The sequence below is a fragment of the Solanum dulcamara genome, chromosome 5 (genome assembly GCF_947179165.1).
Source record: "Solanum dulcamara chromosome 5, daSolDulc1.2, whole genome shotgun sequence".
Lineage (NCBI taxonomy): Eukaryota > Viridiplantae > Streptophyta > Magnoliopsida > Solanales > Solanaceae > Solanum > Solanum dulcamara.
In genome coordinates this window covers 68,792,546-68,936,724 of record NC_077241.1, presented here as the reverse complement: position 1 = coordinate 68,936,724, position 144,179 = coordinate 68,792,546, and the positions used below count along the sequence as shown (strand labels likewise).

The 144,179-nt window shown below is 34.2% G+C and overlaps 4 protein-coding genes, 1 non-coding gene and 2 pseudogenes across 6 annotated transcripts; 1 reads left to right on the top strand and 6 right to left on the bottom strand.

Moving 5' to 3' along the window:
* Positions 1 to 33,411: 33,411 nt before the first annotated feature.
* Positions 33,412 to 40,876, top strand: LOC129889499 (uncharacterized). Of its 2 annotated transcripts, none has more exons than XM_055964812.1 (7): positions 33,412 to 33,612; positions 34,436 to 34,672; positions 37,146 to 37,254; positions 37,807 to 37,852; positions 37,977 to 38,062; positions 39,589 to 39,647; positions 40,380 to 40,876. In XM_055964812.1, the coding sequence occupies exons 1-7, from the start codon at positions 33,563 to 33,565 to the stop codon at positions 40,480 to 40,482; spliced, it is 690 nt and encodes a 229-aa protein (XP_055820787.1). In that variant the 5' UTR covers positions 33,412 to 33,562; the 3' UTR covers positions 40,483 to 40,876. The 2 variants fall into 2 exon arrangements, with proteins under 2 accessions (XP_055820787.1, XP_055820786.1); XM_055964811.1 differs by having other exon boundaries at positions 33,422 to 33,612; positions 34,427 to 34,672.
* Positions 40,877 to 47,796: 6,920 nt separating this feature from the next.
* LOC129889498 (uncharacterized) lies at positions 47,797 to 52,078 on the bottom strand. The gene is made up of 3 exons (XM_055964810.1): positions 51,708 to 52,078; positions 49,056 to 50,962; positions 47,797 to 48,028 (listed from the first exon to the last, which is right to left on the bottom strand). Exons 1-2 carry the CDS (start codon positions 52,043 to 52,045, stop codon positions 49,096 to 49,098), a joined length of 2,205 nt encoding a protein of 734 aa, XP_055820785.1. The 5' UTR covers positions 52,046 to 52,078; the 3' UTR covers positions 47,797 to 48,028; positions 49,056 to 49,095.
* A 17,916-nt stretch (positions 52,079 to 69,994) lies between these two features.
* Positions 69,995 to 79,223, bottom strand: LOC129889496 (uncharacterized). The gene is made up of 8 exons (XM_055964809.1): positions 78,854 to 79,223; positions 74,859 to 75,008; positions 74,544 to 74,678; positions 74,357 to 74,422; positions 73,783 to 73,833; positions 73,566 to 73,679; positions 71,195 to 71,279; positions 69,995 to 70,404 (listed from the first exon to the last, which is right to left on the bottom strand). Exons 1-8 carry the CDS (start codon positions 79,049 to 79,051, stop codon positions 70,205 to 70,207), a joined length of 999 nt encoding a protein of 332 aa, XP_055820784.1. The 5' UTR covers positions 79,052 to 79,223; the 3' UTR covers positions 69,995 to 70,204.
* Positions 79,224 to 81,303: 2,080 nt separating this feature from the next.
* LOC129889495 (tryptophan--tRNA ligase, cytoplasmic) lies at positions 81,304 to 93,016 on the bottom strand. The gene is made up of 12 exons (XM_055964808.1): positions 92,533 to 93,016; positions 92,254 to 92,439; positions 91,673 to 91,724; positions 91,526 to 91,591; positions 90,747 to 90,830; positions 89,961 to 90,053; positions 87,360 to 87,440; positions 82,826 to 82,897; positions 82,545 to 82,613; positions 82,315 to 82,425; positions 81,678 to 81,737; positions 81,304 to 81,573 (listed from the first exon to the last, which is right to left on the bottom strand). The coding sequence occupies exons 1-11, from the start codon at positions 92,877 to 92,879 to the stop codon at positions 81,687 to 81,689; spliced, it is 1,212 nt and encodes a 403-aa protein (XP_055820783.1). The 5' UTR covers positions 92,880 to 93,016; the 3' UTR covers positions 81,304 to 81,573; positions 81,678 to 81,686.
* A 19,841-nt stretch (positions 93,017 to 112,857) lies between these two features.
* LOC129890883 (U6 spliceosomal RNA) lies at positions 112,858 to 112,968 on the bottom strand (annotated as a pseudogene).
* A 3,656-nt stretch (positions 112,969 to 116,624) lies between these two features.
* LOC129890885 (U6 spliceosomal RNA) lies at positions 116,625 to 116,727 on the bottom strand. The gene has a single exon (XR_008767074.1). It is a non-coding gene; the product is annotated as a U6 spliceosomal RNA (small nuclear RNA).
* Positions 116,728 to 118,075: 1,348 nt separating this feature from the next.
* Positions 118,076 to 120,676, bottom strand: LOC129890701 (uncharacterized; annotated as a pseudogene).
* Positions 120,677 to 144,179: the final 23,503 nt, after the last annotated feature.

The following is a 144,179-nucleotide window of genomic DNA, read 5'->3' as shown; positions in this document are numbered from 1 at the left end:
TGGGTATTTATATTGAGAAATCTATTAAATATATATGAAATATTTGTTGTGGTCTAGCGGAAATAATAAAACTTGTTTTAGCTTAGTTGGCCTTCTGAACGGGGTTTTTACAAAGGAAATGTAACAAGTAACTTAAAGAACAATAAGCTCATTGAAGTTAAATTTATGCAATTTCTCATTTTTGTCTCAATATTCTATCTATGCTTAGATCTTAAAATATGGCTAGTAACTTTCTTTTGTACGCAAAAATCAACTTTACAATCAGACACATACTTCATCATTACTCTTTGCAGTAATCTTTCTTACTCTACAAGTATGAGTCTGCTATTTTCTTGTTAGCTATTTCCTTTCTCAACACGTATCTATCTACTCAAAGAATGCACAAGCAGTTCATAAGGTGGACAAGACAGCGCCCACCATGTTTTGATGTGGAAAAGGTAATGTTTCAAATATTTTGGACAACACAGGAGGCTGCAATTCCTCGTAGTTTCTTCTGTGGCCAAATTTTCCCTCCCCATAAAACCTAGAGGAAAAAAGAAACAAAGATAAACTTATAAAGTGGAGGAAATCTTAGCGCATTTATGGAACTACACATTAAGTTAAAGGGTACAGTAAAGAAAAACTACCTCAGCAAAAATTGCTATTATATTCGATATATAAGATCCGTCAGGGCCAACTCTGACCTGAAAGATCAAGGCACAGTGTAAGCAATGCTTTAGAAATGTTGAACTTTTGATAATCATTGATTACTTATTGTTGTAGACTACGGAATAATTACGTCTCCATCATTGAACAAAGCAGTTTGTGACTGATTTTAGCCTCATCCAGATTACACCTTATTGGTAAATGGCTAAGCCAGATCAGCATGAACTGAGACAAGGACATTCAGTTGATAAATGATAAATTTATCAAAACTATAATCAAGAGAAGTCGTAGATTTGTGACGAGTGTTTGTTTGGTGTGTGTATGAAGTTTTCTTTTGGAATGATATAGGAAGTAGTAGTAAGAGAGCACCTCATCGGTGTGGGGTCCTGCATTTCAAATTTCATAAAAGCATAGTTAAATATGGCTGCAATTGTTCAGCAATTTGCTTCGTGTTTTTTCTGTCAAAAAAGGTAGCCAAGGTTGGTGGGATAGGAGCTCTTCAGCTCCTCATTCAATACAACAAATCAAGATAGAGAGAAAAATATTTGAGTTGTAAGGTTTTCATAAACTATATATAAGAAAATAGTCTGGGAAGAAAAATAGAGTGTGAGCAATATTTTTAGTAAGGTGAAGATCAAAAGAGTGTTATTCCTTTTGAGTGTGTGATAATTATTTTTTAGTATTGTACTTGGAACTACCCAATGTAAAATTCTTTAGTAATATCAGTTGCTTCTCTTGGCCCGTGGTTTTTCCCTTATTTAAAAAGGTTTTCAATAATTCTTGATGTCATTATCTTTTGAAAAGGCAGCTATCTTAATCACGACGTTCTTAAAGGTTGGAGAGCCTACACTTCTGTTTTCCATTTTATTTATACTATTTTTGACTATATATATTTTTGTGTTAGTCTGTTTTTCGAACAATAGGTGTAGATGCCTAACGAGACAAACTGGTTTAACTCCCCACACGTAGAAACATCAGCCTCATAAGCCATGATGCTCCATTGCAGTTTTTAAACAACTGAATATTCCTACGAACAACATTAGAAAGCTAAGTCAGTGCTGCTAGTGGAGAAAATAGATACCTTAAGCATATTATAACGCACAAAGCTACCTTTGGTTGGAACATGGGCCATAGCCCGACAAACTCCCCCTCAAGCCAAGGGGCCAAATGGACTTCAAGTGGAGGAACTCTTGACAAACTTTATGTCTGCCGCTGTTCTATAAAACTCTTGTTTTTCTGCGATCACCACTTTTGTAAGCATATCTGAAGGATTGTCATCAGTGTGTATCTTTTCAACCTCAAACAATCTCTCTTCCATGGCCATTCTAATCCAATGATACTTTCTACTAATTTGCTTGGACTTAGAATGAAAGGTGGAGTGCTTGGTGAGATAAATAACACTCTGATTATCACAGAATAAGACGAACCTTGATTGCTCAAAGTCAAGATCTTTCATAAATTCCTTCATCCAAAGTAATTCTTTGGCACCTTCAGTGATAGCAATATATTCGGCTTCTGTGATGGATAGAGCTATGCATTTCTGTAGTCTAGATTGCCAGGAAATAGCTTTCCCTGCAAAAGTGATTAAATAATCGGAAGTGGATTTTGAATTATCAAGATTACCTCCCAAATCAGAGTTTGTGTAGCATACAAGTTCGGGCTTACCACTATCAAAGCACAACTCTATATCTGAAGTACCCTTCAAATATCTTAGTATCAATTTCACTGCATTCCAATGTTCCTTTCCAGAATTAGAAAGAAATCTACTAACAGTACCAACATCATGTGTAATATTTGGTCTAGTGCAAGCCATAGCATACATCAAACTACCAACTGCAGAATAGTATGGAATACATGACATCTTCTTCTTCTCTTCATTAGTAGATGGACTATGGATCGTACTCAACTTAAAGTGGTTAGCAAGAGGAGTACTAACCACTTTTGCTTCTGTCATATTGAATCTCTTGAGTACCTTCTCAATGTACTGTTTTTTGGGATAATGATAACTCCCTCTTCTTTCTATCTTGATGAATTTGTATGCTTAAAATTTTCTTTGCTAGACCCAAGTCCTTCATTGCAAATGATTTGCTCAACTCCTTCTTAAGGAATACAATTCTAGATTTATTTCTGTCAACAATCAACATATCATCCACATAAAGTAGTAAGATAATATAATCATCATCAGAGAACTTCTAAAAGAATACACAATGATGTAAAGAAGTTTTCTTGTATCCTTGATTTTCGATGACAGATTCAAACTTTAAGTACCACTGCCTTGGAGCTTATTTCAAGCCGTACAAACTCTTTCTCAATTTACAGACATAGTTTTCTTTTTCTTTAACCATGAAAACTTCAGACTGCTCCATGTAAATCTTTTCTTCTAAATCACCATGAAGAAAAGAAGTCTTGACATCCATCTGCTCAACCTCTAAATCTAGACTTGCGGCTAAGCCTAGAACAAGCGAATAGAAGACATTTTCACAATAGGAGAGAAAATTTCATCAAAGTCAACTCCCTTTCTCTGGCCCAAACCTTTGACAACTAAACTGACTTCATATCTAGGTGCAGATATATGTTGCTCTTGCTTTACTCTAAATATCCATTTACTTGTCAAATCTTTCTTACCTTTCGGTAATCCACTAACTCATATGTGTCATTCTCATGAAGTGACTTCATCTCATTTTTAATGGCTTTAATCCACTTATCTCTGTGAGTATCTAGCATGAATTCATCATAATCTTCAGATTCTCTTATGTCAGTCAAAAGTATATACTCATTAAGAGAATAACGTATTGACTTTAGCTTCTTCCTAGTAGATCTTCTACAAGAGGTTTCTAGAGCATATGGAATAGTCATTTGAACATGAGTTGGTGGATGATCAACCATAACATCATTACTAGGAGCATTTTAAGTTCTACACTCTAATGATCATTCTGATCTTGATCCCCATCGACATTAGTATCTTAAATTCCTTCATGGGCAAAAGATGTGTCAGTACTAGAAACTGGATCAACATCAATCAAGCTCTCATCAATCTGAGAATCTGTTTTCTCAGTCTTATTAATATCTTTAATTGTTTGATCTTCAAAGAACATAACATCACGACTTTTGATAAGCTTCTTATCAATTGGATCATAAAAGTGATATTCAAACCCATTTTGACCATAACCAATGAAGATGCACTGCTTAGTTTTAACGTCTAGTTTTGATCTCTCATCTTTTAGAACATGCACACAAGCTTTACACCCAAATACTTTTAAATGATCATAGGAGACATCCTTTTCAAACTAAACTCTGTTTGGAACATCACCATCCAAAGCAACAGTGGGAGACAAATTGATAACATAAGCAACAGTGTTAAGTGCTTCTGCCCAAAAGGAATTTGGAAGTTTAGCCTCTGAAAGCACACATCTAACTCTCTCAACAAGAGTTTTATTTATCCTTTCTGCCAAGCCATTCAATTGAGGCGTCTTGGGAGGAGTCTTCTGATGATGTATCCTTGCGCTTTGCAGTAGTTATCAAAGGGACCAATATACTCTCCACCATTAGCAGTGCGAATACATTTTAATTTCTTTTCAGTTTGTCTCTCAGATAAGGCTTGAAACTCCTTAAACACATCAAATACTTGATCTTTGGATTTTAAAGGATATACCCATAACTTGCGAGAATGATCATCAATGAAAGCTGCAAAGTAAAGTGCACCACCTTTTGACTTTACTTTAAAAGGACTCCATAAGTCAGAGTGTACTAGCTCCAGTAGTTCAAACTTTCTTGAAGGAGGATGACTGTGAAAAGAAACTCTTTTCTGTTTCTCAGCTAAGCAATGAACACATCTTTTCACCTTTGCTTGCTTCACACCAGCAAGCAAATTCTTCTTAGCCAAACATGTGATCCATCTTTCACTCATATGACCGAGTCTCTTGTGCCATAATTTTGACAAAGTCTCGCTTTCTACCAAATTTATAGAGTCCCCAAGAATTGATCCTTGTGACACGTATAAATTTGAATGCTTTCTTCCTCTAGCTACAATCAATGAGTCTTTGGTGAGCTTCCATTAGCCATTGAACAAGTCATTATGATAGCCATCATCATCTAGTTGACCTACAGAGATCAAATTCAAAGGAATCTTTGAAGCGTGCTTGACATTCTGAAGTACTAACGTTGTACCAAGATTGGTCTTCAAATAAACCGTGCCAACACCAAGCACCTTAACCTCACCAGCATTACCTATCTTTAACATGCTGGAATTAACAGGAGTATAAGATGAGAAGAAGTCTTTCCTCTGTGTGACATGCGATGTAGCTCCAGAATCTATTATCCAACTTATATCTTGAGATACAAAATTGATGAAATTTTTATCACAAGCAAAGAGAAGGTCATCTCGGATAACAACAACAACATTGTCTCCATTATTTTCTTCTTTCTTTCCTTCTCTAAGGTATTTCTTCAACTTATTGCAAAATCTTTTAATATGTCCTTTCTTTCCACAATGATGACATGAAACATTTTGATATTTAGATCTTGACTTGCTTCTACTTTTATCTGTACTTCTCGAACCTCCTGTTTTACCTCTTCCTCGATCTTCTATAAAGAGAACGTCTGAATGTGAAGATAAGACTTGAGATATTCTTTTGACTTCTTCATTCAACACACTACTTTTTGCATATTCCATAGTAACCTTACCACCGAAAGCAGAATTTGTTAAAGAAACTCGAAGAGTTTCCCAAAGAATCTGGTAGAATATTAAGAAGCCAAAGTCTTTGTATTTCATCATCAAAATTGACATTCATTCTTGACAACTGATCAAGAACACCTTGAAAATTATTTATGTGATCAAGAATAGGACTGCCCTCCTTGTATTTAAAGGTCATCAATTGCTTTACTAAAAATAACTTGTTATTGCCAGTTTTTAAAGCATAAAGTGTCTCCAATTTTTTTCATAATGTTCTAACATGTGTTTCATTCACAATATGGTTGCGAACATTTTCTTCAACCCATTGCCTTATATATCCACATACTTGTTGGTTCTCAAAATCCTAATTTTCATCTGTCACATTTTCGGGTTTATGAGTAGCGAAAACGAAAAGATGCATCTTTTTCACGAACAGTAAATCTTTCATTTTGCTCTTTCATATGTTGTAGTTACTCCCATTTAAACACACCATCTTGCTCAAATTCCCCTCCATTCAAAAATCCTTAATAGACAACCAAGGATCTGATACCACTTGTTATGACGGAAGGACGCAAACCCAAAAATAGAGAAAATAAATAACATCAAATTTAACGTGGAAAAATCCTTCAAATCGAAGGTAACAACCACGGGATCTTCGATATCCGAATTGCTCTACTATAATAATAAGAGGGTTACAAATATTCTCTTAAATGGCTACACAACAATTGCCAAGCAAGGAGAAGCAATAGTTATATCAACAAAAGTAATAGGAAGAAAAGTCATCCAAAATAGAGCTACTATTCGGGACCTAAAATAAGATGTTTCTGACCTCCAAATCTGATCACCACCGTGCAAATCAAACACTAAGATGTTAAGAACACTCGATAATAATTTCAGCCCGATCTAACGGTTAATGAATCGGCAAATGCAATTTGAAGATTTCTGGTCGAAGAGGCTACTGCGGAAAACACCATTTTCTTCTTTCTTCTCTCTTGTTGAAAGCTCTCTCAAAATCCTCTCTTATGTGCCTAATGCCTCTCAAAGACACTACCAATGAGCAATTGCACAATTCTCTCAAATCATCCTATTTATAGAGGTACTTTTTCCTAAAGCCAAAACTAATCCAAATAGAATTATAATTTCAATCCTTTTCCAAATAGAATTGAAAACCAAATTAGGAGAATTATTCTAACATTTTTACAAATAGAATTAGGTCATGGGCCTTTGGCTGGAACATGGGCCACAACCCAGCAAATTCTTCTTTCTTCTGTTGTTCTATCATTACTCTGCTCAAAAGTACGTACAAAAGTAGAAAGATAATGTATAAGGTCAAGGAAATCATAAAAGTTCCCCGTAGAATTTTTGGATAGACTGGTTTAACAAGCAGTTTAGATCAATTTAGTCACGTTTGATGCTTTAGTAAGAAGTGTCATGAATTGAATTATACATATAGTACATCAAGAAGAGAGAGACACTTACCCACATAAGTGATACATAAGGTAAAAGCTTGTCAAAAAGGGGCAAGAATGATGCCTTGAGTTTTTTCACCACAGTTCCAAGGCAAATACCAATCTGAATTCAGGAAAACAACGAAACCATGAAGGTAAGTCTAAGATCCTGTTAAGTATGTATGTATATATATATATATATATATATATATATATATATATTAGAAGTGGCGTTGAGATAAAATACTAACGTTTCTACATATAGTTACGTGTTCCTTAGCTTGCTCCTTAACTTCCTTAAATTTGTGTGTTCTTTAGCTCTTTTCTCTCTTTCTGTTTTGCGGCATGAGCAAGTGGAGAGAACTTTTGATATTCCATCAACAAATTTTTCAGCTTGGTGTTTAATTAGACGTGAACCCGGAATCTACGTTAGGTAATTTTTAGCTATACAGAAGACAAAAGAGTTATTAACCTGAATGCTTTATGCCTCCAATAGTCTTGGTTGAATTTGTACCTTTGACTCCTAAAGGGAAAGAAGAACTTCCTAAGGATCATATCAATACTGATTAAGCTTTTGCTGCAACGCTAGGTAAATTACCTTTTTTAACGCATCAAACAAAGATGGGATAATAGTGTCAGATAGCTTTTGAACTGGGGACTTCCAAGAACCTGTTACAAACAACCCTTTCTTCATTGCACAAGAAATTGAATTTAACAATAACAACATCGCTATACGAAAGGAATAAATGCAATCTAGCAAACAATCATATTTGGTTTATAAGTTGGAAATGAGTGATTAGAAGAAGAAACGCATAGAAAATTTATCAGAAACGACAACCATTCTTACTTCTTTGCTGAATTCAAAGGTAAGATTCGGAGCTATAATTTTCTAGATAGACCTCATTAACACATAAATGTAGCACTTCCTTTAACTCAGCTGCAAAGCAGCATAGCATATGACAAGCCAAGGCTTTCTTTTCCAGAGGTACACTTCTTATCCCGATCTTGTTATTCCTAGGAGTGACTTTAATCATACTACAGAAGATATTTATGTCAGCTGAAGACGTCGCCAATAAATTTATTCCAAGAAGTTGCTTATTTCACTTTTTTCCTGCAATTACAGACTACAACAACAACATACCCAGTGTAATCCCACAAGTAGGGTCTGGAGAGGATAGTATGCACGCATACCTTACTCCTACTTTGGAAGGTAGAGAGACCGAAAGACTACAATTTCAGGTTGGTAATAGACATTTATCTCATCAAACTGTGGTATTTAAGTGCAATGACTAATAACCTTATAAAACATCTGTGAAACTTTAAGTGTCCAGAAAGACCAGATGTTTCCTTTGACTAGGATATGTTGTCTCTAAATGAACAGGCATATATGCCGAAGTCACTTAATGGATTCGCTTTCTTTACATTTTAATTCAACATAGTAGTTTAATATGGTATAGCATGTGTGGAACTCTTAATAAATGATTGAAATTCAACTGTACGAAAACTCACAATCCTCTACATCTTTATATTGTAATACATATGCCATCCATGTAAATAAAATTTTGTACGAGTTGTTATAGTAAAAAAAACCAAACTTTCATCATCAGAATCACCTGTATCTGAATTATTGGAAACACTCAAATAATTCTTTAGCAAAGCAGATTTTAGCACAACGGGCATGGCAAGACACAGATAAGGAAGGAAATCTACACTACAAAAAAATGGAAGTATTGCGGCGGTTTCAAAAAACCGCCATATGCGTTTATATCTACTTCGTTTCATCTATTGTGAATTGCTAGTTCGTATACTTTTGAGAACTAGGTTTTCTCTTGTATATTTTAATAATTTCGAATTTCTGCAGGTTCATGTTTTTTGTTAGTTTTTTTCTTTCTTTTATATTTGAGTTACATTTTGCTATTTTTTTGTTCAATTTAGTTATTGATTTACTGCTTATATTAACCTAAACATATATGGGCTTGATAGGCTGTTGAGGCATCAAAATCTACCGGTGAAGTTATTGAGATCAAAATCTCGTTTGATAGGTATATAACTCTTATCAATGTAATTTTCTATTTAGTGTTTGAGCTACTAAATATTTATCATGATATTTCAACAACTTAATCTTAACATTATTAAACTGTTGAGTGATTTTTCATGCCTATGTTTCTCTGAATAGTAGGTCCTCTAATTTATTGCTTACGTGTAGTTGTGTTAAAAAAAGAATTCTGATAGGATACAAAAGATTACCAATTGATTTCTAGTAATTGCTGCTAAACGTGGATTGGTCTTCGGTGTCTTTTAGAGATTCCCATATTTATAGTTCTCCTGGCTTAGAAAAGATCCGCTAGAGATTCTCTCTGACTTCTAATCGAGATCTTCTCTTTCTCCTATCTTAGTAGACGGGCGAAGGCGAAATGATTTCCCTTTCAGTTGATTTTATTCAACGATTGATCAAAATATTAATAATAAATAAATAATAAAACTAAATAAAAAAAAATTAATCTCTAAATTTGATTTATTATAGCATTCCCTTTATTGAACATTGCAGAAATGGAGAAATATAAATTAATGGTTTATGCAATTATGATGTCTCCATCCCTCTTATACACATACTTGAAATAAATTCTCAATGTAACAACTAATTTTTTCATCTATGATTTGCAATTGTAATTTTGTCGTTTATAACTCTTATCAATATAATTGTCATCTATTAGAAAGTGACATGCTCGCTTTTTATTGAAGTTTCTGGTCAGTAGTTATACAGAGAAGTTGCTTTCTAATTAAGCCTCCAGTATTTATTAGACTCCACGATAATCTGCGAGATATTTATACTCCTTGTTATTTAACTTTAGGTTGAATCTTTTTCTAGCCATGCCAATCGATAAATCTTGAATTGGCAAACCACAAAACACTCGTGAATATGCACATGGGGTAAGAAAGTTTCTGGATTTTGCCTTTGAGCATGGATCTAATGACGGGCGTATAACTAAATGTCCATGTTGGTTTTAATAAGTGGCAAACAAGAGATATAGCTTAAGAGCACTTAACTTTAAAGCCTTCTCCAGAAAATTACAAATTTTGGCATTTACATGGAGAAGATTCAAATGCAACTATGACACAATCATTTCAGAGTACACGTGCCATAGAAGAGACTTTGCAGCCCCATAATCCAATGGAATTCATGGTTAATAATGCTTTTGGGTTCACTGGGAACAATATCAATGAACCTGATGTGTCTTGTGAGCCTATAAATAGAGAAGAAATATTTAATGAGGAGCATATTGAAAGGTGTAATAAAGATTATGCTAAGTTATATGATCTGATTGAAGATGAAAAGAAATCATTATACGAAGGGTGTAAGAAGTATTCCAAATTGTCCTTTCTAATCAATTTGTATTCCATAAAGTGTTTGTGCCAAATGACTGACAAAGCAATTAATATGATATTAGAATTATTAAAAGATGCCTTTGAAGATGCCAAGATTCCTGCTTCCTTATGAATTAAGTGTTAAGGGGAAGAAGCGCCACAACTAAAGTTTGATATGATAATAAATAATTAAAATAAATTGAACACGAGAATTTTATGTGGAAACCCCTAAAAAGGATAGAGGGGAAAAATTACGGGGTAGAAGGATTTTACTATGATAATATTGGAGTACACTACTCTCAAATACAAGGAAAAAATAATAATAAACACTTCTTTCTTGTAAAAGGAATAATTCACTAAAGAGGACACTTAAAGACTACAATATTTATCTTGGTGTATAACTCTTTTTGTGTTCTTACTCTTTTGGATTGTATTTTTGTGGGATGATCTAAATGAGGGCAAGAGGCCCTCTATTTATAGGAAACTGAAAATGCATAAAATACGCATTTTTGTGTAAAATACGCATTTTATCCTTGCATGTGCAGCTCTCTTTTTGACTTTCTTGTATTTTCCTACTTGAAGATTTAATTGAGAATCAATTTTTGAAACCCAACTTACAGCTCCTCCAGCAAAAGTAAACACATAACCTATGGTGGACTTGCTTTTTTCAAGATCACCTACATAATCTTTAACAGTAAAGTCTGATCCTCCATAACGCATTGCAATATCTGAGGTACCCTTGATATATCTCAGGATCCTCTTAACAATATTCCAATGCTGTTTATCAGGATTAGCCATGTATCGACTAACCACTCACACTGCTTGTGCAATGTCAGGCCTTGTACAAACCATGGTGAACATTAAACTTCCCACTACTGATGCATACGGTACTCAAGACATCTTCATCCTCTGTGCTTCATTGCTAGGACTCATACTTAAGGATTACTTAAAATTAATAGGAAGTGGGATAGAAATTAACTTACAGTCTTGAATCTTGAATCATCGCAAGATTTTCTACAAGTAGTTCTCTTGAGAAAACCAAATCTTCCTATTATTTATATCTCGGTGAATTTGCATTCCTATAATCCACTTTGCTGGTCCCAAGTCCTTCATTTCAAACTCCCTAGCCAACTATGCCTTTAAATTTATGAGACGATCTTTGTTGGGCCTGCTACCAATATGTTATCAACATACAACAGTAAAATAATTAAATCGTCATCACCAAATCTCTTGTAATAAACACAAGGATCTGAACTATGTCTGTTGTATCCAAGGCTTATAATGAAGGAATCAAATCCCTTATATCAACACATCAGCGCCTGTTTGAGATCGTATAGAGATTTGTTCAACCTGCAAACCAAGTTCTCTTTTCCCTGTTCTTCAAAACCTTTTCGTTGGAGCATGTAAATTTCTTCTTCAAGCTCTCCATAAAGAAATGCAGTTTTGACATCTAACTGCTCCAAGTATAAGTCAAATGTAGCACACATTGCCAAGACCACTTGAATTGTTGTGAGTCAAACCACCGGAGAAAAAACTCATTGAATTATATGCCTTCTTTCTTAGCGAATCCTTTTACCACCAATCTTGCACGATACTTCTCCACTTGATCATTATCATCGCATTTGATCTTGTAGACCCATTTTTTTCAATGTCCTTCCTTTCTTGTGGTAATTGAACAAGGTCCCATATTTTATTTTTATGAAGAGCTTCAATTTCTTTTCACATTGCTATCATCCACAAAGATTATTCTTGTCCTTTCATAGCCTCGTGACAAGTTAAAGGCTCTCCATCCTCTGTTAATAGATAGTATGAAACATTGCCCTCCATGGAATAATTTGAGTGTCAAGCTGGTTCTCTTTTCTCCCTAGTTGACCGTCGAACTTGTGCAGTTTTGATCTCAGCTTGCTTTTGTTCTTCGTGCTCTAGTGCTACTTCATAAGAAATTGGAGCTTCTTCTATTTCTTTAATTTCAACTGTAGTAGTCTCTGATTTTTCTTTCGAAGTGCTACCTTGTTTTGTTTGTATCTTGTTTTCAACAAACACAACATCCCTGCTGATTACCATCTTGCGGGCTGTAGTTCCCACAAGCGATACCCCTTGACTTCATCAGCATACCCTAAGAGAATGCATTCCCTGTATTTCGGATCCAACTTCAATTTTTCTTGGGTATTGTACATAACATAAATAGGATTTTCAAATACATGTAAGCAAGAATAATCAACTGATTTTCCTGTCCACATCTCCATTGGCGTTTTAAGGACAATTGCGGTTGATGGTGATTGATTGATCACATAACAGGCGGTTTTGACTGCTTCTGCCCAGAATAGTTTTTCCAATCCTGCAGTTGCCAACATAGCTCTTGTCCATTCCAACAAGGTTTTGTTTATCCGCTTTGCTACTCCATTTTATTATGAAGTATATACCACTATGAACTACATTTTAATACCTTCTTGTTTATAGAAGTTATCAAATTCATCACTAGTATATTCTCCTCCATTATTTATCCTCAAATACTGATCTTTTTCTCAGACTCAAGTTCCACCCGCGCTTTGACTATTTGAAAATTGGAAAAACATCTATCTTTCTCTTGATTGGATATACTCAACTTCTCCTGGTGTAATTATCGATAAATGAAACGAATATTTTGCTCCTTCTAGGAACTCTACCGGTGCTTACTAGCCATCAGAGTGGACCATATCTAATATTTCTTTGCTTTTAGCAGATAAACTGTTAAACTTCAGTCTATGTTACTTACTGGTAACACAATGCTCATAAAAAGATAGTGAAACCTTTTTAAGCCCTGAAAGAAGCTTTTGCTCAGCAAGAATCTTCAAACCTCATTCAAACATATGGCCAAGTTTACGATGCCACATCATCATTAATTTTTCAAATGAACTTGTTGACGTGGTTGATGTTTCTCCTTCTTGGTGTGTTTCACCTTTAAGCATATATAGATTTACAGCAAGTTTTTCCACTTTCATCACTACAAGTGCTCCTTTTGATAGTTTCATGATTCCACCATGAGTCTTGTATGAACATTCATTATTATTTAATTGTCCCAAGGATAATAGATTTTTTTTCAAGTCTTTTACATGCCGTACCTCCTGGATGGTGCGTACTATGTCATCATACATCTTTATTTTAATGGACCCAATACCAATAACATCCAAAGCATGATCGTCTCCTATGAACACAAATCCTACTGAGATAGGTTTATATTGATGGAACCATTTTCTCCGAGAAGTCATGTGTCATGTTTCTCCTGTGTCCAAGATCCAGACATTACTGAAATATTTTCTGCCTTCTTTATTTGATATTGATTCACTATATGAAATATCACCATCATCCGAGGTACTTGTATTATTCCCTTGAGCATTTGATGACTCAGGGTATTCACTCTTCTTTTTGAACCAACAATCTTTCTTGATGTGCCCTTTCTTGCTACAGTTGTGACACCTGATATTCTTCTTAATTCTTGATTTATATCTACCATGATTGTGACTCTCACTGGGGCCACGTTCTGTTGATCTTTCTTTCACCATCGTCAAAGCTTCAACTTGCTACAAATTTGCTTGTCTATCTTCCTTATTTTTGCGTTGATTTTCTTCTTCTAAGACAGCGGGTACAACTTTATCAAAAACTAGATTGTCTATATTGTTCATCGGGTTGATGATGAGTTGATCATACGAGTCAGACAGACTTTGAAATAGAAGCTCCGCACGTTCAGTCCCCTCTATTTTGTAGCCCATTGTTGTAAGTTGCGAAAATAGAATATTCAAACTATTTATGTGTTCAGTAACTGACATGGACTCTACCATTCGAATAGTATACAATCTTTTTTTAAAAAAGATTTTATTATGAAAAGACTTGGCCTCGTACAATCCTGTAAGAGTATCTCATATTTCCTTCATCGTCCGTTTTTCAATCATACTAGACAACACTTGATCAGCTAATGTCAAGTGTAGATCAGCAACTGCGTTTCTGTCTATGTCGTTTCAATTACTGTCATCAGTAAAATATATGGGTCTGCCTTCAATTGCAACTAAACAATTGTCGTTTCTCAATATCGCTCTTATTTTCAATTTCCACAATTAGAAATTAGTCCCATTGAATTTCTCAACGTCAAATTTTATTGTACTCGATATTGTTATTTGTTTCACACCTTTCTAGATTAATTTATGAATATTTTTTGTGAACAATAGTGACAAAGTGTACCGTCACCAAAATTTACTATTCATGTGGATAGTATTTTCACCAAATTTTACTACTCACAAAAATTTAATATTCACAAATAGTACCTTCACATAAAATAGACAAAATAACCAAGGGCTCTGATACCACTGTTAGGGGGAGGAAGCACCACAACTAAAATTTGATATGATAATAAATAAAGAAAATAAATTGGACACGAGAATTTTACATGGAAACCCTTCAAATAAATAGAGGAAAAAAACCATGGGGTAGAAGTATTTTACTATGATAATATGAGAGTACACTACTCTCAAATACAAAGAGAAAAACAACAATAAACACTTTTCTCTTGTAAAAGGAATAACTCACTAAAGAAGACACTCAAGACTACAATATTTATCTTGGTGTATAACTCTCTTTGTATTCTTACTTTTTTGGAATGTATGATCTAAATGAGAGCAAGAGGCCCTCTATTTATAGGAAACTGAAAACGCGTAAAATACTTGCGCGTTTTTGTGTAAATTCGTGTTTTCTTGTCAAAAGTTTCTAAAGGAGGCAACAACTTTTAAACGCGTAAAATATGCATTTTCTTCTTGGGCGGTGCATGTGCACCTCCCTTTTTGACTTTCTTGCATTAAGGATGTCCATAACTTGGAAAATGGATTGCGGATTACTGTAGAATGTGATGAATATGGTGTACCTATTGGAAAAGCTGTTGGCATAATTGAAGGAGTTATGGGACAGCTTGCCACAAATGCTCTGTACTTTCCTATCAGCTTTAAGAAATGATCATACATACCCAAGTCTTATTTGGACCGTGTTTTTGATGAAATTCTATCGGTACTTCCTTGTGAATTATGTTGCTTAGCTTATATCTGTTAGTTATATATGTAAACCTGCAGTAAACTAACATCATTTTTTAAAGGCTCGATTTCTCTTTAGGAGTGATTGTCAAAGAGCAAAAAGTTGGGCTGGCAGTAATCTTAACAAAAAGTGGAAGGACCATAGGTATAAATTATGGCATGCGGCAAAAGATACATCATTGAGTAAAGAAGAGATCTTCAGAAAATCTCCGAATGGTATACCCATGGATCAATGGGCACTGTTTGTTAATTATCGCATGGATGAGAAAATACAAGTACTTAACATTTCTAATTCTTCTTCTTTTTCTCTTTCTATTGCTTCTTCTTCTCTGTCACTGTTGTGGACGTTTTATTTTCTTTCTACCACTTGTTCTTCTTTGCGAGATATTTCTTCTCTACCTGAAGTTAACTTTTTATATTGTTCTTATTTAACTTGTAGAAACTTTGCAAGAATAATTAACAGATTCGACAAAATCAAATTCCTCATACTGAAGGTGTTAAGAGTTTGGCTAGAAGAAGAGCTGAAATGGTAGTTTAATACAATGTTATTAGATAAGTATATTATTAATTAATTACTAATGTCTTAAAATTTGAAAATTTCAGATGGCAAAGGAAAAAGATGTTGATCGAGGCAAAATGTGGACTGAGACTCATAAGAGAAAAGATGAAAGTTACGTAACTGAGGCGACTAGAGAGATTGGGCTAGTATTCTTCTTATATATGATTACTCGAGTAGTTACTTAATCAGATTTTTGGTTATGGTGACATAACAAAAAACTACCGCTTCAATTGTGTCAAACTACTGAAATTGAGGACCAAAAAGTTGTTGTTTGCATCAGAATACTTATCAATAGTTTAATAGTCTCTTCTTTCAGACTTTTCTTTTTTGACAACTCTTCATTCATTATACCTATATTACCTACACTTTTGAGTTTAACACCAAAAGAGGCACATAAATACATCAAATATACTATATTTCCCTGTAATGGAATGGGAAAAATCTAATCCTCCTGAAGAAATAAGCACGACAAAGTCATGGAGTGAATTTTCTTCCCTCATAAGTCTCTTAATGTATTATTTTCTTTTTCTGTATGTGCTTTTCTTCATCAATGGCTGATTAGCATAGTTGCTGATGTATTTGAAAGAGAATTTTGGGCTGCTAAGGTTCAACATGTTCACAAGATGGTGTCGCAGAGTTGAGAATAAGCTTAATCTTATTAGCACACTTATATTAATCTAATATTTGCTAGGAGTTTAATCTAGTAGTATGCTTGTTTAGTATGCTTGTTTTTCTTTTGCACAAGAGAAAATTAAAGAAATTTGAAGTCAAAGGCCAGAAAGTATTGTCGAAGTTTCACCTAATGATGCACTTGGTATAGATGATTTAAGCATGTTGATGTGAGTTCATCTAGCACGAGCACTAACACTCTAACTCCAGAGTGGCAGCAAGAGGTGACGAGTATGAAATCACAATTAAATGCGCTACTTAGCTTATATCAAAGGATTATAGTGAATATCCCTGAAGAATTTGAAATTTGCTCACTTATTTCCACCTCCTCCATAGATATGATTGTTTCTTTTTATTTTCTTTTTGTTTTAGTCAGGCTATCTAGAAGTCCTTTACTTTCTCTGTCTCTTTCATTGTCACATTGAACTCTGACGTTTCTGACTCCACTTTAAATTTGATCTTTTTCTGATTCAGCCATGGCCACAATTGGAAATTTTTTAGAAATTAAAATTGATGTTTGATTAATTTTTAATTTGATTTGGTCGAAGAAATGGGTGAATTTTGTAGCTTTCTTATAGGAAAAACTTAATTACGTGTACGTTACATGACATACAAAACGGCAAAAAATGAGGCATGTGTAGTTGGATGCAAAACACAAGCTCTTTTTTTATATTTTGCACTTTAATTTCAATAGAGTTAGAAATCAAGTGAAGAACACATTAAAGCAGTGGCATTATATTTGGCATGCTGAATAGCTAAAAATGTTTGATAGATTTGTAATCCTCTTCTCCAAGTACCTGGGGTCATATACTCACTGGCGTTATGGCTTGGATTGATCAATATGTCTCAGTTATGAGCTGATGGCATGTATTCGGTGGTAGAGTTAGAATGTTTATTAAGGGAATTCAAAAAAAATGCAAATGGCTTGGATTGATCAATATGTCTCAATTTTTTTCTTTGAAAGAGTTTTTGTAGTTTGGATAGTAATTTGTATGTAAATACAGGGGTAAGTGAGATTTAAAGAATTTTTAGTCTTAGATTATCATATAAATAGAAAAATATAGTAATTTTACTGCTAATTAGTTGTAGCATTTTAGGTTAATCATTAGTTAAATGTTAATGGTATTTTGTTCTATGGTGTAATTTAAAGACTGTAAATTGGAAGATGTTACGGAAGTGACCAATCTATGTGAGCTCCTAAACATTTTCAGGCATAACATGGATTGTATACAGCTATTGTACAGTGTAGCTCCTACTTTGTATTAAAGACATGAACTTAATATTGAAAAATCATTTGAATGACAGACATGCCTTTTGGGCGGTATGGGTACTATAAGTAATAAAGTGACTGTTACAGTGTTGATTAGATATCAATATTTGTTTCAAGTGATCTGTACAGAGTATGTTGAGGTTGAAATGAGAATGATCAACCATTCTGCATTTTTTTACTATGCCTTAAACCGTTGCACATAAATTTTCTGGAGATTGATAATTAATAATTTTTTCCTTTTCAGACATCAGATATAGAAAATGGTGCTCATCAGTCACTAATGGAACCAAGAACCGATTAGAAATTTTCGGATGGAAATAACAATGATGATGGACTAAGGAACGATTAGAAATCTCTTTTAGGATTATTTTTTTGGATATTCTTGTTGAATGGCACTTTGAAATTAGTATTTTGATGATGTAATTTTGGAGTACTTTTGTTTTACATGATGAATATTTTGCTCATTTGATCTTTTATGTTGTATTAAAATTATTAATTATAGAAATTTAAACATATAGGGTGCAATAAATGGGATGTAAATATGGATTGACAAAATTAAAAAATATAATTATTTACAGCATCACGAATTGAATATTACGGCGTTCTTATACAGCTGTACAATAAAAATGAATTACTATAATTACAATTACGACGGTTGTAAACCACCACTCTATACAATAAAAAATGTCGCAATAACAAAGAAATATTGCGGTGGTTTTATAATATATATTACGACGGTTCTGAAAAATCGTCGTAATACCTTTGTGACAGACGGGACTCCGGCATTTCCATGAAATGTCGTTAAAGTGCATTGTGACAGTTTTAAATCGTCTTATTACATTTAAAGAACAGTCGCAATAACCCCCTTTTCTGTAGTGCTACTTGTTGGGAAAAACGGACTAACACAAAAATATATATGATCAAAATAGTAGAAATAAAAGAGAAAAATAATGACACCAAAAATTTTATGTGGAAACTCTTTTAAATAAGGAAAAAACCACGGGCCAAGAGAAGCAACTGATATTACTATAGTAAGGAATTTTACATTAGGTAGTACCAAGTACAATACTCAAAAATGACTACCACACACTCAAAAAGAGTAACACTTTTTTGATCTCCCACCTTACTAAAAATATCGCTCACACTCTATTTTTCTTCACAGACTATTTTATTATATATAATCTATGGAAAAGTCACAGCTCTCTAAGTATTTTCTCTCTGTGAATTGGTATCTAACAAATGAGCCGAGGACTCTTATTTATAAGGGGGAAATTTTTCCTTTGATGTCACTGATGACATCATGGCAATTGACAAGTCAAAAACCATTTGCCAACATTTGTTGACAATTCAATTTTTACAGTAAGAATACATTTGCTGCCTTTGACAATTCTGCAATGATTTACAGCTATTATTGACTAATTGAATGGGATGGACCCCATAAATCCCCCCCTCTAGTCCCATGCACCTGAAAGGAGGTATCTTCATCTTATCAGAGAGAGTTCATGCCAACAAGTTCTTTGCACAATTCGAATTTGTTCCTTGTTACCACTTTGGTCAGTATATCTGCAGAATTCTCATTTATAGATATCTTGTCAACCTGCATAGATTCATCTTCTATCTTTTCTCGAATCCAGTGATATCTCACATCTATGTGTTTTGTCCTTGCATGGTACATAGAGTTCTTGCTCAAGTCTATTCCACTTTGACTATCACAATAGACGACATACTTTTTTATGCCAATCAAGCTCTTGAAGGAATTGTTTGAGCCATATCATCTCCTTGCCAGCTTCAGTAGCCGCAATATACTCAGATTCAGTGTTAGACAGTGCAATACACTTTTGCAACTTTGACTGCTATGATATAGCTCCCCTAAAAAAGTAAACAAATATCCAGTAGTGGATTTTCTGTTATCAAGGTCACCTGCTATATCAACATCTGTATAGTCCTTCAAGATTGGATTTGATCCTCCAAAATATAAGCATTTATCTAAGCTTCCTCTCAGATACTTGAGTATCCATTTTACAACTTCCCAATTTTGTTTTCCTGGATTGTCGAGAAATCTACTGACAACACCAACAGCATAAGCAATATCAGGTCTAGTGCATACTATTGCATACATTAGACTTCCGACGATAGAGGAATATGAAACTTTGGCCATGTTCTATTTTTCCTCCCGAGCTGTAGGACACATCTTCTTGCTCAACTTTATATGACCAGTAAGAGGTGTGCTAACAGACTTAACATTCTTCATGTTGAAACGCTCCAGTACACGTTCAATGTACTTCTTTTGTGACAGATAAATCTTTCTTTTATCCCTGAGACGAGTAATTCTCATGCCCAAAATTTGCTTGGCATGACCCAAGTCATTCATAGCAAAAGACTTACACAACTATTTTTTCAACTTGTGAATTTTGGAAGTATTCATGTCCACAATCAACATATCATCCACATATAGCAGGAGGATGATAAAATCATCGTCAATTTTTTTCGTACAAATACACAATGATCTGAAGAAGTCTTCTTGTAGTCTTGCTCTCATAACAGATTCAAACTTTTTGTACCACTGTCTAGGAACTTGATTTAGCCCGTAGAGACTCCTTTTGTGTTTTCACACAAAATTTTCTCTACCATTTACTTTGTAGCCCTCAGGTTGTTCCATATAAATCTCCTCTTCTAGGTCACCATGAAGAAAAGTTATCTTCACATCCATTTGCTCAATCTCTAAATTAAGACTAGCAGCTAAACCAAGAACTGTACGAATGGAGGACATTTTCACAACAGGAAAAAAATAGTTCGTCAAAGTCAATACCCTTTCTTTGACCGAATCCTTTAACAACTAATCTAGCTTTATATCTGGGCTTCAAACTGTGTTCTTCAACTTTGACTTTGAATGCCCACTTGTTCTTCAAAGTTCTCATGCCCTTAGGCAATTTCACTAACTCATAAGTGCGGTTCTCATGCAAAGATTTCATCTCATCTTGCATAGCTTCAATCCACTGATCCTTATGTTCATCTTCCATGGCCTCCTCATAACACTCTGGTTCACCCCCATCAGTGAGTAGCATATACTCATTAGGTGAATAGCGAGAGAAAGGAATACGCTATCTTGTGGACCTCCTAATAGAAATATTTGATTCGTCCACAAGCAATGTTATCATCAACATCAACAAATTGATCTGGGACTTGATTCTGAGCCTCACCATGATCATCAAGCCCACCAACGTCATTCACACTTGTATGAAGAACTTGATCAAGATGGACTACTCTATCTGAACTTGAAGATTTTATCTTCTCTACTTTGTCAATATCTTCAATAGTTTGATTTTTCATGAAGACCACATCGCGACTTCTCACAAGCTTCTTATCAATTGGATCATACAGACTATAACCAAATTCATCAAGGCCATATCCAACAAAGATGCAATGCCTTGTCTTAGCATCTAAATTTGACCTCTCATCTTTCGGCACATGTACAAAGGTTTTGCAGCCAAATACTTTCAAATGGTCATAAGAAATATCTTTTTCATACCAAACTCTATTTGAAACATCACTTTGCAAAGCAACAGCAGGAGATAAGTTAATAACATATGTAGCGATCAATAAGGCCTCACCCTAAAAGGAGTTCAGCAACTTTGCTTCAGAAAGCAAATACCTAACTCTTTCCATCAAGGTCCTATTCATTCTCTTAGCCAACCCATTAAGCTGAGGAGTCTTCTGGTATCTAATACCTTGATACTTGCAGTATTCGTCAAATGGTCCACAATATTTATCACTATTATCACTACAAATATAATTCAGTTTTTTTCTAGTTTCTCTTTCAACTGAAGCCTGAAACTATTTAAAGACACCCAACACTTGGTATTTAGTCTTCAAGACATAGACTCAAAGCTTTCTTGAGCAGTCATCAATAAAAGTAGCAAAATAGAATGCACCACCCAGTGTCCTTATGTTCATTGGACCGCATAAATCAGAGTGCACCAACTCAAGAACCTTTATTTTTTTAAGGAGGATTAGACTTAAAGAAAACTCTATTTTGTTTTCTAGCCAAGTAGTGCTCACACTTTTATAATTTAGCACTTTAAAAATCTGACGGTAATTTCTTCTTGGCTAGAACATTAAGTCTTTTCTCACTGATGTGGCTAAGCCTTTTGTGCCATAATGTTGAGAAGTTATCACTCTTTAGTGCATTCATCATATTGGCACAAGTAGAACCCATAGTCCAGTATAGACCACGACGTTTGTTTGCACGAGCCACAACCAAGGAACCCTTGATGAGTTTCCACTTTTCACCGCCATTAGTACTAACATATCCTTCATCATCTAGAACACCAACAAAAATTAAGTGTAGATGAATATCAGGTGCATGTTTTACATTGTTCAAAACTAATTTAGTTCCAATACTAGTTTCCAAGCAGATTGTACCAACACCAATCACCCTATATACAGTCTCATTACCCATACTCAAGGTTCCAAAGTCACCAGGAGTATAGGAAGAGAAAAATTCCTTCCTTGATGTCATATGATATACGGTACTAGTGTCCACAACCCAGCTTGACTTATCACAAGTAATGTTTATCGGATCTGCATCAAGGACTGTAATAAGATCTTCGGTACAGATGGTGGCTAGGCAATTTTCATTGGCATCTTCTTTATTTTCCTCTTTTTATTTATTCTCCATCTTCAATTTTCGGCAGAACCTCTTTGTGTGCCCTTTTATGCCACAATGATAGAACTCAATATCTCTAAGTCTGCCTCTGGATTTTCTTTTGCTATATTCTCTATTTTGAGAACCATAATTTTTATTTCTCCCATTGGAGCTATTTATCAAGACATCTGATGAACAAGAAGAAGAAGAAGAACCTTGAGATTTTCTTCTCATTTCTTCGTTCAAGAAACTACTCTTGGCGGAATCCATAGAGATCACACCATCCAAAGCAAAATTTGACAATAAAGTTCTAAATATCTCCCAAGAGTCTGATAGGAAACCAAGTAGGAGTAAGCCTTGAATTTCTTCGTCAAATTTAATGCTCATAGTAGATAACTGGTTCATGATTCCCTGAAAATTATTCAGGTGATCTATCATCGAAGAACCATCATGATATTTTAAACTTAATATTTGTTTTATTATGAATATTTTATTACTCTCAGTCTTTTGAGCATATAAACTTTCAAGATGCTCCCATAGGGTACAAGCGTGTGTATCCATAAAAATATGGTTCAACACATTATTGTCAATCCATTTCCTAATAAATTCACACACCTGTCTGTGCAACGGATTCCACTCTTCATCTGATTTCGCTTCGTTAACGAAAGTTTGGTCCAAAGGGATGGTAAAATATCACTTAAAATATCATAACAAAGAATACTTGTAAGCGAGGCTGGTGGACTACGATCAATTGTTCGGAAAAGTTTCTCAATTAAGAATTTGGGTATTTTTTGGGGTGTAATTGAAGAGAGTTTTTGCTGGTTTATGAAGATTATCGTCTTCACTATGGAGGTGGTTTAGAAGGTTGATAAACGGGTACGAGTCGGATCCAAAGAGTTTTTTTTTATGATTCGGGTGTAATCGCCATTGAAGCAGAGCTTGTAAGAAAGAAAGTTTTTTCTTGTTAGAGGTTTTGGCGGGGTTTAATAGAATTTGAATATAGTGATATTTTTTCGTTTTGGTGATTAACGTTGTGATTGAGTTTGGGTTGATAAGATTGGATGGCTAGGATTCTATCTTGGTTGTTTCTTGGCACTCGCGTTTAATAATTTTGGAATAAAGATGAATATAATAGAATTTGAGTTGCTACAGAAAATTGAATTATTTTTTTTGTTTGATTAGACAAAATTTAACGCATCTTTAGATTAGTAAGGACATGATTTTAGATAGGAGGGTGTGGAGATTATGTATTAGGGCACAAGATTAGTAATTAGTTGAGTGTTGTCATGCTTTCAAGATGTAATGACCTATTCCATCATTATTAAAAAAATTACTGTAAAAGTATATGAATCTCATTCGTTATAAGATTATGATCAATTCCTTGGTATGCGACTGCATAAGTTGTGAATTAAGGTCGTACAATGCTCGGCTAAGTTGAAAATGTCTTTCCGATTTAGTTTCGGACTTAAATTTAAACTAAGGTCAACTTCAAACAACCATAGTGTTACACCCCAGAAAATAGTTGTCTTACTATGGCTATAGATGGTTTAACCGTGAGCTAAGGTGGAGCCCACATAATAGAATTTTTATAAAAAGAACATATGATAATTTATATGGATAATATATGTGAATTTAAACACAACTCAAGGAGGACCCTTGAGCCAAATCCAAGTGTAAGCCCTCCAAAAAGATATTTTTAAGTTATGTTTTTGGGCAATCTTACTTGGAGAGACCACAACGCCATAATGGTTCGGGAATTTGGAAAACCTTATAAAATAAAAGTTGTAGATAATTGGATTATCTTTCCAACCATAGGTTGTGGGAATTTATTCGATATAGAGATCAAGAGATATAATTATTTTACTGAATAAAGGTATTTGCTGCAAATTTTTAATTCCGAATTTTAAAATGGCTCGACCTGTTTGCAAATTTCCATCAGTATAGAAATATTAGTCGAGATTAGGAATAAATTAACTATGGTTGGATTATTAAGTGGGAATTTGAGATTAATTAAGATAAATTAAGCTAATAGTGGGATGAAAAGTGGCCACATTGCCACATGGCCAATTTTGATTGGCCTATGTGTTAGTAGGGGACAAGTAGGCTTATTGGGCAGCCACTTGGTCTCTTTGTGGATTAAAAAATCTGCAGCATATGTCTTCTTATTGACCAAAAGATCAGTCAAAAATAATTTCCAATTCTAGAAGATTCAAGAAAGAGAGAGAAGCTCTCATCTTCTCTAAACTTCCTAAGCTTTTGAGAGAGAAAGAAGCTCGACCATGGCGGATCATGGAGAATCTCCAAGCTTGGTAATTATTCAAGGTCATGGTAGCAAGGATGGAGTCCTTAGGGCAACAAGAAAGCCTAACGTTTCATCACTCAAATTTCAGCAAGTTAAGGAGCCAACTTGTCAAGGTAAGAGTGGATCATTTTCTATACGTTTTTGGGTGAGTTTGGACGTTTAGTGAGTCTATAAATGTATGAAATCATATGTGTTGATGCTGAAGTGTTGGTGAAATGTTGGGGGCTGTTTTGGTATGAAAATGATAAATTAATTTTATTTAGTATTTGATTGTTATAGATATGAAGTAAGTGATGAGAATAAAGGAAAGTAAATGGTTAAAGTTGAGGTTGAATTTGTTGTGGGCTGTTTTGGGTGTGTTATTGTTCTTGTTGATTGGAAGGATAAGGAGTTAAAATTTATATTATGTTGATTGAAACTAATGGGTTGCCTTAATTCAAAAATGATGGAATTAGTTATAACTATTGTTGATGTTATTGTTGTGGTTGATTATATAACGGAATGGAAGAATTTGATATTTTGAGTTGGAGTAGTAATTGGTTGTGGGCTGTTGTAGGAGTTAAATGATGTTAATGTACTTTCCTTGCACATAAGAAGGTGATGTTGTTAACATGTGGCTGCTGCTATGGCTCACAAAAATTGGAAGAAAAGTTAATACGACATAAGGTGTAAAATCGTATGTAGTCTCCTTGGTGTGTTCACAAGTCGCCGCAAGGTTTTGAGTCTCCTTATGTTGTTAATTAGGGGATATTTTGACATGTTATTGTTGTTCATATTGAGCTTGGAAGATTAATGATAATTAAGGTTTTATGTTGCATTATATGTTGGTTGGGCTATTTTAGGATTGTTTCAATAAAACGTCAAGACTACGGATCATTAAGTATAATTGGAAGATGCAGTAGTTGTATATGGATTGGAATTGTTGTTGAGTGTTATGAATGTGGGCTGCCTTAACTTACCAATAATGCTATAATGAAGATATTAACTTATGTTAAATGAAATTGGAAGCAAGAAAACCATATGATTAGTGTTGGTATTAAAATGGACAGATTTGGAGTTGTTTGAATTAGATTGGGTTGATTGTCGTGTTGCTATTATTGTCATGAATTATGTGTTAAAAGTGAAGAGATTGTATATGTTTATGTTTGGGACATATTAGGGCTGTTCTAAACTAAAAATAATGGATGAACATCAATTAATATGGTGGTCGTTATTGTTGCTTATTACAAAACGAAAATGAAAGCATACGACATGTCAAGTTGAAGTTGTAATTCATTTAAGGGCGGCTTATAGTACGTGATTGCTTGTGTTAAATTGAAGTTATGATTATGCATTGTATGGTTGATTGTTGGGCTGTTATAAATCATTTTAATAAGGTGTGATGGCTGCAACTTATTAGAAGTAATTTGATGGCATCGTAGTCGTCATGTTGGTAATAAATGGAAGTTAAATGTTATGTGGGTTGTTTAGAGTATTTTTGAATATCGTCTTGGATTGCTTTGACATAGAATTTGAATGTGTGGTTATTGATGTTTCTTGGTGATTGTATGGCTGATTTGGGAAGTGGGGAAAGTGAGCAGTATAAGGGAGTTGCTGCCCAGAATTTTGTGTTTTGCAAACCCATTTTTGGATGGGACTATTGTTAGTAATTTTAGCATAACTTCTTGTGTAAAGCTCCGTTTTGAGTGATTAAAGATGTTTTGGAAAGGTGTTTCATAGATCTAAAACTTTCATTTAGGCTCTAAAACCCAGTTTTGCTTTTATATACTCTAAAAATGGTGATGAAGTTCAGGGTAGGTGTTGTCCAAATTTTCAGAAATAACCTAGTAACGACGAAGTACGTTGTATGCCTTCCCATAGCCTAATCATAGTTTTTAACGTATTAATATAGGTTGAGATCCTGTTGGACAGCATATACATGTTGTGTGCAGATAAATGCTAAAAGTATGTAAAGCCTATCCCTTATTTCTTTTGGCATGATCCATATGAAATCAACGGACGACGAATGTATAAATTCCAAAGAAACTCCTATTCTTAGAGACACTAGGATGGCTATTGTTCTTAATTCCTAGAAATTATATTATTATGTTTTGATACATGTGTATGATTCCAGCCGTCCTATTTTGATGTAATTCATATTTTGAGATAATTCATGTTTGGTATAATTCATAATGGCAATCGAATGTTACTTGAAATAACTATTGTCATAATTTTTAAATGATGGTTCATTTTAATTATTTTTTTGAGTCCCAAATAATGATTTAAATGCATATGGTTTCTCACTACTCTACTCGTGCATGCCTTAATATATTTTTCACCGAGTCCCAGGCCGGGTATGTATTCGTGCATAGATTCACTGAGTCCATAATGGGCCGGATATGATATATGATATGATCATGCATGATTTTATTTCATAAGGCACAGGTACAGTGATTTCTTGATTATCGATATTATACTTGTCTCCTGATTGCCTATTTCAAATATGATCTCCTTTATGGTATTTTATGCTTTATATACTCAGTACATATGTCATACTGACTCCCTCTCTTCGGGGGGCTGCATTTCATGCCCGCAGGTACAAATATTAATTTCGGGGATCCGCTAGCTTAGGATTTCCACTTAGCTATTTTGGAAGTGCTCCATTGTCCCGGAGCCTAGAATTTCGATATAGATATTTTGATGTATATATTTATTTATCCATGGGTATGGCGGGGTCCTGTCTCGTTATATGTTACTGTTGATATTCTTAGAGGTCTGTAGACATATATATGGGTGGTATATAGATGTTTTCCAGTTGTACTAGTATGACTTATATTTTGGAACGTTCTTATTCATAGTGGCAGCCTTTTCGGCTTGCATATATACATGTATATTTTAGAATGTGATGTGTAGTGGCAGCCTTATCAGCTTATGCATTATGTTATCATTTAATGATTGTGACTTCCCAGGAGATAGGTGGTTTTCATATATATATATATATATAACAGTTTTGAGGCGATGTTCTGCCCGTATAAGTCTCCTATTAAGTTTAGTTGCTGATTGATTATAGATGGCAGGTGTATGTACGAGTGTCCAGTTCGTGCACTAGTCACAGCCCATGGGGTTGGGTTGTGACACATAGATCTCAGCCTAAAATTAAAGGTCTATGAATCTTTTTTTCAACTCCACTGAGTTTTCCTCATTTTGAGTAAAAAGTTATGTACATTTTACTGAATATTGTTTGGGCTAACACGCCATGGCGGGATTGGACCTGCCGTGGTTGGATCCAATGAGTCAGAATTAAAAAGTGGTGAATTTTTATTATCTCCTTCTTCCCTTAAGTGCCAAAATAGATGAGGGTCACCCTAAAAACCCCCTAAAAAGTTGCTCTAGGATTGGAGAGAAGGGAGTAAGGGAATTCTAGTGTAAGGAAGGCTACAACCCACATATTTTAGGCCTATTTCCATTGTTTTCTCCTTCCGAAGGTTAGGGATTGGTCTATAATCCTTCTACAACTGCTTGGCACTTAGGTAGGCTAAGTTTTCTCTAATTAAGTAGTTGTTTATCTGTTCCAACACATTCTATATTGTAGTTAACTAGAGATTTCATGCTTAGGCTTTTGGACACAAAGTTTGGATGGCTAAAGATTGTTATTTACTGTGTAAGACAAGCATGTATATGTATATAGGTCTTGATTGGCTTGTGCCTAATGGTAATGGTATAGTTTTTGAAGGTAGCCCATGTTCTATGTGCTTAGAGGGGCAATGGCTCTAATGATATTAAATGTAGACAATAGATAGGTCATAATGAAATCCTGAGAAACGGAGGGGGGTTATGGCTATTGGTAAATATATAGGGATAGGCTTATATAATAAATATGTGTGTTCACATCAGTTATTCTCTTACAGAGTAATGCGAATCATGAAATAAAGGATGCATGTGAATGACTTTGGGATTGATAACCTCAACAAAGAACCTAGTTGATTATCTGTGGTTGTAGGTGATGGTTTTACAATCCTGTATATGCTACATGTGCTTATTACTATAATTTATAGTATTGTTTGCATGTGTGAGACTAGGAAAGATATAACAACTTAATGAAATGAATTATGAAATCAATTGTATGAAATGAACCTGTTACTTGACCATACGAGCATGTGAAACATTAGTTCTGGTTTGCGATTGTGATTATGGTTGTGGTTGGTAATTATATATATACATATTTATAGTAATCGTATGTCACGTTCCGACACATATACATATAATTTGGGTATAGATCTCATGAGAGGACTAATTATGTGTTGTGGTTCCTTGAGAGAACCAATTGAGTATGATCGTTATTAAATATGATTTCATGGGAGAGGACTAGGATAAAGGAAATTGGCACTACCATAATTAATCAAACCCATCTTGTGTAAAAGTTGAGGTGAGAGGACATCTGTTGATTATTATATAAAGGTTGACTTGTGAATGGAGTAGTGCTTATGGTATGCAGGTGGTAGTGTAATTCTTGTCTAGGCTTGACCTATCATATTGTGGTGCTTAGATGTGATCAAGATTTCAGGGTGGAAAGTGTGCAAGTGAGAGCCAGAGGAGTTGATATAAGAGTTAAGTGACTAGGCCAGACCTTAGGAAGAAAGAGTTCAGTTCGGGCTGGTTACTAACAAGTTATGGCAGACCATGTGGCCAAAAGACTAGGTCGTGGTAGTGAAAATTTGTATAAAGTATGATTGACGGGCTAGGTCTTGATCTGTATTAGAGTTGACAGCGGACCAAAGAGAAGAGATGAGTGTTAGGCTTGAATGACATTGACGAGAAAAGTAGGGATGACAAAATTTCATGCTTAAATGTTCGGGGAGTGTATTTTTCTTAAGTGCATACTTACTTTTGTTATTTGTTGTATATTATGGGGTGGGTATCAGGTTGACTGATGATACCTATCAGTACGTGTTGTTTGTACTGATATTACTCTTTCTATACCACTTGGTTAAGTATGGTTTAAGGGTCAGTGATATTTCTTAGGCAAAGGCGAAGGCGAAGATGATTCTCTTCCAGCTTCTACTCTTCCTTCCTTATGGTGGGGGCTGTATCTTTTTCTTATTTATAAACTGTACTCTTAGATGTTGTTTTACTTGTTTAGACTAGTTCCTTGTGAGGGATTTTTAGTGTATTTCACAACTATTTTTAATTATCGAAGGGATTTCTTATGTTTTCTTAACTTCCTCATGATATTTCTGTTGACGGTTCTCCTACTTAGGTGTTAGAGTGTGTTGGGTCATGACACCAGAGTTCATGCTTGTTGGTGTCTATGGTTGTACTAACCATATTTTTATTAGTTTCTAATTTTTGATTTCTATCTTCATCTGTTAATTATGTTTCAGTCTGCATACACTCTACGCTCCACAAAATTCCACTTGTAAAATTTTGTTGTGTATGTTGTTGTTGTATAATGAGGGATAATAATTGATTGTGTAAAAAAAATTACTATGTGATATTATAATATGTGTTATTGATCCACTAATACTATCTTCTTGCGGTCAAAGTTAGCTCATGAAATCATAATTCATCTAATTCATTCAAGTTTGGACGGATTGTTGATCCGCTTCTTTATTAGCTCGACTCTCTATTCATTTTAGTGATTTTTTTAAATTTGATATGTTATACATAATCATAATAATAAAAAATAATAATTCTGTAGGTTATTAAATATTACAGTATCAAATAACAAATAACAATTAAAATTTAATAAAAATTAATTGAATTGAATTTTGACTCGCATTTTAGTCCATATTAATCCAAATAACAGCTTAAAGGAGAAGAAAAAAAGATAGCTCTGATCTTCAATATAGAGGATGCTCCTAGATGTAAATGAACATCATGACATAAAACTTGTTTAATAAACCCCAACTTAGTAGGTGAGTTTTGCAACAAATGAAATAACAATAATATTTAAGTGAAGAACAATAGAAAAACAGGCCTATTATCACCAGTTTGACGGATGTGATTGGCCAAGAACATGGCTCTGGATGGATTTTTCGATCATCAAACCAAAAATATAATTAATTTGAAATTTAGTCCATTTGGATTGAATTATACAATATCTGTTCCTAATTACAGTAAAACCTCTATACATATATATGCTTGAGACCGAAAAAAATATTCATTTATCGAGATTATTAGTTTATCGATAAATGCATAAAATATTTATTTATCGATAAATAAATATTTTTTATTTTAGAGAATATTTTGCAGTATGTGCCATAAGAAAGAAAGAAAAAATTTGAATTAAGAATTTCAAAAGTTTAAATCTAGGAACTAAAAAGTGTATTCTTTGCATATTTATTATTTAAATCTAGGAAAGCTAAACGAGTTTAGTGAAGTTTAATATTTCTAATTGTATTCATGTATATAGAATATGAAGAGATTTTATGTTAACTATAAAAGAAAAAAACTAGATATTTAAAAATCATAATCCAAGTATAATGTCTTCTCATCATTTGAAAGACGTAGAAAAATTATCTTTAACCAATAAAATAAGAAACGTAATATGTGAGCATAAGAAAGAGAATCCAACTATTTGCAAAAAAGATTTGCAGGTATGGGTGAAACAAAAGTTTGATTTGACTATTAGTCAATCAACAATGTCGCACACTCTTAAAAGGTCGGCAAAATATTTGTCAAATGAGATTCCAAAAATTGTGTTTCGCTCTTCAAAAAGTTAAGGATGAGATTAATTTTGATTTTGGTGGAAAGAAAAAACAATCAACTATAGAATCATATTTTAAAAAGAAATAATTATTGATCTAGTATTATTGACTGGTTAAATATATATAAATTCTTTATGTATTATAGTAATTATTACTTTATATTTTTTCCGGACCTTTAATATTTTATTTTTAATTATTATCTAATGCATTTAGCGAGAATATTACTTTAATATAACTGACCCAAGTTGGGATCAAAAAAAAATATTCATTTAGCGAGATTATTACTTTATCAAAGTTTCACTGTAGCTAGATAATGCTTATTCTGTATTATTTAGACAACATAATTATTTTTTTTGGATATTGGGTCATGGTTCAATCCATAGAGAATCTGAAAAAGTACATTTTTCTGCGCTAATGTGAAGATTGAAGACTTTTTAAAAAAAATTCTAAAAGTGATTTCTTATTTGTGTTTTTATGTTTGATTTGTATCCTAAAAATATTTGTATAGAATTTAAATAAATATATGAGTGAAGAAGGGGGGGGGGGGATGAGAGTTATGTGAGTAGGGTGAAGATGATCTATGTTAGAGAGTGGGAGGATACAACTATCGTGGAATTAGGATTATTCAAAAGCAAATCATAACAGATAAGTCAACTGCAAAATTGACTTATTAACATATTGATATTGAGTTATCAGATTAACGGTTGGTAAATGAATTAAAATTTTATGGTTAACGATTTATTGGTGTGGAGACGGATTACTCAATTTTGTTACGAGGTAAATCGTTAACCCGTTAAGAATTATCATAGTTACATTTTTACCATAAGTATAATTGTTAAATAAATGTTTATGTGCATGCCTCAAAATTTAGACTTTTATATAGTTCTCACTATGATTTACAATTACATAATTAACAATTTAAGTAAAGCTAAAAAATTTTTTTGTTTGATTGGAGATTTATATATTGGTCAGTAAAAGTGAAAAAAGGTAACATGAAATGTTTGAGCCAATATATCGCCCGATAATGATCCGTTAATTACTAATTCGATGCTGAACAATCAATAGCTTATTTATTGGCTAGCGGATTATATTATTTAAAAGCCGATATCTAATAAGTCCAATCACTAAGCATAATTATTCGCTCAATTGGTCTAATAAACAGTTCTACATAGAATATTACTTCTGAGATTTGTTTTTTCTGTTTTCATTAAGAACACCATTTTACTTATTAAAACATTTGTTTTCCACTTTAAAAAATTAACCTTTTGATCAATCGAACATACAAAATTGAAAAACATAATGTCAATCTTCTTGCAATAGACTAAAAAAAAAATATCACATAAATTAAATAGAGAAAACACAATTTTCTACAAATCATTATTGAATTATTGAGTAGGCTTGTTTGTAAGTTGTACACGTGAATGGATAGATATGGCTAGGGGTGTACATGGATCGGATTGATTTGGATTTCTTACAAATTAAATCAAATTATTTGTGTCGGGTTATTAAATCTATAAATCAAACTAAATCAATAAAAGTCGGGTTTTTTTATATCAATTTTTCTCGGGTTTTTTGGGTTTTTCGGGTTTTTTCGAATTTCTCGAGTTTTTCATAGTATCTAATAAAAAACACAGAGCAGTGCTTCTTAAAAAGAGTTCTAGTACAAAATATCAACATATAAGATGGAGACAGAACACTTTTTGAAGTTTTAACTTTATAATATAACTTTATAAGATGAGCTTTTTTTGTATATTATTTAGATGGATTTCTCAAGTCCAAATTTAAATGTAAGAAAGAAAATAAAAATTATGATTTTTTTTTTAAAAAAAATTATAAATTAGATTTTAATAAATATTTTTATGTATAACATAATTTAAAAGTAGTATATCTATAATCACGTCGGTTTGAGTTCGGTTTGATTTTTTTAGGTTTAAACCAAACCAACCCTATAATTATAGGTCAGGTTTTTTTTGAAACACCAAACCAAGTTAAACCAAACCACTAATCGGATTTTTTTTTTCGATTTGATTCGATTTATTGATTTGGTGCGGTTTATCAATTTGACTTGTATAGCCTAGATATGGGGATGAGTTAAACTCCCCAACATGAAGGAACAGATAATGTGCATACACCCGCTTTCCCGGCATAAAAAAATCACAACTTTGCTTCAATTCATCCTCAATGCCATGGCTATTACACATTAATTTGTACATTAAAGCTTACAAGTTGCTACTCAACAAGTAGTTATGAGGGTCATTCAATATGGGTCTTGCTCAATTCCATCATCCTTTTCAAGGTGAATTTACCCTTATGCTACCCAAGTGGTGTTATCTTTTTTTTATTTTTGACTATGTTTCTCCTGTTGAATTGTGAAATTGTTCTTGTTGGGTTGGTGTGCGTGGGGGGAGGGGGGAGGGTTTTGTGTCATTTTGTTAAAATAGTTTAGTCATATAGTATAATCAAGAAATTTTGCACCATTTTGTTCCCATTGAACAAGAAATTTCATGCTTTTCAGAGATACGTCATGGCTTGTTGTGAGCCTTCTGCTTTGTCTGTTTTACAATGATAAAGGTTAAAGATTGGAGAAGTAAACAGAAAGGGAATGATTGTGTAAATACTCTGTCCCTTTCAATTTGTTTGTGTGGTTTTGATATGGCATAGAGTTTAAGAAAATAAAAAGGATTTTAAGTCGCGGTCTTAAACTAAAGATATGTTGAATGTACCAAAATGTGTTTTAATCTTGTGCTCTTAATCATATCATGTGGGAAGTTAGAACTAGAGAGTTGCCAAAAAAGAAAAGAGACATTTTTTCTGAAATGCTTTTCGTTTTAGCCGCTGTGATATATATACATATATATATATTGTTGTTGTTCTCTCTTTCTTGGGACTGATACTTTTGAGCCAAGGGTCTTTCGAAAACAACCTCTTTATCTCCATGAGGTAGTCGTAAGGTCTGTGTATACTATACCCTTCCCAGACCCTACTTGTGGAATTTCACTAGGTATGTTGTTGTTCTGTTGGACTAAGAAGGAAACTAAGAGAAGCAAATTGAATAGGGAGTGTTCAATCTTCTTTATTTCTTCCTCATATTATGGCTAAATCAAAGTCAGGGTTTTCAGGAAGAGAGTTGGAGTCGTCGAAGTGATCAAGTCTAATTTGTCAAACTCAGATGCGAAGAGAGCAAACCTTTCTGCCAGGAAGAAGGACAGAATTAAGCTCCCCAAGCATGACGGTATTGGTGATGGTAATAAATCATTGCATATAAGTGAGTTTCTGAGCCATAAATCTGGTGTTGAGGCAATGTTGAACAAGAGAGCTTTGCAAAGCTTTGAATCTATTGATTCTAACATGTACAGGTACTGATTTATATCTTCTTGCCTATTATTCTTGTCTAGTGTCTTTGGTCCAAGGACATTCCATCTTTCTTGTTTGTTCTTGCTGTGTAAAAATATAGCATTTTAATATTGTAGCTAGATGTTAAGTAATTTTCGAGTTATCTGTTTAAGTACTGAAAAAAGATTGGAAAAACATCATCGATACGTAGAAAAGAAGCTTCGTAGAACAAAAGCCACTGTGCAAAGAGATGAAGCTGATCGGACTATTAAGACTCTGAGCAGGTATTAGGATACTGAAAAACTTAACCACTTCATAGTGTTATGAGTACTCTTTAACTCCTATTGGTATATGAACCATAAAGGATATGGAATTAGCCTGTATGCCGGATTCTAAATGACTTAAGGATCCACTATTTGCATGGTCAGGTCATCAATGTGAATTGTTATAACTACTATAAATTTAATTAATTAGTGCCTCTAGTTTGCTTTCATGCTTTGGTAACTTGAGAAGCTTGTTTCTGAGATTCACCAGTAGTTAGAAAGGCTTTTAATGATTTCTAAGCTTTGTTAATAGGTGTTTCCTAATGACCGCCTGGTATTTGCTTACATAACCTGATTCTTGCTTTCATCTACATACTATTCTCCTTATCATTTGTTCAAAGGTGTGACACTTTGGTTCTTTGTGCTTTTCCATTTCCAAAATCTTCATATATCATAGGCCCTAGCTATAGGTTCTGTTTGGTCTATGCTACTTTAGCAAACAATACGCTCTTGGATATCAGCCCCTCTAGCCAGCACACGCGGGCCTTCAAAAGAAGAGTATAATTTAGCTTCCCATGCTTGTGATATTTACATAAGCTAAACATTTTTGGTAACCTAATTAGCTAGCTGATCACCCTTTGGGGGTGGTCGAGTGGTTTGGGCTTGGAGCTTCCATGTTGGAGGTCTCAAGTTCGAAACCCCTTGTCAGCGAAAGCAAGGGGTTTGCCTTCTGGGTCGAGCTGGTCACAGTGGGCTTGCCTAGTGCGGGTTACCTCTCCTGTGTGGTTCATGAGCTATTGCATAGGAGCGAGGGTTTACCCTGTGCGCACCCAAAGGGTAGCGGCTGCGGGTTTCCCTTGTCATAAAAAAAAAAAAAATAGCTAGCTGATCCTGACCACAAAGCACCACCTTAAACCAAGACTTACTCTTAACTCTTTGTGAAAAGAAACTTAAGAAACAACTGCCAGTTGGGTTGTTCTCTCATTAGGAAGGATACAATTTAAAACACTTCCTCATTGAATTGAGAACCAACTCTTATGAGCATCCAGTAAGGCTAACCAAGTTGCAGTGGATATTTGCAAGGGCCTATTGAATGTGAATTGAGCAACAGGCAAAGAAATGTGCAACCAGTAGCTGATGCTACAAAACTCAAGTGACTACCAAACAAGATCTCCTGATGACTAAACTAGAACTGCATGTAAATGAGATTCTACCCCCAAGTATAAAGGATGACTAATGAATTCCAATTAAGACTAATCAACAGTAGATATGCTAAGTAGCCAAACGTCTTACTCAGATCTGAAATCCCACTGGATTTATGTTGAAAAGAAAACAGCATGTCTTTTGCACTAATTATATATTATTTGAATATCTTTGTGAGATTTTTATGAATCTAATTATCGCATCTTAGTGAGCAGAATATAGAAATCTGGTTGTTCTGTAGCACAGATGACCAGGATTTGTCAACGTTAAGTAGATGTTGTGTGACAGTTGATTCTCTTAAATAAATATACTTTTTTTAATTCGGTTAACTCCAGCCTCTAATCCGCCTTCCCCGAGGCCCAACAGTGGTTTTCTTTTGTTCTTCCTTGTGACTTAAACTCCCAACTCTTAGTTGGAAGCAAAAGGTTATACATTAGAGAAACCCTCTCTTGCCTTCTTGAATAGAGATATCAAACTTGGAGTTAAAATAATTTTACTCTCCCCTTTAGTGTGTGAATATCACTTCACATTAATTAACGTATTTAACTTAATGGAAGAGATGATATGCTTTATTAGGTTCTCTAACTATTTGGAAGAATAGATTTCCAGAAGGTAATCATCGGCTGGAACACAAGTGTGTAAACTGAGAAGATATGAAATCCTCAAGAACTATCTTGTAAACTTTGAGCTGTGTCTTAGAATTTTATGTGTCCAACGTAAGGTTAACATTTTAACAGATTTTATGTGTATGTTGAAGAATCCATAAAAGATATGGCAAGGCAAAGTAAAGGGGCAAGTGAAGCATAGATTAGGAGATCGGTATAGAAATGTTCAGTGGAACTCTCAAATAATGACATTATAAAAATGGTTTGTAGTCACTGAGAGCTTTGACTATTTTGTGCTAGCGCCTTTTGTATTTAGTGACTGAAAATTGGGAATGTTTATCAGAGAAAATAGTTAATCTGGTCCTTCCCAGCCTATACATCCTAAATAAGAGTTATATGATCTTGCTGATTATGTTTAACTGCAGGTGTACTCTGCCACAAGTTCAACTTCTGAATTTTGAAGTTGCCCCAGTTTTGACACTAAAAGTGAACCCGACCAGCGAAGATTGTACTGTAGAGATGTTGTCTTGTAAGGTAAGACTCCTGATTCTGGAAACATCACCCAACCCAAGGAATTAGTATCTCTGATGTGCTGTCCAACACCTCTTTCTTTTCTTCTGGACCAAGAATCTTCAAGAGTTTCTATTACAATTGAGGGTCTAGTTGAATGTTTCATAAGGTAGATAAAGGCCCATAGATCTTTAGTTGTCTGAAGATTTCTTATGAAATGATGTTTATTTGATTGCCAGTTATGCAAGTGATACAGAAAGTTGTAATGTTCTCATTTACAGCTATCTACTATTAAGCTAGTTAGTACCATTAGAGAAGCACTTTTATCTGGAGTGATATAGAGAGGAGGGAGAAAGGAGTGAGTTAATTTAATTTCCCATCTTTGTACATGCAAGAGAACAGTTTTCTTCTTGATGTTAGCGTCTCCCGCATTTAACTTAATACTCTCTCATTACGAATGAGATATGTGTCCTGGGATCTATTGTTTTTTCCCTTTAAATCTGAGATCTGTGTTTCTTACAATTTAGTTATCGTTTAAGAAGATATATATTCTTAAATGCCTGATGTTCATTGCAGTTTGAGGGTTCTGATCTGGTAGAGCAGCAGAATGACCACTTTTCAGGTGTACCAAAACAACATTCGAGCATGACATTGTTATCAAATTGAACGAAGCTTGGTTTTGTAACATATTTATCAGAATTTGTAATTACATGTTTAAAACATACGCAATTGTTTTTAACTTGCAGCATCAATGGTAAACCGTATAACATGGGAAACAGTTGAGTCTCAGCCTTTCCTCGATGTTGATGTGAAATTGAATATATCTCTCGAGGTTATTATCCCTCTCTTCCCTAAATATTTTATGCTTATTCTTCATGCAAAATCTCCTTTGGCAAATTTAGGAAAGTTTCTCAGAAACAAAAGGCTACCGGTCCTTCATCTTAGAATCTCTCCGGGATATCATCACTGTATGCTCGTGCATGTTTAGATACATACAACGTAACAAGGGATCAAGGGAGCCACTTCCTTGTCCTCATATCTGATTTAGAGTAGCATACTTTTTCCTACACTAAAAGAGCAGCCCGGTGCATGAAGCATCACACGTTCATGCAGGTCTGGGGAAGGCACCCCAATGGGCTGTTATGTAGGCAGCTTACCCTGACACCGCATCAAGGGCTAATTCCACGGCTTGAACCCTTGACCTACACGAATCAGGAAAAATAAATATTGTTCCTCTTTAGAATCATAGCCGCCTCTCTAGTTATCAATGCTTATTTACACCTTTCGGATATGCTTCTATGTGGGATCTATGCCCTAGGGTCACCTGCTATTCAGAAAAAAGTACTCTTAGCATGCCATCCATAAACCAGTCAGAATCAAGAAGACCTATTATCAAGAATGCTAGATTGATAGCACGTTATATGTTTATAGTGTCATATATATATATATATATAGAGAGAGAGAAAGAATCGAAGTTTACTTTTCTCATCATTGACTTGTTAAGGTTTAATTGGAGTAGGATACTCTTAAACTGTGCTCCCTGTAAACTCTCAAGTTACAATTTCTTCTTTTATTTAAATCTGAACTTCAACAACAAACTCAGTGTAATCCTATAGGTGGGGTGTGAGGAGGGTAGAGTGTATGCAAACTTTACCTTTACCTTGATAAGGTAGAGAGTCTAATTTCAATAGACGCTTGGCTCAAAGAACGATAAAAAGAGGCTGTAGCAACAAGCAGAAACAATAGCATAATAAGACAACCGAGGCTGAAGGAACAACATTTAGTTATAGAAATCTAAGAATAATGAAAAACAGAAAAATACTAACACACAGAGAAAGGAAAATAAATATGCCCGACTATACTAACTTTCTACTCTAATTCTGAACCTCCACACCCTCCTATCAAGGGTCATGTCCTCGATGAACTGAAGTTGTGTCATGTCCTGCCTAATCACCTCATAATACTCCTTAGGCCCAAAAGCTCCATGCCTTTCTTGGTCGGACCAACCCAACCAGCGATTCCTGACAAGTCTCTCTGAATCGGAAGAGCTTAGGCTTAGCTTTATCTGGTTGTAGACTTGTAGTCAGGTATAGTGACACCAGAACGTGGTCTCCAGGATTTAACCAGGTCTGATGGGTCATGAATGATGTATCAATCTTCAGAATTTTGTTCCACTCCACAGAACCGAGGTCTAAGTGTATATGAATGACTAAATTCTTTTCATGCCATAGTGAAACGTTTGTTGATATATTTCCTTTGAATTTATACAACTTTCAGTACAATATCATATTGACAAGAAAAGTTTCTTGCATTGTATGACCCTCTAGATGGAGTCGTCACCTTAGATTGTTCTTGCAGATATATACGATGCCATTCACCATGCTGCCTACTTCTGCTGTTGAGAGTCCCGGTAACATGTGAGTCTATTGCTACACAGTCTTACTCTCTCTGATCAGAAATAGTAACAAAAATACATATTGCAGTGCAAATTACACATTAACCACACTCTGTTCATTGACATGTGTGCTTTGCTGTGCCTGGATTTTTCTTACAGCAAGGTCCATATTAAAACAAAGAATTCGAGAGTCATAGTGGCCTTTGCTAGATTAGAGATGCACTTCTTCAGAACCATTTGCACTAAGAATAATCCATCTCATTGAACCTCAGTACGTCTGCATGTTTCCATTTGCCAAGTTCTATCAATAATTCCCTTCGCTACAGAAGATAAATTGATCATGACCAGTTAGCAGTGACACTTTTTCTTGATAATTTCAGCTTGTCAGCGTATAAATGAACATAGAGGTCTTCATAGATTTGGTACTAGTTGTAACGGTTACCAATTCTTTTTTCAACTTTTCTTGTTCTGAAACTTGGTCTTAAATGTGCGGATCATTATTTTTCTATGACTTCTGGCTATACACATCAGTTGAACACTTTTATCGTTGCATAAACATAGTTCTGCAGACATTTCATTTCCATTTTCAGAATCTAATTGTTTCAAAATGATAAATCTATTGCAAAATAGAAACAACCATCATAATTTTCATATACATTGGTCATGTTTAAAATCAAATTCTTTTACCTATTTCTGTAACTTATGTACTTCATCTCAAATTCTCAATCCTTATCACGAATCATGTTTTACACAGAATGATGCAAGCTTTAGTGGACAGGCTAGTACCGTTGCTGTTGCAACAACTGCTTCAGGATTATGGCAACTGGGTTCGACAATATCAGAAATCTCTATCGTGAATCCAACCCTTTTGTACCCGAGTAAGTTTACATTTATGGCTCCGGGAGGACAACATAATGAAACTCCATCTAGCTATAATACTCCATGTGAGACCATTTGCTCCTATCTTGATGGACAAATTTACCAGACACTTGTACTTGTGTGATGTTGCAAGCTTCAACTCAGCTTCCTCAACTAAAAGACTTCACCCATGGACTAGTCTAGGCGTGCACAAGCTGGTTCGGACATCATCTTATATCAAAAGTGTATGATTGTACTATATATATATGTATGTATGAAACTTCATCCTTCTGTTGGCGAAGTTTAAGCCGCCTATTTGGTGCTCCTTTCTCTTGTACTATATGTCAATCTTCCCTTAGTGATATGAAGTGAAATAATTATTTTCACCACAAATTTTCAAAGTCACATAAGGACTCTGGAAATAGAAAAAGAATGTATTTGGAATTCAATTACTCAGGAGAAGAAAAGAATAGGGGTCTGATCTGAGGGGAAAATGATTTTTCACTTACCGTGGTTCGGATCAGAATGATCTTACGTCCATCAGAGAACAACTGTCTTTATATTAACAAAGAAAGGGGAGAGATCCCAAATACAACTAAGAGAATTACTCTATCAATTCTCTATTCTTCTAATGTTTTTTGTAAATGCCTTAGAATATGAGAAGACAAGAGAGAAGTGTTTTTGAGGTGTGTTTCAAATGAATTAAGAGTTACCTATTTATAGAAATAAATTATTGCTCTTGATGTCATTCATGACATCATATTTTGTCAAGATGTCAAAGTTTACTAAATTTTCACCTATCAAGTTTATCAAACTTTCACCTACCAAATTGTTACATTAAGACTATTTAGAATCTTGTCAATTTTAACAAATCTCCACCTTGACAAGATTCTCCATTTTCAACTTTCTTTCAGCAATTTTTTATTGTGTCCTCAACCTCAACTCTTTCAATCTCTACCATGATTTGCGTTCCGAGCATGCGTATGAACAACTCCGGCCAAAACTTCTAAGCTTACTGGGCAATTTCGTTGTAAGAAACAAGAAGAATCAAACCTTTGTTGAACACACTAGCTCCACCTACCAGTTGTTCCCCCAGAGTTTGCATCAGTTGATGCATATTTCCACCAAGTCCCTGCAGTGTGCAAACTTGGCAAGCGGGACTATCTTGGTCAGCATGTTTGCAGCGTTATCGTTTGCGATAACCTTCTTGACCTTGATAGCTCCCTCTTCAATGACATCTCGAATGAAATGGAATCTGACATCAATATGTTTGGTGCACTCATAAAATCTTTGATTTTTAATCAAATGAATAGCACTTTAACTATCACATCTTAGAGTTGATTCCAACCGAACCAAACTCAATTCTGCGACCAAACCTTTCAACAAGATAGCTTCTTTCACTACCTCTGTTGTTGCCATATGTTCTGCCTCTGTTGTTTACAAAGCGACAATCGATTGCAAAGTCTATTTCCAACTAACGGCACTATCAACGAGAGTAAAGATGTATCCAGTTGTGGACCTTCTTCTATCAAGATCCCCTGTTTAGTCAGAATCCACATAACCGAGAACTGAAATACCTTCACTTTTTTGAAAGGTTAAGCCAACATCAGAAGCTCCTTTGAGATATCTCAATATCCATTTGACAGCTTCCCAATGTCTTTTTCCTGGATTAATCATGTACCTACTTACCACACTTACAGATTGAGCAATATCTGGACATGTGCACACCATAGCATACATAATACTACCAGCTGCGCTAGCATAAAGAACTTTTGACATATGCTCCATCTCATCCCCAAACTAAGGCGTTTGTAACGCTGAAAGCTTAAAATGAGAAGCTAACGGTATACTTACAGGCTTGCTTATCTGCATATTGAATCTCTCAAGAACCTTTTCAATGTACCTCTTCTGAGAAAGATGTACAACACCATCTTCTCTTGAAATCTCCATTCCAAGAATTTTCTTTGCAGCTCCCAAATCCTTCATGTGAAATTCCTTGCTCAACAGTTTCTTCAAAATGTTTATCTCTGTGATGTTGTTAGCAACAATAAGCATATCATCAACATACAGCAGTAAATAAATTATAGAGTTACTAGACATTTTCTTATGATACACACAGCTATCAAATGCACTCCTCGAGAATTCATGTGTAGTCATGAATGCATCAAACCTTTTGTATCATTGTCTAGGGGATTGCTTCAAACCATACAAAGACTTCTTCAATCTTTTCCCTCAGTTAGAAAACCTCCAGACTGTTCCATATAGGTTGTCTCTTCTAGATCACCGTGTAAGAAATCAATTTTGATATCAAGTTGTTGAAGCTCCAAATCAAATTGTGCAACCAATGCTAGTAGCACACGAATTGAGCTATGTTTCACGACTAGAGAGAAGATATCACTATAGTTAATTCCCTTTTTCTGACTGAAACACTTTGCAACCAATCTCGTCTTAAACCTAGCATCTTCCACTTTTGGAATACCTTCTTTCTTTCTGTAGATCCATTTGTATCCAACCGTCTTCTTCCCTTTTGGCCTTTCAACTAAGACTCATGTCTCATTTTTGTGAAGAGACTTCATCTCTTCCATCATGGCTAACCGCCTTTGTACAGCATCTTTGCAAGAAGTTTCTTCAACATACGAAGATGGCTCGAGGTCTTTAATCTCTTCTTCTGCAGCTATGAATGCGTATGCAATCAGATTTGCTTGCTCTATAAGACATTTCAATTTATGTATCTGCCTTTTGTCCCTTCCCTTCGCAATTGTGTATGGTTCATTGACAGCATGTTCTTCAAGATCTACATCTTTTGACTTATCAACTTGAGTCTCTTGATTCTTTTCCTTGGTATGCTCCACCGGTAACTCCACCTGTTCGTTGTTCTTGTTTCTTGATAACTCCACAGAAACTTTACGAAGATCAACTATAAAGGATTCATCAAAGTAACATCTTTACTAACTACAAATTTGAGTAAAGATAAACATCAAAGTTTATACCTTTTTACTCTATCTACATACCCTACGAATATAGCCTTTTTAGCCCTTAGTTCAAGCTTTCCTTCATTAACATGATAATAAGCCAGACACCCAAATATTTGCAGGTATGAATAGTTAGAGGGTTCACCTGACCATACCTCATTCGGAGTCTTAAAGTCAATCTCTGATGTTGGAGGCCGATTGACGAATATGAGAAGCAGTGTGAACTGCTTCATCCCAAAACACTTTGGACATATTGGCTTGTAAGAGCATACAACGAGCCTTCTCAAGAAAAGTTCTGTTTATTCTCTCGGCAACTCCAATCTGTTGTGGTGTGTGCCTAACCGTCTTATGTCTTGTGATCCCATGAATCTTACAGAAATTATTAAACTCTTCACTGCAAAACTCCAAGCCATTATTAGTGCGAAGATACTCAATTTTTCTTTCCATTTAATTCTCAACCAAAATCTTCTATTCTTTAAATGCTTCAAAAGCATCACTTTTTGCCTTCAAGAAACGCACTCAAACCTTTGGTGAATAATCGTCAATGAATGTGAGAAGATACCTCTTTTCTCCCTTCGATGGAAGCTGAGAGGGACCCCATAAATCTGAACGGATGTAGTCTAGCACTCCTCCTGTCTTGTGCTAGCCAATGCTGAAACTGACCTTCTTCTGCTTTCCTAGGACTCAATGCTCACAAAATTCAAGTGTTCTGATCTTCTCACTGTTCAAAAGATTGCATTTTCTCAACATCTCCAATCCTCATGCGCTCATATGGCCCAGTCTCATGTGCCATAATCTTGCCTTATCTTCATCAGATAACTGTTGCATTGTAGATGCATTAACAGAGCCAACAATAGTGCTTCCTGCTAGTGTGTAGAGGCCATCCTCCACCTTGGCCTCCAGCATGACTAAAGAACCTTTAGCGACCTTCATTGTACCTCTCTCGCTCATGTACTTGTAGCCTTGTTATCTAGAGTACCTAGGGATATCAAATTCTTCTTCAGATCAGGAACATGACGGACTTTTATAATAGTCCTCACGATTCCATCATGGCAGCGAACTCGAATTGAACCAATGCCAACTATTTTACAAGTTGCATTATTGCTCATTACTACAGTTCCCCCACTTTTCTCATAGATGCTGAACTAATCTCTTCGGAATGTCATATGCAGAGTACAACCAGAATCTAACACCCATTTGTTTTTATAGACTCCACTATTGCATGATGTTGTTAGTACATATTCATTATCAGAATTATGTACCTGTTCAACAATGGATGCACTCACCTTTTCTTTGGACTTTGACATAGGAGAATCTCATTCAAAGTATCCCTTCTTGTGATAGCCCCAACACTCTGCATTCTTCTTGTTCACACAAGATTTTGATCTGTGCTTTGATTTTCTCCTTCCCTGTTGGCTAGTACGATCTCTTACAAAGAGCCCACTAGCTTCATCATCTTTGTCTCTTTCAAAATGCCTCCGCACATCACAAGAGTTAAGTGCTTGTCGTGCTTGCTCAAGAGTGATAGGCGCCTTGCTATACATCATTGAATTCTCAATATCACGATATTTTGAAGTCAATGAAAATATCAAAGCACATGCAAGCGTCTCCTCATCCTTCTTAATTCCGGCAATATATAAGTCCATCACAAGTTTATTGAATGCATCTAGATGGTCTTGCAACAAAGTACCCAACTCCATCTTGAATGTGTGAAGACGTCGTTGTAATAACATCCTTATTATAATCGACCGGTCCTGGTAAAGCTCTTTAAGCCTATCCCATAACTGTTTGGCCGTCTCCTCGGTACTTGTACTTACTTCACAGAGCACGTTAGGTGCAAGGGATAGTTGGATTACACTCAATGCATCTCCTTCAATCTTTGTCTTGTTGGAAATCGATGTGTTATCGGGGTACTTTCCATCAATGGCGTGGATTGAACCTTCCTTTTGCAATAATGTCATCATCTGGATTGTTCAGATATTGAAGTTGTTGTGCCCACTAAATCTATCAATTTCAAACTTCATGGAACTCATTTTTACTTGTTCGTCCTCTTCTACTACAAAATATTTGGAAATACAGAAAACCAAAATAATTCTTGTCTGATGTAGAAGTTCAGACTATACTGCAACCACAGAGCATACTCAGACAGAACCTTGGGTATAATACCAATTGTTAGCGGAAACATGAAAATATAAAGAACAAGGAAGAACAACAATATTTAACGTGGTTCGGATCAGAATGATCCTACATCCACTAGAGAACAACTGTCTTTATATTAACAAAGAAAGGGGAAAGATCACAAATACAACTAAGAGAATTGCTCTATCAATTCTCTATTCTTCTAATGTTTTTTGCAAATGCCTTAGAATATGAGAAGACAAGAGAGAAATATTTTTGAGGTGTGTTTCAAATGAATCAAGAGCTACCTATTTATAGGAATAAATTCTTACTCTTGATGTCATTCATGACATCACATTTTGTCAAGATGTCAAAATTTACCAAATTTTCACCTACCAAGTTGCTACATTAAGACTATCTAGAATCTTGTCAATTTTAACAATTGCCTTTAGTCTTTAAAAGTTTCGTCAAAACACTCTTTAATTCGCTAATACTACTAATAATCTTTGATATATATATATTCATTTTCAAAAGTACTTTCTCACCCACTAATCAAACATCATGAAATACATATTCAGAAAATACTTCTCATGAAAATAACTATTTATTTATTTTTGATTTTCCATCCAATATCTGGTATGCCCGACTAATCCAGCTTAGAGCTCATTTGGCGATAGGATTCTTCAAACACCCAGAACTTGAAATCGAGACCTCTAATTAAGGAATAGTCGATACATTATACCATATTTGGTGGTTGATTAGGGAAAAGGGTCATATTTGCCCATGTACTCTCTGAAAAGGGTTATATTTGCCCTTCGTCATACTTTTTTGATATATTTACCCTTGTCATCCAACTTTAGGCACATAATAGTCCTTGGACCGTTAAGTCTATGTCCCACTTTTATTATATCCTATTTACCCTACGTGGCATGCCTACATGGATATATATACATATATATTATATTTATGTAGGCACACCACGTAGGTGCCACATAGTCACCACTAATATGATAAAAGTGGGACATAAACTTAATGGTCCAAGAACAAATATATGCCTAAAGTTGAATGAAAACGACAAATATATCAAAAAAGTATTACTAAGGACAAATATAACCCCTTTCAGAGAGTACGGGGGCAAATATGAGCCTTTTCCGGATTGATTATTGTGATTTGCAAGTACTGCTTAGTCGAAGAGTTGAATAGCAGGGCCAAATTTCGAGATATAAGTTCTGGCTATTGTCTGTCTCAAAATTATTTTATCCTAACATTTAAACTAACATAGTGAAATTAGCTTCCCAATATAAAAGATGGGGTAACAAATTCCATAGATTATCCCTCGTTTATCTCATCTCGCATATCCAATAAACCCCTCACAGATCGCATCGGAGAAAGACTAGTGGAAATTAGTGAAAGTGTCATATTTTTACCCTTTTCCTAGACCTAATGGTTTTTTCATTCGAAAATTTAGTTGAGAACTTCAGTTCCAATCATCAATTAAAGATTCGAATGATAAATTTTAGCAGACCCCAAAAATTGAGGATGTTAACAACTATATGGACGAAAATATTGAGACTGAAACTGCATATCCGTCATTTGGACAAGAAAACAAGAAAAATTAGAAAGCTTACATGCAGCCAGAATGTAATGGGGCAATTGCAATAAATGAGTTCATTAAAAAGAGAATAAAACCCTTGAACCGCTTATATTTCTGCCTCCTTACGCAGATAAGCTTCCTTCCAAATGTACGCAGTGAATAAACCACTCGAGCATTATAGGTAAGAGAAAGGAACCCCCACAAAGGAGGTCGGAAGCTACCAACCTGCTTTTGACATAGTATTAAAGCAAGCCTCTGCAAAGGATAAAAAAAAGGTCTACACAATACACGACAGACGTGTGTGTGATCATCCTCATTAATAATAGAGCTCCGCCTCAGGCATACAATGGATCTACTACTATATCAGACGCAAAGCATCAAATATTCCATCCCACAACATATATCCCAGAATCTATTGGTCATTCTTAGCCCAATTAAAGCCGGGGCTTTAAGGCATGTGAAAACAGTATTAGCAGCTGATGTACAGTAGCGCTTGGGAAGGCATTGTAATCAAAAGTCACCAGAAGGAAAAATATGCATGGTATACATGGGCCTGGAACCCTACTTCACACAAGGAAGCAAATGTCACACACACTCGCAAATAAGAAATCATATAGAGTATTAAGGAATGACGACAAAAGAGAAACTTATTACAGCCAACTCTTGCACAACAATTTCAGGGTCATCAGGCAAATCCCATTTAGCTACACTTCAGAGTATTTTCGAGAACTAAACCCCCAACCCCAACCCCACATAAGCTCACATTCCTACATATGATACTAGACAGGTAACCAAGCTTTGCCTCTTTATGCTTGTTTTCCGAACATCAGCCACTATTTCCCCTCCACTGAGCTGCCGAAACTGGCAAAGAAAACAGATTGTGAGGATGTCAGCCTATCACATAATGTAATTCTTCTAAAGGATATTAATGCGGCACATTTTTTAAGCTTCATTCTGAAGCATAGCGCACTTGGAAAAGAACATGTTCAGTGCAGTAACCATAAATCTTTGAAATATTCTGTCAAATTTGTAAGGGAATTGGAGTCCAACATTATAATCAGTTTGGGGGGGGGGGGGGGGGGGATACAATGAGCAATCCCTATGTTGGTGCAAGGAACCTTGGCCAAAGAAAAGAAGAGCTTCTTATCAAAGTGTTAATTAACAACAACGGAATCATTTGTTCAAATTTATACGTCCATGCCAACTTATCATAAGTTTCTCTACATCTCATTGCCTTGTGAATTTACCCTTGCCTTGCCCAGCAGTTATATTCCCTCCTAGATAGCCAAGTTCGAATAAGGAACACCCTTAGATAGTAGCAAAACACTCGCCAAAGAGGGGGGAAATTACCTTTCTTTTCAACAGCTCATCCACTCATGCACAATGTAAGTTTCTTTCAGGGTTCAGGTGGCAATTTTGAAATTGAAGAATTGTCCACTCAAATGCCAATGGCAGCTTAATGCGATCAAAGCTCCAGTTTCCATGAAAAGCATGGACATCTTTTTAAAATTCATTGGAAGAAAAACTAAACAGGGATGTAAATCCATGTACTATAACATATGTAAAAACCAAGACCCCAGATGTAAACAGAAAGCGATTATCCCATTTGATTGAATCTGTTAGTGAAATTAAGGTCAGCAAAGTTCTAATGTCTTTTATTTACTTTCTAAGAACACTTGGTCTTCACTTCAAGCAGTATATTTTTTATACCTGTGCAGTAGATAGTTTAAATGGGAATATTTTTGTTAGTGGAAAGACTTTGCAAGTAATTAAGTAGTATGCAATTAATAAAAAAGAAACCATAATTATGAGTTTCTTTATGAAATTCATTTTTAAGGGACCTCTTCCATAAAGAACAAGGCAAGTGTATCCCAAAGTTTGAACTAACCTCTTGATCTTCTGGCATGGCACAAAATCTAAAGCAGCTTTCACCGCCTAGTCTGCCTATCAGCATACTTGTCATCTTCATATCTTCTCCTTCCACTACAATGTGAATCATCATGTCTAGCCCTCTTGTATGAATCATGACCTCTGTAACTATCACGCAGTCTGCTTCTATGCTCCTCCTCCTGTTCATGCCTTCCACGCTGAGAGTCCCCTTCTTTCTCATGCTTCCGGTACTGATCTTCCTCTTCATCTCTTTTGTGTTTCCTTTCTCTGCGGTCATCATCCCTATTTTCTCTTCTCTCCTGTCCACGTACTTCATAATCTCGATTCTCACGTTGGCTTTCATGCTGCAGCTCGTTTCCACTCTGAATTTTATTGTCACGCTCTCCGTCATCACCTTTATATTCTCCGCCAGATCTTCTTGTTTGTTGATCTTTACTCCTATCCTCCGTACTCCTGTATGACCTATTTTGGTTCTCAGCTTCAGTATCAACCTTTCCATACTTTTCGTCTTTACTGGAATCCCTCCTCCTTGACTTCCCCTCTCGTTGATCCAGGCTTTCATCATCTAGTTTTCTCTTACCCCGCAACAACTCCTGACTAGCACTTGATCCACCAATTACATCTTCCTTTGATTGATACAACTTCTCCAACTTCTTCAACGTGTCCAGTCCTTTATCAAGAACTTGTGCACCTTTGGTCTTTTTCAAATCAACCTCCTGAAATGTCCTATCTTTCGCAACCGAACTCTCCCACCTACCAGCAAAATCATCTCCACGGCCACTTCTATTGTTCTTCTCAGACTTGGTCCTATCTACAGCCTTCTGCCTACGATAACTTCTCTCACTGTCTGAATCACTAATGCCATGAGAATAGTCACTACTGCTGATTTCACCTTCGTCCTTATCAGAATTGTGTTGTTTACTTTTTTGAGTCTTATTCTTATTTGCATTATAGCCTTCACCGTACCCTCTGTCATCAGACCCATACCTTTGCCCTTTTGAAATCTTCTTGTTTTTTACATCACGATCACTATTATCATCATCATCAGAATCCTTTCTTCTACCTCTTTGGGATTTCTTGTTTTTAGCATCACGGCCATCATCATACTTGCTCTCAGTAACATGTCTTCTCCCTTCATGAATCTTGTTGCTTTTCACATCATGATCACTGGCATAATCATCGTCATCAGAATCGTGTCTTCTACCTCTTTGTGACTTCTTGTTTTTAGCATCACGGCCATCATCATAATCATGTCTTCTACCTCTCTGTGACCTCTTGTTTTTAGCATCACGGCCATCATCATATTTGCCATCAGTAACATGTCCTTTCTCTTTCTGAATCATCTTGTTTTTGACATCACAGCCATTCTCATGGTCATCCTCATCAGAATCATGTCTTCTACCTTGTTGAAGTTTAATGGTTTTTGCATCATGGCCATCATTATCACCCACAGAATGTCTCCTATGGGATTTCAAGTGTTTCTTCTCACGATCAGACTCTGAATAAGAATCAGAATCAGAGGATGAATCATCGCTTTGATGCCGCCTTCTAACCTTCTTGTCCTTGACAGACAACTTTCTTGACTTATTACCACCAGCAGTATCAGAATCAGAACTAGTCTGAGGCTTTTTATGGATCTTCTTAGACTCTTTGGCATGGCTTTCACTGCTGTCAGTGTCAGAAGAATCATCGCGTCCTCTCCTCTTCTCTTTTTTCTTATGACGCTTGCCCTCGTCCTTCTCTTTAGCCAAGTCATCTCCAACTTCACCCTCTTCAAAATGAGCTAAATCATCACGCTGCTGCTTCTGAGTCTCGTGTTCATACCCTATCTTGAGAGCAGCTTTTAAGTTTTCCATTTGCTTTTCTTTCAAAGCAGCAATCTGGTGTGTTTGTGTTTCTGAAACCCTGAAATGAACTAATTAGTTGTTGCATATCCTCACAGTATCTATAAAAAGACTGAAAAAATCTAACAAATTAGGTCATGATTTTTGAAACTGGTTAAGGAAGTTTATGCTAGGAGGACACAAGAATCAACCAGACCTAATCATATACGTATCTAAAATCTGTTGTTCATCCTGCTAAACTGGCATTTCCCTCTTCCTCTTATTGAGACTAAATGAAAGAAAACATCATTTTTTGTCTCCTTAAGAAGCCTACTAGTTCAAAAAGATAACTTCTAAAAAAAGTACCATAGTCCATAACAAATTCTAAGGTAAAAAACAAAACAATCCCACAATTGGAGTCTAGGAGGAGGGTAGAGTGTACACAAAGAGAGGCGGGTTCCGGGATGAAGACAGAGAGGCTGTTTCCAAAGACCCTCGGCTCAAATGTAGTAAAAACCAAAACAATATGAACTAAATAAACAAAAAAGTATCACAAAACTGTAAGTAAGCACACTTCTCTTCCCTTTCAAATTTTGTTCGTTTTTTTGACTTCTAAAGAAGAGAACAAGTACAATTTATCATATCTCCATTTCCTTAGCAACTCTGCTAGCTCCAAATACAATAAATGGCAAATTCTCCAAGACATGAATGGTAACAGCATCAAATCAATCAAATCTAGAAATTCATTAGCTAGTTCATAAACAAAAACTGATCCAACGCATATATTATGCAAAAAATATAAACAATAATTCAGAAAAGCAAGTTACTTTTCATAGGTAGATCCTCCAAATTCTTCAGATGTTGCCTCGAGATTCCTTCGCGCTTCCTCAAGCTTCTCTGTGATCTCAGCATCGGTGTATCCCTGATCGGCAAGCTTCTCCTCAAGTACGAGAAGTTTGAGCTGAATCTGCCGTTTCCGGTCATGTTCGAGAATGTCCTTGTTGGCTTTCCTCGACACTCCGGCAGTTCCTTGGCCGGACTCGTAACCTTTGCCGCCGTCAACAAGGACTTTGTTCGTCTTCGGCTTGACGAAGAACTTGTTGTTCTGGATGTAGCCGTTGGTGCCGGAGCCTCGCGGCGTTTGTAGGCCGATTCCGTTGTACATCTTCGCTAGTAATGGAAGAGAAAAATATCTGAAATGTTCTTTGCCCTAACTTAAAGGATTATTATAGATGAGTAGCCCGGACTTAATCGGATCGGGTTAAGTCAGTTCATGAATTTCGGGTAACTGCCCGGAATCTTTGTTTTTTCTTTTGGTTAGATTTTAAATATTTTTTCACTTTATTAAAAATTCGATTATACGTTTTATAAATAATATTTAAAATGATATTTATGTTAAATAAATTTAAATGCTAATTTAGTGTATGCGTCTCGTGCGATATCCTTAATATTATAATATTAATAAAAAAAATATTTTTTTAAAATAGCAAATAATATTTAAAAATTGTATTGGTGTAATAACATAAGAATTTAGAAAGAAAATTATAAGTTATAAATTAAATTAATAAATGTAACACCATAGGTGTTTACGATTGCCTTTATCTTGTATAAAAGGCTTACGAGTTTAAATTTGAGATTTTTATTATAGCATCGTGTGTGATTTTGTATATATCATAGTATTTTAATCGAAATTTGATAAAATATATTTTATTGCCTTTCTAAAATGTATTAAATATTTATGAAAAATTCTTAAATATGATATATTTATATATGTATTTATTAATGGAGGCATTATTCAAAATATTTTTTTATTAATCATGATATATTTCAAATGTTATATGAATTTTATCACAAATTTATGCAGTACCCGAAAAAATACATAGCGGGATAAGTAAGAGGAGTGATACTTACACCTCCACTTCCGGGGCTACCTTAATTAATTTTAGTGATGGCACCAACATGCACTTCCACAACTTGGCATATTTCCATAATGATTAGAATAATATATATGGCTTTTATTTATGGGAAAAAATATGTGTACCCCAAAGCATGTTATTCATTTATTTTCATACCTTTTATTTTTAATTATTAATTTGTGTTTACTATTAGATATCATTGAAATATATATATACTCTGATGGTATCAAAGAAAAGTTGGAAAAACTTATCAATTACTCATTGATATTATTAGAGTATATATATATATAACAGACAGTATTTTAGTAAAAAGACTATTCAATTACTGTGTAATACCATCAAAATATATAGATTATTGTATGATATCATCAAAGTATATAGATACCATCATAGTATATAAATATCAAAGATGAAGAAGTAGTGGTACAGGGAATAGAACAAGGGGATAGGCGGGTAAATAGTTTGAATCATGGGTTCAACTCAAGTAAATACTTTAGATTGGGTCCAATTTATGTGGTTTGCCCTTATTTATTTGGTTGGAGAAAGGACTAAAATACCCTTAAACTATTGAAATTGGTATAAAAATATACTTCGTTAACCTATTGGCCACGAAATGTCTTTGGGGGTAACCTTTGTGACCCTTTTATGCCCTTATCACAAACACCCCTGTTAGTAAAATTAATTAGCATTTTCGTTTAACACGTAGCATGATTTGATTCGTCATAAATTTAATTAACTAAAACTAACTTAACCTAATCCAAATCCAACCAAAAAAACACGGGACCCAACTAAAAATCTAATTATTCTAAAAGTATTTCCCCATCTTCATCTTCATCTCTTTCGTCATCTTTAGTTGGCTCGTCATATGTTAGACCCCCAAGTTCGGACTTAGGCATATGGTGGGCGAGGGTAGTGTCAAAGGCTTGTACATTACCCCTTGGCACGGGCCTATGTGGGTGTGGCGAGCAATGTGCAGAGTTGTATGCCGATGGCATGGTGTGCAACTATGGCAAGGTGCTCGGGTGATGGCAAGCAGCTTGGCAAATGTCAGTGGCGCGAGATAGGCGCATAGCATCAGGCGGACATGCACGAGATAGGCATATGGCACTAGGCGCAGGCATGCGCGAGATAAGCGCATGACACTAGGCGGACAAGCGCATGGCACCAGGCGGGCATGCGCGCGATAGGCGCATGGCACCGGGCGGGCATGCGTGCAGGCAATGGGGTTGGCATCGGCAGACATGCGTGTTGGCATGGGCATGCTAAGGTCAAGGCAGAGGGATATGGCAAGCGTTGGCATGGCATTGGCGAGGCCAAGGCAGATGGACATGGCTGGCAAGGCGTTGGCATGGCGATAGCATGGCATTGGCGCAAAGGTATGAGGCGAGGATCAGGCTGAGGCATGCGCGAGGCACGTGAGCGAGGCATGCGCGCGGCACATGCAGAGGAGTCACGTGCGAGGCACATGCGACGGTTAAGCCGATTCTCTGAAGGCTTGCAGAACGTGGCCGAAATTATAGGGCCTGTAATGTATGCCATTATCTCCCATGATCCCCATGTAAGTGCTGACACATGACCATGCACGTCCCTCCCCCTTGTAGTGCTGTAAACTGTCCTTGGCAGCTTGTATATATATAGGCATAGATTGGCTAAGGCAAGTAGCAAGAGTTTGTGAGCCTTTCCAAATACGTGAGCTCCTTTTGTATATCTGAGTGAGAGATAAATAAAGGTTGGGCTATTGCCTGTAATGCTGCGTGTATTGCTTATATTGTGTGTGTATTTGATACAAAATTAAACTAAGTATCAAACATGTTGGTAGGTTAAAGTTGGGGTGCGACGCCGACTGCCGAAGAAGGTGACTTTGAGGAGAAAAAAAATCATCCCCGTTACAGCATATGTGTCGGCATTTTCCCAGCTTTTTTATGTTGTTTAGGATTGTTTTAATTTTATGTCGGTATTTGTGCTGAGTTGATTTTCCCATTAATGACTCAATATGAGCTTCTTCAGAATGTGTATGGCAATTTACGAGATTTCCACGAGTTAAAAGTAAATGGGTGTGTTGAGTATGACAATTGGGCATGTCTTACCTCGGTGTCAAATTATGTCTCAAAGTGTAGGACTCATTTTTTCCTTTTGAATTGTCAACTAAAGAGATCAAGATGATGATATATCTAAATGGGTTTTTTCCCTTTAGAATAATTGGATTTTTAATTGGGTAGGTGTTTTTTTTGGGTGGATTTGGCTTTGTATTGAATTAAATTAGTTTTAGTTAATTAATTTTTCTACCGAATTAAATCGTGTCACGTGTTAAACGAAAAGGCTAATTAATTTAACTAACAAGGGCGTTTGTGATAAGGGCATAAAAGGGCCACAAAGGTTAACCTCAAGGGAATTTTGTGGCCAATAAGTTAACGAAGGATATTTTTGTACTAATTTCAATAATTTAAGGGTATTTTAGGCTCTTTTCCGTTATTTGATTGACTAAAGAGCATCTGAAGTTATATATATATTATATGAAAAATACGGCAACCAGTAGGTATTTTTTTTATATGATCTTGCAAAATTAGTTCTAAGATGACGCCAACATATTTATGTACATGTTCAGGATGAAAGAAAAAGATTTAGATGATTTATTTCATGACCAAAAAGAAAATTCATTATTTATATCAAGTTATTCAAGTCTGTGTTTAAGATATGTCAATGCAAAACTCTCTTTTTTATATCGTACGAATCTCAGAAAATTATATATCATCGAATAAGTTATTTTTACTATTCTATTGCTAAGGGCATTGGGATGTCAGTCGATGTTATTTCTTGATTTTAGCATATCGTTCTCACACTTGTATCATTATAAAGTATGATTGACGGTTAAAGTTATTTTCAGTCGAATTTGTTATTTCTAATGTTTGTTAGCAGGCCATTGTCTTAAGAGTGAGGTTGAAATGTTGGAGATTTATTATGTTGTATTTAAGGGTGTTGTAAAACCGATCTTTCTCATGAGAAGTTTCTACTAAAATGTTATTTGAAAATTATATTCATACTAAATCTTGTACTGTACTTTTTTAGTTATATATTTGTCAAACAACATTGTTTCTAAACATGCTCATACTATTACAAACTTGGAGTCATTTATAAAAAATCAAGTCAAGCATGTGAGTCTCTTTTTGAGTTTTCAAATAATTAATTTGCTAAGTTGAAGTTAGTCAAGAGCTTCGAGTTTATTATGAGTTTTATAGGTCTAAATGGTCGTATGAAAGTTAAATGTCATGAGGAGATTCTTTAAGCACCTTAAGATCTTTGTGATCATCCTTAGATTTAAGTACCTTTTAAAGTCAAGTTAAGTGTTCAGGTTTATTCTAAAAGTATATAAGATTCTACAAGTCATTTGCATGTTATACGGAAGTGGTTACGAGATTATGAGAATAAGAGTAGCACTTAGCCAAGATTAATTAAGTTCTTGTTATGACCTATTATGTGCATTAAAAATTCATATTATACATGACATGTTATGCATTTACTCCAAGCTATAATTAGGGAGAAGGGGGCTATTGTACAAATGGCCAAAAAAACTAAATATGGTTATATATTCTTTAGTGGCGATTAGAATAAAGTTGTAATCACCCCTAAAGAATATAGTTAACTACATTTTTTAGTGTTGATCAGAATAAAGTTGTACAAAATAACATTTAAAACTTTCCTATAAATATAAGTCAATTATATGTACACATTTTGATATCAAATATTATACTATAAAAATAAAAGAGATAATTCATTCAAAAGAGAAAAAAAGACAATAATTCATTCAAAAAAAATTGTTTTCCTGCCATTTTGGATCTTATAATTCCCATACCACAACTTTTATTATGATTGACTTTCTGCTTATATTGTTGGTTAATCCAATGTATAAGCAACATAAACTTATTGAATAATTCATAAGCTAATAATATGGTTGTACAAATAAAAGACGCATCAAACCTTACTATTTTAAATTAATGTGTTGCATTTTTTTTGAATAAAAAATATTCATAAAAAATATAATATATATATATATATATATATATATAATTTGTCGGTTTGACAATTACTTCAATTTTTTTGAATAAAATCAAAATCAAACCAAATAAAAATTCGATTTATTTATCGGTTTGGTTTGTTTTATGTTTGGATCGATTTTTATCCAAACCGTGAACATCCCCACTCACAGTATCTATAAAAGGGACTGAAAATTTTTAACAAATTAGGTCATTATTTTTAAAACTGATCAAGAAATCTATATATAATTAAAAGAAAGAAAGTCTAACCTAAAATTTTGTCAGGTGGCAACTGTAAACAACAAATTTTCGAGCCGAGAAAAATAAATAATCAAGACCGGAAAATTGGAGTAACAAAGTGTAATATTTGATTTCAAAATGTAGTGCGGGTTACAATCTCTATGATAATCCTCTGATTCTTCAAATAATATGAAACACGTTGAACTTGAACTTGAATTTGAATTTGAATTTGATTTAGAGTCAAGGGCTTGAATAGCTTGATCTTGAATCTTCGTCTTCGAATTTGGATTTGAATTATTCGTCACGAACACTTGTATGGTTATGACAAACAGTAAAGATGAACAAGTAACTTGATCTTGATCTTCTTGATATTCTTCTTCGTTCTTGATCTTGAACTTGAATTTGATTACTTGAACTTTGTAGCTTTATAGAGAATTTGCGGTCTTTGATCCACGAGCTCTCTTCTTGCTTCTTGTTCTTAAAAAAAAAACCTTTTCAGAATAATGAGGACCCCTATTTATAGTTGTAGGGAGTGGTATGAGGGTGTGATTTGATTGGTTGGTTTGAACTGACCAATTAGATTTCTTTGTTGAAGAGTTTTAATTTGATTGGTCAGAACATGTCACATAGACACGTGTCATTATTCTAGTGGCTCATTTAATTTGACTTAGATTGCCACATAACTTTGACATGTGGCATGATTTTAGTGGCTTATTTAATTTGACTTGGATTGCCACCTAACTTTGACATGTGACATGATTTTAGTGGCTTATTCAACTTGACTTGGATTGCCACCTAACTTTGACATGTGGCATGATTCTAATGACTTATTTAATTTGACTTGGATTGCCATATAAATTTGACACGTGGTGTGATTTTAGTGGCTCATTTAATTCGACTTGGATTGCCACATCATTTTGACACGTGGTGTGATTTTAGTGGCTCATTTAATTCGACTTGAATTGCCACATCATTTGGACTATTTTCTTGAATTTAATATAGTCTAAATTAACTTATGGATTTAAATCAAATATAATTCTAATGTTTACAGCAACGCAGGAGCAAGCCATTAAAAATAGATTGAAGAGGGCAATACAAAATACATTAAAGTTTGACAGTATTAGGGGATGGTTCATGAAAAAATAGTACATTATGAGATTTCTTTTTTACTACGAAATATATAAAAATTACTCTTATATGTACTTGCTTAGTATATTTAATTAAGAATTATCAAATTTTGAACCAAATAAGCAGCAGAAATAATATCATAAAGGAGAAGGAAATAGTGATTGAAGCAAAATACGACAAAACATTCATTAGTACAAGTAATTCTCAATGTGTGTTAAATTTTTTATTTTTCGTTTGCTACTATTGGTCTTTTCATTTCTTAATACGGAAAAGGATTAAACTAGTTTAAAGGTGGCAAATAAATAGATTTGTTGTATATTCAAAAGAATGTGATCTCTTTATGCAAAAGGACTAGACGGAATTGGCCAAGGACCAAATGATACATAGTGTAGGGTGTGATGTTTTTGATTGGTTGGGTGATATTGTTTACATATGATTGGTTCCTATTGTGAATGTAAAGGTGATAAGATTCTCCCCCTACTTGGAAGTAAAAACTGATAACTTGTTATCTTTTGAAGATAACTCTATTTTCAGTATGCATAACAATATATGTTATTTACACGTATGTATTTATTATTACAAATGATTTGATTCTTTCATGTAAATATTGGTAACTGATCATCTTCTGAATGTGATACTCTTCTTAGGTTCTTATCAGTGCATAATGAAAAAGATCCCTTTGTTTATCTACGTGCAAAATGGTTTAATCACAAATATATATATGCTACTGTGTCTTTACTTGCTTGAACTTAATACTCCTTCTCATCTCATTTTATTTTATATGATACTCTTTTCTTATAGTCCCTCTCAAAAAGAATGTTACCAAAATCAAACAATGCAACATAAAATGGAACGGAGGGAGTACATGTTAAGTGTGATATTGTCATAGGTTGCCTGGACCATTGAACTAAGATGGTGAATGTCCAGAAATGCATATAAAACTTGCTGCTGTAAGGAAGTGAAGAACCAACAAACCCCACCAAAAGTTTACCAAGTTTAAATTATACAATCTTCATAGGAGAAAACTTGAATTTAGACTGCGAAATGGCTGAAGCTGAACATCAAGTTTGGAACATAACCAATAAAATACATGTACTGATAGCAGAGGTGCAAGAATTCCCTGCTTCTCAAGCAATTATGCCTATGGCTATTATCATTTCTAAATTGAAATTTCGATACCATGCTTTGTAATAAGAATTGCCATGCCATTTCTGGAAAATTTATACTACAGTGATCTCATCCCAATTGAAATTTAGGCATATTATCTAATTGGCAGTGATTTTTGTGATAGTATAGCCTTAAAAGTAATAGCGAAAATTTTATACCAAAAACCCGTTGGGATGGTCAAAAATTTATTATTATTTTGATTTTAAAAATAAGTGCTTAAGATACTTCTATTTTATTATTTTCAAATATTATAAAAATACTTTAAAACTATTTTAATTTAAAAGATCTAAGGTAAATCAATTCAAATAGACAAGTAAACAACTCCAATGTTGGGCCCACGGCATCTCTCATCTAGTAATATCATAAAGGAGAAGGAAATAGTGATTCAAGCAAAACATTCATTAGGACAAGTAATTCTCAATGTGTTTTAATTTTTTTATTTTTCATTTGCTACTATTGGTCTTTTCATTTCTTAATATTAGTATGTATAATATTCTTTACAAAGTTTTCTCTTGGTATGATAAAAGAGTATATCTATAAAACTTCAATTTGAAAAGATTAAATGATTTCATATGCCCAATATTAATATTAAATGTTTTTTTAAACTCCATGTTAAACTAGACCACTCTTTACTTTTTATAGTTAGATCCTCCAAATTCTTCAGATTTTGCCTTGGCGCTTCCTCGAGCTTTTGGGTAATCTCAACATCGGTGTATCTCTGATCGGCAAGCTTCTCTTCAAGTATGAGAAGTTTGAGCTGAATCTGCACAAAAGAGACTAAAATTCAACATGCACAAAAATCAAAGACCAAAAAAAGAATAAACAAAGCAGATATTATTTTAGATTAAGACGAGGTTAATAAACATAAAAAGAGAGACTGAAAATCTCACTCAAATACCATCAACAATCGACAATATCATGGGAGCAAAAGGATAAAAATTAGGGTGAGAACTTATGTGGATCTGTTTGAACAAAGAGAAAACGAAATATGAGGTTTTAGACTTTTAACATGTAATTTTTCATATGGCAATTTTAAATGACGTGGAAATTGACGTGTAATCGGTTGTAATTCACGCACCACTGAGCTGTCCAAAAAGGGTTTAAAATGTTGTGTTTCAGTGAGTTTAAGAGGTCAGTTGGCAAAGTCGTAAATATAAGGATCCAACTTACCAACATAGCCAAGTACAAGGGTCTCTCAGGTCATTCCGACAAAAAATAACACAAATCCGTCATTGATCAGAATTATGTTTTTTTCTTTCTCATTGGTAGATTATTTTTTTATAAACTTTTAATTAAGGAAGGATTAACCTTAACTGCATTCTGTAGTGGCGATTAGAATAAAGTTGTACAAAATAAGCATTCCTATAATGTGAGTCAATTATGAAAATTCTACACAAAATTAGCTTGGTAAGCTTTCTATTTAGTAGATTAAAAATAAATAAATTATGAAGTATATCTATAATTACCTACCCAATTTATTTCTTTTTATATGATCCATTTGATTAGACAAGAAAGAATTATTTTTATAGAAAACTTTAAAATTTTAGCCACGTCATGAAATTTAATTTTTTCAAAGGGAATTTTTTTTTTAAAATTTACATGTTTATTGTACGAAAAATTTGTTTAACCTTATTGATTATTTTTTTTTGCAAATATACCCCTGATTTTAGCCTAGTGGTCCAACATACACTATAATAAATAAAGGACTTTGTGGTAATTATTTAGCAAAAATAATATATTTCGTTATATTATATTTAGTGACAATAATAAATATGGTTATATATTATCAACACTCTATATAAATGTCATTAAAGGCTTTAGCAACTCTAAATCCAATAATGTTAACTCAATTGCCACTAAAAAAAATTTATTGTCACCAAATGTGTCGTAGTGATACCCCTAATCCATTTGGCTATTGTCACGATCCGAACTAGGGTCAAGTCGTGACACAACGATCGAAACTACGAGGGATCCCAATCAAGCCATCTTAGCAAACATTGCATTCATAAGGTAAAGAAGCATAATAAATAAGCGAAAGTAACAACTCAAGGGATGGGTCTAAAGGATAGCAACTCAATTGATGTCCAACCGGACTACATTACATAGCGTTTAACCATGCCTCTATTCTAGACTTTGATGGGGGCTTAGGACAACCTTCTAGCTCACCTGAAACATAAGAAGAAAGTCAAAGTAATAATGTGAAAAGAAAGGCATGTCCTCGATGAATGAAGACTCGCCAACTTCTTGATATATAAGCAATTCTAGCCACGAATAGGATGATAGACGTCCGCTCCTACATTATGAAATAATGTAGGCAAAATATGTGTTAGTACATAGAAGGTACTAAGTATGTGAGATATGAATGAACAAGAAAAGGAACGTGAGCAATATGACATAGGATGCATGACCAATATAATGAACCTGAGCAAAGCTTAAAAGCATTTGAAAACATACGAAAACTTATGGTCAATGCATCATAATACCTCATGACAAATCTCATAGCTTAACATTCAACTTATGTGGGACAAGAACTTTAACCGACATCTTAAGACCATGCGAGCTATAACATAGAATCCAATGATACCCACATCGACAAGGGAGAGGCTACCTTACCAGAGTATACTCCGTCAAGGTACTCAACTCAACTCAATTGTGCTATGCGTGGATCTACTAGCTAGGCCATGAAGGCAATCCTACGTGGGCAACATAGTTCGAGACTTTAGGTTGCTACTAGGATTTCCTTGGGTAACTAACTGCGTTACCAGACTGAACCCCACCTATAAATCCTTCGGTGCTTAGTCAATATCCCAATAGAATTCATGAAAACATGATCATAAACATTATAGGGAAAGATAGTAACTACCTATCAATCCATCTTTGTGAGACATATTAGGAGTGGCTCATTAACTTAAGTGATTCATAGGAATCCATATCTTGATTGAGAATTGTCCTTATCACCATCTTTAAACATGATTGTGTGTGAATTGTACTTATCACACCATAATAACTATCTTTGATCATAATTGATCATCATCATAACTTTATCATTAAATCATAATCTCAACTTTATTCATGAAAACTTTCCTTAAACATCTTTGAACTCATAATCAATTCATGAAAATTGTCTTTAACTTCATAATCATAATTGAAAATAGCTTTATGTATGGGCATTCATAATTCAACTTAAAATCATGCAATTTATGTAGAAACATGCTTAGAATAATCATTGATAATAATTCAAAACGAAATTGAAACTGCCCAATGCAATTCATCAAAACTAGGGTTAATGAACCATTAAAAATTAAGGAAAACTTGGAGAAAACTTTGAGACTCCATGGGTGAAAGGAACCCATGGATCAATCCCCACATACCTTGATTGAATTCACTTAGAATTTGAGATGAAACCTTGACGAAATCTGAAACCCTAGCTTGAAACTTGGAGAGAAACCTTGAGAGAGTTGAGTTCTTGCCTTAGAAGAATTTAGATGAATGATTTAGAATGAGGAAACTTTCAAAGGATTGGGTAGATATAGGCTTGAACTTAGCTATAATTGTGTCTAGATTCATTGAACCGAACTTGAAAAATGACACAACTCCCATTTATTAAATCTGACATCGGACCCTATGAGTTGGTTCCTACGAATCGTAGGAGGAATGACAAGTCGTCAAGATGACTCGTCCTACATGCTTTGGAAAAGACCTGAAAATCAAGTCTTTGAAGTTTTCCTACGAGTCGTGTTTACGACTTGTTCACGAGTTTATGAGTCGTAATGTCCATTCGTCCTGCAGGCTTTAGAAACCTGAAAATTGAGGACCTCTGAAGTTTTGAAATGAGTCGTTAGAACGACTCGTCAATAAAACGACGACTTATCCTGTTGAGTCGTAGACTCTCTTGAGGTTTGGTCCTGAACAAGTGTAAAGTCTTCCTCTACGACTCATTTCTACGATTTGTAAAAAGCTCTACGAATCGTAAAGTGACTCGTAAACATGAAGTGAGTTCGAAAATTTAGAATTTCTCCTTGGTTTCAACTTTCCAACTTTCGGGGTTTTACAGGTATTCAAGGTGAAAATACACACGTGATTGACCTGACACTAAAAAAAAAAGTTTAAACAAAGATAGATAGTGAAAGCAAAAAATATGGCTTCTTTATAGTATTGATATGACACTTAAAAAAATTTAAACAAAGACTAGATAGTAAAAGCAAAAAATATGGCTTCTTTATATTATCGAACATGCATAAGAATGACTTTGGGGTATACCCAACTTCTAAGCTTCTCGGGTATTTTCTAAAATTAACTCATATTTTTGAAAAGATTTTATTTTTATTTTGAAAGTTAGAAATGTTGTTTCTGATAAATCCTCAACTGAAAAAACATATTAAAGCAATTCATGAAAATAAAAAATGAAATTAAAAAAACCACGACAAATTACTAAAATTAGCATAATAAAGCATTTTGAAAAAGAAAAAAACAGAAACATTGACTATTACCAAATAATAATATAATCAAAGACCGAAGTACAAATATAATTATTGGATATGTTTGATCAAATGTGTCAATTCCATGTCTTCACCTATGGGGATCGTTTAGTTTGGATACAAATTATGATAAGATTAATTCTGTTATGAGAAGTTATGATGAGATAAGTTATGTTAGAATTAGATATGCTTAGAGTAATTTTTATTGTTTGTTTGGTTTGTCATATTCAAAATTATATTCATTGCATAATTTCTAAAAATAAGTTGTTTGTTTACAAAAATACCCTCCACCTTATTTTACTTTTTTTTACATTTTATTTCCAAACTTTAGTTATTCATTCTTAAAAATAAAATTTTTATCTTATTTAACTTAAATATTTCTGTGTATGCATTTCCATGATTGTGCCATATGTTTTTAAAATTAAACTTTTATCTTATTTAACTTAAAAATAAAATTTTAATCTTATTTAGCTTTAAATAAAATTTCAATCTTATTTAACTTCAAAATAAAACTTCTATTTAAAGTTTATTAAAGTAATAGAATTTTTATTATTAAGATTATCTAAATGTAGTTTTTAAGTGTGTAATAGACTATTCAATTAAAAATATGTAATTTAGTAGTGGAGTGAACATTTTAAGAGAAATCAAAATATAAATAAACATAAGAATTAGGCAATAAATTCTATTTATAATATATTCATAAATCTCCTAAGCTGAGAGTAGGATCGTGGAACACAGGATTATTGTCGAGGAAGTCTATAGAGCTAGTGAAGATTCCCAAGAAGAGAAAGATTAATATAACTTGTGTATAGGAGACAAGGTAGGTTGGTACCAACGCTCGGGATGTAGACGAATTTAAGTTGTGGTATTTAGGAGGCTCGACAGATAGAAATGGAGTAAGTATTTTAGTAGACAGGAATTTTAGAGAGCATATGGTGGAGGTTAGGATGATCATTGATAGGATGATGACGATTAAGCTAGTGGTCGGTGGGCTGAGTGTGAATGTTATTAATGTTTATATGCCTCAAGTGGGCCTGGACGAGGAGGTCAAAAGGCTCTTTTAGGAAGATTTGAATGAGATAGTGAGAGGTATACTGAACACCGACAAAATTTTAATTGGTGGGGATTTTAACGGTCACATCGGCGCAACCTTTAGTGGCTTTGATGATGTTCATGGAGGCTATGATTTTGGGAATAGGAATAGAGGTGGAGCGTCACTTTTAGATTTTGCTAAAGTCTTTCAGTTGGTTATTGCTAACTCGTGTTTTTCGAAGTGGAAAAACCATTTGGTTACCTTTCGTAGCACGATTGCTAAAACCCAGATCGATTACCTACTTTTGTGAAAGGGTGATATATGTCTTTGTTTGGACTGCAAGGTTATTTCGAGTGAGAATCTTACGATCCACCATAGGCTTTTTGTGATGGACTTGAAGATTAAGAGGGATAGGAAGAAAAAGACTTTTTTTGACCGACCGAGGATTAGATAGGGTGGCTTGACCCCACCCTTTCTCAAGAATTGGGGGAGAAGTTAAGTGGTATGGGGGCTTGGAGTAGTAACGAGGATGTGAAAAACATGCGGTATAGAACGACAAGTTACATTAGAGAAGCAGCAACAAAGGTTCTAGGGGTTTCGAGAGGAAACATAGGTGGTCGGAAAGAAAATTGGTGGTGGAGCGAAAAAGTCCAAGGCAAAGTGAAAGCTAAGAGGGTTGCTTATACTAAGTGGATACAGTTCATGGATGAGGATGAGAAACGTATGCTCAAGGAAACGTATAAGACGACGAAGATAGAAGCAAAGTCGGCAATCATAGCTTCAAAGACGACAACATTTGAACTCTTGTATATCGAGCTAGGGGACAAAGGTGGGGATAAGAGATTGTATAGGCTTGCGAAAACAAGAGAATGAACAACTCGCGACTTGGATCAAGTGAAGTGTATCACGGATGAGGAAAGCAGTGTGTTAGTGAACGAGACCTCTATTAAGCAAAGATGACAAACATACTTCCACAAACTGTTAAACGAAGAAGGGGACAAAGACATTGTGCTAGGTGAACTGGCACACTCTAAAAGTTTTCAAGATTTTGGGTACTGTAGGTGTTTTAAGGTTGAGGAGGTTAGGCGTCCAGTTAGTAGGATGAGCAGGGGACAAACGTCTGAACCTGATGAGATTCCAGTGGAATTTTGGAAGAGCACTAACAAGGCGGGGATGGAATAGTTGACTAGGTTGTTTAATGTTATTGTTAAGACAGCTAAAATGCCTAAAGAATGGAGATGGAGCACAATGGTCCCATTGTACAAGAACAAATGTGATATACAAAACTATAACAATTACAGGAGTATCAAATTGCCCAACCACACTATGAAAGTTTGGGAGAGAGTGGTGGAGATTAGGGCGAGGAGAGGGGTGTCTAATTTCGAGAATCAATTTGGATTGAAGCAATTCATCTTGTGCGGAGACTGGTAGAGAAATATAAAGAAAGGAAGAGGGACCATTTGTTGTTGTTGTTGTTTTCTCTCTTATGCTTCCATCATTGTTTTCTTCTTTTTCCTGGGTTTGATACACTTGAATTGAGGGTCTTTCGAAAACAACCTCTATACCTCTAAGAGGTAGTGGTAAGGTTTGCATATATTCTACCTCCCCAGACCCTACTTTATATGATTTCACTAGATATCTTGTTGTTGTTGTAATATATTCATAAATAGAAATTGTATTTAAAAAATGTAATGTTTTAATTGAAATATATATTATCATAAAAACAACGATTAATTAAAGTTGTGAATGTTGTTAAAAGTTATGTTAATATACATAAATGTAAAAAGTGGTGTATAAAAGAGAATTTAAGGAGGATATTTTTCTTATTATACATACTTTATATCGGGATAAGTTATCCTGAGATTACTATTTCACCCTCAGGGAGAGATAATTTACCTTAGTACTAATTATTAATCCTAAGATAAGTTATCCCACCATTTGCAACCAAATAAGAAATTAAAGATACTCAAAAATTATCCCAAAAATAAATCTTTTATCCATCGCACCAAATGATCCCTAACAGAATTATACTTCATTTTTTTATTAGTTCTACTCATGGAATATTTTCATTTCAATCTCTTTATCATTTCTTTTTTGAGACCTTCAAAAACTCAACATAATCAAAAGCGCTTTCAAAATTTAAATTTTATGTGTTTAAATTCAATTTTTGAATACCCTAATAAAGTCACTTTTGATCTCTTGAACACAACAAAATCACTCAATTCATGAGAATATCTTATCAAAATCACTTTAATTTTTTTTTTGAGAACGAAGTTATACTCAACTACTGTTTTTGATTCAAAAAATATAAGACACATTTTTAACGTATTATATTAAAATTTTATTGTTTAATAACCTACTCATCTAATTCAACCTAATAGAAAAAAAAGTTCCTTAACCTATTGGCTCCTAACCCATGATATTTTTGAACTTCTTTTACAATTTAATTTGACCACGACATATTGCTGGTCTTCTGCTTTGAAATATATCATAAGCAAGTTATGAGCAAAACAAACATTGACATTTAATGATACAATCATTCATAAAATCTAATTTCGTGATATAACTATCATATATGTATCAAGTATTGTTTTGAGTCAAAAGACAATAATTAAATTTGTTATTCTAAAATGAATTAAGTATTCTATTTCTTTTTTAAAATTTAATCGTACATGAGACCATTTTTTTCAACAATATATATAATATTTTATAAAGAAAAATGAAAATTACTTTTCATTCATTCAACCTGTCTCCTCTTTTTCGAGAAACATGTACTATCAAATTTCTTGATGTTTTGAGTTTTTTCACTAAGACGCTAAAAGGCCGTTTAGATTGACTTATAAGCTAGTTAACTTAAAATAAATTTTAATAAATAATTAAATTTATTTAAATGAATTAACCCAAACAGACTATAAAATTTATCTTATAAACTGCTTAAAAATAAGTTTGGATAATCCAAACGAGCTATAAAATTCACCTTATCAATTTCCAGATTTTATACCCAAATTTCATTATTAAATTCCCCGACAGCATTTTATTCATAAAGAAATTAACTCTCTAATTCTCGAATCAATTCAGAGGGAAGAATGTAATGCTAATAACCTCGTCGGTGAAAGCGGAATCAACGCAATTCAGCAAAATAAGGCTATCAAACACCATTGATATTACTGTTGGTGACATACTGACCATTCACACTAAGCAAAACATCGGGCCGATGTGTGTGTGACTGGCTAATTGGTCACCTTTTCTTTACATAAATCGATCTAATATACTATAGAAGCTGATGAACAGGAAGTTTTTTTACCTAAACAACGCCAAAATAGCAACAAACTTAACAGGGAATTTCTTCTCTTTTGGAGCTGTAAAGCATAATACGAAGGGGCGGAATTTTTCTAGGGTTTTAAGGGGATTTATATAGTGTATGTTATGGAGAAGAATAAAAGTCTGGTGGCTAGGGTTTTCGAATTTGTCGGGTCGGTTCGGATCGGACTACTCACCTTTTCGTCTCAATTTACGTATATTTAAATGGACACATAAATTAAGAAGATTTGTTTTAATTGAAGGCTAGCACATAGTGACATTTCTCCCCCTTAGCCGTAGGCGTATTAATGCACTATGATTCCTTGTACTTTGATTTATGGTATTTATGTTACTATCTAATAATTCTTACTGTTTTTTGTGCTTTGATTATTTCGTTATCTATTTATCTACTTCTAATACTCTTGTCTGACCTTTTTTTATGCTTCTAATGAGCCGAGGGTCTTTCGAAAACAGTCGTCCTACATTGGTAGGAGTCAGGTCTGCGTACACTTTACCCTCCCCAGACCCTACGATGTGGGATTGCACTGGGTTGTTGTTGTTGTTGTTGTTGTTGTTGAGATCTAACAAACAACGACGACAATGCACCTGATTGTGGTTTAATATAAACCATAAAAAATTATAAATCATTTTATTAACGATAAATAATAATTTTAAAATTTAAATTATTACTAAATATAAAAAAAATATTATTTTATTAAGACAGACTAAAAAAAATCACATAAATTGAGACGGATAATTACTAGAAACGAGGTATATTAGATTCATAAGAATATCAATATACTCCTCTCAATTTTCTTTTCTGTCTTCACTTCCATTTACATAAACGTGGTGTTCGGATCAATTTTTCAGCAATCAATTAATTTCACAGAATATATGTCACCTCACACCTACAACATGTACCAAGTTATTCTGTCCGCCAAAACTAAGACAAATAAAAAGAATTACTTAGTGTTTTTTTTTATCTTCACTAGGATTTAAAAGAATCTCATGCCCTTTTTGCTCCTGATGTCAACTTTTTAGCAAATAAATAACACCCAAAATCGAACTCTAATTGTGAAAAAAAAATAGAAAAATTTATCAAATTACACACCTTATATTCCTATATTTTTAATTATTCCCTACCATTTGTAAAAATTTCAAAAATCTCCCTTCTGATACATAGGAATGATGCTGATACATCGCGATTTGATACATAAGTCTTTTTCATGATACATCGCTAGTTGATACAAACCAAACACAAAATGTATCAGTAAAATATATGTTTTACTGTTATTTTTGTTGTGTTCATGATATATTAAGTGTTATAAGTTGATTCATAAGTTTTATTGATATTACAATGTTTGATTTGTATCAACTAGCGATGTATCATAAAAAAGACTTATGTATCAAATTGCAATATATCAGCTTCATTCGTATGTATCAGAATTCTAGCAAAAAGGGAGAATTCAGGTAATTACTAAAAAAATCGAGATACATTGTAATTAAAATTTTTCACTATAAAATTTAAGTAAAATACCCAAAAAAAAAATAACGAGGAGCGAAGGTGGATGGGGGGAATCTAATTGTGTGAAACTATTTAAGAGGAAATTAAGGGCAACCCGGTGCACTAAAGCTCCCGCTATGCGCAGGGTTCGGAAAAGGGCCCGACCACAAGGGTCTATTGTACGCAGCTTTACCTTGCATTTCTGCTAGAGGCTGTTTCCAAGGCTTGAACCCGTGACCTTCTGATCACATGGCAACAACTTTACCAGTTACTCCAAGGTTCCCTTCATTTAAGAGGAAATTAAAGAAGGCAAAGTATAATGAGTAAATGTAACCATGGAGGAACTGTTTCTTTCGAACCTGAGATAGTTGTAAAATAACATGTAAAATACAACGTATACTTCCCAATTAATAGTGACAGACGGGCGGTTTGCAGAGAGCCAAAGCTTTGAGCTTTGCATACATTTCAAGTGCCCATAAAAAGAGCATACCCGATGAAAAACATATAAAGGTTGAAGGGATACTGAATCAATCATCATCATCACTATCATATTGTTGACATAACGAGAGTAGACCACTGCTTATCGCAGCACCAGTGCTCTGCGCGTCTTGCTTGTTTCCTTCTACTGTCTGCTTGCTGTCGGAGTCCGAGACTGGCTTCTTGACTATGGATATTTTGACTGATGAGGACTTCAAAATGATTTTACTATCACCAGCTGATGCTTTATCTGTAAGATAGGTCATGAAGATAGGGTTAGAGATCCCTCAGAAGCTATTTCTATCAGAATTTAATCACCAAGGCCGCCCTTTGCCTTAGAAAGAATTCACACACGGCCACCGGCTTTCCCAAAATAAGGGGAGATCTGCTGCTTACTGCTCACGGAAACATCCTACGTCCCAAAAAAGTAAAGATGACCCTTTTACTATTTTTCCCTAAGTAAAACCTACGAATTCTGTGATCATTGAATAGCTTATAACATCTCATCCATCAAATTTATAGGTGATACCTCTAATATCCCCACCCCACCAACCCTCCTAACCCTAAGGAAATAAAGAGAGAGAACAAGCCATGCAAAAGAAAGGTGGCAGATAACAAATTGTCATGGACAACTATGCAGGCATTACCAGTCTCCAGTTTCCACAACCAAATATATACATAGCAACATAAGAAAACTGCATACAACAAAAATGCGCTATTTATGGAGGATCCAATACAGGTTTGGCTACATTCCTGAGAATCCGAGCAATATAGCCCAAACCATTTATTTGAGCAGAACATTTCAGTTTCTGATGTAAACAAGAAATTCAGAAAATAAGAGCATGATAAACCTTTGCTTTCCCCTTTTTTAAATAGGAATTCAAAATCCAGAAATGACTTCAAAGACTTCTCACAAATAGAAATTCATTTGAATGAAGGGTATTCTGACCCAAGAAACATATTGAGTCACACAAGGATGTTGGAATTATGGGAAGCAATGATACCCTCAGAACAGAATCAGATGAATAAACTGAACCTACCTTTGTTTTTAGAGCTGTCAGTAATGCTGGCTTTCGTCAAACAATCCGTGGGCTTTTCATCAGGTTCCTCGGAAACCTTTCTCTTCTGCATTTAAACAATAACAAGCTTAGTGTTAAAAAGGAACAACAAAAAGAAGGTTAAGCCATCATATTGCATTAAGATTTCAGTTTAACAGTAGATACGCTGCTCCCAACAAAACTGTAATCTAATTTATGGATTTACATTGTATTTTTCTACTTTACTTTAGTTGCATATCAGACATACGACAGGTCCAACGTAAAGGAGATTGATCATTTGGTAGATGCTTCCATTTTCCTAGGCTTCTCTAGAAAAAGAGGTTAATTAACAGAATTTTATATTTTTTGACAAAGAACGGGATTTTATTTTGAAAAAAAGAAGAATTTTATATTTTTACTTGGCACATTTTATGTTTTTTTGTTGGTAACTATGGTGGCAGGGCTAGCCTGCGCACACCTGGACTAATTCAAAAGGGTATCCTGCTGCCTCCCACCTGCCCAAGTACCAGGTACCAGATAACTCAGATAACTCTGACCACCAAGGCTTGGACAAATGGAAAGAAATCACCTAGTGTTTTTACCTCTACTAGAATTTAAACCTAAGACCTCATGGTTCTTAAACAACTTCTTGACCACTAGGCTACACCCTTGGGTGCTCGCACATTTCATGTTCTATTTAAACCATACAAATGTGTTGTGTATACTATTTTTTCCACTAAATGATACTACGAATCTTATGCTATTCATGGATCATATAGACTTCATAAATATAAAAGAGATTCCAGGACAAGCTATGTGCACCAAAGGTGGTTTTTTTTATTAACCGTGGAGTTCGGCCAGCCTGTGGCTGCTCAAGGTGCACCCAAGGTGTTCACAGAAAACTCTATTCACTTATTGGAAAAAACACCTTTACTTTCAAGATGCAATACTTGCAGGTATTCTGAATTAACTCACCAGCATTATGGTATTGTACTGTGCACTCAAGGTGATGAGCAAAATGGACTAAACTTGCTATTCTAGTGTAAAAAGAATTCCTGATGCATATGTTTACCTAAAGCGCGATTAACAACTTAAATAATTCAAAGATCACGGAGCATAAACATGACTTTCCGTACATATTCCCACATCAATATACTCATCCATTTTTCCTTCACCTATTTACTCATCCATTGATGGAGGTAAACTACGACCATTACCAATTTATGAAAAAACATAACAGAATGCTCAACTCAGTGTTCAGAGAAGCGTGAAGCGGAAAAAAGCGACAAGGCCCAGCTTCACGCTTTAAGCGAAGCGCTTGCTTCATTGAAGTGAAGCGTAAGTTAAAAGAAAAAATACCAAAATAAATAAAGACAATAATATATAAGCAAAATTTCAAATTAAAAACTCTAGATGCGTGAAAATCCTAGAGGAGAAGCAGACCAGTAGTCAAACTAAACTTGGATTCTTGAAATAAAAGGCTGTGGCTCTTTTTTCCCCTTTAATCGACCTTTTAAGACTTAAAAAAAATTAAGCGTCGCCTCCTTTGCTTCGCGCATCATCACGCTTCAGCACTTCAGCCTTCAAAGCGACCACTTCTCTTCACCTCCATTGCTTCTAGTCTGTGAAGTGTGACTGGCTCGCATCGCTTCGCTTCATCGCTTGAAGCGCTCGCTTTCCTGAACACTGGCTCAACTAACGAAAACAGCTCTATAAAGTGCTTCACCTTTGAGCATAATAACCATCTCTAGACTCTGGGTGCTAGCCCTGAAATATTTCATTTATTACTCAAGACAGCAGACCCTCCTTATTCTTTTAGTTTTATGGACCATGTGATTAAAGTTTTTCTGCTATCTGACTTATATGTATCCACACATATACTACCAAGATAAAAATAAGATACCAACTTCAAATTTATGACTTAATAAAGAAGAAGTATCAAATTTTCCAACTTTGATCAACTGATCAAAGTGGAAGTTTATTTACATAGGATTTGAGGAAGGCGGGTTTTGCATGTCAGGACAGTTGCACAGGTAAAATTCAGATTTCACTTGCTTGACGTCTAAAGCCCGATGCAACTGTGAGCCTGTGACACTAACATATGACACTTTCTAGGAATGCAAAACCCAATGAACAAAGACGCAACCCAGATCACTACCTGGATTCTGTCAGCTCCTTAGCACTATAAGATTTTTTGTATTTACTGAGCTGACAGATCCCCCATTTTTTGTATCTTTGCATCTACTGGATGCCTTAATAAAACCTCATAAAAAACCATGAACAAAGACGATAATTATTTAATTCTGTTTTGTACAGAAGTAGGTTGATGCAATATAATAATTGGAAAATTGAATTAGATGACACGCATTTGTACCTTAAGAGAGTTGTTTTCTGACCCTGCACTTTCAGGGATAAAGAAAGCTAAATCATCATCGTCGTCATCCTCAAGTTCTTCATCATGGATTCTTTTGACAGTCTCTCTTGATCCCTGATTTGAAATTACAAGGCCAAGAAAACTAGCTAAGAAATTAACACTCTTAAAAGTACACCTATGAACAAATAATAGTTATTTAGACTATGATATACCAAACCTGGAAAATTGATCTTATTAGAGCTTCATCTTCTTCCTCCATATTCTTCTCCTGTCAAGGTGATTAACATTAATATGATAAAGAAGGCAGTCAGTCAAATGTTTCACATACTCAGCAACTAATTATAAAAAGATACATCAACAGATTTTCATAATCCACCACGATCCGGTGAAGAGTGGCAGTTAAGGTGTCTTGAGCTAGAGGTAGGTAACCCCACAATATCTAATAAAAGATGCTGTTCAAAAATGTTGATTGAAGAATTTAGTCTGTATTTGATACTTAATTACAAGGGCTATATCATTCAGCATATAGAATCTGAATAGTGGGAAGCATGTTGATTTGATCTGATAAACAACAATTTCTTTTGAAAGTTTTGGTCATAACTGTTCCCAAGCGAAATCCATATTATGTGTCAAAAGAAGTTTATACATCCAGCAACTTTATGTAGGAGTGAATTTGAAGTTCTCTAAATTTAACAATCAACGGAATCGAGATAACGCTGAACACTTAAGTCATCAAGGAAAAAACTTTCATTCCTAATCGAGCCTGAAAACAATATAAAACATCATCATACCTTTGACTCATGTGACCGCTGCAAAGCTTCAAGCATTGCATCTACACTCACAGTTGCGTGTCTTGACTGAAAAAGTTGGAGATTAAAAAGTAAGAAAACTGTCAGAAACGAAAAAACATAATATACACCACAGCAATGTAGTACAGAAAAAAACACACAAAATTACTGAAGAAACTTCAGGACTCACCTTCAGAGATTTCATTTCATCTAAACCAGCAAGAATATCCATTTCTCTCTTTGAATCCAAGGTTCTATTTTCTAATGACTTCATTGCATCACCCATTTCTTCATCATCTCTTTTTTGTTTCTCCTTCTCAATTTCCTAAAACAAAAAGAAAACATAAACATGAATGCACAAGATACTGTAACCTGAAAAATGAAAAACAAAATATTTTATTTCAAACATAAAGTTCACACTGCTTCTTCTTTGGAAGAAAGTGGTGGATGGGATAACAAGTTGATAAAATTCTTTTTGATGAAGACAAGTTGATAAAATACTCACCTCATCTTTGCCACGCCAAGGCTCAAAATTCCTAGTTGCGCCTGATTCAACAGTATAATCGGAATTTTTGGGATCTGTCTTGTAAGTAATCTCTGCAGAGCACTTTGTGCACTTGAAGTAGAATCTGAAGATTTGTATTCCCAAGTAGGTCTGCATAATTTGACACATGATTATAATTCAAGTCAAGAACATACAAATACACACACATATATTAGAACAAGTCCACTATTGAGTAATTATTTAAAGAATTGTCAATGCCAGACTAATTGCTCAAATTTCTAAGAGCAAAGCGGTAACTGAATCTGAAGATTTGTATTCCCAAGCAGATCTACATAACGTGACAGATAATTATAATTTGGATCAAGAACATACACACATATTATAACATGTCCACTATAGAATAACTTCGTAAGGAATTATCAATGCCAGATTTATTGCTCAAATTTCTAAGAGCAAAGGGACTACTGCTCAAATTATCAATTTTCCATGGACTTAATGGACTTCAAACTGGCTAGTATGTGAGTATATTAAATGTCAAGCCATCCAAGCCAGCTTGCGTGCAACTCAAATAATTCCACAGGGTACCTGCTATCCCCCCCCCCCCCCACACACACACACAAAAACATCGGGCAACTTTGTTCACCAAGGTTTGGATAGATGTGAAGAAATCACACAAGTGCTCTACCTCCTCTGGGATTTGAACCTTAGACCTTGTTGTTCCCACTTTATTGACCACTAGGCCACACCCTTGGGTGCGTCAAGCTACTCTATTTTCAATTAAATAAATTGCTTAAGAAGAGAGCCTCTTATGCACCCCATGTTTTCATTGCAAGAAAAGTAACAAGTGATGTGTTCTTTTGTAGTTGTTTCTGGTAAACAAATCTTAGATGCTTCTCTGATTATTAATAAGCCACTATCAATTACCTCGATTATTTCATCAAAAGGGAAAGGAAAAAAGAGCCATTTTCAAGAGCTGAGAATGTAATTCTAGATCTTATGGTGATCTTGACTTGCAAAAAGCATGATCCAAGTTTTCAGTCCTTTCAGATATTGTGCTGAGAAAAATGAGCTTAAGGTAGATCTGGAGGTTTCTTTCCATTCTCATGTTCCGGGTCCCGATTAATAGTGTTGCATCCAAAAATGTTGAGATTATGTTCTGGATTTAAGGCAGCGGAGCATCTACTCCAATCCTATGGAGGTCCTCAGCCAAGCGATGGATAGAGCTACGTAAATGGCTTCCAAGCTACTGAATGACAACACTACAGTACAGGGATAGTTCAGCTTCGTTCCGGGATGATGTGTTAATTTTAGTGATGCTGACAGTAAGCTAAGGCAATCATAAAAGGATATTATTATGGTTTTAGTCATGAGTTCATCCTAGATGGTAAAGTGGATGGTAGGGAGAGTACAGTTTGCAATCTAAAATGGCAAGTCACCAAAATGTAAGACTCCGGAAGTTGGAAAATCAAAAAAACGGGGTTTAAAGGAAGTTTCACAGGAAATTGCAGCTTTTTGGCCCTCCACGGAGCCCTTTACAGGCCATGTAGCGGACCACGAGCTGTGGAGAGCTCACGTGGACCAGCTGTGGAAGTTGGGGAGATAAGGGTGAAGGACCATGAGAGGGTTCACGGACCGTGGGAAGCACCACAAGCTGTGGGTCTGTCCCGTGGTCCGACCCCCTCAAGGGCCCTGTCAAGTCCACCCCACATTCTATGTTCACAACCCGTAGTGGCGTCCACAGACCGTAGTGGTCTTCGTGGAACTCGACCCTCATAACCAAGGAAACAAGTCAACTTCACGAAGGCCACCACGGCCCGTCATGACCACCACGAACCGTGGTCCCTCCCGTCAAAATTCCTTATGCCCAGCCTTGACCAAGGCAATTCCCACGGCCCGTGGAGCTTTTCACGGACCGTTAAGGTAGTCCGTCCAGGGGTCCCGATCAGTGAAGTCTAGGGGTGTTTTGGTCTTTTCCCTATTGTTTCATTAATGTATTTGGACGATTTTTGAGTACAAATCCTACTCTATTAACCACCCTAAACCCTCCTAACTCTCTCATTCACTCAACACCCAAAAGTTCATCTTCTTCCTCAAGCAAGATTCAAGGGTTTCAAGCTCAAGTCTCCTTATTCATTGCATTTAGGACTTCTAATTGATCAAGGTATGTGGGAATTCATCCATGGAGTCCCAAGGTTTTTCTTCAATTCGCTTTTATAAATTATTCTTCTAAGCCCTAATTTTCATGGAGTTGCATTGGGTAATCTCAATTATGATTTATTACACTATTATTGATCTAGTTATGCATAATTCAAGTCACATTACATGATTTCTAGTTGATTTTCATTGACTCATGCCATATGCTATTTTCAAGTATGATTTCAAGAAATTATGATCATGTTTTATAAAGGATTTCTATGAATGATTATCAAGGCTTATGAATGACTCATGAAAAATAATGAATGATGATGAACTATGATCTCAATGATGTTTCAAGCAAAGTATAAAGGTTGTAATGGGTTTTCCTCACACACTCATGTTAAAAATGGTGAATGATTCTCTCACCGACTCATGGATTCATACGAATCAATTATGTTAATGAGATTATTTTGTGATGAGGATTGATATCTACTATTGTCTTTCCTAATGATGATAATGACCATGTTTTACGATACTTCAGTTGGGATAATGACTAAGCACCGATAGGACTCTAAGGTTTTCAAGTAGATACCCAAGGGAATTCTAGTAGCAACCTTACGTCCCTAACTATGTTGCCCGCATAGGTTTCTTTTGTCATTATGGCCTAGCTAGTGGATCCACAAATAGTTCAATGTTAAAGAAGGTTCTCACAGAGTCTACCTTGGCAAAGTAGTCTCTCTCTTCTCGATGTGGGAGTTACATCAGATATTATGTTATAACTTGCATGGTCTTATATGTCGATTAAAATTCATATCGCACACCAAGGTATATGAAATGGTATAAGTTCTCATGATGATGTTTTGATGCATTGACCACATGACTATAAAATTTAAATGTTTTCAAGTTTTACTCATGTTTTCATGATATTGGTCATGCATCTCATGCTTATATTGATTATGTCCTATTTTCATTGATCATACATACCTCTCACATACTTAGTGCATTCCATGTACTAACGCATACTTTTTGTCTACATTGTATCATAATGTAGGGACCGACGATCATCGCGCACCTCCCACTCATGGCTAGAGTTGAGCATTACTTCCTCATTATTGGTGAGTCCTCGTTTTTCGAGGATGAGACATGTATATTTTCATTGTTTTAGGACATTATCTTTTAATTTTGGGTGAACTAGGAGCTTGTCTTATGCCCCATCTAGATTAGTAGAGGCATGTTGGATATTCATGGAGTCTATGTTGTCTTTCTATTTTAAGTTGAGACTTTATTTCCGCTTCCATGATTTAATCTTATTGCTTTAATTACCTTATATATGCTCATGTATGATATGCTAAGATGCTTGGTTGGGGTCCTTCGGTATTCTAATCGACGTGTCACGCCTAGGACCTAGCTTGGGTCGTGACACAAAATTTCTTGGCCAAAACATAGATTTCAATGGTTGCTATGAGATAATCTACAAACATTAGAAGCATGGAAGAAGCAATGTATTGCTTAACCAAAACAGGGTAAGCTAGTTTTAAACTTTTAATTAACAACAATTTGCCAAAAGAGTGTACATATTTGATGGAATCAGTATCCACGTAATTCAGTTCGACGGGCCGTTTCCCAAGCCAAGACGGAACTTTTCATCAACAGTCATACAATTCTAGAAGCTAAGAAGAATCTCGGTCACTACAAATCAACTAAACGAAACAAAAACATCACTCGATCACCACCAATATCACAAAATTCCAGAGACCCACCAAGAATAACAATTTGACAGTAGATATACACAAACCCCAAATTCCCAAAATTGAAAGATTAGCAACTGATGCAAAATAAAAGGGGTAAATTGGAAATACCTCGCCAACAACGTCCTCTTTGCGGGAATTGAATTTGGTACCCTTATAGATGTAATTACCGCAAGTAGCACAACGAATACTCATTGGAAGCATCATACGCACTTTCATCTGCTGATTCTTTGGCTGTCTTCGCCTCGGAATCTTCGCCGGATCGAAATCCGGCGGGTAATACTTGTTTAAAACCTTCCTCTCTCCCATGGCTGCTTCTTCTCAGTCCAATACACGAAACCCAAATTAGTTAAAAGTGAAGCGGAAGAAGATTTGCCTGTACCAGAGACAAATCTGAGACGAGGTTTTCTCTTTGGAAAAATTTGGGTTTTGCGTTGTTGAACAAACTGCTCCTTTGCCTAATGTAGTACCCCCATTGTATCAAGTGGTCAAGAGGTCTTATAATCCCCCCAAATGGACTATAGTTTCAACTTGTGTGGTTCGAAATCGAATCAAAATTAATGAACTAGAATCAAAAAAAAATTATTGATTTATTGATAATATATTATTAATTTAGCAGTTTTGATAATAGTTTTAATTTTTTTAAATTATTTTGATTTTTAATGATTTGAGGTATTTCGTAACGGGTTAACTGATAACTCGATAATAAATTAATAAATTATATATAAAGTCTTTGACTTGGGATTAAGTTTCATACTTTTATTTTTGGTTGTCTCAAACTTTTGGTCATTTTACAATGTGTCAATATTTGCTTTTGAGTAGGATGTAATCCATCAACTCATGTGCATGATTCATTTAATTTGTTACCTTGTTACTAAGTGATTTTCAATGTTTTTTTTTATGTCAAACCTTAACGATTAAACTGATAACGATCAATAACCGATAAAATCTGATAATCAATAAGCTAACATCTTAATGGTTCTATAACAGTTTAGCATATTTACAAATCGATAATCAATAAATGAAACCGATAAACTTCAAAACTAAATCGACCAATACGCGGCCCTACTTTCAATACCTCCACTCAAATTTTATTTTCATAATAACATTAACCTTTTCTTTTGTAATTTATCATAGTTACCTTATTTTAATAATTCTTTTTACTCATAGAAAGAATTTTAAAAAAACTAATCCTAACATTAAAAAATTGCTTTAAAAATAACTAAAGATTTGATTTCATAGCTCTTTACAAAACTGTTTTTTAGTTTTATATTTTTTTTACTAAAGATCTTCATTTACATATGAGAGATCATAAATGTCATTTTTTTCTATTTAATTTATAAAAGATCAATTCTTCAGAAATAACCTCATCGTTATTGCAAATATGTTATTTCTATCAACCAATTTATATTGTCCCGAAACTAAATTGTGTCCAAAAAAACATGAAAATTGCCTCTAACCTTATAAAATTAGTCATTTGTATAAGGTCCTCTCCGTTCAAGGTGAAGAAGCGAAGTGTTGCATATTTTCGATTTCATTAGACCGTGCATTGCATGTGTTTTTCATATAATTTATTATAAAATATCTATACTAAAAATATATAATGCGTGCGTACTTGAAAATCAATTGATTAGTTATAAATTATAAATTGAAATATAGAAAAAGTTAACATTTTTGTATAATGTTAAGACCCTTTATTGAATGAAGTCAAAAGGCATACTTGTCGACTAACTCTATATGTATTCTATCTATCACCCTATATATTAATCTTTGATATATCTCCTATTAAAGATTTACTTTAGCAAAATAGTGATTTCTTAAATTTTGCTCAACTTCAAACTCACTTAATGATAGTAAATAATACGAAAATTTTTAAAGCGCAAGAAGAAGAAGAGTAGAAAATCAAGGAATTTTTGTGGTTGAAAAATTGAAGGGAACCTTCTATTTATAGTCAAAAGGTAGTATGGAAAGATGTTTATTGTGCCTTAACATAAAGGTCATAATCCTTTAAATAAATCACAACTCATTAAAAAAAAGCACAACACTTTGAAAAAGTTACAATTCTACGAAAATTCACAACTTATCACAACCCTTCAAGAGAAAATATGTTATTCAAATAGACATAGATTGGTGTTTTTAATTGGGATATTATAATAATTTAACATTCAATTAGGAAACATTTTTAATTGAGAGTATTATACTAATTTAACATTGGGAGTTAAAATATATATCAACTAAATTAGAAATAGATAGTAATTGATTTGGGCAAGTTGTAGTTGTAGTTAGAAATAGATAGGAACATCCGTTTTATGCAAGACCGTAGATCTAGAAAAAATTGATAATCGTGCTGTCCATCCAACTTTCGCACAAATAAACTAATTAATGACATATTTGTCACCTTCCACGAGCAACAAATATTAGTAACTTTGTCCAGCAGAGTTAGAGTAAATGGGACTCAGTGTTTTTATCTTTGCTGAAATTTGAACCAGAAAAAATATATGCTTAACTCACTTCATTAACCACTAGCTTACGATCTAATATTTATTGCCACAAATAAAGTAGTCATAAAGATCATAAAAACCAGGACACCCAAATTTTTAAAGATCTGAACATTGTAATACATACTGCAAAACCATTTTTTTGAACATGTCCAGGATGTGCATCTTGTAATGGCAGCAATTAGTGTACAGGCAGGAAAATGTTCTCTAAATATAAAAGAACCAGACAAAGGGGGATACAAGTGATTAGAAAATAAATCATGTTAAATTCTACCACAATCCATCTTCTTGAAGTCGTTCTTGCAAACATAACTTGAATTAACGAGTATCAAACTACAAGAAAGAAAAAAAGAAGTTACAATTGACGACGAAAAACCTCAGTAAATGGAAAATAATGATGAACCTCAAAGAATTAAACATCCATAAGTAATTTATACTTTGCCCATTCAATTGAACATATTAGGAAGTGGTCTGACAGCCATGAAAGCCTCTACCATCTGCAGAAAAGACCATGCAACAAGTAAATAAATTAATCAAAATTTACAACAGAAAAGAAAAGGGAAAAAAAACATAGAGCACATAAAAAGAGACAAGCATAGAAAGGAGACAAGACATCCAGTAACTTGGACAAGTAAAAGATGCACTAAAGAGCACTTTGGAAAAGCAGGACCCTAATGCCTAATGGAATGTCGTACATAAGAGGAGACCTCACACCCTCGACATATCTTTTTTGGTGCTAGGGCCAGCTTGCACCCAGCACACCCTTTAACATATCTTGTGACTTGCGTGAGGAAGAATAATTGAAAACACAACTCAGTAATAATGAGTTAGGTAAGCAAGTAGACAAAGAAAATGGAGACTTGGTGCTAATTTCAATCTCCTTGTGTTCACTTAAGCTAGCAGACCAAGCTTGAATCCCTTGGTCACTAAAGAGAAAATCATGTCATTTGAAATTCAGATATAGTCAGGACAAATTGAATTGACAATCCAGGGTAATTCAAAATGTTGAATGAGTAATTTGAAATTCAGAAAAACTAGCTAATTTAGGTTTCACCGAAAATTACTGTTAGTTACCTCATCAGTCACTGCTTCCCTAGCCCGTCGATGTCTTTCGACCAGTTCTGTAAGAACTTCAACAAGCCTCTTCTTAATTTCACCTGTCAGCATACGACCAGAACCATATTCCTGAAAGTTGAGCAAATGAGTATTACTAATACTGAATTGAACACTAAAACCTAGAGTTCTACAAATGCAAATTTTGAGTTATTAGTGCAGAAACACTAGGAGAAAGTATGAATACTAACCTCTCTAATGTGTTCCAGCTCAGCATCATCGTCCAGGAAAAAGCCAAGATATTTAAATGGTATATCAACCTGAATAGTATCCAAGACTAGAGGTTTAGTTTGCTTCTTTTTTTTTCCATGGCTAAAATGCTACAAAGTTAACTGTATTGATCCAACAGAGATGAAAAACAGGCAGAGATAAATTGCATTTACAAGCCGCTATATTCAAGCATGTACAGTCATTTAATAAAAATGCATTCCATCCTAAGAATTAGCCATTGGATTCACATAAATTTGGTTACCTCCAGATTTGCTCCATACTTCCTGTGCAACTCAATTGAGTCTCGTCCACCAGAGAATGCATATCTGTTTATCTGCACATAGTTACAATTTAAAGGAAACCTCCAAAAGAACTTTCTTTTTGAAATGATAAGTATTCATTGATTTAAAAAAATTAAGAACTAAGATGGCGCTAAACCACATAAGAACTTCTCACAAATTCAAATTGCCTCAGTTTCCAGTTTACTTAGGTCAGAACTCCTGTAATGGAACTGGACTCGAACACTAAGGCATATGATGCATATCTGGAAGCTAAAACAAGTTAAAGTGAATCCTTCAGGTAGACCATTTATGAGGATTCAAGCTAAGAAATTACAGTTCCAATGTTTTAGCTCAAAGGATCTCGTATCATCACCTTGAAGACTATGTAGGAACTGATCAAGGAAATCCAAGGTCAATCAATCTTCTTAAATCAAAGGAATCTTGTGACAGAAACTCTTGTTTAATTCATTTTCGGGAGAAGGCGAGAGTGGCCTCTGTGGCAGACAAGATGAGAGAAACAAGACTGAGATGGTTTGGGCATGTGCAGAGGAGGTGTGTCGATGGCCCAGTTAGGAGGTGCGAGCGGTTGGATTTGGGGGCTATGATGAGGGGTAGGGGTAGACCGAAAAAGTATTGTGCAGAGGTGATTAGACAGAATACAGCGCAACTTCGTATCACCGAGGACATGACCTTAGACAGGAAGAAGTGAAGGTCGCGTATTAGGGTAGTAGGCTAGTAAGGGTAGAAGGCTAGCAGGGGTAGAATGTTTGTCTTGCCCTGTGATGGTTTAGGATTGGTCTTAGGTCTAGACGTGTCATTATAGTTGTATTGTTATTTCCCTTGATTATCCCATTATCTTGATATTGGTATTGTGCTTGTTTTATAGAATTTGCATCGCCTTTCGTTTCGGCTGTTATGATTTATATTATATTATACTGTGATTCTCCCTTTCTTGGGACTGTTACTTTAAGTTGAGGGTCTTTCGAAAATAGCCTCTCTATCTCCATGAGATAGTGGTAAGGTCTGCGTACACTCTACCCTCCCCAGACCCCACTTGTGGGATTTCACTGGGTATGTTGTTGTTGTTGTTGCTAACTATTAAAGGAATTTGTACATTTGGCTCTTAGGTTATCATAACTATAAATACTCATTTAATTAGGGTCCTTTTTCTAGAATGAACTTGGATGAAACTTGTGGGAGCTTAAGAGTATTTTATTTCTTATTAGCAACTGTCACTTTAGTTAAGGTAAGATGTTTGCAGAATTAATTCTTCTTCTAGCTTAGCATGTTAGTTTGTTTCCTTTAGGTATTTTATTGTAATGTAGTCATAATTTTACTATTCTAGTTTTTGCTTTGGTTTCATTTGAAAGTTTTTTCTCCATTAAAGTTGGTTGTCCTTCTATGGTTTCTCCCCTCTTTTATTTTTTAGCTTCTGAATCTACCTCAATATAGTAACCCTCCTCCCTCCTCCCTCCCCACTCCCCACGAACAAAAACATTAAAAAGAACAAATTGAAGTTGTGGTATTCTTAGAGAAGCATGACACAAAAAAGCAATTGAAGAAAAATCTATAACCGGTATTGAACGAGATACGTTTCATTTCAAGAGTGTCCGTCACAAATATCATTGTTTAGCGACATAAAGAAAAATATCATTGTTAACCGAATAGGTTGGAAAGTTAGCAATTCAATTACAATTTTGATTTATTTTTTTTGTGATGACCGTGGTGTCCGGGCTAGCTTTTACACACCTCGACTAATTCCACACGATACCTACCACCTCCCACCAGCAACAGGTACCAGGTAACTCTGTCCAGGCTAGGACAGAAGGGAAGAATCACCTAGTCTTTTTTGTCTCCGCTGGGATTTGATCCGAGACCTCATGGTTCTCAACCAATTCATTGACCACTAGTATCAATGATAACAATAACAGTAACGAGAATTAATCCAACACTATGTCCAACAGCGACAGTGAATGACCCAAAATCAGTTCAATTTCCATACAATCTACCAGCTAAATGAAATTAAAATTCCCATATAGTGCAGTTTCTTCATCTAAAAGGCATTGAAGGTGAAGATGAGTAGCAGAAAAATTCACCATCAAGCACACAACAGCAATTAGTCGCACTTTTTTCATAACCAAAATATCCCCGAGGGCCAGTAGAGCAAGGTAGGAAATTCAATGGACAATGGACACGCCCCTCTACTCTTCTCCACTAAAATACCAGGCTTTTATTTGTGGCACATCTCGAGCCCATGATGTGCATCTAACCCACACATCACGCGTACCACTAGACCAAAGCCTGGGGGAACAAAAATTGTTCACATTTACTGACTGGGAAATTTTTTAACATCTAAGATTGGAAACATAGAATAACTTGACCTAAGAGCAAAATCTCATCCTAGTTTCTTAACTTCTCTGTTTTCCTATTTTAGTTTTATTATATATTTCTTTATTTGGTGGCAGCTGAAACTTGATCAGTAGCTAACGAAATGCTTACCAACAGAAATGGGTAAGCACTTTATAGGTAACCGAGCATAGTTGAAATTATCCCCTCTCCCCTTCCCTCAATCATTAAAAGAAAAATAACTGACCTTAGTTGAGTTTTGGTGGGGCGAAGTGAGCAGAGTAAGGCTTTGTATAGACAAAAGTATAAATCTCATCCTATGTGGAATTATGGCCAAAAAGAAGAAAGTATTTCCACACTCACAACCATCATCCTAAATATAGTACATATCCATGTTTTTCAATTTGACAGGGAGACCATTTACTGATAAACACCTTTTGTTCCATAGATATAGATCTATTTAATTTTGTTGTGCGTTCATTTTTTCCATTTTCCTTATTGCAACAAGATGACCTTGATTATCTGCCCAGTGCCAATGCCTTAACAAAAGTTTTTATAGTGATAACTCTCATGTATCACAGGTCTTCAGTTGCTTGCCATTATTTATAGTCACTGCTTTCACAAGTTGAATAATGCTAATGGTTAGAAAATATGGTTTCAATTTTCAGGCTAACAGCTGGTTTTGAAAAATTTGTGGAGACTAGGGGTGTCAAAATGAGCCCAAATATAGGTAACCCGCCCAAACTTTTATAGGTTGGGCTCAAGATAATTTGTATTGGGTTCAATCTCAACCCATTCAAGCCTTAACCCATTTTAAAATAATCTTCAATTGAGCCCAACTTAATCTCCAATTTCAACCCGTTTTAAGGCTCTTTATTTGCATTGGTGTAATGTATACTCTCATATTAAAGATATGAATTACTATCTATTTTATATCTTTTAAGATTAATCTATCCATTTATAAATTTTTATTTTTAATTTCTTAAGTTGAAATTCAAATTGGGGTTATAACAAGTAAATAATAATATGTTAAAATTATTGAGATTAAGCGGATCAAATTGGGCGGGTCATGACCCAACCCGAATTTTAGCCCAAAGTAAATTTGGGCGGGTCATGACCCAATCCGATTTTTATTTCAACCCATTTTAATATTCTCAATTTCAACCCAACCCGCCCATTTGACACCCCTAGTGGAGACCATAGTCTTTCTCTATTGGTTGGAACGATAAGATCTTTCTCTAAACAAAAGGTATTGCTTAATCCCTTCTAGAAGTCTATGAGAATGCATTATTCTCCACTGTTTCCTTATTTTCTCCAATGCTCCTAGATACTATATGTAATAACAATCAATTATAGAAGAAATATCTCAAAGAGTTCGTTGTTGTCAAATTAGTGTAATGAATTAAGGATACTGATGTAAAATCTGAAGTTTTATTAAATTTAGTCAAGAAAAGGCCCACAACTGGACATAAATACATCTTATTTCCAAATTTATGTATCCGAAACTCCATCCTCCAATATTGAATATCATACTTTGTGTCGTACAGAAGGGGAGTCTTGGAGTAACTGGTAAAGTTGCTGTCATGTGACCAGGAGGTCACGGGTTCAAGCCTTGGAAACAGCCTCTGGCAGAAATGCAAGGTAAGGCTGCGTACAATAGACCCTTGTGGTCGGGCCCTTCCCCGGATCCTGCGCATAGCGGGAGCTTTAGTGCACCGGACTGCCATTTTTTTATACTTTGTGTCGTACAACAATCACTTTATTAATATACTTGCTCACTTCAGCATGATTGTTTCTGATGATTTTCTTTATGAAAGTGGTGTCCGAGGCAACTCACAATTATTCCCCCGGATACATGCCAACTCCCACCAACACATATACCGGGTAACTATATCCATGAAGGCTTAGATGGATGGAAGAAATATGTTTTTTAATCTCTACTGAGATCTGAGTTTCTAATGAATTTTATAGAATGTCTATATATAGTAATCCTCCCTCCCTCCTCCAAGAAGGAAAGGACAACACAGAAAAAGGAGATCAATAAAAACAGGAGTATGCACAAAAGGATGTCCTTTCCAAAAGCAGACAAGCATTCACATATTATGTGTATGAAATGTGTAAAAATACATTTTTTGAGAAAATATGCAATAATATATTTAAAAGCCCAACCTTGTTTTTTATCTCTTTTGCTGAATCGGTCACATATATGGCAGAATTTGGATCACTAGCAGACATTTTTCCATTCTCCCCCTGCAAATGTTCAACAACGGAAAAGTAAAATATCAACAGAAGAGACGTATGATAATTTTCACAAGCAGACACCTTAAAAAACATAAGCTGAAACATGTGTGCACAAACTAATTTAACAAATAACAAGGATGAGAACCAGTTTTATTTCTACTTAATTGGAATCAGACAGATACCAGCATGGGGGTGGGCACATCAGACAAAGAACAAAGATGAAATGAAATAACCATCGTATAGTTAGTGATACCTTTCATATAAGTTAGAACTCAAGAATCATTTGCAATTGCACAAATTAAGAACCAAATTTAACTGCAAAAAGTGTGAAAGTGGTAAAAATGGAGGGAAAATGAAAAAAGAAAAGAATATAGAACCTTTTTGACATTTTCAAATGCGGAAAATGATTTAGTGGTACGCATTTCCATCTACCTAGTAGAAGACAACATTCATACAGAGGCCATGGACAGCAAGGATTTGAGTCCAGAGTCTAAAGGGCAACATTTTGTTGCAAAAATGTCAAAAGGGCAACTAAAAAATGGAAAAAAAAACAAAGGGGCAAAGGCGCAGGGCTCCCCACGCCTTGCCCCTCTCCTGTTAACGGGGTTAAACGGAGAAATAGGGAAGGCGGCACGACCCCACACGCCTTATAAGGTGCAGGGGCTCGCACGCCTTCCTCTTAATGTGGCCCATCTTTTTCCTTTCAGCCCAAGGCCAGACAACTCATGTGAGAAAAAAAAGGATGTTGTTACCAACAACAACACATGTGAGTTGTGTGCTGCTATGCTTGCTATGAATCACTTAAAGCAATGTGATACTAACAAGAACGGGAAGCAACGAATTACTACAAACTTCACTCTTCGTCGTACACAGTCACTTTATTTTAGAGAGCGGACTAAAATGTGTCAGTTGAAGAGTCGAAGCTATTTTTGGATGCTCATGATTTACTAAACATGAGAGAGGAGTTGTTCCTTAAAATATTACAGGAAGGTCTGCTGGATTTGAATCTGCAGAAAAGTTGAATAGACATTTAGCAACGACGAACGAGGAGGAAGTCGCAAGAGGTGTGCTGACAAGACTTGAATCATTTGATAAGGTCCCTCTGAGTTCACCTGGTGCCAAACATAAGCACCACAATAATAAACTTGTCCTTGTGCGTTTCAGGAACTTGAAGGAGAAAATAACACGCGTTCTTAAGGAGATCCGTAAGGAGAAGCATCGGATTTTTATGGACTATATCTTTCAGAAACACTTGATACAACTGCATCAACCACATTCAGCAGCAACTTAAATTTAGGGGCTACCAGCCTACCAGGTCCAATGAACAGAAGCCTCTGGATATTCCTTTAGGTTCAGAAAAGAAAAATCAACAAGATGATGACAGTCCGTTTTGGGGGTGGGGTGGGGTGGGGGGCTGGAGATGATGACGCAGGGCCCCACTTATGAGGAAGGCGTGTAGGGTGCTGCGCCTCCCTCTTTCTCTGTTTAACGTCCGTTAATAGAAAAAGGGCAAGGCCTGGGGCGCCCTGCGCCTTTACCCCTTTGTTTTTTTTTCATTTTTTAGTAGCCCTTTTGGCATTTTTGCAACAAAATGTTGCCCTTTAGGCACCGGACTCGCAAGGATTCTACATACAGTATCCAACTAGGACTAATCCTTTATCAAAAAGTTACTGAAGATATGGGGCTTTGCTTGACTCAATTGAACATCTCACAAAGAATTTTTTTTGTTGTGTTTCCTTCATGAAGGAGGAAGGACTGTCATTCACATGCTTTATGGATTTTTCATTAAACAGATTCTAAATCAGATTAATATTTTTTGAGAAGTTGATGCTATGGTAAATGGAAAGTGTTCTTAAATAAACTTTGCATATCTTATGGAGCAGGCAACTAGGTATCGTAGTCGCAAACTGCTTCTCTAGCATGAAGAACCACGACTCAGGTTCTAGGTACTGGAAGAATTCCATGGGGAGATAAAGCTTTCAGAAATACTGCATTACTCGGCCTATACAAAAATTAAACAAAAAAATAAACAAACTAGATTTATCTATGTTTTACAGGTCTATGACCAAAAGATGCTACATATATTGGTTTATGAGCTGTGAAGAAGCACATGCAGTTAATTGCAAAAACTTTGTCATTCAGAAAGGTTATAGTTAACTATAAGAAAATAAGATGCTGAAATACACACACATATATATAACCACAATTTAGAACAAATGCAGAACAGAGCTTCCATTAAGGAATTAGGCTTTAGAGATTGCCACAGCTCAAAAGGATCACATCACAGGTCATTGAGGTGATAGTGATTCTTTCTATCTGATTAATGATGCTGCAATTTTTTTCCTTTAGGTGGCGTTGGGGCCATCTTGTGGTCAGAAGAGTTAAACCCTCGTTGCAACAAGTTGAGGACAGACAAACATAATAGAACAAATTATTCCTACTAATTAACTGTAAAAGAAAGTGAAATTGATCATAAATTTATAACAAAACTTAAATTGGTCAGTCACTGGTCTATAAGGAGGGAAAAACCTGAAGAGCAGGAAAGAATGATGCTTCAATCAAAGCAGGCTTGTGATAACCTATCCGAGGAGCAACATCTCGAGTCATTCGGAAATACGGATCCTGAAAAATCACTTACTGGTGTTAGTTCTTTCACTAGAAACGAGGGGAAAACTATCAATAAAAAAATCATGAGAGACATTGCATGTAGGAAAAGAAAGAAATGAAGTAGTAAAAACCCAACATGACCTCCATCTTTTTGATTTGTTTTATTTTTTCTTTGAAGATAACATGACACTGTCTATATATCCGCTAATCAATTTAATTTAAAGTAAATCAGGAGATTTCCCGCTTATCTGGCCTATTTAATCCAGCAGATCTATATGAAAGCTTGAACTTGCTAAATTGTGTCAATAACCATACGCCCACAAACTAACCAATTAGAATATTTAACTAGAAAATAGCTCAAGGTTGGCTCAGGCTAATGTCTATTCACCGCGCACACAGATCTAACAACCCAAAAGAAAGGCGAGATATATCATCAGCAAATTATGCAGTACAAGGAAAGGCACTTATTAAGAGATAATGTTGCTTCCAACTTTTAGTAATACCACGAGACAATAATTTGAGCCCCAATTATATAATACCATCATTTGAACAGGAACAAACAGAATTTTGAGATGGTCCATCCAGCATTTCCTTTTTATAAGTCAAATATCTTAAGTCAAATTTTTATAGAAGAAATAACATTACCAGTTTCAATATATATATATATATTTGAGGAAATCTAACAGAAAAATAGGAGCAATAGAAAACCTGGTCAATGGCACATGGAATCAAACAGCGAATGTTCTCATTGCCAAAGATATGAGGAAATGAACTGGGGAAGGATGGCACAGCCTGTAATTTTGAAAATTCAGCAATGTAAGTTTCTCCATACATCCAAAACCAAATTCAAAATTTCTAAGTTTTGAGGAAAAGATAAAAACCATATAAGATTCAGAGTAAGCTACTATTCCATTTATTTATTTATTTTATTTGGTGGGGGGGGGGGGATTAGGTGAAGTATATACACTTGAGCCGAGGGTCTTTCGGAAACAGTCTTTCTACCTCTACGAGGTAATGGTAAGGTCTGCGTACACTCTACCCTCCCCAGACCCCACTTTGTGGGATTTCACAAGGTATGTTGTTGTTGATTAGGTGTAGTATACTATTCCAGCTTCTTCAAGCTTTTGAGTTTTTCCAAAGTTTATCTATTTCACGTAAAACTAGGAAAACAATTTTGAAATATAATGCACATAAGCTTCACAAATGGAAGCACAGAAAGGTCTTAGTAAAGTACCTCTCTGTGCTATATTGTTTCTTTGGTTGAGGACTGTCTATCAAAGCATTGTGGTTTTCTATATATTTCTTTCTGTTTTCATTTCTTAGATTTTATAAAGGGACACTGGAGGGATGGAAATATAAAGATCACTTAAAAATAGTAAGTATAAAGATCTTTCCAAAAGCATTTGTCCAAAACTTGGAAAAAAAGTTTTTGCACAATAGAGTAAGCTATAAACAGACTACAGTTACAACATTGAGGAGTATGCTACCTGAACTGGTGGAAAACTAACTTTCCCAATGTGATCTTCACCTGTGAAACCAAAAATGCCAACAACCTGAAAAACAAACCATACAGCACAATACTTTAAGAACTTTAACATAAGACGCTCCTCTAGATATAAAGTAGCAGTAATCACCTTATTGTATGTGACGCATTTTGCCACCCTGACCATGTTCTTGTAAAAGGCGCTGCGCAAAAAGAGTTCTGGTTAGCACCAATACTAAAAGTTGTCAAACAAGAAACACATCATAAAGTGTGTAAATAAAAATCATGGAGTTGACACATAAATTTGAAAGAAAGCACAAGCTGATTGCATTCTTTTACGATCGTTAAAATTTTACTTACAATATACAATGTAAACCAAAATTATCATTCTAAAAAGCAACACCCACTGTAATCACATCCGAAGCAACTAACTGAAACATGAAAACCATATATAATTAAATAGGTCTCCTGCCTGCCACCCCCTAAAAGAAAAAACACACTCTTTCATTAAGGGCACTTTCCATCAAAAATAGGAAAATGACTTGTGTCACTTTACAAATACCCCAACTCTGACTCTGTATACTTCAATACCATATACCACTTCTTGTATGATTACCATATGTATACTTGATTCTATACCACCACACACTAAAACAACACAATCTTAAAAAAGAATTCTCAATATTAACATTTTCCTTATAGTATAACTAAAGAAAAAAAGAGGCTACTTACCCACCAACATAGTCAAAATCAGAGAAAATAAACGTCTTTGAAATATCAAATCCACAAGCAATAATGTCTTTGGCATTCTCACGAGCAAGTCTCTGGCTTTCTTCCACTGACAAATTCTTCCACATACATTTCTCATCATCAGTCAACTGTATTACAAGTGGCACCTTAAAAGCATCTTGCAAGTACCTGCAGCACAATAAAACAAATTCACAAACCCAAAGTAAGCAAATATTTTTTAAAAAGACCCAAAGAAGCATTATGCATTCAAATCCCAATTACTTTGTAAACATGAAAGGGATAAGATGACCCAAATGCAAAGCTTCAGAAGAGGGTCCTCTGCCAGTGTACAAATAGAACTTCTCCCCTTTTTCGTAAGAATCCAATATATCACTGAAATCACGATGAGCAAAGAAAACTCCACGGCGAAGGAAAACATGGGGTACGCGGTTAGTAAGACGTTGAACTCTCTGAATTAAGGACTCGTCAAGCCTTTGGCAACCAAATTTGTCGATCAATTTGTCATAGTCAATCTTCCCGCCGTCTTTTGCTGACACTTCCCATGGGTTCACTACTTGCTCCTCTTCTACCTCTTTGCTTTTTTCGTCTTTCAGCTCCGTTTTCTCCATTGCTAGTCTCAAGAGGGTACTGAGATTTGCAGGGGACGAAAATGGCTTTCCGGCACCGGCGGCGACTTGCGGCGAGGCCGGCGAGTTTGAGGATTTGGGATTCAGTGGGAAGTGAAAAATCTTAATGAGATTTAGCAGAGATAAATAAACAAAATTAATTACTGTATTATTATTTTTTTAAGAAAATGGCCAAATGTACCCTTTTACTCCACCACTATTTTTTGGCCACAAATATATTTGAAAAAAATTGAAAATTAGTGTTTGGCTATTTAACTTATTATTTACTCGGCAAAAAACCCAAGTTTCGAAGTTTTTGGAACAAAATAGAACTTGGGCGTATTTGGGTAATTTTTTAACAAACTTTTATATTTTATAAAAATATTCATCATCTATTAATCTGAATTAATATTTATCTACAACTAATTCCATTATAACTTGTTTTGGATGAGTTATAATTTATCTTGAATCAGTGAAAACTTGGAGTATGTGATTATTGTACTGTTTTTTCCATATTGTTGTTTTGTTATTGTTGATTATCATCAATTATGTTATAATGTTATTTTTTAACGGAATATGTTCATTATAAAATGATAATACAAACTTAAGGGTAATTTTAATAATTTTTATAACTTGTGAGTATAAATCATATTCGGAAAAGGGTCAAATATACCATGTACTATTATAAATCATATTCGGAAAAGGATCAAATATACACATGTACTATTAAAAATTGTTTAAATATACCTCTCCTGTTATACTTTCGGTTCAAATATACCCCTCGCATTATACTTTGATACAAATTCGCCTTTAATTTTAACGGAATAACACTTGAAAAGCTCAAAGTTAAATAATAAATTTTAAATATCAACTTTTTTAGGAATAAATAAAATTTTCAAATACTAATTTGAGTTTTTTTTTTCTATAGAAATGACAATATAGAATGCATTGCATAATTTTAAGTATTAATACATGAAATTTCTAAAATGTCTTATCATTTTGTAAGAAAAAAATTCAAATTAATACTTAGAAATTTCATATATTAGTGTTGTATTGTCATTTCTAAGAAAAAAATTCAAATTAGTACCTGAAAATTTTATTTATTCCTAAAAAAATTATATATATTAAAATTGAAAATGAGTTATTTAATTTTGAGTTTTTCAAATGTTTTTCTATTAAAATTAAAGGTTAATTTGTACCAAAGTATAATGAGACAGGTATATTTGAACCGAAAGTATAACAGGAGGGTATATTTAGCCCGAAAGTATAACAAATGTATATTTAAACTATTTCAAATAATACAGGGGTATATTTAACCCTTTTCAGGATCATATTTTTTAAAAAGCTAAATATTTCTCCCAAAATCTATGGCCAAACGCATGGTGAAACTTCATCCAAAACTTCATCAAAAAATGACTTGTCAAAAATACTTGAAAATTTGTGGTCAAACGCCGGCTATATGTTCCCAATTTTTTCCCACTTTTAACAAAATTTTCAAAATTATCCTCAAACTTAAGGGCGTTTGTACACGATTTAATTTTTTTATTTTGATACGTAATTTATATGTTTTAAGTTATATATTTTTTTTCCTAAATATGAAAAATTCATAATTTGTGAAAATGAACAAAAATAATAATTACTTAAAATTACTATATTTTCTATCTAAAATTCGTTGTGTAATTTTTTTTTAAAAAAAATTATATAGCAATACAAGTATTAATATAATGCATTAAATAAGGTAATTATCGTTACTGTAACTGACATTCCTTTATTTACATTCCTAAAACTCTCAACTTTCTATTAAAGGAATGTCAGTTACAGTAACGATAAGATCGGATTGAATTCTAATCAGAGTGGCGAAAAAAATTGAAATACATATGTTCCTCTACTTGTCTCTATTATTAACTTATTGTTATTCAAGTTTCGTAAAGGTAGTCATATTATTATCCCGTAGGCCAGAAGTAATACATTTCCGGTTGCTACGTTTTGACTTGATTTTTAGTGTTTGTTCATTAATTTTGATTATGTCGAATTATTGAATAAAAATAGTTTTTCATTGCACACACTTGTTTTATTTGATTGTTTGTTAAATTAGAAATGTAAACATTAATTCAAGCTAATGAACCAACCAGTGGGCAATGACTAAGTAAGATATTAAAATATTAAAATATATTAATACATTCGTTGCTACAAATTTCAGAGTAACTTTGAAATTCAACTAAAATTCTCTTATCAAACTGTTATTAATTTAAATACTTGTATACTCATTCTAACAAACAGTCTTGATTTTAATACTTGGATACTAAATAAGTTTTTATTTGCATACAACATGACTAGAAAGGATATTTAAATATTAAACTACATTAATACGTTCATGTCTAATTAGAAAGTCAGGTATCAATTTTTAATTCAACTAAAATTCTCTTGTCAATTTTACTGTCAATCTTCTTTGCAGCATACTCCTATAGTAGTGAACTCAGCATCAATGGTTTCAACAGAAATACCTCTGTCATCGCTCAAATACTACACAAAAACGAGCAAATACAGTCCACAATCTCTGTACATATATATAAGTTGTTAACATAAAGAAATTCATATAGATGAAACATATAAATATATACAAAAATAATCTTCATAAAACCCCCCAAGCCCTATGAAAATAGATGAAACATATAGGTGTATCCAAAAATAATCTTCATAAACCCCCCCAAGCCCTATGAAAATAGATGAAACATATAGGTGTATACAAAAATAATCTTCAAAAAACATGAAAAAAATGCAATTAAAAGATACATGATGAAGATGAATCACCGAAATTGCTCCTGAAATCGTGCAAGATAATCATGTTTGAGATGGAAAATGGGAAGAATTTTTTTTTTAAAAAAATGATGCTATAGTGAAATTTAAAGAAAAAGTATTAGAGAGGGTAAAAACATAGAGAACAACGCCATAAAAATGGGTCTGAAATAATTATTAGTCGTTTAATAATTTTTTTCCTTTTTAATATTTGCTATTCAATATATAAAATTAAAAAGAGATGATTATTATTGTATACTAATTAACTTCGTTATTTAATATACAATTGTATTCATATAATATAAAAAATGTAAACTGGAGCTATTTATATTAAATATATATTGATGTTTGTTATATTCTGTAGTTTTTCCTTAATAAAAATTACTAATCCAATAGTAACTAGTTATTCTTTAAAATAATTCTTTCACATGTATGCTACAATATCTTCACGTTGAACGAAGGTCTTTTTTTATAAAATCTAAAATAACGGATCTTTGTTTGCAAAATAAAATAAAATTATGAGTCAAGATTTACATTTAAAAGATAATTAAAATCACAAATTGGAGTTTGATATCCTACTTTTAAAAAAATATTAAATTTCAAATCATGTTTCAAAATTGAAATTAAAATTTTATTTATGTTTCATAAACAAATGATGATTCTCAAATTAAAACTTTAAATTTGAGCCTTAAATCCTATGACCTAACGCCTAAGATTTTTCACTTTTCATCCACTTACCTAATTTCACTTCATTAATCCATAAACAAATAACTCGTTTCACTTATAACCAATTCCCATTTTGCAGAATCGAGCATTATTACAATATGTTAAAACAAATCTAATTAACATTTTCTTTACTTCAAGATGTTAGATTTAGGAACTTATTGTACCTCAACATATATTCTTGACAGACAAAAATTAATTTTAAAACGTAATATCTTTATAGCATCTTGATAATTGAAGTAATAGCCTGTTTGTTTTGCTATCAATTAAAGTGAAATGACTCAGAATATGAGCATAATAAAGTTGTGTTTGACAAAATATATGGGAAGGACAATTCTCCCACCAAAATATTACACAACGAATAATATCTAAAGAGTAAAAAAAAAAAAATATTCTAGTTCCATTAAGAGATAAAAAGGCAAGAGAACTTGAAACTTTTTCCATCTTAACCCCATTTTTTCTTCCTATTGTGGAATATAATCCAACCACTTAACCTCTTTAATTTATTTCACAAGTTAAAGATTTATTAATCTCATATGTCATTTCAATTTTTTGGCCATGGCATTGGTATATTTGGCCACATAGTATACTAGAGGATGAATATTAATATTTTAAAGTAGAGAATAAATTTGACCTTTTCCCAATAAGATTTAGTGTATGTTTGATAGTGCGGAAAATATTTTATGGAAAAAAATCGATACTTATTTATACTAATACCTAAGATTTTTTTTTCTCTAATCAGTGAGAACTGAGAAATGATTTCATTTAAAATAGCTATAAAGAAAGAAAGATTATAAATAAAGCTTTGGTAGTTTAAATTTTTCTGAAACACTTGAAAAATCATACATAAAAAAAACTGCTCTTCAAATGGCAATATTATCAAACATATTAATTAGGACACGAACCCCTTGTTTGGATGGTTGTTGTATGTTGTATTGTATTGTTAGTTTAAATATAATGTTTATTTTGATTGTTATTTAAATTATATTATATCGTATCATTTAAATTCATTGTTAGGCAACGACGAAAAGAGTCATTTTATGTAACGACCGATTTGGTGTGATCGCATCATTACCTTAATATTTTCTTCTCATTTTGTCTTTATTTATTATTTAATAATTATATTTTATCTTTTACCCTATTTTTTCTGAGTAGCTCTACCATATACCCTACTTTTCTTGTAAGTATATCATTCAAATCATGGAGGTGTGATATTATGTAACGACGGAGAATGGTAAAATCTATCAAAATACTATATTTATTAAAACAATACAATACAATATAATACAACACAATACAATATGATACGATACATTATGAAACAATATGTAATAACCATCCAAACAAAGTGACGAGTGTATACTGCTCTTGTTATATTTTATGCGATACTATTTGGTCCACTTGTTAAAAAAAAACTAATTTAAAACTAATTTTCTCCCTACAACAAAGTAAAATATATATATTTTTATTCATACCAAACACATTAAAATGGAGGGTTATTGAATGTCCCAAACTAAAAGTTGATGGGAAAATATATATTAATACTTTTGAAAATAATTTCTTCAGTGAGTGTTACTTTAATTTCTTTTTGTTTCATCTAAAATGGCGTCAAAGAAAGAAGTCAATATAAGTAACACCAATTCCAATTAAAGTTATTTAGTAAAAAGTTCGAGAAAAATTTTCAAATGGTCAACTTGATGAAATTGTATAATAAAGCTAATTATTTTATTTCAAAAATATTAATTAATTTATACATTATTTTTTATCTCTGGGTATGTTGTTGTTGCTGCTAACTATTAAAGGAATTTGTACATTTGGCTCTTAGGTTATCATAACTATAAATACTCATTTAATTAGGGTCCTTTTTCTAGAATGAACTTGGATGAAACTTGTGGGAGCTTAAGAGTATTTTATTTCTTATTAGCAACTGTCACTTTAGTTAAGGTAAGATGTTTGCAGAATTAATTCTTCTTCTAGCTTAGCATGTTAGTTTGTTTCCTTTAGGTATTTTATTGTAATGTAGTCATAATTTTACTATTCTAGTTTTTGCTTTGGTTTCATTTGAAAGTTTTTTCTCCATTAAAGTTGGTTGTCCTTCTATGGTTTCTCCCCTCTTTTATTTTTTAGCTTCTGAATCTACCTAAATATAGTAACCCTCCTCCCTCCTCCCTCCTCCCTCCCCACTCCCCACGAACAAAAACATTAAAAAGAACAAATTGAAGTTGTGGTATTCTTAGAGAAGCATGACACAGAAAAGCAATTGAAGAAAAATCTATAACCGGTATTGAACGAGATACGTTTCATTTCAAGAGTGTTCGTCACAAATATCATTGTTTAGCGACATAAAGAAAAATATCATTGTTAACCGAATAGGTTGGAAAGTTAGCAATTCAATTACAATTTTGATTTATTTTTTTTTGTGATGACCGTGGTGTCCGGGCTAGCTTTTACACACCTCGACTAATTCCACACGATACCTACCACCTCCCACCAGCAACAGGTACCAGGTAACTCTGTTCAGGCTAGGACAGAAGGGAAGAATCACCTAGTCTTTTTTGTCTCCGCTGGGATTTGATCCGAGACCTCATGGTTCTCAACCAATTCATTGACCACTAGTATCAATGATAACAATAACAGTAACGAGAATTAATCCAACACTATGTCCAACAGCGACAGTGAATGACCCAAAATCAGTTCAATTTCCATACAATCTACCAGCTAAATGAAATTAAAATTCCCATATAGTGCAGTTTCTTCATCTAAAAGGCATTGAAGGTGAAGATGAGTAGCAGAAAAATTCACCATCAAGCACACAACAGCAATTAGTCGCACTTTTTTCATAACCAAAATATCCCCGAGGGCCAGTAGAGCAAGGTAGGAAATTCAATGGACAATGGACACGCCCCTCTACTCTTCTCCACTAAAATACCAGGCTTTTATTTGTGGCACATCTCGAGCCCATGATGTGCATCTAACCCACACATCACGCGTACCACTAGACCAAAGCCTGGGGGCACAAAAATTGTTCACATTTACTGACTGGGAAATTTTTTAACATCTAAGATTGGAAACATAGAATAACTTGACCTAAGAGCAAAATCTCATCCTAGTTTCTTAACTTCTCTGTTTTCCTATTTTAGTTTTATTATATATTTCTTTATTTGGTGGCAGCTGAAACTTGATCAGTAGCTAACGAAATGCTTACCAACAGAAATGGGTAAGCACTTTATAGGTAACCGAGCATAGTTGAAATTATCCCCTCTCCCCTTCCCTCAATCATTAAAAGAAAAAGTAACTGACCTTAGTTGAGTTTTGGTGGGGCGAAGTGAGCAGAGTAAGGCTTTGTATAGACAAAAGTATAAATCTCATCCTATGTGGAATTATGGCCAAAAAGAAGAAAGTATTTCCACATTCACAACCATCATCCTAAATATAGTACATATCCATGTTTTTCAATTTGACAGGGAGACCATTTACTGATAAACACCTTTTGTTCCATAGATATAGATCTATTTAATTTTGTTGTGCGTTCATTTTTTCCATTTTCCTTATTGCAACAAGATGACCTTGATTATCTGCCCAGTGCCAATGCCTTAACAAAAGTTTTTATAGTGATAACTCTCATGTATCACAGGTCCTCAGTTGCTTGCCATTATTTATAGTCACTGCTTTCACAAGTTGAATAATGCTAATGGTTAGAAAATATGGTTTCAATTTTCAGGCTAACAGCTGGTTTTGAAAAATTTGTGGAGACTAGGGGGGTCAAAATGAGCCCAAATATAGGTGACCCGCCCAAACTTTTATAGGTTGGGCTCAAGATAATTTGTATTGGGTTCAATCTCAACCCATTCAAGCCTTAACCCATTTTAAAATAATCTTCAATTGAGCCCAACTTAATCTCCAATTTCAACCCGTTTTAAGGCTCTTTATTTGCATTGGTGTAATGTATACTCTCATATTAAATGTATGAATTACTATCTATTTTATATCTTTTAAGATTAATCTATCCATTTGTAAATTTTTATTTTTATTTTCTTAAGTTGAAATTCAAATTGGGGTTATAAAAAGTAATTAATAATATGTTAAAATTATTGAGATTAAGCGGATCAAATTGGGCGGGTCATGACCCAACCCGAATTTTAGCCCAAAGTAAATTTGGGCGGGTCATGACCCAATCCGATTTTTATTTCAACCCATTTTAATATTCTCAATTTCAACCCAACCCGCCCATTTGACACCCCTAGTGGAGACCATAAGGTCTTTCTCTATTGGTTGGAACGATAAGATCTTTCTCTAAACAAAAGGTATTGCTTAATCCCTTCTAGAAGTCTACGAGAATGCATTATTCTCCACTGTTTCCTTATTTTCTCCAATGCTCCTAGATACTATATGTAATAACAATCAATTATAGAAGAAATATCTCAAAGAGTTCGTTGTTGTCAAATTAGTGTAATGAATTAAGGATACTGATGTAAAATCTGAAGTTTTATTAAATTTAGTCAAGAAAAGGCCCACAACTGGACATAAATACATCTTATTTCCAAATTTATGTATCCGAAACTCCATCCTCCAATATTGAATATCATACTTTGTGTCGTACAGAAGGGGAGTCTTGGAGTAACTGGTAAAGTTGCTGTCATGTGACCAGGAGGTCACGGGTTCAAGCCTTGGAAACAGCCTCTGGCAGAAATGCAAGGTAAGGCTGCGTACAATAGACCCTTGTGGTCGGGCCCTTCCCCGGATCCTGCGCATAGCGGGAGCTTTAGTGCACCGGACTGCCATTTTTTTATACTTTGTGTCGTACAACAATCACTTTATTAATATACTTGCTCACTTCAGCATGATTGTTTCTGATGATTTTCTTTATGAAAGTGGTGTCCGAGGCAACTCACAATTATTCCCCCGGATACATGCCAACTCCCACCAACACATATACCGGGTAACTATATCCATGAAGGCTTAGATGGATGGAAGAAATATGTTTTTTAATCTCTACTGAGATCTGAGTTTCTAATGAATTTTATAGAATGTCTATATATAGTAATCCTCCCTCCCTCCTCCAAGAAGGAAAGGACAACACAGAAAAAGGAGATCAATAAAAACAGGAGTATGCACAAAAGGATGTCCTTTCCAAAAGCAGACAAGCATTCACATATTATGTGTATGAAATGTGTAAAAATACATTTTTTGAGAAAATATGCAATAATATATTTAAAAGCCCAACCTTGTTTTTTATCTCTTTTGCTGAATCGGTCACATATATGGCAGAATTTGGATCACTAGCAGACATTTTTCCATTCTCCCCCTGCAAATGTTCAACAACGGAAAAGTAAAATATCAACAGAAGAGACGTATGATAATTTTCACAAGCAGACACCTTAAAAAACATAAGCTGAAACATGTGTGCACAAACTAATTTAACAAATAACAAGGATGAGAACCAGTTTTATTTCTACTTAATTGGAATCAGACAGATACCAGCGTGGGGGTGGGCACATCAGACAAAGAACAAAGATGAAATGAAATAGCCATCGTATAGTTAGTGATACCTTTCATATAATTGTCACAATTAGCTCTTTTTCAAAAAATTCTGAAAAGATATGGAGTTCATAAATTATACTATAAATACACTGCAACATAAATCAAAATTACATTATTAGAAAATAAGTGATCTCAATAGATAAATACAAAGCACGCAGCCCAAAAAATCAACAAATCGAGATTAGAAAATAAATGATCTAAATACATAAATACAAAAACAATAAACCCTATTCAAGTCAAATAACAATGAACCCTATTCAGCTTTTTATTTTTATTTTTATAAAGGCTATATATATAGACTTTATCACTTAACCCATGGCAAATTAGGATTCTCCTCCTAATGTGATTCCTACGTGCATTTATTATCAAAGTAGAATAATTAGTTGTTATATTTGATTTCATGTACAATTAGGACTTCCTACATAATAATTTAATAAGAAAGTTTTAATAGTTTCATCATTTAGAACCCATGGTAAATTAGGATTCTCCTCCTAATGTGATTCCTACGTGATATTATTACCAAAGTAGAATAATTAGTTATTATATTTGGTTCTATGTATAATTAGGACTTCTTTTTTTAGTAACTAATTCTTGTATTAATCACCAAGTCGCTTCAATTACAAATCATAACCAAACAACAGACCCTGTTGGCTATCTCAAATGTAAAACAAAAAGACTAATGTCCAAACATAACTAAGTCTATGGCTATCAACTAGAAAAAGATCAAAAGACTAGGCCGTGCAGTAAGTGGCTACAACCTGCAGTTCTTCTAACATTACAAACATATGCAATTTCTCTGGCAATTCCCTCCCAATCTCTATATTTTTTTTCAAAGATTCTCAAGTTTCTCTCTATCCACACAGCATGTATCACTTCAGCAAAGACTATTTTGAAAAGAATAGTTTTTTGAGTCTTTCCTTTAGCATGAGCTATACTCTATTCTACATAATGTTCCCAGCTGCTCCAACTTTGTCCATTCCATCCTAGCCAAGTGAAGATTCTATTCCAGATTTGAATCGTAAAAGGGCAACTAATAAACAAGTGTTCCTTTGTTTCGGCCCTTTGGGTACACAAAACACAATTAAGTTCCACTACTATACCCCATTTAAGTAATCTATTAGCTGTTAGCAATAGTAAACATAACTTTTGACCTTGCTTTGTTCTGAAACATAAGACATTTTCAGGCAATCCTCGATGTCACCCCAAGAAGCTGCAAATATATTTGCGTGATCACACTATGTCCAGGCTTGAACTCAGTGTGAACCTGCGTAAGTGTTTCCCTGGCAGAAAGAATCATCCTTACCATCCAACACACCTGAGCTGGAATATTCACATCATGTAGCTCCTTACCATTTTATATAATATGCATGAATCTACCTGATTCAGAGTTTATCCTGTTTATAAGAGAGGTCCCAACAAGTCTTGGCAATAACAGCTTTGTTCGATATAGTTAGATTAATTAGATTGAGCCTCCAAATGCCTTAGGTAGACATACTCTAGACCATGCTATCAGTGACTTTTTCATAATCTCATTTGATCCAGACCACACATAACTTCTACAATAGCCTTCAATCAACTTAAGAATCTTAGTGGGGATAATATAGTTGAGCCCAACATGCTTGAATACCAAACAAAACAGTCTGGACCAATTGAACTCTCCCAGCATAAAAGAGTCTTTTTGCAGTCCAAGATGAAATTTTGGTTATAGTTTTATCAATGAGAGGCTTCCATTGCATTATAGCAACCTTTTTAGTTGATAATAGTATTCTGAGATACTTAAAAGGTAAATCACCTAGACCAATTCCTAAATGATTGAGGATATCCACTTGGTTAGCTCGAGGTGACCACCAAAATACAAAATACTTTTTTCAAATTTGCTTGTAATCCAGAAGCTTTGGAAAAATCCAGAAAACATCTATACAAAGCTTTAGTAGATGTTAAATCACCCTTTGCGAATAATAGAAGGTCATCAGCAAAACTCAAGTGAGTAATTCCCAGCTTTGCACATCTAGGGTGAAACTGGAAATCATCATCATTTCTTAAACCTGCTAGACTTCTACTGAGATATTCCATGGCAATAGCAAAGAGAAAATGAGACATAGGATCTCCCTGCCTCAATCCTTTAGCTGCGTCAAAGGTTTTGGTGGTTTCACCATTGACCAATATGGTATAGTTGACTATCGTGATGCATTCAAGAATCCACAAAATAAATTTGTTGGGAAAACCAATTTCCTCCATGACCTGCTGTAAGTAAATCCACTCCACAGAGTCATATGCCTTTTGGAGGTCAATTTTAAGCATGCAGCTTGTCGATATGTGTTTTCTAGTATAACCTTGGACTAGTTCATAAGCTAATATGACATTATCACCAAGCTTTCTGCCAGGTATAAACCCAAACTGGGCTTCACATATGATAGAGCTCATCACTTTCTGTAATCTGTTTGCCAAGCTCTTAGATATTAGCTTGTACAGGATAGTACAACAAGCAATAGGTCTAAAATCCTTAACAGTCTTTGGTTTATCAATCTTGGGAAATAGAGTAATGGTGGCCCAATTGGCGGCTTTGAACATCTTTTCAGTAATAAAGAAATTCTTAACAACAACAACCACATCTGTTGAATAATAGACCATGCTTTCTTAAAAAAAACTGCATTATACCCATTAATACCTGGAGCTTTGTCATCTCCAATGGCCTGAAGACTCATATTAATCTCTTGTGTTGTTACTGGTGCACATAACTCCAATTTTTGTTGCTGAGTAAGGATTGGTCCATTCTACATTACTCTTTCGTTGATAGCAGGCAATATCGATGTTGAGGTACCCATAAGGGATTTATAAAAATCTATGATCTCAATTTTAATTTCCTCAAGGTCAGTAAGTATATTTCTAGCTAAGGCATTAAGTTCTGAAATTTGCTTCTTGTGAGCTCTTTCTTTCGTTATTGTAGAGAAATACTTCGTGTTAGAGTCTTCCAATTTAATCGAATGTGCTCTAGCCTTCTGTTGTGAAATAATCTCTTCTATAAGAGACCATTTTTCCAGGTTTTGAACCAATATTTTTTCAAGTTCTTGTAGCGATTCAGAATAGGAGGCTGTCATGCTCTGTTGGATATTTACCAGATCAGTTCTTGCCTGGATAATTTTTTTACTGACACCTATGAATTCCCTCATGTTCAACTGCTTAAACTAAGGTTGAAGAACCTTAAGTTTCTTCCAAACATTCTCCATCATCCCATTTGTGCTCGTCCGAGTTTAATGATCCTGGACCATAGATAAGAAACTAGCATGTCCAACCCAAACATTAAAGAATCTAAATGAAACTTTACCTTTCCAAATACTTGAGCACAATTAAATCATCATTGGAGCTTGATCTGAAATGTATGAGAGCCCATTTCTTGTTTCCACATAGTCCAGGCCATCATCCATTCATAGTTGCCAAAGGCTCTATCAATTCTACTTTGTACTCTATCTACACCCTAATGTTTATTTGACCAAGTGTAGTATTCCCCATGCCAAGGTAATTCAGAGAGGGACAATTGGTATAGACATTCTGCAAACTCTTGGATCTCAGCATATACTATGGGATTTTCCACTAGTCTATTCTCCGGATAAAGTACAGCATTGAAGTCCCCCGTAAGAAGCCAAGGTAGTGTGGTGTTTTGCCCGATGTTAACTAAGTCGTCCCATAAGGATATTCTTTGTTCGTGGGAGTTAAATCCATACACAACTGCGAGGAAAACTTCAAAAGCCTTACTAATACCTTTTATATGACAATGAATGAGCTGATCCTCTCTCTTAATAAGTGTGACATGGTATTGAGTACTATCCCGCATCAATCAGATTCTTCCATTTACTGCATACTGGTAGTTAGTCAACACCTCCCAATATTTTGCTAACGAACTAGGTATTTTCTCCATTTTGTGAACTTTAACTCTAGTTTCAACAATACCCGCTAGGGTAAAGTGATTATTATTGATATAGTTCCTCAACTCTTTTTGCTTATACCTTTTATTGATCCTTCTAACATTCCAAAACAACCAATTCATTATAAAGGTGTGGGATCACTCCCTTCAACCTCCGGAGGATTTTGTTTGACACCATGTTCCTTACTCAGTATCTCAAACGAGTTCCTTACTAGAGTGCTACCTAACGTAGAAAAATTTGTCAAATTGAGGTCTAGACTATGCTGCACGATCTTGCCTTTAGCTAGTCTTGAAGCTTCATCCTTCTGTGGTTTGTGTTTGTCAACAGATTTTGTCCCTATTTTCATAGGACTGCTATTGTCAACTCCCTGATGGCTTTGTATGTTACAGCTCATATTACCTTCATTACTTTGTTTATGACTTCCATACGTTGCATCGACTATCTGTTGGTCTGTTTGTATCATAGGCTGCTGAATCACTTTCTCTATTGTGGTTATTGGTTTTGATTTCCACTCTTGGGCTGTCCTCTTAGGAGGGAGTTTTCTCCTTTATGGTCTATGTTGCTCAGTAACCCGGGCTTCACATTTATGGCCAATAACTAGACAAACCTCACAGAATAAAGGTTTCCAATCATAGGAAACAACCTGCGTGAATGGTTTTCCATCTTGATCCATGACAGTAATATCAGAGGGTAATGATTTGGTGACATTTACCTCAATCAACATTCTGGCGTATGATATTCGTGTTTGTTTGGCTGTACATTCATCAGCGTAGATATGATTACCAATCATACTAGCAATACGACTCAACGAGTCCACTCCCCAATAGGACATTGGCAGATTATAAAATTTCATCCATAGAGGAATCACTGATGAAAACTCTACAATAAAGTCAAAATTTGAGGTCCAGGGTTTACGAATCAAGGGGCTGTTGTTAATAGTGTACAAACCAGCATAGTATATCTCATGCATATCACTCAATGACTAAAATTTAATGACATAGTACCCTTGATCATGCATATATAACTCAGGAGCAGCAACATGAGACCAATTTTGGGAGACATAGCGATGCATAGCATTATAACCAGGATTATCCCCAATCATATACCCTATGAGTGCACATCTCCACTTTAAGATCTCTTTATCAACTTCCTCCTTTTCAAGCTTTGCAATTGGCTTTCCATCAAACAGTTTGGGGGGGGGGGGGGATATAGTTTAGGGTTAATCCGTTGGCAGCTAATCTATTTTTTTGGAACAGATTTGTCCATGGTGCCTTTTGGATTTTCACAAGAACCTCAACATTACTCAGAGTTTCATGCACAATTTCACTCCTATGATCTTCAGATGCGGTTACTGTTTCATTAGTTTTGAGTGAGTCCAACGCACCAATGGAGTTATTCAAAGTGGGGGAATTCAGATCTAGCCTTTTAGGGGGCCTTGGGGTCTTTGACGATGATCCTATCTATGGCCGCACCATCTCCGGTACCATTTCTTCACCATCATCCAGAACACCTGGAGATGTAGCATTTGCCACTTGAATACGTGCTCCCACTAAGCTTTCAAATGTTGCTATAGGAACCTTGCTAGGTCGTCCTCTACCTCTTCCACGTCCTTTAGCCATAATTAGGACTCCTACATAATAATTTAATAAGAAAATTTTAATAATTAAAATTTTATTGATTTCAAGCTTCCAAATATTAGAAAAAATAGTAAATGATAATTTTGTGTATTTTAATGAAGGACAAAAAGTTCAAACAACATTATTAAGGATCTTCGTACTTTTAATATAGTACTAGTTTAGAATACATGCTTTGCATGTGTTTATTATGTTAAAAAAAGTTAAATTATTTACACCCTAACTCTACGTTAAAAATCAAACTGCCTCCTAAACTTTGAACAAACAACATTCTCCACTCTCGCATGTCAATTATTACTTTTAAATGTCTATTTTACTAACACTTAAACTGGAATACCATTACTACTGTCCAAATCCATAAACATGAAACAAAAAAGAATATTTTAAGACAAAGAAAACTTGAAAATTGAAAATTGATTTAAAGTTACAACAATGATGAAGTAGACATTGAGACAAAATCGTTAAGATGATCATAAAATCCTATATAAAGGTGGAATGATTCATCAATCAAAAAGAATTTGAAATTAATATTTTATCGACATTAAATCTCTTAATATTTATTAGAAAAAAGAAAAATATATCATATATTTTAGAACTTCATTTTTATGTATAAAAGGAAAAAAGAAAATCTATTAACTGAAAAAATAAAGAACGACGGGAGAAAGACGAAAAACATGCCTCAAAACTTGATTCAAAATAATAATTTGAATTTGGCAGTGCATAAACAACCACAGTAAAAATACAAAAATCTATCAACATGACAATCAACTGATCTTACAATCCACATCAACATGTTAACAACTCAAACATACGAAACTTCAATTTCTTATGGGTCGTTTGGTAGCTGGATAGAGTTATACATGTATTACTAATATGGTGTTAGTTATGCAAGTATTAGTCATGCAAATATTAGTTATGCAAATATTAATTATTTCATTTTCTACTCCTCATAAATAATATATAAATGTTCTCATAACTTATATATGTATTAACTATGTGAATTTCAAAATTGTTGTTTTATACAGCTATCAAATGTGCATTGTCTTTATATTTTTCTCTCTATGTTTTAGGATTTCCTTTTTCATATATACAAGGATAAAGAAAATCTATTAATATTAATTTTCTATAGAAATTTAGGATTTTTTTAAAGAGATTATAGTTAATATTATAAAAAACAATTAAATAATAATCTGAGAAAATAATAAATGATTATTTTGTCTATTATAAATTATTTTTCACATTAATTAATAAATTTATATATAAGGGCAAAAATATAAAAAGTAACAATTTACATTAAAATAAAATTACATCTATCTAAATTATATAAATAAATATTATATCTTATATATGCTATTGTTTGTTGTATTCAGTCTTTTTCTTTTTATATAAGTATGATTCTGACAAAAAGGTATTAACTTGATCATATTATATGTACAAATATGCAATAATCGCATTAACAACATAAATAGTACCAATACAAATGAAAAATGTTTTTTTTTTAAAAAAAACTTTTCCTCAAATTAGCTCGTAATCGGCACGAAATCTTAATCACACACTCCACATGAATTTTTTTCACATGCACAAGAATATTGAAGAATCAATCAATAATGACTTATATATACTTTATTCATATACTGATTGAAATATGTTTAATAATTTTACAAAAATAACAAACATATTGATGAGTGAAAAGTAGAAAAAGAACAATTATATTCATGCAACATTATATCTAGAAGAATTGATTTTTAAATAAAATAAATGGAATTTAGCTTCTAAACTAAATTCTTTTAATCGATTTTAAAGTCTTTTCTCTTTTGATTTGGAAAACTGATTTTTTTTTTCAAATCAGAGAAAGAAGCTAATTTAGGGCAAAATTGAAGAAGAAAGGATATAAATACATAGATGGGAGAGATATTACCGTTATAGGCCAAGTGTGATGCTACATGTAACAACCCCTAAAATATTGTATGTCGGTATTTCAATTCTCGATGAAAATAATACAGCCTCTGTATTTTGGGCATAACTCTTCATAAGTTGGTCCAAATTAGGTGATTCAAATTTTTGGGTAATCACAACATCCTTACCTACAACTTTCATGAAGAACATAACTTCAAATTCGGAGTATAAGTAGGTCAAATAAATTAATCTTTGCAAGATATAGTGTTGTGACGGAATTGAGTGTTGATAGAAGAAAATTCATATCTCACTGTAGGTTGCTCCAAATTGGTTGATTCTTGAACGATATGAAACTAGACTTCCATATCTACAATTCTTATGAAGACACCAAATCCTAATAAGGAATTTATCTTATTCAAACGCAGCTTCGAAAACGAGTATTCTGTTAAAAAGAACTCATCTTACCTACCATGGAAACATCTAGATGCATTTGACATCATGCATGACATAAATTGTCCTCCATTTAACATCATCCATGACATCAATATATTCCATTAAATTTTCAGATTTTTCTTTATAATTATTTTATTTATTGTTAGGTCCCTCTTTCCCACCTATAAATATCCACCTTATTTCCTCATTTTATTCATCAAGCTTTCTTAAGCATTTCTTCTCTCTATATACTTCTTCTCAAATATAGTTTTAGTTTTAGTAGTATAAAAATACTACTCCGGTTATTCTTATACTCCGGGTAGTACACAAAACGCTCCGGCGAGAAGAAAAGGCTAGGGATCCAAGAGTATTCCAATTCGGAGTAAACCTTCGGATTTAAGGTATGTAAGGCTTTCATAGCATCGGATTGAGTTCGTCCATGCGCCCAATATTTAAATTCATTATAATTGAGTTATAGTTGAGTTTTATCCAAATCTTGAATTCTAAATGAATTAATTCTTCTTCTATTGAGTTAGATATATTTATGCATTAATATTATTATTATTATTATTATCTCTCATATTATTGGAATTATTGTTCATGGCTACTTTCCCATGAATCCTAATTGATTTGATGTTCATGAATATTTTTACACATGTTTTGAGTAAAGATGTTGGCTTTTTATTATTTTTATTGATAAAAAGAGAGTTATATGAATTAATACTATATATGTATTTTATTGAGTTTTGAAAGAGCAAAAGAGTTGAATTTGAATGAATTTGAGAAAATGATATTTTGAGCAAGATGTTTTGATGAGATGAAAATGATGTTTTTGGAAGTATAATGATTGATGAACATGAAATGAGATGAGTTTGATGATTTAAATTAAAGTCCAATGAGACTAGATGATGAGTTTAATATGAGCACATATTTTGGGAGTAGTATTGAGCACCGAGTTGGGTAAGAGTTTAATTTACTCAAACCCCAGAACTACGTAGCTAGCGTAGGATGGAGGCTATGCCTCTTAAGTCCCAAAAAGAGGATTTTGATGAATGGATCCAAGATGGTGATGTCCTTTACCCTGGCAAGGTATTGGATGGATGTGGCAACGACATCGCTTCGTTGTATCATCGCTAGCTCATAAGTGATGGTTGTCGGTTAGAGAAACTCCCAACTGAGTAAGCATTGTTTATTACTATTATTTTTATATTTTAAACTTGCATTACATATTGATGTTGAGATAATGTTGAGTTTTGAGCTGAGTTTTCTCGAGAGGAGTTTATTGATATCTGTCCTTACCTTCCTGCCATTTTACATACTCGTACATTCCATGTACTGACGTCATTCGACCTGCATCATTTTATGATGCAGATACAGGTGTTAGACATCCCCAACAGGCGCATCGTTGAAGATCATTTCTTTTCAGCTATTTGGTGAGTCCTTCTTGTATTCGAAGGAACTCCTTATCCTTTTATTATTGTTGAGTGTGATGTTTCTTTTGAGGTAGTCATGGACATGTCATTGGCACCATCTAAGAGTATTAGAGGCTTCATAGACAGAGTTTGATGATGTAATCGGAGTAGTTCTCCTTAGAAACTACTTCTTCTAAGAATTATCTATTTTTCCTTTGATTATGACAAGCCCACATTAGTATTATTAAGTCTTTCGCTGATGAACAAATGAGTAATGAGACCAAGTGGTTCTCTCGGAAGCCAGAGATGGTTTCTGAGTGCCGGCCACGCCTAGGGTACCCTCTCGGGGCGTGACACTACATCAGATTAAAAAAAAACTTCTACGTGTCTCAGATAGGTGCAAAACACACGAGATGCCAACTGTGTAAAAAATGTCAACATGACACAGCGGACCCCTACATGAGGTGTCTAAAATGAACATCTTTTGATTTAGGTGTCTAAGTAAAAGTTGATGCCAACTTTAGAGGGCCACCGATGGATTTCACCCTTTAAATGTAATTAAAATTATTGCAACATGACATATGCCGTTTAATATGACATATATATTAGTACCGGTGGTGTTAGCACTAGGGGTGTACATGGACCGGGTTGGTTCGGATTTTTTACAAACCAAATCAAATTATTTGTATCGGGTTATTAAATCTATAAACCAAACCAAACCAATAAAAGTTGAGTTTTTCGATATCATTTTTTCTCGGGTTTTTTGGGTTTTTTCGGGTTTTTCATTTTTTTCATATTATCTAATAAAAAGCACAGAGTAATGCTTCTTAAAAAGAGTTCTAGTACAAAATATCAACATATAAGATGGAGGCAGAACACTGTTTGAAGTTTTAACTTTATAATATAACTTTATAAGACGAGCTTTTTTTGTATATTATTTAGATGGGCTTCTCAAGTCCAAATCTAAATGTAAGAAAGAAAACAAAAATTATGAAAAATTTTAAAAAAATATTTATAAATTACATTTTAATAAATATTTTTATGTATAACATAATTTAAAAGTAGTATATTTATAATCTGGTCGGTTTGGGTTCGGTTTGATTTTTTTTAGTTAAAACCAAACCAATCCTATAATGGTCGGATTTTTTTTTCAAACACCAAACCACTAGTCGGATTTTTTTTCCGATTTGGTTCGGTTTGTCGGTTTGATACGGTTTATCGATTTGCCCTGTACAATCCTAGTTAGCACTATAAATAGAGCTGAAATTAAGCCATTTGATTCACATCTACTTTTACAATCTACTCAAAAGCAGGACCTCTTTTGATACCAATACGGGGAGTAACTTGTGCACGATGACAAGCTTTCTAATATTAACTTTTGAATATTGTTTGGCATCGGAGATGGACTAAATATCAATATCATCACACATGAAAGCACCACATAATTTTCAAGTATGGTAATGTATAGTCCATCTCTGGCAGCAAACAGTATTATTAAAAGTTAATAGTAGAAAGGTTGTCATCTTGCACAATTAACGAACCCTTGAAAGGAAGAATTATACTTCTATGTTCTTAGAGAGGTAGCTAGTCACACTCCAGATAAAATAGCGAATTGGTTGAGAAAAAAATTTTGAACCACTTCTCAATTTGTGAAGTGTCATCCTTGCTCCTTGCGCAGGGGCCATGCTAATTTTATCAGTATCATTCCAATTTTATCAGATGTCCCTGAAGGGAGAAATTTGTATGATAGTGTTAGCAATATAAACGCAGCAAGCAAGCTTTCCGCAGACGATGAGGGAGAACAAATTTGGGTGTTTTCGCTAGCTACGGGCCTGGGCTCCATTTCTTGTTTCTTTCTTTTAGTTGGATTGGATCTGAACAAAGCACATTTTTTGTGCCCGAGTTAACTGTAATGTGCCAATCTCTCTCTTTTAAAAATAAAAATAATTTTATTGCAGAATTTTTATAAATAACATTATTAGCATTCATTTTTGCAAAAAAATAGTGTTTTTTAAAAATCGTAGCAAAATAATAGTATCTACATACATAAAATAAGTCTAATCCTAACTGAAATCGCATGAATACAATGTCTAATTATAACTCTCTCTCTCTATATATATATATAACAATGAAAGTTTAAATAACTTCCTATGGGATTTGTTACCTAACAACTTACACATATAGAAATATTCAAAAAAAAAAAATACAAATAATTCTCTTTTTTAATCAGTTACATAAAAAAAATCCAATCAAGATAAAGTAGTCAAATTTCCTATGTCCAATAATTATAATGATTTGTGAAATAATTTAAACCTCTCAGTTTTGTTTTAAAAATCAAACTTCTGCATCAATTTTGAACAATAGACATTCCCCACTCCCCTTATTTTATATTATCTATAACATTTTATTTTTTAACTTAGATTTTCCTAATATCAATAAAAATAAAACAAGTAAGACATCTGTTTGAATTTAGAGCTCGTTTGGATTGTCTTATAAGTTACTTATAAGTTATTTTCAGCTTTTTTGATTGTTTGACTATCCAACTTAAAGTCATTTTGTGCTTAAAATAAGCCCCAATAAATAATTAGTTTATTTGAATGGACTTATTTTAAGCAGCTTTACAACTTATAAGTAAAAAAAAATAAGTTAAGTTGCACCTACTTATTTTTTTAAACTAATAAGCAGTTTTCAACTTATAAGTTATTTAAAATAAGTCTATCCAAACAGGCTATTAGTCCTAAATATGTCCTTATCATGGGTAGAGACTGACTCAAATTTACACCTCAACTATGAAAAGTATATAAAGAGCCAATTACTTAAATAATATATTATATAACATTAATTATGAATTTTAGTACATGTTTCACCTTTATAAAAAATGACAGTACTTTTTTTATTCGAAAGAGTAAAAAAAAATACCTTTCTTTTTCTTCCTCTCTCTCTCCTTCTTATTTTTCTTTCTTGTGTTTTTTTCCTTTCTTTATCTCTTTCTCTTTCTTCCTCTCTCTCTCGTTCTCCTTTTTTTTTTTCGTTTTTCTCCCTTTTTTTATGTCAATTTTTCTCCCTCTCTTTCTCCCTCTTTTAAAAATAATAATTAATTATTTTAATTTAAAACTTAATTTTGGATTAAATATTACAAAATAATGCTTTTACTATTTTTTAAATTATCTGATTTTTTAAATATAAATACATATGTAATGCATTTCTAACACAATAAAAAAATAAATATAAATGATAAGTGTAATACGTTTTGAATTCAATATATTATACATATTATAGGCGTGTTTCAAGGTACATGATGAATATATAACTAAAACATTTTTAATACAAATGTATTATAAGTATTATGTGTGAATTTCAAATATTTTAGTACTATTCAAATTAATTTGTGTTGTTAGAAATGTATTATATTAGTTGAAATAACAACAATTGAATTCATAATGATGTATAGTATTGAATTCTAATTGTAATACATTTTGAATTCAATATATTATACATATTATAGAGATGTTTCAATGCAAGTGGTTAATATATAACTAAAATATTTTTAATACAATAATATATTCCGCTAATAAGAGAAAAAAATAAAAAATAATTATAATAGATTTTGAATTCAATAATTATAGGCATGTTTCAATACACGTGGTGAATATATAACTAAAATATTTTTAATAAAATAATATATTTTAACACCATTAATAAGAGAAAAAATAAATAATAATTATAATACATTTTAAAATCAATGTATGATACATATTATATGCATCTTTCAATGAATGTGGTGAATATATAATTAAAATATTTTTAATACAAATATATTATAAGTATTATATGTGAATTTTAAATATTTTGATACTATTTAAATTAGTTTTAAATTAGGATAATTAATTATTATTTTAAAAAAAAGAGAAAGAGAAAAAATAGATAAAAAATAAAAGGAGAGAAGAAGCACTAGAAAGAGGAAGAAATAGAGAGAGAAAAAGAGAAGAGTATGCAAAAAGAGGAGAAAGAGAGGGAGGGAGTAATGAATGATTTTAGTTATTAATGAAGATAAATATGCTATAAATTATAATAAAAAAGTATCATAAAAAAGGATAATTATTAATCTAAAAAAGTTCTAAAAATTCCATAAAAAAATTTGCACTTCGTTTGAATTCTACCAAAATATCCCCTTATTGTTGAAGAATTTACTCAAAAACCTACAATTTTTTTTTTTTTTAAAAAAATTCCTTTTGTTTTTAGGATCATAGTTTCATTTGACTTGTTTTTTCTAAAATGACGAGTGGAAGAACAAACACAAGAAAATAAAAGAAAAAGAAAAATAACATGTAGAGTTTTTTTTTTTGTTTTTTTTCTTCATAAATCACATATTTAAAAAAAAAAGGAAGAGAAAATACCCCCCCTTTGCAATTTGCATTGTAATATTCTGGATGGAATCTAGGGTGCTTCTTCTGAAAGATGCCGTGAAGACTAGTTTATTGTATTACAGTGCAATTTAACTGATTATAGTGAGCTATTAGCATTATATATATATATATATACTCCATCCGTTTTTAAATATTTATCGTTCTTATAAAAAATATTTGTCTCAAAATATTTATCGTATTAAAAGTTCAATACAATATTAATTGTTTCAAATCAACAACAAAAAACAAAGCAAAGAATATACCCCTGGAATAACAGATAGTAAGATTTTGTGGCACTAACTATCAAGTATTTAACGCTGAATAAACTTCGATAGTTATCAAATCAGAGACTAAAAGTCTAAAACCACTATGTTCCTGGTGGTTTACTTAATTCAAACTTGAGACAATTATCTAAGAATAAGTTTTTGGAAGGACTCACTTTTTTCAAGTGAAGCGCCAATTAATTTGTATTGTATTATTTAAGGGTGTGCAAAAATCGAATCAATCAATAGACATAATTGAAAAAAATGTTATTGGTTTATTGCTACTAGATTATTGGGTTAACAGTTTCTTAATGATTTTATAAAAACTAATTATCGGATTATCAGTTCGATTTTGATTTTTAATATTGAGTTATTGGATAAACCGATAACTAATTAAGACTAGTAATTTGCCCTTTAGCGTTTAATTCACATTATTGTCATAGTTTTTTATCTGTATTGCAGTTGTATGGTTCTTTTATATTAGTTATTATTATTTAAATTATATTGTGATTCTATCACACCAAATTATTAGAGAAATTATATATTTATTTTATGAATATTTTCTTATTGGTTAAATCGAAAATTAGACCATTAAGAATCAATAACTGATAAGAAATATCTTATTGATTTAGCATATTTAAAATTCAAAATCGATAAATCAAACAGACCGAAGCACGTATTATCACTTCATGCTGTCCATTTCTAACGGATTTGTTTGAGAAAAAAATTTGGAATATTTTTCGATTAGAGCATGTCAATCGCGCAAGGGCCATCCTAATCTTCTATTGTATCGTTCCAATTTTATCGAATTTCCCTGAATGAGTTAATGTTAAGCAATATAAACACAGCAAACAAGTTTTCTTCAGCCGATGAGGGAGAACGAGCTTTGCTAGTTTATCTGTTTTCCCTGGCACGGGCCTGGGCTCCTTCTTTGTTTCTCTTCTTTCTTTTCCTTGGATCTGAACAAAGCCCACTTTTTTGTAATGGCCGTTTTTTATATAGCAAAATTTTCATAAATAGAATTATTCGTGTTCTGTTTTTGCATATTATAGTACAATTTTTTTTAAAAAATTCAAAACGTAGTGAAATTCGCGCACATAAAAAAATCTAATCTTAATTGATATATAATTGAGAGAGAGAGAAGGAAAACCTTGATATAAGTGGAAAAGATATTGTCATTTGATCTGGATGTCACAAATTCAAGTAATGGAAACAACCTTTTTCCAAACTCCGCACATAGCAAGAGCTTAGTGGATCTTGTATATATTACAACTTGCTTCCTAGAGGGGACAATTGATGGTGCAAGAGAGGGTAGATAACTTTTATGTTACAGTTCAATTTAAGTGATTATAGGGAACTATTAGTATTATACATATACCCCATCCATCTCAAAATATTTGTCGTTCTTATCAGAAATATTGTCTCATAATACTCATTGTTTTATGTCATAAAAGTTGTATGTTTCCATCTTATGCATGCATTTAAGACTTCCTAGCTGGTTAAATGACTTGAATCATATTTGCAAGTTTTTATGTTAATAGATACAACATCAGCTCAAATAGATTGAAAAGTTGCCCTCTGAAACTTAGTTCGCATGTAAAAGTATCTTGAAGTACACGAAAATAACAAAAAGGAATAGGTTATATATTTAGTTCATATATATGACATATGAAGGTAAAGAAGGTGACATGCAGAAATGTCTTTGGGTGCGGTTGGATTCTCCGAAAGTTGGTGCATTTTTGAATGATCCAACACGAATTTGACAACATTTGTGGAAAGGTTGAGTAACGGGGAATTAGATTCTGTGGCACCTTTAAGTTTTTGGGAAAAAATCTTAGTCCGTTCAGAGTTAAAGGACACTTCCTTTCCTAATCAAAAGAAATGATGTTGGTGGAAAAAATATAATTTGAACCATTTCTCAATTTGTGCATGTCATCCTTGGGCTCATTCCAACTTTATCAGATATCCCTGAAGGGACAAACAAAGAATTCAATGTTACGCAATGTAAAAACAAGAAGGATGTTTTCCGCAGCCGATGAGGGAGAACTAGCTTGCTAGTTCGGTTTTCGTTAATACTGGCCCTGGGCTCATCCTTTTTTTTTGTTTCTTTCTTTTCCTTCGATCTGAACAAAGCCCATTTTTTGTGCCGGCCTTTTTTTATATACCAAAATTTTCATACATCTTCTTCATAGTTTACTGCAGCCCCGCCTTTAAGATCTGCTGTTTCTTCAAAGTAATCCTCCCGAACATTATTAGCTAGCATTAAGCAAACCAACCAGGAGTGCAGAATCAAGAGACAAGAAGGCACCGCTACCAAGAAGACCAATCTTGGCAGTTTGACACTCCGTTTGCAAGTTGTGGTGTATGTTCCGCATGATATGAAGTTGCTCAGTGATTGTAGGCCACAACAGCAGCACTGCTGCTAAACCAGTTGTACCCCTTTGTTTTACAAGCAGAAGATCAAAACCAAACAAGTCAAAGCAAAATAAGATAAATAAAATCGAAATAATGTAAACAAAAATGACAAGAATTGCTTCTTCCGTTCACTAGTAGACATCAAAATCACTAAAGAGCTAATATGAGGCAACTGAGACACAAAATATAAAATGAGAGGCGGAGCCAAAATTTAAACTTTATTGGTTCTGGATTTTAGAATGACGAGTTTAAGTGGTAATAACTGAGTTCTGAAGTTTTATATTTGTACATATTTAACAAATTTGTTAACCTAAAGATATTTGATATAGCCGAATCCGTATTCAGGCTTTTAGCTCCTCCCCTGCATGTACATCTTTCTTCTCAAGCCTAAATATATTTAAGCCTTTCTGAAGAAACTAAACGAAACTGCCTTTGCAAGACACCATAAAAACACGAGAAAGTTAGGAAGTTCAATCTTTTGTTTTCTCAACTACTTTGCTGCTTAAAGGCTTTGAGTATTTTGCTTTCAGATAGACTTGCAAGACCATGTACACACTACCAGCTTTTCCATCCATAACTTTGTTTCAACATCTCTTATGTAGTCCTAGTCGTCTTAAAACTTGTCAAAAAGCTTTCTCTGCACTATCACATATGTCATAAAAGATGTACATTTCCATCTTATGCAATCCATTGAAAATTCCTAGCCGGTTAAATCATCTTGTAAGTCTATGTCAATAGACACAACCTCATGTAAAACTATCCTGAAGTATGTGAAAATAGCAAAAGGTGACGACAGAAATATACTTACGAAGCAACATTGAGGAATATAACGAAACTAATGCTTCTCAGCAGAACAGCCAGAGGAATTGACTTCCCCTTATATGGGTAAAACAAAGACGAGAAGCCGGCCACAGCAGATGCAGCAAGAAAGATAACAGACAATAAGCCCAGGGAAACAGTGTGATCAGATCTATATTTACAAATAACAACCCCTTTTCCTGGTATTGCAATTCCAGTTGAAGGCTGCAACAAAAGAAAACAAAGAAAATCCAAAATGATAAAGGAGAATTAATAAGATAACATAAGACATACTTCGCCAATATTTTGTCATCTATTTCATAATAATGGTCAAACAACGTCATGTTTCTGACAAAATTTAGAAGGTAAAGTGTTCATACGCTCCAGCGTTTCAATCTTTGCAATCTACAAAGACTTGAAAGTGTTATATTACTCAGGAAAAAAGTTCCATACTACTATACACTCTATGTTGCTTGTACTCTACAAAAATCCCATCGAGTGTGCGCTGGCTCCTCCAAACATAATGCATTTTTAGAGGATCCAATACAGGTGCGACAATATTTTCAAAGAATCCGAGCAACATAACCTATGCTTAAAATCTCAGTAGACAGCACAACAGGGGCAGATTGAGTTTGTCAAGGACATGACTCAAACAAACTTCTCTTTTTTGATAAGGTAAGGTATGAAAAGGTAAACACAGTAGAGTAGTTAGCATTATTGAAATTCAGCACCTGAACAGATAAGCAAAATAGTTTTAGCACACAAAGAGCATGTTTGGATTGGCTTATAAGTTTCTTATAAGCTATTTTCAGTTTCTTTTGAGTATTTGGCTGGCTAATTTAAAATCATTTTGTGCTTAAAATAAGTCTTAAAATAAGTCTAAAAAAATAGTTGTGTCTGTTTGACTTAGCTTATCTAAAACAACTTATAAGCTGAAAACAGTTTATAGGTTGTTTAAAATAAGTTAAGCCAAACAGGCTAAAACAGAGCTATGCATATGCTAAGTTACTAGGTCTGTCCTATGCCCTTCTTCATCGTATGCAAGAAAAATCCAATAGTCAATAAAGTGGATTTAGACTCAGGTTCAGTTGCCAGCGGAGGAAAAAAGAAGAAGAAGATATTAGTTGATTCTTTCTCATTTGTCGAGTTATTGATATTTGTGCTGGTGAGAGTAAGCAATGCCTGTGAAATAAGTGCAAGTTCGCCTGGAAATCAAGGTTACAACTAAAAACGAGAAGAAACCTCAGTTTCACCACAAAAATTGAAGGGAGAAAATGAGGGATGATGAATTAAATGATAAGGCAAAACTTATATTCCAATAGGTTGACTATTACTTAGAAAATCTTGCTCTATAATCTAGGGTAAATAAATGGTTAACAAAATTAGTATGATCAACTTAACTAACCTTTTTGTTCTCAGCAACAATCCCAAATATAAATGACAGAACACCAAGAGTTACTATAATAATGTACATATGCTTCACAGACATGGCGATTGATTTGATTCTACTGGACAACCAAAATTTGTAGATATTGAATGCTTTATAGCATGAATTTGCCATTTTTCATTGGAAAGTCCGAAAAGAGCCTTGTTCTCAACGAAATTTTGAGCTTCTTTGGAAAATGATACAAATGTACCCATAATATCTGTTTTTATCTATTTTTCGTCTCAAATATGCTTCTTTGACAATGATTTACTAAGGTAAAAAATAATAATGGATATGATTTGGCTAATACTACTAAAGAAAATGTAGGAATATATTTGGCCTACTTAATTATTTTGGAGATATATATATATTTGGTATTTGCATACTTTTAGTTATTGAAAATGTTGGTGAAATGTATCATAAATTATAGTTAAAAATAAAATGAATAAATATATATTCAGGTTGAGGCATGAACATCTCAGTCTCTTTAAGGAGATTCAAGTTCACTGTTTATTATCTTCTTCACTGATTCAACATTCAACAATATGATAACTCTTGATTTATCTCTTCTAGGATACAACAACCTAACATCATCGTATAATTCAATCAACTTTGAATTAGTCAAAGAATCCAAATCTCCACCAAAAGAACACATTCCTTCAACATACAATTACTTTCTTTTGTAAAGTGAATAAGTTGGAGACGTAGAATATTTTACTTTCTCTCAACTTTTTCTTTCACTATTCAAACCTTACTACACACTAAAATATTTTTTCAAGTAATGAAAAGATCGATGATGATGTCACCACATCATATTGTTGCGGAATGGAAAAACTAGAGGCTCACCTTCCGAGTTTTGTGTGATAACTCAAAACTTAAAGGTAAGGTCTACATAGTAGCGGTTAGACAAATTACGTGAAGGGGTTTGGCCAGTCAAAAACTTTCATGTTCAGAAGGTGGAAGTTATGGGGATGAAGATGTTAAGGTAGATGTGTGGGCATACTAAGAGAAATAAGATTAGAAATGAAGATTCGAAACAAAGTGGGAATGACCTCCATAGTAGGTAAAATGAGAAAAACAAAGCTAATCAAATGATTTGAATATATGAATATGAGAAGTGTATATGCCTACTGAGGAGGTGCGACAGGTTGGCATTGACTGGCACTAAACTAAGGAGGTGTGAGAGGTTGACATTGGCTGGAGCTAAACAACGTAGAGACATGCCAACAAGGTATTGGGAGGAGATGATTAAATAGAAATGACATTCCCTGATGAGCTTATGGGGTACATGACCTTAGATAACAGGGTTTGGAGGTTGCAGATTAGGATAGAACATTACTTGGTGGTTAAGCATTCTTTCACTTTCTTACAGGATAGATTTGATAGTCGTACTTATACATGCTTTCTTACCACTAATATTAGCATTATTTTCATAGTTTCTTGTTCTTCGATTTCAATTAGCACTTTTATTTTTTTGGGCTTTAGTTATCGCATTATTGAGTTGTTATTACCATTCTTTCTTTTGTATGTTGTGAACTAGTCTGCATTTCGCTTTATTTCGTTGTGGTTATTGTGTTCACTTATGTAGTCTCTGTTTCAAACTGCTTTGAAATATTTTATTTAAATAAGAGATCTATCGAATATAACATATCTCTACGAATAAGGATAAGATGTGCATATACTTTACCATCTTTAAATTGAATTGTAAAATTATACTAAATATGTTATTGTTGTAATTATTTCAAGAGTAAATCTAAAATTTTCTTTTCTGTTAAATTTGATATCCTTAACGGCGGTCTAAGACCCCTTTTGGTTAAAAAAATGTGATTAGCACATATCAGTGTTAATAAAAAAGAAATAACATAGTAGTTTGGGTCGTGTTGAACCCGATAAGTAACATAGCACTAGTCCATTTAATTGACTTACAAATGATGATTCCATTTTGTGAAGTTCAATATGTCATTTTATTCTAAAGTTCTAAATTGATGTTATGTGTCAAATAATGTGGTGTGTCAAATAAGGTGGCACGTGAAGTTAAACAAAGGATTGATATGAACATTTCACTTGTCAAAGCATGTTTAGTTATATCAAAGGCCAATGAAAATGTGTTATGCATGTGTACAAATGACATGTTCGAGTCAATCACATATCGTTATATCATTTGAATCTTATTGTCAGAAAAAGGAGTTTGTCCTTATCACAACTCTTTCATCCTACAACTATAAATAAATATCCTTATATTTCAGAAAAAACACAAAATTCTAACAAAAAGTCAGAGAGATAGTGGATCAAACGATACATATTTCTCTACAAGCACTCAAGTTTTTCTCCACTAGTTCTAGAAATCAAGACGAAGATTCAATATTAAGTTTCAAGTCCGTAAATTCAAGTCCAAGCCAAATTCAAAATCAAGCTTTAAATCCTTGAATTCAACTACAAATCAAGATATAAACCATCAGATTCAAGATCAAATTCAAAAGCCATTGAATTTATTAAAATTATAACACTCAATATATTTAAATAAGCTACAACGATTATTATAATATTTTCCTATCTTGATTATTGATTTTGTTGATGCGAAATTTATTGTCAACTTTCACATCTAAACATATTTTTATTTTTGTGGCTTTATACTTATGTTAGTGTATTTGGATATTTATGTTAAAAACAAATTTCTTATAATTTTTCTTTAATATTGATGTATTTTTACATAAAATATTTATTTATATGAATCTATTATGTGACTAGGTTCATGCTCTCACATTTTGGAATATACTAATTATAATTTCCAATTTCATATAATGTTTTGAAAGTTTGGATATTAAAGAAATTAAACTTTTTACCATTAAAAAGGAGGGATTCTATTTAAAGCTAATGGTAAAGAAGTTCCTTATTATTTTCTTTGGTTATCATTGTGGTGTATAAAATAAAGAATATATAATAGTCAAAAGCTGAGAGGTCCTTATATTGTTTTATTGTTTAATCACATATTAAGATATGAAAATATATCTGAAGGTTGCTTAATTAGATGAACTTTAGGGTTCTACATCCTAGCCCTAGGAGGAAGGTGCACTTCAAATTCACAAAGTAATATATTTATAAATAAATAATGCATTACTAAAGGTAAAGTGTGGGACTCGAATTAGTGCATTACTAAAAGTAATAAAGTGTGGATATATTAGTACAACACTTTTAATTGAAAAAGTGGCAAAACAAATAGAAGATCAGACAACTATGAATGTGTTTAACACGTAGGAAAGTATTTTTAAATTTTTTGATTGATTAAAAATTTTGCAAAAAAAAAAAAAAAAAACTCTAGAAAACAAGTTCCTAAAAAATAAGTAAAATGACTTTCTAAATAAAAATGGGAAAAATGCTATAAACATATTTGTATTAGGATTACTTGAGAGAAAAGTTAGGAACCCTAGTTTTTCAGGGTTTTTCCTTCGTAATTAACTTTGGAATATCCTTCAAGAGAAATAACAAGTCTTCTCTTTTCTCCCTACTTTCTCCTTCTTCTTATTTTACATGATTTCATAACACATTATTAGCACGAGATTAACCAACTGAGTTAGATCTACCGGTAATCGTATATCACGTCAGGTAAATAAACCATTACATGCTTTTAATAAACAAATCATCTTGTGTGTTTTACCATCTTGTGAGTATTTATGATCATTACTATATAAGGTATTAAGGAGTATAGGGAGTCAGTTTCCACGAGCAATTGTGTTATATTTTCACTTTTTGCTAGATTAAGGCCATGTAGTAAAGCAAACACTTCCATATGGAGAGCATTTTGTCCTTTGACTTTGCAAGCAAATCCCACCATCCAATTTCCTACATGATCCCTAATTACTCCACCTGTCCCTCCGTACGAGAATTGAGGATCGAATGAACCATCAATATTTAATTTAAGGATGCTTTCAGGAGTCTACTCCAGGTTAAAGAAATAGAATTTTTTGGTTTTTTAATGCTAGAGTGGTGGGCTAGGTGGTAGAATTCTAAAGCTTGAAAGGATATGTTATGCAAAGTACTAGGCATTCTACTTATATTATTATTTTTAAAATTTTTACTATTCCTATTTAACCAAATATTCCAAAGGATAATTGGAGTTAGAATAGCAACTGGCACTTATAGATGAGAAATGGTGGAGGTATAGGCAGAGAAAGTACATAGGCGATGCATAGTTTATGTGTATATTAAAATTATTCCATACGAATTTGCATCAGGGCAATCTGCAAAGATGTGACTAATACTCTCTTCAGTGTTGGCGCATGAAATGCAATTTTTCGACGTAGTAATTTGCTTGTTGTATAATGCTAAGTTTGTTAGGAGCTTGTGAGAGGTTAGGAGCCACATAAATTTTTTTATTTTTTTAGTAGCCTTAATTTTTCATATCCAATTAGAGTCATAATAATGATTTGGGGTGGCTTCATTAATTTCCAGAAGATATAATTTGTAGGCACTAATGGTGCTGAATTGTCCATTGGTGCTTTTGTTCCAAAAACATGAGTTTATTCTAGTTGTCGAATTTTGAAGGTGTGTGTTTTCAATGGCATTCTTTAAATCAGTAGGGATAGCAAAGGAGATACTCGAGAGAGTCCAAGAATTATTATTGAGGATATGGTTTAACATTTGGTTTATTTTATTCTTATTTAAAGGTCCATGAAGTACTTCTCTTAGTGAATAAGACGCTTCAACCCAGTTATCATCCCATAACCTAATTTTATTACCCTGGCCTATGTTCCAGGATATACCTTTATAAAAAAAAAGGGTAGGTTCTAGCAAAGCTTTTCCATATATAAGAATCATATGGGAAATACTTAATGGTAAAATGTTGATTTTTATTTTGATACTTTTTTGGGAGAACCTTAATCCATAGTTGATCCTTATTTTTTAGGAATCTCCAATTTAAGCTTGCTAGGAGGGCGAAGTTTTTTCCATCAATTTTTTGGAGACCTAAGCCTCCAAAATCAATGGGAGTAGTTACTAAGTTTCAATTTGCTAAATGTATCTTCTTTTTATCCGATGTGGGTCCCCATAAGAAGTTTCTTTGGATACGATCAATGTGTTGACGAGTTGATGTAGAAAGGAGATTGCATGGCATGGCATATGTAGGGATGGAAGCTAAAACGGATTTAATGAGAGTCGATCTCCCAGCTAGTGATAAGAAGCATGTTTTCCATTCCATCCGCTTATTATTCATGTGGTCAATGATATATTTGATAATTGGAGCTTTTGGGTGGTGGATAGTGATAGGAAGCCCTAAGTATTTTTCTATTTTATTTTTTTGATGAATGTTCATAGCAATAGAAAGCAAGTCTTTATCCTCGGAGGTAACATTTCTTGAAAAGATAATAGAAGATTTATTGAAATTTACTTTTTGGCCAGATTGTTTCGATAATGTATTAAAAAGATAAATGATGGTATTAGCATTATTGAGATTCGCTTTTGCCAAAAGGATAATGTCATCAGCAAGAAAATTGATGGAATATAGGGTAACCTATTCTACCTATTTTGACAGACTGCCAAAAATTCTCTTGGATTGCGAAATCTATAAGCCTAGATAGCGACTCCATACAAATGATGAAAATGTATGGCGAAAGAGTACCACCTTGCTTAATGCCCCTTGTGGGAAGGAAGTGGTTCGTAGGCTTTCCATTTATTAGTATAGATTGTTGAGGGAGGAAGCACCACAACTAAAGTTTGATATGATGAAAATAATGAAAATAAATTGGACACGAGAATTTTACGTGGAAACCCCTCTAAATGATAGAAGGGAAAAACCACGGGGTAGAAGGATCTCACTATTTTAATATGGAGTACACAGCTCTCAAATACAAGGAGAAAACAACAATAAACACTTCTCTCTTGTAAAAGGAACAACTACTAAAGAGGACACTCAAGACTACAATATTTATCTTGATGTATAACTCTCTTTGTATTCTTACTCTCACTTTTTGGGATGGGTTAAATGAGGGCAAGAGGTCTTCTATTTATAGGAAACTAGAAATGCGTAAAATCCGCGTATTGAACCTCCCTTTTTGACTACGCGTTGAAAACGCATTTTGTTCCTTTTTTTGACTACGCATTCAAAACGCGTTTTGTTGACTACGCGTTCAAAACGTGTTTTGTTGACTACGCGTTCAAAATGCGTTTTGACTATCTTGCATTCTTCCACTTGAAGATTTAATTGAGAATCAATTAAGTCTTCACACCATCCTTTCTACCCAATTACTGCAATGTTACATTTCTGCTAGGCCAATAGAAGATCGACACCATATGAACTTGTTACTGTTGATCGGCTTCATAAACATATCTGCCAGGTTGTCATTAGTGTGAATTTTCTGAATATCTCCACTGCCTTCTTCCACCTTCTCACGAACAAAGTGATACTGAACTCGTATGTACTTTGTCCTTGAATGAAATGTCGGATTCTTTGCAAGATGCAAAGCGCTCTGACTGTCACAAAACAGAGCAATCTTCTCTTGTTTGTGCCCGAGCTCCTCCAGTAACATCTCCATCCATATTGCTTCTTTGCTAGCTTGTGCAGCTGCTACATATTCTGCTTCCGTCGTAGATGTAGCCACGATAGATTGCAGTTTTGAAACCCAGCTTATAGCTCCTCCAGCAAGAGTAAATACATAACCTATGGTAGACTTGCTTTTATTAAGATCACCTACATAATCTGAATCAACATAACCTTTAACAGTAAAGTCTGATCCTCCATAACACATTATAACATCTGAGGTACCCTTGATGTATCTCAGGATCCTCTTAACAGTATTCCAATGCTCTCTACCAGGATTAGCCATGTATCGACTAACCACTCCCACTGCTTGTGCAATGTCAGGTCTTGTACATACCATATCGAACATTAAACTTCCCACTGCTGATGCATACGGTACTCGAGACATCTCCATCCTCTCTACTTCATTGCTAGGACACATACTTGAGGATAACTTGAAATTAATAGGAAGTGGGGTAGAAATTGACTTACAGTCTTACATCTTGAAGCGTCTCAAGATTTTCTTCAAGTAGTTCTTTTGAGAAAGCCAAATCTTCCTATTATTTATGTCTCGGTGAATTTGCATCCCTAGAATCTTGTTTACTGGTCCCAAGTCCTTCATTTCAAACTCCCTAGCCAACTGTACCTTTAAATTTGTGAGACAATCTTTGTTGGGGCTTGCTACCAACATGTCGTCAACATACAACAGCAAAATAACAAAATCTTCATCACCAAATCTCTTGTAATAAACATAAAGATCTGAACTATGTCTGTTGTATCCAAGGCTTATAATGAAGGAATCAAATATCTTATACCAACATATCGGCGCCTGTTTGAGACCGTATAGAGATTTGTTCAACCTGCAAACCAAGTTCTCTTTTCCCTGTTTTTCAAAACCTTCTGGTTGGAGCATATAAATTTCTTCTTCAAGTTCTCCATGAAGAAATGCAGTTTTGACATCTAACTACTCCAAGTACAAGTCAAATGTAGCACACATCGCCAGGACCACTCGAATTGTTGTGAGTCGAACCACCGGAGAAAATATCTCATTGAAGTCTATACCTTCTTTCTGAGCGAATTCTTTCACCACCAATCTTGCACGATACTTTTCCACTTGATCATTACCATTGCGTTTGATCTTGTAGACCCATTTGTTTCCAATGGCCTTCCTTCCTTGTGGTAATTGAACAAGATCCCATGTTTTATTTTTATGGAGAGCTTCAATTTCTTCTTGCATTGCTGCCACCCACAGAGATGATTTTTGGACTTTCATAGCCTCGTGAAAAGTTGAAGGCTCTCCATCTTCTATTAGTAGACAGTATGCAATATTACTCTCCATAGAATAATCTGAGTGCCAAGCTGGTTCTCTTCTCTCCCTAGTTGACCATCGAACTTGTGGAGTTTCGATCTCAGCTTGCTCTTGTTCTTCGTGCTCTGGTGCTGCTTCAGAAGAAATTGGAACTTCTTCTATTTCTTCAACTTCAACTGTAGTAATCTCTGATTTTTCTTTTGAAGTGCTACCTTCTTTTGCTTGTATCTTGTTTTCAACAAATACAACATCCCTGCTGATTACCACCTTGCGGGCTGTGGGATCCCATAAGCGATACCCCTTGACTCCATCAGCATACCCTAAGAAAATGCATTCTCTAGATTTTGGATCCAACTTTGATTTTTCTTGGGTGTTGTACATAACATAAGCAGGACTTCCGAATATATGTAAGCGAGAATAATCAGTTGGTTTTCCTGTCCACATCTCCATTGGCGTTTTCAGATCAATTGCGGTTGATGGTGACCGATTGATCACATAACAGGCGGTTTTGACTGCTTCTGCCCAGAATGGTTTTTCCAACCCTACATTTGCCAACATAGCTCTTATTCGTTCCAACAAGGTTCTGTTCATTCGCTCTGCTACTCCATTTTGTTGTGGAGTATATGCCACCATGAACTGCCGTTTAATACCTTCTTGTTTATAGAAGTTATTTAATTCATCACCAGTGTATTCTCCTCCATTATCTGTCCTCAAACACTTGATTTTTTTCTCAAATTCAAGTTCCACCCGCGCTTTGAATTCTTTGAAAACTGAAAAAACATTTGCCTTTCTTTTGATTGGATACACCCAACTTCTCCTGGAGTAATTGTCGATGAATGACACGAAATATTTCGCTTTTCCTAGAGACTCCACCGGTGCTTGCCAGACATCAGAGTGAACCAGATCTAGTATTTCCTTGCTTTTAGCAGAGGAACTGCTAAACTTCAGTCTATTTTGCTTACTGGTAACACAATGCTCACAAAAAGGGTAGTGAAACCTTTTTGAGCCCTGAAAGAAGTTTTTGCTCAGCAAGAATCTTCAAATCTCGTTCCAACATATGGCCAAGTTTACGATGCCACATCATCGTTGATTCTTCAAATGAACTTGCTGACGAGGTTGATGCTTCTTCTTCTTGGTGTGTTTCACCTTTAAGCACATATAGATTTGCCGCAAGTTTTTCTGCTTTCATCACTACAAGCGCTCCTTTGGATATTTTCATGACTCCACCATGAGTCTTATACGAACATCCATTATCATCTAGTTGTCCTAAAGACAATAGATTCTTCTTCAAGTCTTTTACATGTCGTACCTCCTGGATGGTGCGTACCGTGCCATCATACATCTTTATTTTGATGGACCCAATACCAATAACATCCAAAGCATGATCGTTTCCCATGAACACATATCCTCCTGAAATTGGATTATATTGATGGAACCATTCTCTCTTGGAAGTCATGTGTCATGTTGCTCCTGTGTCCATGATCCAGACATCAGTGAAATGTTTTCTGCCTTCATTATTTGATATTGCTTCACTACACAAAATATCTCCATCATCTGAGGTACATGCAACATTCCCTTGAGCATTTGATGGCTCAGGGTGTTCACTCTTCTTCTTGAACCGGCAATCTTTCTTGAAGTGCCCTTTCTTGCCACAGTTGTAGCACTTGATATTCTTCTTACTTCTTGATTGAGATCTGCCATGATTGTGACTCCCAATGGGGCCACGTTCCGTTGGTCTTCCTCTCGCCATCATCAAAGCTTCAGCTTGCTGCGAACTTGCTTGTCTGTCTTCCTTATTTTTGCTCATATTTTCTTCTTCCAAGACAGCGGCTGCAATTTCATCGAAAACTAGACTGTCTGTATTGTTCGTCAGGTTGATGATGAGTTGATCATACAAGTCAGGCAGACTTTGAAGTAGAAGCTCCGCACGTTCAGTACCCTCTATTTTGCAACCCATTGTTGTAAGTTGCGAAAACAGAGTATTCAAAGTATTGATGTGTTCAGTAACTGACATGGATTCTGCCATTCAAAGAGTATACAATCTTCTTTTTAAGAAGATTTTATTATGTAAAGACTTGGCCTCATACAACCCTATAAGAGTATCGCATATTTCCTTCGCCGTCCGCTTTTCCGCCACACTAGACAACACTTGATCAGCTAGTGCCAAGTGTAGATCAGCAACTGCGTTGCTATCTATGTCGTTCCACTTGCTGTCATCAACAAAGTCTGTGGGCCTGCCTTCAATTACAGCTAAGCAATTATCTTTTCTCAATATCGTTTTTATTTTCATTTTCCACAATGAGAAATTAGTCCCATTGAATTTTTCAACGTCAAACTTTGTTGTACTCGACATTGTTATTTGCTTCACACCCTTCTAGATCGTTTCTGAATATTTTTGCGAACAATTGTGACAAACTGTACCGTCATTGAAATTTAGTATTCATATGAATAGTACTATTCACCAAATTTTACTATTCACGAAAAGTTACTATTCAGAGATAGTACCTTCGCATAAAATAGACAGAATAACCGAGGGCTCTGATACCACTATTGGGGGAGGAAGCACCACAACTAAAGTTTGATATGATGAAAATAATGAAAATAAATTGGACACGAGAATTTTACGTGGAAACCCCTCTAATTGATAGAAGAGAAAAACCACGGGGTAGAAGGATCTTACTATTTTAATATGGAGTACACAACTCTCAAATACAAGGAGAAAACAACAATAAACACTTCTCTCTTGTAAAAGGAACAACTACTAAAGAGGACACTCTAGACTACAATATTTATCTTGGTGTATAACTCTCTTTGTATTCTTACTCTCACTTTTTGGGATGGGTTAAATGAGGGCAAGAGGTCTTCTATTTATAGGAAACTAGAAACGCATAAAATCCGCGTATTGAACCTCCCTTTTTGACTACGCGTTGAAAACGCGTTTTGTTCCTTTTTTTTTACTACGCGTTCAAAACGCGTTTTGACTATCTTGCATAGATATGGAGGAGGTGGAAATACATGACATAATAAGTTCAATAATATTTTTCGAAAAGTTAAGAATCATAAGGGATTGCTTGATAAAGGACCATTCTAATCTATCGAATGCTTTTTCAAGGTCAATTTTTAGAAGCATTTTACCGATTTTACTTTTTGATTTCTGGAAGGAATGAATAGCCTCTTGGACAATGACTGCATTGTCAGCTGCGCTTTTTCCGGGGATAAAACTGCATTGTTGGGGGCTTATGAGATTATCCAGATACGGCCTAATTCTGTTAACAATGATTTTAGTAATAGTTTTATAGATAGTGTTACAAATACTAATGGGTCTATAGTGATTGATATTCTCATGATTTTTTATTTTTGGTATAAGGCAAATCAACGTTTTCTTAATATCCTGAGGAATAGAACTACTTTTAAAAGTCTCCATGCAGATGTTTGTTATTGATTCTTCAGTGTCCTGCCAAAATTTTTGAAAGAACAAGGGGTGAAGACCATATGGTCCCGGGGATTTCTGGGGTTTGAAGGAGAAAATTGCATTCTTTATCTCCTCTTTTTCAAGGGCTCTTCCCATAGCTTCCCTTTCTTCCATAGAGAGAGCGTTTTTGCATATGTTAGGGTTTTGGTAATCACTTTTAGTTAATTCAGTGGTGTAGATATTTTTGAAGTGGTTGAGGATGATATTTTTTATGACTTCCGGATCAAACTTCTAATTTTCCACAGAGTCGTTTAAGCCAAGGATTCTATTTGTACGTCTTCGATTGGTAATGATAGCGTGGAAGAATTTAGTATTAGCGCCCCCTTCACTTAACCATTGGAATCTAGATTTTAATTTCTAAAAAAATCCTCTTCTCTTTTAAGAATTTCATTAAAATCATTAGTTAGAGAGTCTTCCAAATCTAGGTGAAAGGGGTTTTATGTAAAACATCCAGTTTTTGTAGTCCGTTAAGCCTATTAAGGATACATTTCTTTTGTTTGAAAATTTTTCCGAAAGATTCTTTGTTCCAAATTTCTACAAAGGTTAGGAATCTTTCTAATGCATTATTATAATTATTATTATTTTCCAAATACTCGTCACTATGTTTGGAAAACTAGGGTGTCTTAGCCACATAGATTCGAACCTAATTTTTTTTTTTGAGTCATGAGAATTTTTAAGGCAGTTCAGAAGTATGGGACAATGGTTTGAGTGTGTTCGAGGAAGGTGGATAATACTCGAATACGAGAAAAGGTTGATCCAAGCATTGTTGCTTAGAAATCGATCTAGCCGTTCCATTATAAAAGTTCTATTGTTTTTATGCTTATTCGACCAAGTGTATTTTTGTCCCGTGAATCCCAAATCTATCATATCAATATCATCTAAACAATTTATAAAGAAAGAGCATTTATATTATTAATAGGTCTTCCTCCAAATTTTTTGGAGGCATTAGTGATTTTGTTAAAGTCCCCTCCGATCAACCAAGGACCAGTAATATTTGTAGCTATACTACGTAGGTTATTCCACAATACATTCCTCAAATTATGTACATTCTTAGCGTAGATTATAGATAAAATCCATTTTGGAAAGGTAGAACTTACCTCCACTGTAGCATGAATTTCCTGCTCTGTAAGCACAAATGGTTTAATTGTAACCTCAGAGCTATCCAAAATGAAGCTATTCCTCCAGAGTACCCTACAACTGGAACTTGGATAACATCAGTGAAATCTAGAGCCTGTAGGAGTTTGTTATGATCCTCCATTTTTGTTTCAGTGAGTGCTAGTATAGTAGGATTGTAGCTATCCATTAGTGCCCGCATATTCATTAAGAAGTTGGCATTATGTGCTCCCCAACAATTCCAAAGTAATATCTTCATCAATGATCCCTGTGTTGGGTTGGAGCTCCCTCTTGGCATCAGTGATATATCCAGGTTCACATTTACTGGTTTGTTTGTTCCAATTTTGGTTTCCATGGTCGGTTTCCTTTTTGTTGATAGAATGATCAGTGCTACATACTTCATCATATCCTGAGAGTTGCATCATCTTATGTTGATGTCTGCTTTGTTCACTTCTCATGGAACTTTGATTAGGAACTTCCTTTCTATACTTAGTGATGTGTCCAAAGTCAATGGATTCCTCAAATAAAGAGTTTGCATTAGAGGATCTAGGATGCTTGGTGCCTCTTCTCTCAATGTAGGGGATGATGGCTCTCTCGATGTCATTTTCGGTACTACTTGATCCTTCATATTCTCGTCCTCTTCGTTGTTCACTGTTTCCTCGTTTGCCAGATTTGGGTTGTGCATTTCCAATATTTGTTGTAGAGAGGAGTTGACAAAGCTGTTGAGTTGATGTATAAGGAAGAGATGTTGCATGTTCAGGGTGGATAGGGGAATGGGATAGTGTAGTATGTGATAGAATTCCAGAGTTGTCAGCTTTTGAGTCAATTCTAGTTGAGTTGTTCCTAGTCTTATATAGCTGTTTGTTAGCCTTTCTTCGATCAGATTGGATAGACGAATGGGACCGATTTCGTTGTGTGTCAAGTCCATCATTCCTTCCCAAGTTGAATAAGGTGATGTTTGAACTGCATTGGGGAAGATTTCTAGTAAATGTGAATTCAGAGTCGAGAAGCTTCGGTCGAATGGGGTCAGAGGATTTATTAGGTTCTGGAACGCAGGATTGTGTGAAATGTAGATTGACATTTCTTGGGCTGGAAGGTGATGGGGATAGGTTGGAGGTGGTGGTGGGGATGGGTGATGGTTGAGATGGCTTCCCATCCTTTGGTGTGAGTAAGGATGGTTGGTCGACTATGGTCTTTGGTTTTAGTAATGGTTCGAGTTTCTGCCTAGGAAAAAGGAATGGTAGAGTGTTAATGTTACACCTCAAAATTTCTACATTAAGATTCATACCATTCTTTGTATGCGTATAGGCTTGAATTCAAAGACTTCAAATTGTATATATGATCTAGGATCAATTCATAAGTATTCAAAGTGTATTAGATGTGATTTAGGGTCATAAAGGGATCCCTAAAACCAAGTCAAGTACAAAGAATTTCTATCGGCTAAGTTTCCGAATGAGTTCGTATAAGGGTCAACTTAAAACGACCATATATCATAGTATATAACGAATTGATGGACCATGGCCTATCAAATTAAAGGTCTTTGAATCTTCTTTCCAACCTTACCAAGATTGCATTTTTTGGAGTTTGGAGTAAAAAGTTATGATCATTTTACTGAAGCATGTCCGGACATAACAATTCAACGAGCTCACCTGCCAATTTGGCAACTCGCCGAATGGTTCAGGGACAAGACGATTTAGCTCGCCAAATGGATCTGAAACCCTCCATAAACTGTTATTTTAGGCGAGCTCAAAACCCTTTGGCGACTCACCGAATGGTTCGGTGAGGAGACCTCCAGCTCGCTGAAATTGCCGACGGGATTCATTAAAAGGTGATTTTTCTCAATCTTTCAACCTAATAATATTCTTATACGTAGAGATACTCTCAAAATCCCAAATTCTACTTCTCTCAAAGATCAAGAACTTCAATAAAGAGATTTCTCCAATATTGGGAGATCTAAAGATCCCAAGTTCAAGATCTCCTTCACAAATCCATAGATTGGTTTCGCAACTTCAAGCTACAAGGTTCCAAACCCAACACTTTTATCCAATAACTCCTAAAATTCAGGTATGTAAGGTTGCTCATAACATGGATTGAATTCACCCATGTGACCTACATCTTCTTTGAGTTAAATGTTCATATGAATTGAGTTTTCTTGATAAATCTATGTCCTAATGAGTTTTTACATCTACTAACTTGATTTTGTTATGTTGATGTTGATGAGTTGAGAAATTGATAAATGCTTCATGTCTTCATCCCCATGAACCCGATTTGATTCCTATATTACAATATTCTTATACTATGATTGGGTCTAAGAGTTGATTGGTATGAGTTGTTGTCACGCCTCGGGAGGGTACCCTAGACGTGGCCAGCACTCGAAGACCATTGCTGGTCCCCAAGTGAACCACTTGATCCAATCACATACCCATTCCTTTAATCAATTAGCGGAAGGCTTAAAATAAAGAGATAATTTGGTGGACAATCCCAATTAACGACCTAACTCAAGAAAGAAAGGCCAAGGGCCAACAATCAAACTCCCATCTTTGTCATTAAATAATTTGACAAGAACAATTCAAGAAAATAAAATACTCAATTGACCCGTCACTATCTAGTCTATGAAGTCTCTATCACTACTATCTAATTAGTGCCAATGACATGTTCATGGCTACCTCAAATCAAAATAAAAAGGGCTAACTCGACGCAAGAATAACACAAGCGGTATCCTCCGAATGTAGGGGAGGACTCACCAATACGCTGAGTGTGTATAGATCCTCAATGGTGCTCCTATTGACGATCTCTTAAACCTGTCTCTGCATCATGAAACGATGCAGGTCCAAATGGACGTCAGTACATGAAATGTACGAGTATGTAATATGGCAGAATGAAACATACCTCAAGGTAGAATAATACCGGTTCAAATATCTCGAGTCATAAAGATAAGAGAGACTCAATCAAAGTGTCATAAGTCTAAAGTAAGAATATATTTTTAGATAAAGACCAATCATATACCATACAATCCAATCCAATCATGTACAATCCGATCCAATCCAATTATATATCATCCGATTCAATCCAATCATATACAATCAGTTCAATCCGGTCATATACGATCCGATCCAATCCAATCATATACAATCCGATCCAATCCAATCACATACCATTCTATTCAACCCAATCACACATCATTCTATCCAACCCAACCACATATCATCTAATCCAATCCGATCCAATCGTACACTATCCAATCATATATCATTTAATCCAATCCATCACATATCACCTAATCCGATCCAATCATACACAATCCAATCACATATCATCCAATCCAATCATATGCAATCAACTCCACCATAAAGTCAAAGGGTTCAATTCAATAGATATGCAAATTAAATTATGCAATGTTTTACAATTCAACCCAATCATCTACAATCACAATCAAACCAATCATATCAAGCACAATCCCTTCAATTGGGAGTTTCTTTAACCGACAATTATCACCATATGAGTGAGTGATAGTACAACATGCCGACGTTGTTTCCACGTCCGTTCATACCTTGCCAGGGTAAGAACGAATCAACAATCATGGATCCATAACCAATCAAGTCCTATCATGTCAGGACAGTAATTTAGGAAACATCCGACTTTAACGGTTCAATCCTTTCCTACGTTTGGCGACGTAGTTTATTGGTTCGAGTATGGACTATACTCTTACCCAATTCGGTGCTCGATACTCCTCCCAATACTCAATATGCTCATATCTATCAAGTGAGTAAAATACTCAAAATACTCATTTGGTCTCATTGGACTCTTTCAAATCAACTCATTTAGTCTCATTGGACTCTTTTCAAAACTCAATCAAATCTGGCCTCATTGGACCTTCTTTCAAATCAACTCATTTCAATCATCAAATCCTTCTCTTTAAAATTGATACAATCTCAACTCAATCTCAAAAATCGACATTTTTAAGTAAAAATGCTCAACTAATTTATACTCAAAATACTCATGTTCAAAAATGAGAATTTAAGAGACTTTTTCAAACTCAATTTATGCTCAACCTCCTCTAAATCAAAGATGAAAATAATTACTCTTTAAACTCAAAATAGTGTATAAATAGTTTATGCAAAAATGTTCACAAATCATTTATTTAAAACTCCTTCCCAAAAGATCATTTATTTTCAAAATGTTCATAAGACTCCAATCAAATCAATTTATGCAAATCATATATCACATAATCACATTAGACTTCAATCCACTTCATCACACAACATCCTCATCAACATAACCTCTTCATTCACATCATCATCAAATATCATCATTCACATCATCATCAAACATCATCATCACATCATCATAAAATATCATCATTCACATCATCATCACATCAACATCAAACATCTACTCCAAAATCCTTATTTAATTCTATGTTCAATTTATAGACACAAAAAGACATTCTAACTCTACCAAGATTTCGTTCTTTTTTATGCCTTTCACATTCATAACTACCCCAATTTATTCTTTTCATCCCAACCAATGTATACACACAAAAATATCAATCTCAACCTCAAGATAATTATGATAAAAGAAATCTCATCTTGGGTTCATGTGAATGAATACATGAATCCATACTCTCAATAAAACTCAACTCAAGAACACCATCAATACATATAAATTCATATACAAAAATTAATTTGTAGTCAATAATATGAAATATAACTATTCAAGAATTTAAGTCATGAAAACCACCAATCAATTACTAGTACATAAAAATATTCTAGAGTTTAGGAAAATTTCAAGAAAACCTTCATAGAAGGTTCAAGCTTTTCACCATTTTCATCCAACACATCTATGGGGCATATGGAAGAACTCAATCCATATTTTAGGTTAGCCTTACATACCTTAGAGTAGATTTTGAAGAAACCTTGTTGTTGGGTCTTCAATGGGAAGCTTGAATCCTTGAGCTTTTGAGGGCAAATCTTGTTGGAGATGTTTGGAAGAGAAGAGGGGATGAAGATTAGGATTTTTAGGAGGTGAGAAGGCTGAAAAATGATCCCAAAACATCCTATGTTAGTGTATATATGTTTAGGGAAAATGTCCAAATTGCCCCTCTTCAAAATTTGGAAAACTGGAAAAAAAATCCTGCTGGCGCTATAGTGGCGCGTCGCGCCACTGCAGACCAAGCCAAAATGGGCTTAAAACCCTGCACACCTAATAGTGGCGCATCGTGCCAAGGATCAAATTATTGAGGCTATTTTCTGGCGCTATAGTGGCACCGGGCGCCACTGGAGCGCCAAGCCTAAATTTTCTGCAATTAGAGTTCAGCTTGAAATTCCTGCAGTACTATTCTGTAGAAAAAGGCAATCTTAGTGGCGTTGGAAAGAAGACTCAAAGACCTTTAATTTGGTAGGTTGTGGGCTACCAGTTTATTATATTCAAAGAGATATAGTCGTTTGAAGTTGACCCTTATACTAACTCATCCGAAAACTTAATCGATTGGAATTTTTTGGACTCGACTTGGTGTTAGAGATCCCTAAACACATCTAACACACTTTAAATACTTAGGAATTAATTCTAACTCATATATAAAATTACAAGTCCTTCGGTTCGAGTCTACACACATGTGAAGAAATGTTCGAGTCTTTGAGGAAAAAAATTCTGGGGTGTTATAGTTGTTATACATATTTTGTTATAAGCTTAAATATTTTGAGTCTCCTTAATTGTTAATGTGGAGTCTTGATAAATCACGATTTAGCCCCAAAGATTATCTGAATGAATGGATAAGATTAAATGTTATTATAAATGTATATCTAAACTACTCTTGAAAAATGTGATTGGGATTAATTGGATAATATGATCAATCGAGAGATTTGATTGTGATAGAATTGATGAATTGATAAGGGTCCAAATGATACTTGTCAAAACGACTACATGAACTGATTGGATAGAGTTTTATGAGCATGGAGTCTTGGGAGGAGTATCGAGCACCGAATCGGATAAGAGTAAGTAATAACTCGAACCCAATAACTACATCACCAAAGGTAGGAGAGGATTGAACCGTTAAAGTCGGATATTTCCTAAATTACTATCCTGACATGATAGGACTTGATTGATTACAGATCCATGATTGTTGATTCATTTCTACCCTTACAAGGTATGAATGGACGTGGCAACAATGTCGACTTATTGTACTATCACTGGCTCATAAGTGATAGTTGTCGGAAAAGAGAAACTCCCATAAAGATCTTGATAGTACTCTGAGTTGGATTTGGAATGGATTGGATTGGATTGTATATGATTGGTATTGTCTAAATCCTAGTCTTGTTTAGACTTAGGACATCTTGATTGAGTTGTTTCTTCTTCTGAGTTGGGATTCTGAGTTGATTTGATTCTACCATGATGCATGTTTCATTCTACCATTTTTCATACTCGTACATTCCACGTACTGACGTCCATTTAGGCCTGCATCATTTTATGATGCAGAAACAGGGATTAGAAATCATCAACAGGTGCACCGTTGAGGATCTGTTCGCTTCCAGATAGTTGGTGAGTCCTCTCTTTTTTTGGAGAATACCGCAGTTATCTTTTCATCTTTAAGTTAGCTTTTCTTTATTTGATTTATGGTAGTGATGAACCTGTCATTGGCACCTCTTAGATTGCTGAAAGAGGCTTCATGGACTAGAGTGTTGATGATGTTGATTTGTTTCGTTTTGACTAGTTTCATTCTTACTAGTTGTTGATTGGATAGATGGTTGACCTTTGTCCTTATTTATGAATAGTATTCTTGTGAGTTGAGTCTTTCGCTGATATAATGAGATTGAATGAATGTGTGATTTTGGAGCAAGTATACAAATTCTAGCGTATCTTCTCCTAGAGGTGGTCATGGTAGCAGTATCTATTTTAAGGATACTTCCTATTTGGTTGCCTATTTTTGTAAAATGTTGAGGTCCTAGAATTCTGTTAGAAGTTCTGGTAACCTTATCCAAACAGTTAAGAAATTTAACTTAGTCGTTAAGGAGTTGAATTTTGGTTCCCATTTCCTAATAGAGATGAAGTGAGGACCTAGAAACCAAGGTCCTTGATGAAGTATTTTTTCATAATTTTCTGATTTACTAAGTTTGATGAGATAGAAGTCTTCACTAAGGTCTATAAGAGTTATTTATTCAGTAGGTTGCCAAAGGGATTGAAGGCGGTTCTGGAAGTAGACATATCCCATTTTTTCCAACTAGTTTAAAGATAAGGGATAGTTTCCAAGAAGAGTATAGTCGATATTTGTGTTCAGTGGATATAGGAATGAAATTTGGATGGTTTTGGGGGTTTTCTTGTTCATCTTGAAAGTTTATATTATCCAGACTCTGAGTAACATAGTTTAGTCAGGTTCTTCTATTGATGCTTTAAGAGATTCCAAGAAACTTTGCTATTAGAAGTCATTGATGCTCCTGCTACCTTTTGTTTTTTTTGTACTCCGATGAAGAAGATCCATTTCTTGATCGCTCATTTCATGGTCCTCTTTATCCATGTTGCAGGCTGTAGTGAGAAGCTGGAGCTTTTCTTTTTAGAGAGAAGTTATTTGCATACTAAAGATATATGTCTCTTAAGTTGATTCATGTACAATAGTATTACATGTTAGTATGCCAAAAAGTCTTGAAGTTGGTGTAATATTATTCTGAAAAAATATTTCTAATAACCATCAATATTACTTGAGTTATACTAAAGCTTTCATATCAGAAAGGTTCCCTCTTTTCTATGGTTGGTTCACCGATTTTAAAAAGATATTTATTATTTATGTAATTGATATGACTTTGATCGAGTAAGTACTGGACATATGCATTCTTATGGCTCATGAAGATTTAGTATGTCCACGTCACATCATTGTGAATAATAGTTTATTAATACTTCAAAATATTTGTTGATACAATTATAATTTATTGTCAATGATTTATCAAAAAATTGTGATCTGTTATGTCATTGGTTTGAGGATAATTTAAGCCCTATCACACCAAAAGAGCAAGACATTGGGTTATATTTTCGATGCATCATGTTGATTAGATAATGGGTTTAAGTCTCATTGATATATGGCCTAAAACGTCTTTATATGGGTAAGATGATGGATTCATGTCCAATCGCACCAAGAGGGGAAGACATCAGGTTCGAATCCTGATGCACCGTGATGAAAGATGTTGGTTTCAAGTCTCATCGATTTATGGCCTAGGAACCGTTTATATGGATAAGACATTGGGTTTAAGTCCTAATGCACCATAGTGATGATATAATGATGACTAAAGAAAAATAATGTGTTTTGATGAAAAAGTCATGAAACCTATTCCATTGAATTTGCTTCATCCTTTGATGTGAATGTGGTAGCAATGTATAATATGTCTGAAAGAAGACAAGTGGTTGAATAATGCACAAAAACGTGGAATGAGGTAATAAAATATCATAATTTGATATGCTTCGATGATTGCGTTCCATTCATGAAGAATGAGGACTTTTGATAATGATGAGATAAATTATAGAAAATTCAAATGGATATCTATTATAGAATCTAAAGATTATTTTAAATAGTGAATTTATCTTGTACTGGTTGTTATCAAGACAAGTTAATTGTGAGACTATCACCAACGGAAGTTGAGATTGAGCCCCCTGCGTTCTTGGAACGTATACATGGGGATATTTATGGACCTATTCACCCACATAGTGGGTTGTTTAGATATTGTATGGTCCTAATATATGTTTCTTCTAGATGGTTTCATGTGTGTCTATTGCCATCTCGCAACTTGACGTTTGCAAAATTGTTGGCATAAACAATATAATTACGGACACAGTTTTTTGATAATCAAATTAAGTCCATTTGTCTTGATAATGCCATAGAGTTTTCATCTCAATCATTTAATAATTATTGTCTATCAATTGGGATTGAATAAATCCAATATTGAAGTGAATGTGGTAGTACAAAAGTGAAGCTTATTAATATGGATGTGCATTTTATCGTGATGAGATCACGACTCACCTTCAGAAGAAGTAGACTAATTGAGAAGAAATATATCTGAAATATACTTCTGAAGTAGTAACTATGAAATTTACTCAAGAAAATAGCACATGTCATTGTAAACTTGGAGTTTATTAGTACAAATAATATTTTTAGTTGACGTGAATAATTTTGTCATCCCGTGCATATTAAAAGAATTAGAAGATTCTTTAAGAATTCTTTGAGTTGCTTGTTCTCATGATAAGTTGATTGGATCAATTAATATTGGGATTGAATTCCCTAAATTCTGAAAAGTATAAAAGGTGAATATGGGCCCGTTCACTTGTCATGTGATATGATAAATAGATGCATATATATGATAACACGCATACTTTTATCGTCAACCTACAGTTTGACATTCGCAAAATTATTTGTGCAAAATAATTGAGTTAAGAGCACAACTTTTAGAATATGTAATCAAGACAATTCATCTTGATAATATTGATAAGTATCCAAGCTGATGTGACATTAAATGCCTCAGATAAATAGTCAATCATTGCTTATGAGAGTAAAGTTTCATAGTCTGAAATATGATAAATTGCATACGAAAATAGTTGTAGGTATCGGACTAATAATTTATAATCAATTTCTCTCTCAATTGATTAATGGTCAAGGACCATGTAATTTCCATCTAATAATTTTGATGCGCGGTATATGATTAATAAATATACCATTGATGCATAAAGTTGGATTCTCCTAAATAGATTGAAATATATGTTAGTTCGTCTAACATAGGAGATAATAAGCAATCAAGAGTTGGAAATGCTCCTATTGAATATCCCTGAAGGACAGAGTCTACGACATGCATGAAACATGATAGATCAATCAGTTCTAAATAAAATAGTCCTTGAAAATGGGAGGAGCAAATGATTAAAATGATCGTAATGAGGAAGTAATGTACTCTTGAAGAGCCTACCACATAACACTTCATGAAATCTCATGAGAGGGATAAATACCTAAAAATAATGAAGTGTGAGATCTCATAAGTTATGTCCCATTGTGAATCGATTCAAATGATATATCGTTGACGATTTCTGTGATACAATATAGCGCAATATTGTAAAAGCTTATAAAGATCTGAATTCTAAGGTCTATTAAAGCATGCTGACACAAAAATAATTATCAAGTAGAATGATGCATCCTGGTAAGCGTAAAACTTATTTGACTTGCAATCTAGACATTAGAAGATGTCATTCATTTATTATTGAATATTTTCATTTGACAAAATTAATATGAAAACATCTGGAGGATTCAAAATGCATGAAGCATATACAAATTCTTGAACAAGTTATTTATAATTCTCATATGAATTAAATCAATCAAGAATCTTTTGTATTGTTATGCAAGTTGATGACTTGAATTGAAACTCTAGAAGAGTTTTCAAAAGGCAACAAATTATTTGCTTAAAGAAGTTGAAGTTAGGAACTTACAGAATTCTATGATCCTGAAGTGATGATTTATAAAAGGAGAGAACGAATCAAATTTTGCCCAAGCTTTTCTATAGATATGAGCTCCCAAGAATGGTGATATCAACGTGCAATAGTTTTGCTCAAGTAATACTATGGCTGATTTATTCACTAAGTCTCTACCAACTACAACTTTCGAGAAGATGGTGCAGAAGCTTGGGATACGAAGATTTAAGTCTTTGAATTGTGATGTTCTTATTAAGGGGAGTTAATACGCGATGTACACTTTTTCCCTCACAAGGTTTTGTCCCATTGGGTTTGTTTTTAATGACGCATCCTAAAATGCCTATATTAGATATGTGTACCCTTTTTTCTTCACTACATGCTGACATAGAAATAATTATTAAGTGGAATGATGCATCTTGGTAAGCGTTAAGCTTATTTGACTTGCAATCTAGACACTAGAAGATGTCATGCATTTATTTTTGAATATTGTCATATTCAAAATGCATGAAGCATATACCAATTCTTGAAAAAGTTATTTATAATCCTCATATGAATTAAATCAATCAAGAATCTTTTGTATTGTTATACAAGTTGATGGCTTGAACTGAAACTCTTGAAGAATTTTCAAAAGCCAATTTATATAGTAAGGTTTTAACGAGGCACATAATTTATCAAATAGACATCTAACGATGAGTGTTATAAACATATTTATATTATAGTGAATGTGTATTATGTGGATTCCTTGGGAGAAAAGATAGGAACCCTAACTTAGGGACCAAGTCAATTTTCCTCTATAAATAAA

Coding starts and splice junctions, on each gene's coding strand:
- LOC129889499 (XM_055964811.1), top strand. CDS start 33,563: ATGAGGGTCATTCAATATGGGTCTTGCTCAATTCCATCATCCTTTTCA. Junction 33,613..34,426: donor ATTCCATCATCCTTTTCAAG/GTGAATTTACCC, acceptor AATCAAAGTCAG/GGTTTTCAGGAAGAGAGTTG. Junction 37,255..37,806: donor TAGAGATGTTGTCTTGTAAG/GTAAGACTCCTG, acceptor TGTTCATTGCAG/TTTGAGGGTTCTGATCTGGT.
- LOC129889498 (XM_055964810.1), bottom strand. CDS start 52,045: ATGTACAACGGAATCGGCCTACAAACGCCGCGAGGCTCCGGCACCAAC. Junction 50,963..51,707: donor GGAGGATCTACCTATGAAAA/GTAACTTGCTTT, acceptor AGTTCATTTCAG/GGTTTCAGAAACACAAACAC.
- LOC129889496 (XM_055964809.1), bottom strand. CDS start 79,051: ATGGGAGAGAGGAAGGTTTTAAACAAGTATTACCCGCCGGATTTCGAT. Junction 73,680..73,782: donor TAATAAGATCAATTTTCCAG/GTTTGGTATATC, acceptor ATTTCAAATCAG/GGATCAAGAGAGACTGTCAA. Junction 70,405..71,194: donor TGACAGCTCTAAAAACAAAG/GTAGGTTCAGTT, acceptor CCTATCTTACAG/ATAAAGCATCAGCTGGTGAT.
- LOC129889495 (XM_055964808.1), bottom strand. CDS start 92,879: ATGGAGAAAACGGAGCTGAAAGACGAAAAAAGCAAAGAGGTAGAAGAG. Junction 92,440..92,532: donor ATCCCTTTCATGTTTACAAA/GTAATTGGGATT, acceptor ATTGTGCTGCAG/GTACTTGCAAGATGCTTTTA. Junction 82,614..82,825: donor AGTATGGAGCAAATCTGGAG/GTAACCAAATTT, acceptor GATACTATTCAG/GTTGATATACCATTTAAATA.